At 44.5% G+C, this 126,382-nt stretch overlaps 3 long non-coding RNA genes across 5 annotated transcripts; 1 reads left to right on the forward strand and 2 right to left on the reverse strand.

Annotated features, from left to right (window-relative positions):
• Positions 1-29,382: 29,382 nt before the first annotated feature.
• Positions 29,383-84,524, reverse strand: LOC112657434 (uncharacterized). Of its 3 annotated transcripts, XR_004818323.2 has the most exons (6): positions 84,238-84,524; positions 69,941-70,091; positions 69,245-69,301; positions 63,791-63,935; positions 29,944-30,106; positions 29,383-29,499 (listed from the first exon to the last, which is right to left on the reverse strand). It is a non-coding gene; the product is annotated as an uncharacterized LOC112657434 (long non-coding RNA). The 3 variants fall into 3 exon arrangements; XR_004818322.2 differs by lacking the exon at positions 69,941-70,091 and having other exon boundaries at positions 84,238-84,476; XR_003135005.3 differs by lacking the exons at positions 69,245-69,301; positions 69,941-70,091; positions 84,238-84,524 and adding an exon at positions 64,647-64,910.
• A 1,252-nt stretch (positions 84,525-85,776) lies between these two features.
• Positions 85,777-108,163, reverse strand: LOC112657621 (uncharacterized). Its single transcript, XR_004818326.2, has 2 exons — positions 106,043-108,163; positions 85,777-87,902 (listed from the first exon to the last, which is right to left on the reverse strand). It is a non-coding gene; the product is annotated as an uncharacterized LOC112657621 (long non-coding RNA).
• LOC112657622 (uncharacterized) lies at positions 105,665-121,507 on the forward strand. Its single transcript, XR_003135177.3, has 3 exons — positions 105,665-106,332; positions 108,488-108,652; positions 120,704-121,507. It is a non-coding gene; the product is annotated as an uncharacterized LOC112657622 (long non-coding RNA).
• Positions 121,508-126,382: the final 4,875 nt, after the last annotated feature.

A 126,382-nucleotide genomic window follows, 5' to 3' on the forward strand; every position in this document is an offset into this window, starting at 1 on the left:
CTGTGGTCTGGCAGTGCAGTGCAGAGTGAGGATTGCCTGTACCTCCCCACCCAGGAGTATGTGAGGGACTTTTGTTGTTGGTGTTCCCACTATCTTAAATTGTGCTAAAATATATATGACATAGCATTTACCATTTTATTCATTTTAAGTGTACAACTGAATGAAATTTACAATGTTGGGCAAACATCACCACTCTCCATCTCCAGAACTTGTCTGTCATACCAAACTGAAACTCTGTACTCAATAAATAATAGCTCCTCATTCCCCTCTCCCCCAGCCCCTGGTAAACAGCCTTCTACTCTCTGTATCTATGGATTTGCCTATTCCAGGTACCTTATATAAAGTGGAATCATACAATATTTTCCTTTTGTGTCTGGCTTATTTCACTTAGCATGATGTCCTTGAGGTTCGTCCATGTTGTGGCCTGTTTAGCATTTCATTCTCTTTTGTGGCCAAATAATATTCCATTGTACATATATGCCATGTTTTGTTTTATCCACTCATCTTTTTTTTAAATTTTTATTTATTTATGATAGTCACACACAGAGAGAGAGAGAGGCAGAGACATAGGCAGAGGGAGAAGCAGGCTCCATGCACCGGGAGCCCGACGTGGGATTCGATCCCGGGTCTCCAGGATCGCGCCCTGGGCCAAAGGCAGGCGCCAAACCGCTGCGCCACCCAGGGATCCCCTTATCCACTCATCTTAATGAACACTAGGGCTGTCTCCACCTTTCTGGCAGTTGTGAATAATGTTTCTATGATCATGGGTATCCTTTAAGAGACTTTTATTTGTAGTTATCCCTGAAAAGTGGGACCAGAGCTCTGAGAGTACTGTTACTCTTCACTTTAGTCCCTTCTGTACTATTTGAATTTTTTAAAACAATGGGCAGATGATTTTTAAAAGTAATTACATCAGTTACACATAATACTGGGGAATTAAAAAAATCCTACCATATAGGATTGGATTAAATGTGTGTGAAGACACCAAGCTTGAAGCTGGTAGATGGAAGGTATATGATTCATGCTACTTGCATTGGAGTCAGAATCCCCTCTGGGCAAAGGGCATGGGAGTGCTGTAGACTGGTGGAAGGGTAGAATTCAAAAGCAGAAAATATGGAATTTGCTTTGGTGATCCATTTGGTGGCTTCTATCTCCATTTTGGTCCCTTTCCAACAAATCCAAGGAATGGGGCTGCTCCAAGACTCCTCGGCTTCCCATCTGCTCCCCGCCCCCCCCCACCCCCCCAATCTGGGCTTGTCTTGCTCAACTGCCAACACTAGGCATCTTCCCATTCTCAAACTCCCTCATTAGAAAGTCCCTGTCCTGACTCCTATGCCCTTAGGGCCTTGCTGATATGGTTGTTAGTCATAACAAGTTCCTGTATGTTCTCTCCTAGCCAGATAGTTGAAATTATAAATGTCAAAAAAGTTTTTAAGGGTGACAGTTCTGTAGCAAAAACCACTGGCACTTCTTTTCCTGTGCCCATGGTAGACACTGCTAATTGATCACAAATATCCTACTGCCAAGCCCAGAAAACGCCTCAGAACCTTTCTGAAAAAATTCTACTTTTAGTAATTTGGAGTTGACATGTACAATGAAACCCATTTGCCATCCCTGTGACCCAAAGAGTGACTTTCTTGGTCTAAGTTTCAGGTATTGGGACAAAGATGCAGAAGGGAGATTTGGGGGACAGGTCTTGTAGCACCTCTGAACTCATGCCACAGGACTAGGGGCTCCTGATGGGTCACAGCTGTATAGGTTGAGAACCTAGAATCCTCTCCTGATGGAAAGACAATGAAAAAAAAAAAAAAAAAAAAGACAGTGAAGGTCACCTTGGGAACACTGAGAGGGAGGGCTTCAAGCTGCCAGTGCTGGGCCCATCTCCTGACATCACAACTCAGCCCTGAGATGTGAAATGTATCATGGTATCTTCATGCCTTCTGTACATATTCTGGGGAGGAGCAGAGACGCATATAACCCAAGTTATAGCCATGAGTGCGTCTGGAGAACTGGGCCATGTTGTGTTTCCCCCTTCCTGTGAATTAGTAAGATCCCCCATCCTTGCAGGTCTCATTTGGGAGGGAAGCAGAGAAAATTTACCATAAGGAGGAGGAGAAGAAGGAGGAGGAGAAGGAGAAAAGAAAGAAAGAAGAAGAAGAAGAAGAAGAAGAAGAAGAAGAAGAAGAAGAAGAAGAAGAAGAAGGAGAAGAAGAAACAAGCTATAGGGAAATCAAATTGTCTGCTTTTGTCACAATGGAACACGTTTGCAGTGGGTCTGGCTACCCATTTCCTAGGTCAAGCTGTGTCCACTGAACACTGTAGATGCAACCATTAATACTCCACCATTAGCAACTTGAAAATTTGTTTTTTTGGGTTTTGTGTTTTAGCCTAGATATGCATCTTTATAAAGGCTAGCCATGGGAAATGAAGCTCTGTTTTGCAGATGCTTATCCACCACTAGGGACATCGGCAATAAATTAAAAGAGTAGCAATTATTGAGAGTTTACTACGTGGCAGGCACTCTGCTGAGGGCCTTCTAAACGTTGCCTTACTTAATCCCTACAACAACACTAAGCACTAGGAACTACTGTCATCATTTTATAGATGAAGAAATGGAGATTTGTAGAAGTTAAGACCTTTATCCAAGGTGACTTCTGGGGAAGAGATAGAATTAAATCTACGTATGACAGACTCCAGATCCCTTAACCACTAGGCCACCTGAAAAATGATAACTCCATGAGCATGATAGGCAGCTGCCTGGTGGCTTATGCTGGGAGATATTCTGCTCCACTATAACCAGGCATTGCCTTTGAGATTCCCTTCCCTTTCCCCTCAGTCCTCCCTCTCCCTCCCCTCCCTTCCCCTTCCCTCTTCCCCTTCCCCCCTCCCTCCTCCCCTCCCATCTCCTCCTCCCTTCTCCTCCCTCTCTCTCTCCCTTCCCCTCCCCTCCCCTCCCTCTCTCTGCCTGTCTCCAGCTTGGAACCCCTTGTCCATTCCTTTCCCCCCAACCTCTGCTGGCCCATGTGGATGGGAACCCTCACTCTGCCCGGCTGCCTGGGCAAACCCTGCAGAATGTGGGCCCCCTGGTGCTCGCCAACAGCTTTACGTTGTCTTCGTCCTCCGAGTGCTTCTGGTGGACCTTGAGGAGCAAGGATCCCTCTTCCTCCTGCTCCAGCAGCAGCCTGGCAACGTCTCCACATGTTTCCTGGATGCCCGCTGGGCTCCAAGCTTTCCGCCTGGGGGCTGCGGTGGCATAGGGGCCAAGGGGGCAGAGGGATGGGGGAGGCTCCCTGCCAGCAGCGGGGGAGCAGGCCTAGCCGAGTTGTGGTCACCCTCTGTGATTCCTGGGTCTAGGAAGTACTTGTGGCCGGTGGGTGCAGCGGGTGACTTCCTCCTCGGCGGGTGAGTGGATGAGTGGCAGCCTTGCAAGCCTGGGAGGCCAGAGGACCACAAGGGTTCAGGTTACTTTCTGTGTCTCCATGCTGTCTCCAACGCTGCTCCCGAGCTCAAAGTGTTGCCTGAGGCCTCCCAGACCAGCCCCCACAAGTCAGCTCAGCTTTCGGGCTTTGGGTGCCTTTCACTTTCCGAATCAGAAGCTGCTTCCCTTTGTCTGCAGCTTTCCTGTCCTCACAGATCTGTGGCAGGAGATGGCTTCTGGATTCCGGTGGGGAAACAGGCAGAGGTTAACCCCTCATTCCTATTCCACGGGCCCAAAGGGCTCCCCATTTGTCTGATGAGGATCTTTGAAAATTGCTTTGTCAAAATTGGGGTGCTGGACCTGGAATGAAGGGTGTGATGGCTGCTTCCCACAAGGATCCTACCGACCCCACAGAGCTTTGCTGCTCTCAGGGCTGGCAGAGGAGCCGGAAGTCTGGTTTCCTGAGGGAAGGGCTCCAAGACGTTGGCAGGGTGACATTGTCTGAGTCACATCTCAAGAGAATTTGGGAGGAGAAATGCTTTCCTAAAACTTTTCTTCGTGGAAAATCAGTCTTTGTATTCAACAGGGAGTGGGGGACAGGAAATGGTGGGGAGGGTGTACTTGACCTGGGGTAGCCTCACTGATGGGTGACATCTGAGCCTTACAAAGAAAAGCACTGGAGACAAGGGATGAGCTGGATGTCCTGGATTCTGGTGGTGACAGCTGTAAAACATAATTATATTATCCTGGAGATCTCTAGCCTTAGACGGTCTTCTGCCTCTACATTGACTTCTGTCCCTGGAAGAGGGAGGCCGTGGGTATACTCATGGTGGGGAGCCGGAGTGGACTTGGCCTGCTTTGAAGTCACTTCTGGAATCCCGGATTAGAATGGGAGAATGCTATTCTTAGGTGCCAGGATGTGAGCCTACAGAGAAAGATGAGAGGAGGTGGCTGTGGCCTCCCAGCCACAGGAGGTGATGAGCTTCTTCAAGACCTGGACACTGCCCAACCTCTCACCTAGATGAAAGATGTGATTAGGGGTCCCTGGTCAAGAGATGGGGAAAGGCCTCAGGGTTGGGTGCCTAGCTCACCTAGCTCACCCTGAGAGAAGGGAAGTCCTGGCTGGTGGGTGCTGCCTTTGGAAGGGCTGCTGCGGGACTGGGAGGGCTCAGAGAGGAGACAGCCGCCAACAGGGGTGGGAGAGCAGTGAGAACCGTCCCTGCCAAGCTCGGCCCATTGTCACTGCCGTAGCTTTTCCAGAGCATGGCCTGCTCCAGGAGGTCTTACATGAAATTATCCTGATGGTCTCCAGGTTTAGATGTCTTCTGCTCTACATTGACTTCTGCCCCCGGAAGGGGGAAGCTGTGTGCACGGTTGTAGTGGGGAGCTGGCGGGGTCTTGTTCCATTCCCTATGCACCTGCAAAGCCTTCTTTTACAAATGTCCTCTGGACACACAGCTGCTGCTTCAAGCTCCAGGTAGAGGCACTGGACTGAGGCCTAAGTTCCTGGGAAGTGGTTCCTGGGGATTCGGGCTGAGCTCAGCCTGGGTCCAAAGCCCATGTGTTTACTGCAAACACTAGTGACCTTCCATACACAATGAGGGACTCTGAAGGAATACAACTGGACTTGTCCTCTGGGTATGGCTGAACACTCTCTTAGGACACAGGGGTCATGGAGACCTTTCTCTTGCAGCAGCAAGAGGACCAATGGAGTGGGTGTCCTTGGCTCCTTGCACTTATGTGCATCTGGAGAGAAGCAGCAGTGAGAAGCTGCTGCACTTGTCCTCGGCAGCCAAGGAAGAGTGCATGCTCTGGTTTTCACCACTATCTAGCTTGAAACATCTGGAGAGGAAATATTTAGCCACAAGCTCTTCTAGTACATATAGCCACTCAGAAGTGACTTTTAGGAACTTGGCTTGGGATATATTCTCCTAACAATGCACTTTAAGTACCATGAGCATCTGCCACCCCCTGCCAAGGGTTCAGAGACCTGAGTTACCCCTTACTCTCTATTGGACTGGAATATCAGAGAAGTCAAGGTGAGATGGACTCAGGCAGGAGAGGCCAGTTGCTGTCATTACAGACGAGAGAAGACCCAGACAGTTTCTGACGGCCAAGAAACACCTGTTTTAGGTCAGAAGCAAGGAGTAATCTTCGTGATGTTGATGGAAAGATGACATTTTGTCAGATACTGAGAGAACCCAGTGGAGCTAATTTGCATTCATGTTCTACATGGATTCCTCTGGTGATTCATGGGCCAGCCACTGAAAAATGTGTGAGGTTTTTAAAAGTGTTTCCTACAGTAAATTCAGTTCCACGTTGAAAAGGGCCTGAGTACGAGCACTTTTTAAACAAAGATTTTGTTTCTTTATTTGAGAGAGAGAGAGAGAGAGAGCGCGCACGCATGAATGGGGGAGAGCAGTAGAGGGAGATGCAGAAGCAAACTCCTTGCCAATCAGGCATCCCAACACAGGGCTCTATCCCAGGACCCTGAAATCATGACCTGAGCTGAAGGCAGATGCTTAACTGACTAAGCCACCCAGGCGCCCCTGCGAGTAGGAGCATTTTAACAACACAGCTACAGGAGTCTGTGCCTTTTAAATTTCAAAAATCTATTTGTAAATGAGGATACTCAGGCAAGTGATCCATAAAAGCATATTATCTTTCCAAAATGGTTTGCAGAGTACAAAGTTTGAAGGTCTCTATCAGAAAGAACAGGTTCCATTTCTAAGGTCTGCTTACTTGGGACACAGAAGGCCCCTCAACCTTGTTTCTAGTGAGAGAGGAAGTCTGTGCCCTTTGCTGCAGCAAGGGTGGAGGGAAATGCTGTAGTAGCTCTGCAGGCTAGTGAGGGGAAGAGCACCACCCCCGGGGTCTTAAGTATCCACATCCTCGCTTCAACAAAAGCATATCTCTATACAGATGGGGAAAAAGATGGGAGTAAATACTGAATGTGCATAGTAGTTAACTCTGAGTGATTCTGATTCTTTTTTTTTTTTTTTTTTACTCAAATGTAATTTTCAAAATGTCCACAAATAATTCACATTCCTTTTATAAGGAGGAAAAACACATTGTAAATACCTCTCTCAGGCAGAAAAATAACCATTTCTGTAACATTCTGATTTATAAAGTCTTTTCCACACACACTCTAATTTCATCCCTTCAATAGCACTGATGACAATTTCTATTTAGGCTCCAGAACACAAGCCTCAGGAGGTTGAGAAACTTTCTCAAGGACGGACGACTCCAAGTGGCTGAGCCAGAGTGGCAGCCAGGCTTCTCCCTTTGCAGCATACTAGGTTCTTGGGATGGGAGTCGGAAGCTGCAGGAGAAACAGAGAGCAGGTTGGGGGAGGAAGCGAGGGGAACTGCCAATCTCATGACAGGTGGAGGTTTGGGGGCTGCTGCTTAGATATCTGGGGTTGTGAGATTTTGGGGTTTATTTAGTGGGCTCCAGGGTGATTTCTGGGCTGAGTAGGAAGCACACTCTTAGGAGGCTGGTCCTCTGGGGCTTCTGGCAGCTGGGTTTTGCTATTCCTGGCTCATGTCTCTAGTTGGAGATGATGGAAAACTACTCTCCTAGGCTATGCAGGGCCCCACACATCCCTCCTCCTCTCCTGGGCCCAACGGAGGCCTTCTTCCTTGGGCTTTAAATAAAGTGAGTGGCTTGGAGTCCAGGGTAGGCCAGCCTCCTCACATCAGAGGATCTGGGGCTCTGATGGGGTGCAAGCTTCTGGGCTGAGGCAGGCCTGTGAACCCAATCTATGGGGAGAGCATTTGGAGGTGAAGACGGGAAGGTGAAGTCAGAATGATGTTCTCTTTCAGGGCTGCTCATGATGTTTGGGGCAGTCCCTCTTTCTTTGCTTGCTTTAGAAAGGGACTGGAAAGAGGGAGGGTTGGAATGGAAGGAGAAATGGAGCCCTAGCTGGAGCCACCTGTGGATGCTGAGGGGATCTCAGCCAGTACCCCCCATTCTCTGTTTGGGGTTGGCCTTGCTGGGGTGAGGCTCAGTGATGTGGAAGGATTCTGGAGTCTAGCTGATTGGGAAGGAAGATGAGAGGGTGTATTTTTTCTAGAGATTAAAGGAGTGGTGTGTTGGAGCCAGCTCTTACCAGCTTGTGAGAGACCAGTTGTTAACTTTTCAAGAATCTTGTGAATCATCATGTTGGTAGCTTGAAACTGGTCATAGTGGGAGTATTTACACCATAGAAATTGGCAAACACTACAAACTAGGGCTTCCCTGTGCCAGAGAGTTACACACATACTCCTGAGCAGGAGTACCATTCACCTCATGGCTTGGGGTTTCCTATGCTCTTTTGAGGGAGAGGATGACAACAATATCTGGTTTTGGTATGTCTGTGATATCATGGTGGGAAGTGGGGTCACCCTTGCCTGTGGCTTTCTCTGCTTTCCTTTTCCTACATCTAAGTCACAGAGGGAAGGGTTGGCTGGAAAGAGATTTCCCATGCCCTCCATTCCTACACCTAGACCATGTAGCAACTAGTACAATGCCCAGGACAAAGATGCTCCAGAAAGAGTTGTTCAAGGGGGCAGAAGGGGTCAATGTCACCTATTAGGATTGCATAATTTTTCATGATTCTTATCAGCAGGGGGCGCTGCAGGACTAATGATGTGTCTTGAGTGGCGCTTTCCTCCTGACATTCTCTCTTTAAAATAAAAAACCCCATTAATTTGAATGAATTAAAAAGGGACTAACTGAATCAGTGATTTTTAGATAAAGCATCAATTTTGGGAAAAAAATGTAGTGCTCAAGTGATCATAGGGAACATTGCTGTACACTTTACAATTTACAAAAAACACTTGGCCTGTATCACCTTGTGTAATTCTGAAGAGGACCCTGCCAGGCAGGTGGAAGCCCTACAATGTAGTAAATACACATGTGCGCTCTGGAGTCAGAGCATCTGGGCTTCAAATCCTGGCTCCTTCCATTACTGACTCTCTGACTTTGGACAGGTCACAAAACCTTCCTATGCTTTGGGAAAAACACCAGTACCTTGACCTCAGGGGTTGGTGTGAAATGAGAGGATGCACGCAAAGCACTTAACAGGCTGCTTTGCAGGTAATAAGTACTCTGCAGATGTTAGCTCTTATTATTCTTGTCACAAACCCAGGCACCCGATCTGAGTATGAAGGAAACACTCAAGGTCATTAGTAAGGGCAAAGCTGGGACAGAACTCCTACCTCTTTCAGCCCGGGGTCTCTGCCTTTGGCCGCTACCCATCCCCTAGCTGTCACTGCTCACAAACCTCCCAGCTGTGCTAATAATTCTTTATTAGAATCCTCATTCCTGTTGGAGTGCTTAAAAACTACTTTTTAAAAGACCCCATCTGGGACACCTGGGTGTCTCAGTGGTTGAGGTCTGCCTTTGGCTCAGGGCATGATCCCAGGGTCCTGGGATTAAGTCCCAATCAGACTCCCTGTAGGGAACTTCTCCCTTTGTCTATGTCTCTGCCTCTCTCTCTGTGACTCTCATGAATAAATAAAATCTTAAAAAAAAAAAAAAGATTCCATCTTGGGGATGCCTGGGTAGCTTAGTCGGTTTGATGTCTGCCTTCAGCTCAGGTCATGATCCCAGGGTCCTAGGATCAAGCCCCATGGTGGGCTCCCTGCTCAGCAGGTAGTCTGCTTCTCCCTTTCTCTCTGCCCCTCTCCACTGCTCGTTCTTTCTCTCTCTCTAATAAATAAATAAAATACTTTTAAAACAAATAAAAGATTCCATCTTGAAATCCTATTTATGGGGCGGCCCCGGTGGCTCAGCGGTTTAGCGCTGCCTACAGCCCAGGGCGTGATCCTGGAGACCCAGGATCGAGTCCCACATCAGGCTCCCTGCATGGAGCCTGCTTCTCCCTCTGCCTTTGTCTCTGCCTCTCTCTCTCTCTCCTCTCTGTGTATTCTCATGAATGAATAAATAAAATCTTTAAAAAAATCCCTTTATAAAAAAAAAAAAAAAAAAAAAGAAATCCTATTTATGCTATTAATTTTCTTAGTAACTCACTTTTCTTTAAGAGCTCACAGCTAACTTCAGCCCACCCTCTCCAGGCCTCATGCCTTGAATCTGAGTGTTCAAAATCAGGTAGGTTGACTGTCCTGGGAAGTTCAAGTCTGGCTTTATGAACTCAAATAAGGTATAATAAGATAGGAATGGTGGGGATTCTGGTCCTGTCTGAAGCAGGAAGTGGACACATAAGCCAAGTATGATTAGATTCGCTATTTTTCAAGAAAAGCAAGGTTTCAGATTTTTGTGTAAAATATCCCAATTGACAGATATCATCAGCTAATTTTAAGTTTTATAAAAAACACCACAGGGGCTATAACAAATGTGTTAGTAGGCTACATCCATTCTGTTGCTACCAGCTAGCAGTCACTGCATACAACTTATTTAAAAAACCCTTGGCCTACATCATATTGGGAGTGGGGTGAGGTAGTTGCTGCACATGGTCAGTAGTCCCAGGAGCAACAAGAGTAATCTCACTTCGATTTGGAGATCCTTGTCTAAAGCCAGTGTATTTTTGCTCAATTGATCATTTTCTTCCTTCAGTTGAGTTAAGTAGCAGTCTTTGCTCTTTCTGTAAAGAATCAATTCCTTGTCTAAGTAGCATTGGATGCTTCTGGATGGAGAATTAGAATGCCTGGAATCTATCTGCAACCCTGTGGTGTGACTCTAGACAAGTCTCAGACCCTTCTTACTCTCTCGCCACCCCCTCCCACCACCATGCAGCTGGGTTTCCACTCTTGTAAGAGCAGCAAGGGCTGTTCTGCCCTCTATTTAGAACCTTGCTTAGAGAAGGAGACTCCATGTGTTAAATGCCAGGCCAGGAACCTCCTCATTGGTCTCCATTAGATCCTCCCTACTCCCAAATTTTGAGTTCATATTTTCATTGCTCATTTGTTCTTAAATACTCAAGAATCTTCGGAACCATACATACCTGTGGCATAGTCCATGCAGTCAAGGCAGGTATCAACAAGTGTGTCACTTCAGGTCCTTTGAGAAACAGATGTCAAGATGGAATTATGTATGCAAAAAAATGTACTGGTGAGAACATCTGTGAGGTAAGAAGGGTGAAGGAACAGGGGTAGGTGAAGAGACCCTTCAGGCAATAATACAGGCCTGCCACTTGCCATAGAAGACGGGACAGGAAAGAGGGTTGGGTAAGAACTGCAGAGGAGAGCACAGCTCTGAGCACAGCTATGGCCAGGCTGCTGGGAAACCCAAGAGTTGAGGAGTCATCACTGGGCAGACCTGGCTGGGCTTTTGTTCCCCTGCTGTCCTCGGGGACAGCAAGGGCCCAGTGGGAACCCTACAGGGATTCCAAAGGTGCCATGGCTGAGGCCATCAGCCCATCACACACTCGCAGCATATTCCCTCTTAAAGGGAGATCTAAGCTGTGCTCTCTCATGACTGACACAATCAACATGGTTTCCATAATTCCATAAATGTGTGCTACTACTTATTTCTACACAAGAAGAGGGAGCAGAGTGTGGGGGGGTGGTTCAAAGTTGGTCCTGGGTTGGTGACTCCATCACTGAGCTGGATGTGACCTTAGGGCAAGGACCTAAACTTCTTTATCTGTTCACTGAAAACAGTGAAAGGGTACCTGGGGAGGTTCAGTCAGTGGAGCATCTGCCTTCAGCTCTGGTCATTATCCTGGGATTCTGGAATTGAGCGCTGCATTAGGCTCCTTGCTCAATGGGGAGCCTGCTTCTCCCTCTTCCTCTGCTTGCTTCTGTGCTTGCCCAAACACACTCTCTATCAAATAAATAAGTAAAATCTTAGAGAAAATTGTGAAAGTATCTCTAGCTAGCTAGCTACACACAACACAACCTTTGCTTAACTTTGAATTTTAGCAGTCTTATCTTCTAAAATGACATTGTGAGGGTGAGTCTGATCATAGGGTCAAATGAGAATGCATTTAAGGATGATGGCCACTGGTGGCAGTCTCCCACCACCTAGAACAATAAGTTCTATTGTTAAGCCTATCATACGATGAGCAAACTGAGGCCAAGAAATGCCTCAGTGCTCTGGTGGAACAAGTGACTCAGGTATGACAATCAGAGTGTTGCATTGCATCCCCATGGTTCAAGGATGGGCAGAGGATCCAATCAGAACCAAGAAGATGTAAAGAGACTGACCAGGGTGGCTGCAAAGATGTTGGGCTCTTTCACTAATGGGCTTGTGGGGTTTGAGGCTGGTGTTGCTTAAGCTGTCTCAATCTCCACAAATATAATCTTCACTCGGCCTCTCTGAGCATGAGGCCGATGCAGAAATGGTTGGTTTGCTAATCTAACACCCATTCAAATTCTTTCTCTCCTAACTTTTCTGGAGGAGATTGCTAACTGTCCTGCCATACTCCTCCCCTTCTTCATGTTGGTAACAGAACGCCCCCCACCACCCTTCTGGCTGGGCACATGGCTATGCAGATGGTTCATTTCCCAAGTGGCCTTGCAGCTAATGTGATCGTGTGAGGAGATTTTGGCCAATGGGATGTGAGCAGAAGAGAAGCTGTGAGAGCAACTTCTCTATCACAGCCTTAACAGGAAGCTTCTCATGCCTCTCTTCTATTTTCTTCTCTCCTGGCTGGGGAAGGACGACATGGAGTGACAAAGCAGCCTGATGATGAAGAGGCAGACCCATCATGCAATCCTTAGCATGGCTTCTGTCTGACATACAAACAAAAACTGCCTCTCCTGTAGGGACCAGAAAAAAAATCCCCCAAAATATGCTTTCCTAGCCTCCCAGTGGCTGGGTGGCCATGTGCTCTGTGACGCTGAGGTGTCAAATCAATCGGAAGCAGAGGTCAGCTAGTGGTATTGGGGGACGATTTGCTCTAAGATAAAACAATCAGATACAGCTACTTCTTTCTGCCTTCAATGCCTGTGGAAGCAGTCTTCCCGTGACCCTAAAGACCAGTGGAACTGACATGAAGAAGGCTGTTGGTTTTTGATGACATTCATGAGCTGCTGCATAATGGTGTCACTGGTGCCTACTCTGGGCAACCGGTTATATGAGGGGGAAAAAAATTCCTATCTCTGGACTTCTTATGTGAGAAACATAGCCTTTGTTGAAGCCTCCATTAGCTGAGTTTTATGTTATTACAGCCCAAATGCCAAGACATCAGTAGTACTTGGTGGGACACAGAGCCCAGATGTTGATCATGTCATCTGGCTCCACGAAGAGCTGCACCTAGGACTGGCCCTTGGACTTTTCAGTTAGGAGAGAAAGCAAGTTCTTTTTGTGCATTAACAGTTAGGGTTGGGTTTCCTGCTGCTCTGAACGGGAAGATTCCTGACGTAACAATTCACAAAGAGCCGAGTGGACTGAATGAACTTTCACCTCCTCTCAGTCCCTTCACCAAATCTTAGGGCAAAAAGATGAGAAAAATTACAGGAAGGAAAGAAGAAAGAAAAGGAAAGAATAACAAATAGCAGGGAGATGTGAGCTAGAGTGACAGAAGGTTAGTATGCATTCCTTGTCCAGAAACCTGGGTCCTGGCTTCCCCCACTCAGGAGGCTTGGTTCTGATGTGTGGGACCTGCCCCTGCACCACGGGAGCACCCTGACTGCAGTGGCAAGTGTGACTCAGTTTCCCATTCCAAACAACCCAGCAGCATATTTCTGGAGCATTTTACATTCATTCTGGAGCTCCGTTTTCTCTTCCTGAGGTGTAGCATGGCCCATGCTAATTAATCTGTGTCCTCAACCAAGCTGGTTGTTCTTCCCAGTTACCCTTAAACCCATGGGCCATAACCCTCTTGTACTTACTGATCTCCAGGGTTTTCATCACTTCTGAGAATGGACCGTTTAGTCCAATCTTGGTGCAGGCCAGCATTAATAGGCAATTGCCACAGGGAGACAATACAGGAAGAAAAATGGCTAAAAATATACAGTGAATCACAGAAAATTACATCTCTTAAAACCTACAGTGTATTCCTATTGCCATAGCAACCCCCTGGCTAGTGAAGACAGAGCTGATTTATCGCAGGCTTTCCCCAGCACTCAATTCTGCCGGAAGCGCCTCCAGCCTTCGGTGCGAGTCCCAGAGAGGAGAGGGAGGGGGACATCGGGACATCGCAAGCCCAGTGTTTTCTCTCCTGTCTTTCCATCCCTTCCAGTGGTGTGGCTGTGGTGAGACCCGAGTCCCCTTAACACAGCCTGCATCGTCTCCCAGCCCCTTTTCTGAGACGCAGATGGTTCTAACCTCTGACAAAATGTCCTGCGTTTTGCCCACACTAATGCCTGTGATGGCTTCCTGGAGGGGTCAGTGTGCATGTGGGACGTGAGGAAGCTGCAGATGCCAGGCCAACCCTGGAGGAAGATGAGAAGAGAGGAGTTTTTCTTTCTTTCCTTTCTGGCTCCTCTCCACCTCCCTCTCTCCTCGCCTCACCTCCCTGACTCTCTTGTCTCTCCTCTTTCCTCAGTGGGTTTACTGTGAAGTAGATGGGCCTCACCTGGAGACCAGGACATGGGAGTAGGAGTTAAGCCTTGACCTCCAAAATGTCTGAAGTATAGAAAGACAATGAAATATATGTTCATAAACCTTATGTTACTCCATCGGAACTCTAAATCTCACTGGTGTGTAATGTGTGTTTTATCATAATATTAAAAATGACATTCTTGTATGTAATTTCAGCTTCCAACATGTGGAAAATATTCTGGGCCAGAGTTCTGGTGCCCCTCCCTCAAAAATAGCCCTGCCTGGACATGTCAAAAGGACAAAAGAGGCAGCTGGAAAGAGCCCCCACTGGCCAAATATGGGACAATCTGAATTTTGGGGAAAAACAAATAGTGCTTTAAAATCTATTGAATAAAATAATAAATATGAATTCATATGGATAAAAACAAATAAATAAATGGAGGAAGAGAAAAAGCTCTTTCATACAGTAAAATTTCAACTAATAAATATAGAAGAAATAATGGTATTCGAAAAATCATCATTTGGCAACCTTCATAGCAGCAATTGATTCAGGCAAGAACTAGCAATGGATGGGTAGTGGGTAAAAGTATGATGAGAAACAGTATTTTATACAATTTCAAAGTATCTCCTCATAAAATACATATTGATTTCAAAGAGAAAAATAGTAGCTTGGGAATAGAGAGCCTTGGCAGGCCCAACCCGAACCAAATGATCAAAGTTAACATCACAAGGGACAAATAGGACAAATCAATATCCTGTATCTCCTGATGTGATGCACTAAGAAGGACATAATATCACCTCTGTAGTATTCCTGCCAAAAATGTACAACCTGAATCTCATTGTGAGGAAACATCAGACAGTCTCCAAATGAGGGACAATCTATTCAATAAATAGCTTATATTCTTCAAAATGTCAATGTCAAGAATGACAAAGAATGAGGAGCTTTTCTAACAGAAGGAACCTAAAGAGACATGATAATGTCTAATCTGGGATTGGATTCTGGATCAAAAAAAGTTCTCTTTAGCTGTAAAGCACATCGTTAGGAAAACTGATGGAATTTGAAAAAGATGTGTACTTTAGATAATAGTATTTCATCAATATCATCTTCCTGATTTTGATAATGTATTGGGGTTATGAAAGGGAATGTCCTTTTTCTTTTTTTTTTTTTTTTGAAATGCATGCTCAAGTATTAGGGATAAAGAGGCATCATATCTGCAACTTATTTGCAGCTAGTTCAGGAAAAAAATACATGTGTATATATAGAGAAAATGATAAGCAAATCCAAGACAAGTGTACAGGCATTCTTTGTCCTTTTTGTATTTTTCTGATAAAAGTCCTTTGTGCTTTACTGTAGCCTGAAATGAATTCAAAGTAAAGTTTAAAAAATAGCTCCGTCTGCAGATTCGAAAGTCCTTTTGGGTGAGTTTTCTTCCCACTCTTTTCTTTCCCTCACTCTGATGCTACACCTTATATTTAGGTCCTCACAGTTCCCTTCGTAAAGCAGAGAATCCTATCTTAACGTGGGAGCATGAGGCGGGTGTGTGTGTGCGTGGTGTGTGCATGTGCGTGCGTGCTTGCGTGCATGTGTGTGTGTGTGTGTGTGTGAGAGAGAGAGAGAGAGAGAAAGAAAGAGAGAGAGAGATAGAGATAAAGATAGAAAGAGAGAGAGAGAGAGATGCATCTAGTCCCTTAGGGCATCACAGAAGGCCAAACATAAAGCTGGGATAAAGTATTTGTTACAATGCCCAAATCAGACCAGTGACTGAAGTCGAAGTTCCCTTTCAGGTTTCTGAGGGAAGGGAGGGTGTGTTCTCAGCAGGGTGTTCTGACCCAGCTCATTGAAAGCAGAGAGACAACAATGTGAGAAAGCCCAGGACTGAGTTCACATCTTTCTTAATCCCTTTGTCCTCCCTCCCTCCTTCTCTCTCTCCTTTCTCTGTCTCTGTCTCTGTCTCTGTCTCTGTCTCTCTCTCACACACACACACCCCTTTCTTCTTTTTTCCCAGAATTTTTCCAGCCACTCTGACACCTGGTGAAGGGGTCTTTTCTATCAGAGACAGAACACTTCTCCACAGAAGTGGGCACTTTCTTCCTCTGGAGCCACAGAATGAAGCTCAGGATGTGGATACCTGCTAACTTCAGGCTCAGGAGGTGGTGAGGTGGTGTGGGGGGAGGGATGTGAGGCCCAGCACCCTATCCTCCTCCATTTGATCTGGCCTGCCCAGAGCCTTGTATCCAGATACAAGGACCTGGTATACAAGTCCCAAGGTGTTCACCCCATCGGATACACAATGGTCATGTTATGAGAAAAGATGTCAAAGGAAGGTCTGCTGTATGCTACATTAAAATTCACTCCCCTACTTTCTCTGATAGCCGTTTACTTTAATTCACTCATCTCAATAGCATGAGCTGCAGCGAAGCAGAAAGTGGTTCTGCTATTTATAAATGATCCCAATTGAATAAAGTAATGTCTTGATTTCTTCCCAATGGTCTAGGGACGATAAAAAGAGAAGCCTAAGGGAAGGTGGGGGGGGAGGGGATTGGAGTTCTCTCCCACGGAAGAAGGCATCTGTCCCACCCTCAGCTTTTCAAATGCGGCCTGATGGTTGGAGGGAGGCATAGGAAAAAATGGAGTCATTTTCAGTTCTGAAAAGATATTTGTCTCAATTCACCAGCATCAGCCAGATATGTGCTGTATAAATCAAATAGGCACAAGGCTTCAGGCTGGACTGTGAAAAAGAAACTTTAAATATTAAAAAGCTGGTCAGCCCTTATCTGATCAGTGCAGAGTGAAAACAGACACTAAGTCTAAGCTCTTTTTAAAGAGGCCACAGTGTACTTTTCTGCAGAGAAGCTAGATCTCCATGGCTGGGCTCAAGGTTGTATCTAGATTACAATAGAGGACCCAACTCCTTGCCCATCACGTGGCCCATTTACCTACATACTACCCCACAAATGCCTTTATTTCAGAGGTACTATATCTCAAGTGGAATCTTTTTTTTATCAATTCAGTAGGAATCAGGCAAAGAATGATTTGATATTAAATTTAGGCCAGCCCAGAACTTGGGCAAAACTGTAAGAAACTACAGAACTAGCTCTCAGAGGAGTGGATGTGATCAAGAAACTCTCTGAGTCATCATAGTAATTGTGAGGGGGAGAGTCAGGTCTTTCCCTGAGTAACTGGCTGATTCATGCAGACCTCTAGAGCCCAATGGCATGAAAGAGATTTTAGTTTTCTCAAGGCCCCCATAGGAAAAGAAATGATTAACTTTTACATGGGAAATTCTCTATTTTCATGAGGCAACCTATACCGTCTTTACTATTGCTAGTCTGAGGTAGCATATCAACGTTTGCAGAGCCGATATTTGTGATTTCATCACAAAGGTTCTCATGAAGATCTCAAAACTCACATAATACAATATAATTCTTGGGAAAGGATTACTGTATTTAAGGATTGAGGAATCTACAAAAGGAGAAGCAGGTGCCTTGCAGGAGCCCAGGGGCAGATATGCTCCACAGCAGAGGGAGGAGCTGAGCCGAAGTGCCTTCCTTTGGCACTGTGGGTGGGGGCCATTGGGCAGGACCAGTGTCACTATTATCTCCTGGGTATGAGTTCTGCCAAAGATTCCATTTCCTACATGCAACCCTGGTAATGGTCTCTTGGTTTATTGCTCTGAACTGGGGGAAACTCTTCCAGCTGGAGATGTCCACACTTGGGTCTTAGTGATTTGCAACCCCAGAATGTTCTATTTCTTAATTGTGCAAGACCCTTGTAAGCCTTTTGTCTTCATCAGCTTTATTGTAGTAGGTTAAGATGGATGCAAATTCTTTGCCTCTCTTCCCATCAAGAGGCAGACTCTATTTCCTTTTTCTTTGAATCTAGGCTGACCCTGAGACTGGCTTTGACATACAGAATACACTGGAAGTAACATTGTGTATCTTCAAAGGCTGGGCCTTAAAGACATCTGTAGCTTCCAATTTTGTCCTACTTGGAAAGAGTTGCCATGTAAGAGGTCTGGCTACCCTGAGATTTCCATGCTATGGGGAAGCCCAAGTTAACCATGTGGAGACAGAAAGGCCATGTGGAGAAGTGCTGAGGTGCCAGACATATGTATGTTCTTCTTAGACCTACCACCCAGCCACCACGTAAAGGAAGCCAAGTGTGTGACCCCAGCAAATGGCATATAGAATAGAATTACCTCCCTGTACAACCCTGTTTGGTGACCCACAGAATCAGAAGCGAATACAGTAGTTGATTTCAGCCAGTAAGTTGTGGGGTGATTTATCATCTAGTTATTTAACTGAAACATATATAATGAAAGCTAGAGGAATTAATGATCTATCTACCACCACCACATAGAAACAATAGGACCCATATGGATAAAGCTTCTTTATGTCATTTAATTAGCAAAAACTCCACTGAGCTGGGAGAAGAGCCTTTCTCTTCAGGATTAAAAAAAAAAACTTCAGGATTCCAGCTGTGGTCTACATGATGTCAGACAGAAATAATATTTTTCTGAGGGCAGTTCTTCCTCTCATAGTCCTTTTTCTGTATTGTGCCCCATATTTCTTACCCTAACATCCTGGCCATTATGCTACCCTACTGTAACCCCATTATGCAGTTGTGTGTTTGTTTTATCTTTAAATGACTCCAGAGGACACCATAATAGTAACACTTGTAAACAATCTAGCTGTCCATCAATAGGGGATTGGGTAAATATAATTTATGGTACATCAATATAATTTTTTTAAATCCTTGAATTTATTAAAACTGATGCTATATAAATGTATCATAGGCATAGAGAGGTATTCAATATATGTTCTAAAACAGAATAATCCCACTTAAAAATCTTATATGCGGTCTCCATGCATATATACCTAGAAAAGGATATGAGGATTTGCAGCAAGTTTGAGTAGGATACGGGGACTGTTATCCTTTTATTTGAGTTTCCTGAAATAAGTATGTATATACCTTTTACATATAATAAAATAGCACAAGAAGTGCTATTTAGGAGGTAGAAGTGGTATGTAATGGCAGGAAGCCGGCCAGTCCCCCAAAGGAAGTGGAATGGGGCTGAAGTGATGTTGTGACTTGGTTTGAAATACCTGTGGTTTCTTGGGTCCCCCACTTGGTATTTGCACTCCTGTGCACAGAACCTGCTTCAGCCTGCCAGCGACAGGGCCCCTATTAATAGCAGCTGAGATTTGGGCTCATGCAGATTCTTAAATGGAACGGTCAGAATCGTGGGCTATTGAGTGGCCTTGTCAGAACTTTATCATCAAATGGTATTTATTAAGCATTTTCTTGCTTTAATGAGTCAGGAAATAGGGTTTTCTTTCCCTTTATCACTCACAGTGGTGTTTCTCAGCAAGAGTAGTTCTCTTTTCCAAAAATGGACCAGGACCTTCATTTGTCTGAAGCCATTTTACTAGGCAAAGTTCTCTAGGGAAAGGAAGTGTTGATTCAAACACAGCACCAAGCAAATGTGTGGTTGCTCTCTGGGACTTTGTGTCTGGCTCTCACTTCTCTTTCCTACATCCCGCCAGAAAGTGCAGTAGCACAATCTGTGTGCCGTGGACATCTGTCGTCTGGTATCTCCGTTCTTCTCTCTTCTATTGGAGACCCTGTCCTACCTTTCTTCTGGGGAACTGCTTCCTCCCATTCTATTTATGCAATTGGGGGACCACATCTCCTGGCTCCAGGTGGGGGGGGGCACGTGACTCAGGTCTGGCAAATTGGTATATTCCATTCTCCTGGCCATAGGTGAAAGGGCCACGGATAGGCACATGACCGAGGGCAGGCCACTGAGACTCAATTCTGACACTTGCTGGAATTACGGAGAAAGGAGTGAACTGTTTCTCTCTGGGTTGCCAAGCTGACAGGTTGCAAGCTCTAGGGCTTGTGGCCACCTTTGCCATCTCATTGGTAAGTCCACCTGAGGAAAGTGGAACTGAGAGAAAGAGAGAATCAGATTTTTAATGTCATCTTTTGGAAACCTGGATCCAACTACTCCAGAATTTACTCCTTAGTTACTTCTTTGCAAGAGCTAAGAAAATCCTCTTTTTGTTCTTGTTTTCCTTCACTTAAGACAGTTTGAGTTGGATTTATGTCATAGAAAAGGTGGGACAATGCAGCACTCAGTGAAACCTGTGAGATTAGAATACTAACTGTCTATTTTGCACACTACCTTATAACTTTCATAGCATGTTCACACATAATCACAGTTGAAGCTCACTGTGCCCCTATGAAGGAGATGGAGGCTTCATTATTATTTCCGCTTTACAGGAGAGGAAACTGAAGCTCAGAGAAGTTAGCTGACATAAGTGGAGGTCAGGGGCCGAGGAGCTAAGCCAGGGAACACAGCCAGGCTCTCTCTACCACATGGGAAAGCTCCTGAAGAGAAATCAGATTTGGTGGGCAGTCAAGAGGTGTGGTGGGAGTTTGGAGAACATATTCCTCAGGGACAGTGACTATTTCTGCTCCTTTGGCTTCTCTCACGATGGCCTAATACTAGCACTAAATACGTAATAACAATAAAACTAATATCTACTGTCTGCCACATGCCCAACATTTACTTGGATTACCCAGTTCCTTTCCTCTTCCTAACATGTATATGAAATACTATTACTATCCCCACCGTTTAACCAAGACAAAGCAACTAAAACTCAGAAAAGGCAGAGAGGGAACCAGAATCCAGACGTGACTCCAGAGACTTTTTGGCCTTCTTCTCAAACAGAAAGAGTCCTCAGTAAGGAAAATGTTGGTACTGTCAGTACCTCCTGGTTGGCCATTTGGCCTTCCAGTTGGAGCCAGGAAGATGCGGTTCTAGCTTTTTCCTTTCAATCATACTACTCCCCTCCTGACTCTGGGGCTGTGTTCTCTAGGACTCTGCAAGGACACAGTCCCTGCAGGTACTCTGTCTTCTCAAGCTGGCTCTGCCCAGCTGGCCTGGGCAACAGCAAAGCCCACAGACATTTCCAAATGATTCATGAAACTTCCTAGCTTCCAATTTTCCCGCTCCTGTTGGCTCTCAGAAGCACAGTATGGCACTGTTGGAGGAACAGGGGAAGAAGGAACGGGCTGGCAGGGGTGAGGCTCTGCACCCCACAAACCCTCAGAAGCCATCTCTCTGGGTCTCTTCCCACCCCACCCCTGCTGGCTCCATCTCCATCCTGCAGGGAAGGGAATGCAGCTCATTATCTATTTATTTTATGAAGTGCTGCCCTTGTTGTTCAAATCACCTCAGGGCCCGGAGCACACAGTTTTATTTTTTATTTATTTTTAAAGTTTTTACATTTATTTTATTTTTATTTTTTTTAAGATTTTATTTATTTATTCACAGAGACACACACACACACACACACACCGAGAGGCAGAGACACAGGCAGAGGGAGAAGCAGGCTCCAAGCAGAGAGCCTGACGTGGGACTCGTGGGACTCGATCCAGGGTCTCCAGGATCACGCCCTGGGCTGTAGGCGGCGCTAAACCGCTGCGCCACCGGGGCTGCCCCAGAGCACACAGTTTTAAAACAATTGAAAGATATAAAACAGAAGATTGGCAATGACTAGTACGTTTTAAAAATGAGCAATAAAATGCCAGTTTGCAGAGCCTCAGCCCAGCCTGGGCTCTGCGATCACTTGCAGGGGCTCTGGCAACGGGAGGCGCAGGGAGCGATCTTTCCACGACCTCCTTCCGAGCTGCAGCTCACAAAGCCCGGACGCTCCAGTCACCTTCCTTCAGCCTCTCCCGTCTGAGACTGTATGACTCAGCCCAGGCCAGCATGAACTCGCTTATTTCCTTCCTGTGGGTGCTGTGGGAGCTTGCAGGAGGTCTGAGGTGTCTGGTAAGGGACAGGGGGGCAGGCCCGCTCTACGGGCCGGCGTGGGGACCACCTTAGCTGCTGGCACATCACTGCCTGGGCCCAGCCAGTAGCTGGTGACCAAATAATAATATTGATAGTGACACTATTAATGGTGAGAGCTGAGCTGGGCTGAGTCTTCTGCTTTGTGAAGAGAGTTCTGTTGGTTTCCTCATTAAAGTTTCTCCAACTTTGTAAGGTGTTTAGAACCCGAGGGGAGAAAACAAGCCTGAAGCAACCATGTTACCCAGGTTAGAACAGAACCTGGGAGAAAGAAAACCCCACACTGCAGTCGTCTGAGCTTGAATGGAGGTAGAGGGGCGGCTGGGGCCCTAGGCACAAGAAACAGGACTGCTGCTCATTGTAGACTGGATTGCCTGAAGAACAAGCATTGAGCCCAGGCCTGGGGGATCTGAGTAAGGACTCCCAGTTTCTTTGCTACTGGCCCAGCCTTGGGCAAGTCACTTTACTTCTCTGGACTTTGGTTTCCACACAGTAAAGCAAAGGGATGGGCCAAATAATCCCCTTTTATCTCTACATTATAGGTCTCTGATGCTCAGGATTCAACTCCTCATTGGCAAATAGTTATTGACCACTTTTTATCTGCTAGGTACCCGCAACGATCTCTCAAGACAAGGAATATTTTGCAATTTTTTCAGTATCCTACAGGTTTCTCTTTGGGAGGCCACAGTCCAGTTGCTTCTCCCACCTAGGCCAGGGGGTGGTAGGGCTGGGGAAGTGGTGAGGGTGGGAGTGGGATAGAGAGGAGCATCTTTTGACTCAATGAATTACTCCTTTACTGATCACCTATCTTCCCTGCCCTCCGAGTCGGTGTGGCCCCCAGTAGCTTTTCCATTTGGTCTCGGTGCAACCACGTTGTGGGGTTCCCTGAGCACCACTCCACCTAAAAAGCAGCCCTGGTCTCTTTTTTGGGCAGTCATGAGGTTTCCTTTTCAGTCTCACGCTGACCTACTACTATCTTTCATGCTGCTGAGCATCCCCCTGGCCGCATTCATTTCTCTCTGTGCCCGGGTTTATTCAGCTGTGTTCTCTGCTCTGCAGGCTATCTGTCACAGGAGGCTGTCACGGCCCCATTGGAATTCACTTTATCTTTCCTCTGCCCTATTCGCTGAGCAAACATGTGCATTCGGTATTTCAGCGTGGGAAATTCTCTGGCCCCCTTTGCTCTGGCCTGAAATGGGAACCTCAGTAGCTTTGCAGAAAAAGTCCACAGGCTCCGGACTCAAAAATAACTCACAAGCTATTTGCTGAATATTTATGATACGCCTAGCTTTTGTTGTGCCCTCGAGAGGCTTCTGATGTTGGTAAAATGAGACAGACTCATGGGAAACAACCTGAAAGCAGCGAAGCACACTCATGTTGTCGGGAACACCAACGCACATCTCGCTTACACCTCATAATAAACCTACAGGGTTAGGTCTTATTGTCCACATTTTATACATCAGCAAACTGAGTCACAGAGAATTTAATTAGCTTACAGTCTCATGGATGATAAGGCAACCCAGCTCTTTTCATTTCCAAAGTCTGTATGTTTATAACTTTAGCTCTGTGCTGAACAGTGGGTCTGTGAGCACCGTGGAGGTGAGGTGTTTCCCAGAGCCATCCTCTTAGTACTTACCACAGTAAATGCTCAATTTAAAATAATGATATATATAATATATATTGCATGCTGCCCCCTGCAGTCATTCTGGACAGAAAGACCTATAAGAAAAGCTAGACACAATGGGCTGTTTTCTAGAGTCCAGTGGCTAAGCTCAACCTCAGCCACCCCAGTAAGCTGGGGATAGTGAAAATAGTGGAGGGATAGAAAAGGAGAGAAAGTAAAACAAAAACAAAAACAAAACCCCACAACAATAACAACAAACACACAACAGCGTTGTGCCTCATTTCAAGACCTTCCATGCAGCTCTGTCCTGCCCGGATCTTTGTGGGCACAAGGCCCCTCTCGGTGGTGGTGGTGGGAGGGGGCGCCTGCTTTTGTTTTGCTCATATGTGGTGGGCTTCAGGGGGGCAGGCTCTGGCTTTACCCTACTTTGGATCCCCCCGTTGTGGGTTGGTCCCTCACCGCAAGTGTTTGTTGAAATAAATTGAAATTAGGAAATGTACCATGCCACCCAGCCATATTCTTCTTTTTCCTGTTTCTTATGTGATGCTTCTTGGGAAGTTGCAATGATGTAGGAAGAAAGAACAGAAAGAACATTAGAGAAACCCCTTAGTAGTTATAAGGAGAAATGATTGTGGTGCCATTTTTTTTTTTTTTTTTTTAAGCCCTGGGTCTTATCTGTTCCAGATTGGATTCCCATTCTCAAAAGAAGAAGGGGAAAAAAAAAAGCCAAACGAAAGAAATGAAGCTACATTTCCCCATTGAGACATCCTGGAGTGTCTGCTTCAAAGAGGATTGAGGGGGAAATGTTCAATTTTATTGGTTTGTTCTGCTGGGTCCTTCTCTCTGGGACACTCTTTAGCGCACCAAGTGAAGTGGAAAATGAAGAACAGGTGAGCAATCAGCTGTGAAAAGCTTTAATGGACCCAGCACCCCTTTGGGAACTAGGCAAGGCTCTTGCTGGCGCTCAGGACCAATGCTATTCCAGTTCAATGGGTTTTGTTTTTGTGATGGGAATTTAACTCCCTCAGGTGGCCCCAGGATGGAGGAGGATTACTGTCTTCTGCAGCAGTGGGACAGGGCATCCTTAAAGAGAACTGAGGCCACTGTCCCAGAAGGAACTCCCTGGCTCATTAGGGGCCTTTGGAAATTTTGAACTTCCTGGATGGCCAGGACAGTGAGTCATGTGATCTCAAGAAGAGAGTGATGCTATGACCACCTGGGGCTTCCAAGTAATGGAGCTGGGACACTCCTGGAGTAGAGGTTACTTCAGGCTGCTGTGGATCCAGACCCAGGGGGCTTGGTGCCACCACAGCATCTCAGGGGGACCACCTGGTGGGCAGGCCTCTTTTAAGGTCTCTGGAGTGTTCCATAGAGAATGAGGTCTTGGATTTGGACTGGGAGGCTGGGAAAGGATGTCTCTCTCATGAGAATGAGGAGGAGGAGAGCTCTGTGTTTACAAAGCTGCAGACCCTGATCTAAGTCCCCTATTTGTTAAGTGTGAGAGCAATGCCTTCACTCCCTAACACTGACAAAAGTTTGGTCCTTGACAATTAGCTTCTTCCTCTCTCCTGCCCTCACAGGTTTTCCTGACTACTGAGCTTCTGAAGGTGTAGAATGGGGGGAATGGGATAGAGGGCGGTTGGGGAGGCAGGGGGAGAGAGAAAGCTTCTTCTTGCTGGGCCCCCTCCAAAGCTCTCCTGCGTTGTGGAGGATGCTGGCACCGGGCAGAGCATAGATGAAAATCTAAAAGTGAAGTGGGAGAAACTTACTTAGTGAGTTCAGTCAACCTACGTAGCAAATATGGGATGGGGAGAATGAAGAACAGAAAAAAGTCTATGAGTTGCATGTCAGGTAAGGTTGCAGATAAAATACAAGACACCACTTTCATTTGAATTTCAGATAAACCAGTAAGTTTTTAGAATAATGCATGTGTTTTTTAGTATAAATGGGTCCCAAAGAAAGCATGGGAAATATTAATACTAAAAAAGAGATTTGAAAAAAAATAAAAAAGAGATTTGATATATATCTGAAAATCAAATTAAACTGGGCAGCCTTTTCTGATGTTTGATTTATTTCGTTTTGCTAAATCTGGGGAGTCCAGAGCTGTAGGAAGGAGAGTTTTGTGAGATTTTTTAACAGAGGGGGGATTGGGCAAAGGAGAAAAAGATATTTTATGAAAGCTTGCTGTAGGTTATAGGCTAGGCCCTCTCTTACGATCTTTGAGTGATACTAGTATGATTAGAAAGCAGTATGGATTACATTTGCTTGTAGGACTGTCTTCTTCAAATGTAACTCCAAGCCAACTGGATGACAGGAGACCCTGGCTTATGTCAGGGGTACACATATATTCTCATTTAATCCTTACCTTTATGTAAGGTAGGCAACATTGTTCTTGTTTTACAGATGAAGGAAATAAGGCTCAGAGAAGTTGAATAGCTTGCCCAGAGTTAGAAGAGAGAAGTAGAGCTGGATTCCACGCCTAAGTTCATGTGACCTCCTGTGCTCTAAACCTGAAGCCTAAAGAGCCCACTTCAAACTGAATCTCTATTTCCCAGCTAAATGCCACTAGAATATACATGTGTGTTTTTTTTAAGATTTTATTTATTTATTCATGAGAGACACCGAGAGAGAGGCAGAGACATAGGCAGAGGGAGAAACAGGCTCCATGCAGGAAGCCCCATGCGGCACTCGATCCCAGAACCTAGGGATCATGCCCTGAGCCAAAGGCAGACACTCAGCTGCTGAGCCACCCAGGTGTCCCTATACATGCGTTTTAAAATACTTGAATATAAATGACAAATGCATGCAGGATAGACTCATGGATTTGTAGAATTGCTTTTTCAGCTGAAGAAACAGAGATGTGGAGAAGATAAAAGTCACACAGGTAGTTAGTAGCAGAGTCAAGACCAGAACTGGGACCCATAGAGGGGACACAGGGAAGGAGTACTCCAGGGGACAGCTGCAGAAAAGTGAAGCAGGTTAAGTCGACTGCCTTTTTATTGTCAACCTCCTCCTGCCTCATCACCCCACCTCTCCCCCTCCCACCCTCTCTAGGCATTGAGCCTTGTCCCATTTCCATGTATTCCTGCTCTGAGCCAGCTGTCATAATCCCTGCAAGGTGTTAGCTGATAACAGCCTGTGGGAGGATCATAAAATGTGGGCCCAGTGGAGGATATTAGAGGCTATAGAAGGCTGCAAGAAGTGTATGCCGGAACAGATACTACAAGAGATGCCAGAGGGCCCAGCCACCAGGTGGCTGGGCACGGTGGCATTTACCTTGGGGCATTCACTATAGTCCAGCGTCTGTTCACAGCCTGGCTATTCCAGACGCTCCATTTTCTCATGTCCTCAGTTTGAGTGGATGAGTGATGATCACTCAGAGGAACAAAGCTCAGAGAGAAATACAAACAAAAAAGCCAATATATTAATGTACAATGAGACATGTACCCGCTAAAGTGACTTTAGCCCAATCCCCGCCTTCTCTCTCTCATACGATGAGAAGCTGCTTGGAGAGTCAGAGTATCAACTGGCTGTTCAGGGCTCCTGAAATCAGTGCAGGGGGCACTAGGGGGCATTAGAGAAGAGCAGAGTTTAGTGGCATTAAGAGCTAAGGTCTGGGACCACCAATTTTACCAGAAAGAAATATCTGCCATGGGGACGCATGCCCCCATCGACCTAGGGATACTCTACTCTCTTCTGGGCAGTGCTAGAATATGGCAGGTATCAGGCCAGAAGAGAAATAGCATTCTCAAAAGGGTGTAGTGCTTGCAGAGCTTAAAGAAGGCACTCTTTTCAAATGTGTTTCAAAGCCAACAAGAGATGATGCAGCACCCCTAATATAGCTCCAATCTAGCAACCCTGGGAGTAGTTACCAGCTCCAGGGCAAAAGGAGGAAGTAACCAGAAGCTAGGGAAGGCTGCAGTAGAGAGAGCATTTCCACGGGACCCATAGCCTCTGGTGGGAATAAATACAGCCATTCCCAAAGCTGTCTAGCAGGGAGGGGACCTGGGAAAAAATCCTCAGGCTTCTCTCTCCTGTCCTCTGATCCTACTTGTGAATTCCATTGGCTGAACACAACTGGAAGCCAGAGGGCTTGATTCCACTGGTTGAGGCCAGCCTCTTAGGTCAAAGAGCTACATGGAGAAGGTGGACCAGATGGGCAAACAGAGCTCCCTGGTACATGGGCCTGCAAGCATTGTGCCTTCTCTTTCCCTCACTTTCTTCCAGGCCATGCTGCTTCTGCTTGAGACCATCCAGAAAAATCTGGACATTCAGGGAAGGGTCTTCTAGCTCTGAGAGCCATTTTCTTTCTTTCAGATGACCCTGGGTATCTCTGTTCTGATCAGGTAAGTGATGAATTCATTAATGCAATCTTAAAACCTTATTTCCCTTGTTTTCTCATGGCTTTAGGGCTGGGGCAGGGGCACCACAGAGGGGTCTCCATAAACCAACAGAATTTAGCCCCACTGGGTAGAAGAGTTATGGGCAGAAAGAACTCAGGAGCTGGCCAGGGCTCTCTCAGATACTCTTGGCATCACCTTTACCAGAAGTGTTTGCGTTTAAAAAAGGATTTTTAAACATACAAAATTTAAGACCTGAACTAATGTCTCTCAAAAGGCAAAATTTCAATTTAGTTGTAAGTATGGTAGGCCATATAATGGCCCCCAAAGATGTGTATGTCCCAATCCCCAGAACCTGTGAATATGTTGCCTTGTATGGAAAAAGGGACTTTGCAGGTGTGATTAAATTAAGGATTTTGACATGTGGGGATTATTTTAGATTATTCAGGTAAAGTCAGGTAACCACAAGGGTGATTATAAGGGAGACAGGAGGGTCAGACACTGAGAGAGGAAATGTGACAACAGAAGCAGAGGTTGGATTGATGTACTTTGAAGGTGGAAGAGAAGGGGCCTTGAACCAAGAAATTTGGGAAGCCTCTGGAAGCTAGAAAAGGTGATGATTCTTGCCTACAGCCTCCAGAAGGCACATGGCCTTTGATTTTAGCCTCTCAAGAACCATTTTGGATTTTTGACTTCCAGAACTGTAAGAGAATAAGTTTGTGTAGTTTTAAGCCACTTAATTTGTGGCAATTTGTAACAACAATCATAGAAAACCAACACAAAGGATATCTTTGGGGTAAAGGCTCCTTTCCAACACCCTTTAATCACAGGCTATCCTAAGACCTGCTTAGGATAGCTTTTTTTTTTTTAAAGACTTATTTATTTGAGGGGGATCCCTGGGTAGCTCAGCAGTTTGGCACCTGCCTTTGGCCCAGGGTGCGATCCTGGAGTCCCGGGATTGAGTTCCACGTTGGGCTCCTGGCATGGAGCCTGCTTCTCCCTCCTCCTGTGTGTCTGCCTCTCTCTCTCTCTGTGTGTGTCTATCATGAATAATAAATAAATAAATAAATAAATAAATAAATAAATAAATAAATATTTTTAAAAAGACTTATTTATTTGAGAGAGAGAGAGAGGAAATGCTCGAGAAAGGAGAGGGACAGCGAAAGTATCTTCAAGCAGACTCCCCACTCAGCAGGTGCCCAACGAGAGGCTTGATCCCACAACCCATGAGATGATGACCTGAGCTGAAACCAAGAGTCTGATGCTTAGCTAACTGAGCCACCCAGGCACCCCTAGGATAGCTTTTTTGACAACCAATCTTGGGTTTCTGTACGGACACCAGTGGGCTGGAATCCCGGACATAAAAGCTAACCTGGTTAACTGCCCATGGCATGTACAACTGATGCTAACATGGTTTCTGCCCTGATAAGCATGTTCCCAGACCTGTCACCAGACAAGGGTGCTTGGGCCCCTGAAACTCCAAAACCTTTGAGTCAAGAGCATTGCATTCCCAGAAAGAGAGAAAGGAGGGCAGAGGTTGTGAGGAGGCCTCTACAGATGGGGATGGTTGGCCAAAAGACTAAGGAGTGACACAAAAGACACCTTTCTTCTTGTCACTCTGTTGCAAAAATAGCCCAGGGAAATTGTTTTGAATCTGCTTTGAGCTGAAACTCTTGGGAGAAAAAAATCCATGGCATGAACTTCAAGTCATTTAGCAGATTTCCTTAATTTTATTCTCCACCTCTGTGGTGACCCCAACAGGCTCTCGGAAGAGGTCCTTCTCTGTAAAGCTGTTTTCTTTCTTCTTCAATTAAGTCACACACACTAAATGGAAATGAAGAGGACATAGCTTAAAATGTGTCTTTAGGGTGAAATGGAATATGAAAATGCTCAGATCCATTTTAGAGACAGCCTCTTCTGTCAGAAATCAATACAGTCCGTGCATTCTACAATGTGCCAGTTCATAAAGTAAAAACGGCTCGAACTCTCAATTTAACATTTTCAAAGCTGATATTAAATTCCAAGATTTTATATCTGCTGTTGCCCATTTAGGACCAAGTTATAAATCTGAAGTCTCTCCCCAGCTTACGAGTCTGACAGTACTCAATAAAAACTTTTATAATCAAGTTCGATAAAGAATCACAAATCTCCATCTTGTGATTTTTAGCTTACAACAGTCTGCGTAAATAACATCTTCCTGCCTTGATGTTTGTCAATATTTGTCATTTTAAAAAAGGGATAAAATAGAAATACTATGTTAACTCTTACCTCTTGGATGAAAATTATGGTTAGTAAAGGATTCAGTGAATAGGATGTCTTCATAGTAGCATTTATACAGAATGACTATGAAAAGCCAGATGATGGAAACATTAGTGACAACCATGGTCGGACACCTATGGCATTCACAGTGAAACAGAAGACAGGTCATTATCTGGAAGTAAAAAAAAAAAAAAGAAAAGAAAAAAGAAAAAAGAAAAAAAGCCTTTTGCTCATTAGGATTTATTTCAGTCTTGAAATGACCATTCACCCACCCTTCTAAACTATCCTTAGGCTAGAAATAAAGAGGCCAGTTTCACCTCTAAGCCTCTTTTGGGTGAGCTTCTTTCTTCAGAATCAGAAACTTAAAAAAAAATTTAATGAAAAAGGTATTTTATTTAAGCAAGTTGGACTCTGAGCTTTGTTGCATTTTCCTATTTGCAAAAAGAGGCTGGAAACAATACATACACGTATACATATGTTGCACACATATACACAAACACATGCATACCTATATATGTACTAAGATTATGAAGGTAAGGACATCAATGGTAAACATCAAATTCAGGACAGTGATCATCTCTGAGGAGGAGGGATGGGGATGTGATGAGGGAGATACACAGGAGGCTTCAAATGAGTTTGTAATGTTTTACCGTTTATTTTATTTTTTATTGTTTTATTATTTTTTAAAGGATTTATTTGTTTATTTGAGAGATTGAGAGAGAGAGAGAGAGAGAGAGAGAATGCAGGGTGGGACAGAGGGAGATGGAGAGAGAAACTTTAGTAGACTCCATGCTGATCCCAGAGCCCCACGCAGGACTCAATTTCACGACCCCAAGATTATGACCTGAGCTGAAATTAAGAGTCAGATGCTTAATGGACTGTGCCATCCAGAGGCCCCCTAGTGTTTTACTTTTTAAACTGGATAGTTTATAAGTGATTATTACATTATTGTCTGTGCCTTGGTGATTTGCACATCTGCTCGATTTTATCATTAAAACAAATTTTAAAGAAAGGTTTAAGGTTGTGTGATGGTTAATTTTATATGTCAACTTGACTGGCGAAAGGGAAGCCCAGAGGGCTGGTAAAAGAGGATTTCTAGATGTCTGGGAGGCTGTTTCTGGGGGAGATTACTATTTGAATCAGAGGACTGAGTGAAGAGATGAGTCCTCACCAATGTGGGAGGGCATAATCTAATCCATCAGATGCCTGAATGGAACTAAAGGTGAAGGAAGGAGGAATTCTCTCTTCCAGAGTTGGGATGTTCCCCTTCTCCTGCCCTGAGACATCAGAGATTCTGTTCTCAGGCCTTCAGACTCTGACTGAATTATACCTCTGCCTTTCCTGATTCTCTAGCTTGCAGACAACTGTTTGTGAGACTCTGCCTCCAATAGTCATGTGAGTCAATTCCTAAAATAAATCTCTTATCATCTATCTATCTATCTATCTATCTATCTATCTATCTATCTATCTATCTATCTATCTTCTCTCTCTCTCTACTTTCCTACCCATCTATCTCATCTCCTATTGATTCTATCTCTCTGGAGAACCCTGACTAATATACACTGGGTCATTGGAGCAATGGAGAAATGAAGGAACAGTTCAAATGCCATTCACATTCAACATGACTTTTTTACTCTGCCCAGTGTTGCTCTGCTAGCTCTACGTTAGATTGGGGACCCACATACATGTCAGTGACAGGGAGGGTGAAAGTCCTAATGGTGTGCTGGCTTATAACACCTTATGGAAAGCTGGTTGATTTTCAGGAATTTTTCATGCCATCAGTTAGACATCCATTATTAAAAATTAAATCACATAAGCTTGCAATTAAGTACATTATATTGAAAACAACATAAAATAAATATTTAAAACATCACATCTTTGTTACATTACAACTTTATGCTACTATCTATGCTCTTGAAGTTATTTCTATCTATTGTGTCTATATGGTAGAAATACTCTATAATTCACATCTCTATGACTGCATTCAATGATATCATGTTAATGGCTTGATGGCTGTAGTGGGAATATTTACACCATGGAAACTGGGAGATGCTACTAATCAGAACTCCCTGCTGCCCACCCCACCTCCATCTGAGAGCCGACATTAACATTTACACACATTAGTGGGTGGAACTCAGTTCAGTAGCTTCCTGCCTCTAACTTCATTCTGAACATTCTGAATTATCAATCACCAGGAAAAACATCCTGTGCTAGGTTTGGATGACTCCTGCAAAACCAACTGGGCAGCTTCTTGAGATATTAGGCACCTGGGCAGAATTTTCAGGAGAGAGATGGTCTGTTTCTTTCTGTACACCTCCAGACCCCAAAGTATCAAGTGTCAATGTCCCTCATACTTGACCTTGTCAAGGGTGTATTTGTCTATTGGGATAATTCCAATCCTGGATATCCCATTGTTGGGCCAGAAATCTGTTTGGCTATCCCTGTTCTAATTCTCTTTCCTTTCTCAGTCCTGACTTATTTTCAGCTGGTGACTCCCTGGAGGTCTGAGGCTTTGATTTATATAATACAAGGAACTGGCAAAGGGGTGGGACACTGGCCTGCAGAAACTCGGGTATGTAGGCTTGCACATGTGGCCTGATGGCCAAATTATCTGCTGGACTGAAGTGTACCCTTTGGACTGTGTCCTTGCTTCTAGCAGCTCGTAGGGCATCCAGAGCTTAAAAAGGAGCAAGCAGGAGCTGGTTGAAGATTTATTGCCCTGTGACTCCTTCCCTGACTGCAAGCAATGCCTGGGCCTGGAGCTTCAGCCCCCTGACCACCACCTAGTGTCAAAGAATATTACTGGTCCTAAAGAGAGGTGGAATTTGGCTACTGTTCAGGGAGGTCAGAGAGATGCTACTAAGAACAGTGAAAAGTAGAGGTTATCTCTTGAAGTGGATCTTGACTTTTTCCATGTTCCTAGTTCTTCAAGCTATTTCAAAAAATAAAATGCATGAAAGATGAAAAACAGTCTAAATATCCTTTAATAGGGACAGATTAAGTACTCATATTCTATCTTAAGAAGAAGAATTATGCATCAGTGAAAAATCACCTTTCCTTTGGATTATTGTACTACGTCCACATAAAACTCGTTAGAAATACAATATTTAAAGGAAACCGACTAGGGGTACCTGGCTGGCTTAGTCCCTAGAGCATGCAACTCTTGATCTCAGGGTTGAGTTCAAGCCTCATGTTGGGTGTAGAGATTACTTAAATATAAGATCTTAAAAAAAATAAAGGAAATGAACTAAATGGTTATATTGTAGAGATCACATAGCACATGAAAAATCTACTTTCTACTATCTAATCCTATATTGAGAAAGAAAATCTGAACTGTTTTAGGCAGAACTAACTGTTCACTTGTGGTTTAGGATAAAATTTCCAGTGACAGCAAATAGATGTGAAAAGTGCTGAAACGCAAACCTTACACAAAAGAGAAGGCAACAAATCCTAGAAAACTGAGAGATGGCTCTAGGGAGAAAAGACATTAATGTGAAAGAGACATGGGAAGAATTTGAATAAATTGTGTCATGCAAGATGAGAGTGGGAAAAAGTATTTCTCCCTCAGAATGTTATTTTATACAGCATATGCTTTTAAAGATGTACATACAACTGAACCAATAGATAGATTTAAATTAAAAATCATGTTTTAGAAGTCCAATGAAACAAGGAAAAGGTCATGGCAGTGATAAATCAGTATTAAAATTCTTGGTATATAAAAACTTACGATAAATACAAATACATATGAAAAAAACCCAATGTATATCAATCTGGAAGGAAAGGCACTAAAAAGTGGTGCTTGGCTCAGTCAGTTAAGTATCTGCCTTTGGCCAGGTCATGATCACAGGATCCTGGGATCAAGCCCCATGTTGGTCTCCCCGCTTAGCAGGGAGCCTGGTTCTCCCTCTCCCTTTTCCCTTTGCTTGTGCTCTCTCTCTCTGTGTCAAATAAATAAATAAAATCTTCAAAAAAAGAAAGGCACCAAAAAGAATTAGTGGTTGTACTTGTGTGTAAGATTACAAGGTGACCTTTAGTTTCTTCTTTATTTTTTTTATAGTTTCCAAACTCTACACAATAAAGAGTCATTACTTTTATAACAAAAAAAGCCTCTTATTTTTTTGAAGATTTTATTAATTTGAGAGAGAGAAAGCATGAGCAGGAGCAGGAGCAAAAGGAAAGGGAGAAGCAGACTCCCCTGTGAGCAGGGAGCCTAAAATGGAGCTCAATTCCAGGAACCCAAAATCATGACCTGAGCTGAAGGCAGATGCTTAACTGACTGAGCTACCCAGGTGCCCCTATTTTTTAATTTTTTAAAAAATATTTATTTATTTATTTATTTATTTATTTGAGAGAGCATGAGCAAGTGGAGGGAGGTACAAAGGGAGAGGGAGAGAGAGAATCTCAAGGAGTCTCTCTGCTGAGTTTGGAACCCAAGGCAGGGCTCAATCCCACATCCCTGAAATCATGACGTGACCTGAAATCAAGAGTTGGATGCTTAACCAAAAGAGCCATCCAGACACCCCCAAGAGGACCTTATTTAATGAGATAAGGTCATAAAATATGATAATTCATCTGCCTGTAGCCCCTGTCTCCAACTGTGTACTGATGGATCTTCCTATATATACTAGTGTAGAATAGAAATGAAAAAATAGCTAACTTTTATTGAGTGTGAATCATGTATCCAGCATTATACTGAGTACTTTGGATTATTTTATGTAATCACTACCCCAGTACTATGAAGTTGGCATGAATACTCTGATTTGGTAAGTGAGGGAACTAAGAATCAGAGAGGATTAGTTCTTTGCCTAAATCATGCAGCTAGTGAGCAGGCGGGGAGGACTGTGGGCTGGCATTTAAGCCCAGGCAGGCAGATCCACTCCAGAAGCCACACTCTCAGCCTTGGTTCTTTGCTGTGCTCCCTCCTGCCACTCCAATACCTGTCTGGTAAGATTTTGGAAACTATAAAAGGCCAGCCCTTGGGAAAATTGCTAGTCAAGTGTCCTTAGCATTTGTCCTCAGCCTCAAACTTCGAGGATCTGTAAATTTTAATTGAGTTAGGTCATTTCCTTACCTGGGACCATAATGTTTGCATAAATAAAGTTTTGGAATGAGTTTGTTGGTTAATATGTTTCCAACTACTTTAAGCAGAAAGACCTCTCAAGGAATGGGACAATCAGATGCACTGGCTTTAAATGGGGTCCATGAGGATGTCTCTGGGGCTACTTAGGTGGCAAGGAAGAGATCTAGATAGTGAGGACTGACCAGACCAGGGATGGATTACCAGGTCAGGGGCTCTAGAATCTGGGAAGCCAAAGGAAGCTGTGAGAGGGACCAAAGATTGGCTTTGTCCAACAGAAGAAAGGGGATTAGTACTTGCTGAGCACATAAAATCGCTGGGTATTCACGTTTTCTCTTCCATTCTACCTTCCCCAGACCCCTATTTATGTCATTATTTCCACTTGACAGTGGCAGAAGGGAGGCTCAGAGAGATGAACCTGTCCAAGTGATTGAACAGAAAAGCCAAGATTTGAATTCTGGTCTTCCTGCTTCCAAAGGGTGTATGTTCTTATAGTCAGTGTCAAGCAGGAGATGCTCAGATGGACTAGTTTGAGGAAAGTTTAGCAAAAGGGCAGATGATGGAGTTCAGAACATGCTACCTCAAAATATGTCATCTTGGCATGTTGAATATCTGAAAGTGGAAGGAGTTTGAGGAAACAGCAGAGCCAGGAAGGTTGCTCTGACCTCCCCTGGTCCCTTGCTCTTCTTCTCCTCTGGTGCTGGTCATAAAACCGCATATGTATGAAAGGTACCATCCCTGTACCAGGAAGAAGGTACCATCCCTGTACCAGGAAGAAGGAAGACATTCTTATCACTAGAGGCCAGGGGATTTGGGGCTGAGAAATCTGTAGAAACAAACCTTATGAAATTAACCCTTACCTTTCCAGTGATTTCTTCATCGTTTACTATCCCTAACCCAAACCCCTTTGTCTTGTCAAATCCTGACAAATTTCCTGCTTCTTTGTCTAAAAGGTATAAAACTCCCTGCTCTGTTCACTTCTCCAGGCTTTCACCTCTTATGAAGGCTTCCACATACATATAAAAATTTAATAAAATCTGTACACTTTTTCCTATTAATCTGTCTTTGTTGGTTTAATATTCCGACCCAGCCAGGGACTCTAAGAGGGTTGAAGGAAATGTCTTCCCCTACATAGGGTTCAGGGAAACCAACATGCATGGTGCAGTTTCTTAGGGTTGGCAAGAGTAGGGGGGACTACTGCCCCTAAGAGCGGAAGGCCTTCTGGTGCAAAAGGGTGAAGCAGTGACCAGAACCTGGAAATAGTAGGGCCACCTGATATAGCAGCTGTGATCTGTGGTAGAAGTACAGCTGAACTGTCACCCTGCAGGTCTCCTGATGGATGTTACCTGTTGATTTAACCCAACTGCAAAGCCATTGGGTTTATTGCGCAAGGGAGCCCAATGTTGCATACAGAGAAGCCAGGCACCTGGTGACTGGAAAAGGAGGTAGAATGGATCTCCATGGAGAGACCAACGGATAATATCTTGTACCCGTTCCAGATAGCAGTAGACTGCTGTGCTAACATTATTTCCTCAAAAGCCTCTCCACCATATGTATCAAAGGACACTGTCAAATAGTGGAAAGACACTCCACAAATTGGGAGAAGATATTTGCAAATCATATATCTCATAAGGGATTAATATTCAGACTATATAGAGAACTCCTGCAACTCAGCAATTACAAAAAATGCAATTCAAAAAATGAGCACAGGACTTGAATAGACATTTTTCCAAAGAAGACATAGAAATGGCTAATAAGCACATGAAAGAAATGCTCAATATTGGTAATTAGAGGAATGCAAAATAAAAGCACTTGTGATACCACTTGACACTCATTAAGATGTCTATTATTTGAAAAAATTGTCAGATAACAAATGTTGGTGAGGACATAGAGAAATTAGAACCCTCATGTATCGCTGGTGGGAATGCAAACTTATGGATGGGGAAAATAGTATGATAGTTCCTCAAAAAGTTAAACACAGAATTGCCATATGATCCAGCAATTCCACTCCTATATAGGCCCCAAAGAAATGAAAGCAGAGACTCAAACACATACTTGTATACTAATGTTCACATCAGCATTATCCACAATAGCCAAAAAGTAGAGACAACTCAAGTGTCCATCAACAGAAGAATGGATAAACAAAATGTGATATATCCACTCAAGGAAATATCATTTATCCATAAAAAAGGAATTCAATTCTTTAAAAATTATTTATTTAAAAATTTTAAAAAGATTTTATTTATTTGACAGATAGCACATGACAGAGAGCACAAGCCAGGAGCTGGGTGGGAAGAGGGAGAGGTAGGCTCCTCACTAAGTAGGGAGCCCGACATGGGGCTCAATACGAGGACCCTGGGATCATGACCTGAGCTGAAGGCAGACACTTAACCAACTGAGCCACCCAGGTGCCCCAAGGAATGAAATTCTGACACATGCTACAACACGGATTCTAAGTGAAATCATCATGCTAAATGAAATAAGCCAGATGCAAAAGGACAAATATTGTGTGATTCTGCTTACCTGAGACACCTAGAACAGACAAATTCATAGAGACAGTAAGTGGAGAAGAGGTTGCCAAGGGCTGCAGAAGGAGGCAATGGGGAGTTAGTGTTTAATGGGGACAGAATTCCAATTTGGGTGGATGAAAAAGTTCTGGAAATTGGTGATGGTTGCACAGCAGTGTGAATGTACTTAAATGTCACTGAATTGTACACTTAAAAATGATTAAAATGGCTAAAATTTTATGCTACGTATATTTTATGCACCCCTCCCCCAAGCCTTCCCGATGCCCAATCAGAAGGCAGTCTAAGAAGATGCAGAGTTCCAGAACCCTTAGGTTTTCACCAAGGGGTTGAATGACTCTCTGAACTTCCCGATCACCTTCCACTTTTTTTTTTTTAATCAACAAAGAAACAAAATTCCCTAGCTTGACTAAAAATTTTTCACTGGGGCCCTATAGGCCTGGTGGCTTTTCTGATAATGCAGTTTTATGGACGGATGGCTCTAGGGAAGGTATGAGTCTCTCTCAACTGGCTTTGGATTTGTTAAGGAGCTCCCTTCATCTCCTTGGCCACCCACTGGAAGCTGTCACAATCCATTCCCCGGCCATTCCTCCATGCAGACTCAAACCCAGCCTCAAGCCCTTGTCTCACCAGCATCTTCTCATCTGATAAACAAACTTAGAGCAGCAGTATCTTTGGGAACCCAAAGCCAGTTGATGCACCCCAGCTGCAAAGGTGCGGTTTGGAGAAGGCCAGGGAGCCCCCAGGCCTTATGGACTGTGTAGGCTTCCTGGACTTTAAATCAATGCAGCTCCACAGGGTCCCAGCCTCAGGATGGACCCATGCTTGGTATAATGTGCTGTCACCATCTTGAAACTCTTCATAATTTTTTATACTTAAAAAAAAAGTTTTTTTTAAAGATTTCATTCATTTATTTGACAGAGAGAGAGAGAGAGAGAGCACAAGCAGGGGGAGTGGCAGGCAGACGGAGGGGGAGAAGCAGACTCCCTGCTGAGCAGGGAGCCCAATGTGGGGCTCCATCCCAGGACCCTGAGATCATGACCTGAGCTTAAGGCAGACTCTTAATCGACTGAACCAACCAGGCACCCCCATAATTTTTTTTTTAAACAAGGGACCTCACATTCTTCTTCTGCATGGAGACCTGGTGTAATCAGTGCTGCCTGTAGGGCATCCAAGGGAGAAATTCAACTTGAAATCATTGGGCCAAAGGGTCAGGTGGGAAGGAAGAAGGACCTCTAAACTGTAGGCCCAGGGACAGCAAGTATCGTGGTGCCAGTACCTGGAAACATGATGCCTTCTTCCCCAAGGTCTTTTATAAGAAAGCTCTCCAGGCGAACCACAGCTGCTGAGGGGCGGGGGGTGGGGAGCGAGGGGGGTGCAGCTGGGGGTGGTGATGAGTGCACCTTCAGTATCTGCCTGTGCAGCTCTACTTTGTTTTCTTTTTTGCTTTGTCCTTGGATCTCATTTTCAGTCCCAGCCTGGACCTGTGCCTATTATTCACTGTTAGAATGTTCATACCTGATAATTCTACGTGTTTTTTATATTGCCTGTTTCACACTGCTTCTATTTTGTCTCTCTAATTCTACTTCAGGCTTGTTTTAGACTCTTGGTCTGTTTGTTCTTATTCTAATCCTTCTATTTCAAATAACACAGGGGCTTGTGTGGTCTGCTGTTTGGCTTCTGAAAGTGTGACCGTGCCCCAGTTAGGGAGCACATAGTCCCCAGAAACACTGGCTCTCCTGCCCTGTATTGTGTATAGAAGAGTGCCCAAGGCAGGGCCCTGGTCCCAGCCACCTCCCCAGGGGCTTCTCAGGCCTTGTTGTTATTGTTATCCTCTTGATGTTGGTTCCTGGAAGCTCTGTTTCCCTCTGTAGCTTTTCCAGCATGGATTTGGGAAAGGGAGCCAGTGGCCCTGTGGGTCCGCCAACTTGGCACATATTGGAAGGCTCTTTCTGGCTCACTCCTGTTTCTTGTGTAATGTCTCTGTGCTGTATTCTCTCTCCCTTGTAGATGGGTGAAACCTATTTTATTGTAAACGCCTAGGTTTGAGTATTTCTCCATTTCCATAGGCCCACTTCAGTTGATTTACAAATGGCCAATCAATTGCTACTGCCATTTAAACAAGATCCTGACAGTGAAGGCTGGTAAACCTGGGATGGGTGAGGAGAATGCTATCATTTTAGAATTCTGATTGGTGGGATCTTCTTGCAGTATCATTGGCCAAATGCCATGTCATTATGCAGGAAAATGTTCTCATTTTTTTTGGACAGGATCTTTAGGGGTGACATTTCATAATGTCTATAATTTATTTTAAAATACTTCAGCATTAAAAAAAAAACTGTCTAAAAATAAGAATTGTTAGTCCATAAGATTACATTCACAAGACCATAGGTTGTAGGGATTATTCTCGTAGAGAAGTAATGTTTCTATTTTATACCGCATATCACTGCCCTACATTATGTATAATCATGTTATTTGTTCTATGTAAATGCTATGGACATTTGTGCCCACTCTCCATTCATATACTGAAATCCTCTGCCCAGTGTGATGGTATTAGGAGGTGGGGCTGTGAGGAGGTACTTAGGTCTGGAGAGTGGAGACTTCATGAATGGGATTTGTGAAAGAGGCTCCAGAGAGATCCCTGGCCTCTTCTGCGAGGATGCTATGAGAAGGCACTGACTATGAACCAGGAAGCAGTCCCTTGCTAGAATGTCACCATGCACCCTGATCTTGGGACTTCTAGCCTCCAGAACTGTGAGAAATACATTTTAGGAATGTATTAGGAATTTTAGGAATAAGCCACCCAGTCTGTGGTGTTTTCCTGCAGCAGCCTGAATGGACTAAGTAACCTATTTGGCAATATCCAATTTCATGAATTCTACAGAAGTAATGCCCATTTGACAGATGAGAAGCCTGAGGCCCGTTGAGCTTGTGACTTGCCTGGGCTGCATATAAAACTAAAATAGGAGGGACACCTGGGTGGCTCTGTCAGTTAAGCAACTGATTGGTAATTTCAGTTTAGGTCATGATCTCAGGGTCATGGGATTGATCCCAGTGTCAGGCTCTGTGCTCAACATGGAGACTACTTGAGATTCTCTTTCTCCCTCTGCCATTCCCACTCCATCACCCTGTGCTCTCTGTCTTAAATAAATAAATCTTAAAAAAACAAAACAGAACAGAACAAACCACACATACAAACTGAGATAAGATCTTAGTTCTCGTGAGCCCAGATCCTTCCACCTCACCCTGGGCTACATCATCAGGAACCAATGAATCCCGGTTGACCTGCCTGGTTCAGCCATTTCGCCTTCAGAGCAGCAGTGCCTCCTTTTGGAAGCTCGTGCCCAGTTTTGTTAGTAAAACATACATTGCAAAGGCTGACACGAATGTTTCCAGTCAATGTGTCACACATAGTTGTCATTGATGGGGTGTCCATAACCTAGGATGGTGGTTGTCCCTTTGTTTATTCTTTCTAGTCTTTCTACTGCTTGTTGAGATATGCAGATAATAGAGATTTATTGAAGAAAAATTTGAAAATATGGGTAAGACAAAAAATAAAAAATGGAAATTACCTATAATCTCACTGTGATAAAGATTTTGGGGATATATTAGTCTCCTACTGCATAGTAGATTGCTCCAAAATTTGCAGCTCAAAACAAAAGACATTTATTATTTTGCAGTCTCTATGGGTCAGGAACTCAAGAGCAGCTTAGCTGGAGGGGGTTCTGGCTTAGGGTCTGTCTGTGGTAAGGCTGGAGTCACCTGAATGAAGGTTTGGGTGGGGCTGGAAAATCTGACTGTAAGACGGTTTACTCATGAGAGTGTCTACAGGGACTCTCCATGGGACTGCTTGAGAATGTCCATAGCACGGAGGCTCGCTTGTCCCAGCGCATGTGATCTGGGAGAAACTGAGGAGGAAGTGCAGTGCCTTTTATGATCTACTCTTGGAAGTCTTCCTGCCATATTCTATTCATTAGAAAAAAGATACTAAGTCAAGTCCACACTTACGGGGAGAGGACTTCTAACTCTTGAAAGGAGGAAAAAAATCAAAGAACTTGTGGGCATATATTAAAGCCACCACAAGGGGGGCGCTGGGTGGCTCAGCGGTTGGGTGGCTGCCTTCTGTTCAAGGTGTGATCTTGGAGTCTTGGGATCAGTCCTGGATTGGGCGGCTCCCTGCAGGGATCTGCTTTCCTCTCTGCCTATGTCTCTGCCTTTCTCTCTGTCTCTTGTGAATAAATAAATAAATAATCTCGTAAACAAATAAATAATTTATTATTTAAATTTATTTACTTATTTAAAAAAACTATTTATTTATTTATTTATTCACAAGAGACACAGAGAGAGAGGGAGGCAGAGACACAATCAGAGGGAGGAGCAGGCTCCATGCAGGGAGCCTGATGCGGGACTCGATCTCAGGGCTCCAGGATCACACCCTGGGCTGAAGGCAAGTGCTCAACTGCTGAGCCAGCCAGGCGTCCCTAAAAAAAAATCTTAAAAATAAAATAAAGCCACCACAGGGATCTCCTGTCAGTTTTTTTTTTTAAATCTAAAATGGGATCATATTGTATGGATGGCTTTATATCCTACCTTTTTTTGTTTATTAGTTCAAATCTCCTGGATTCAAATCCTGTTCCTCTGCTTAGTAACTATACAATCTTGGGCAAGTTACTTAACCTCTCTACCTCAGTATCTCTATCTATAAAATATGAGTAAAATTAAAGCATACCTGATAGGGTATGGGTTGGTGATAAATACACGAGTTAAAACATTTAAAGAGCTTAAAATCATGTCTGTCACAGGATAGGCAGTATGTTTTGGCTCTTATGTCAGCAAGGATATTTTAAAAATATCTTAATAGCCGCATAATGCATTATTATATGCACTTTAATTCCATTATCAGATCATTTCTAATTTTTTTTATTACTGTGACATGATAAAAAATATACTTGGTTTCTGCCTCCACTTCTAGACACACAACTCCTAAATCTCTTGAAATTTCCTGATGGGAGTGTCTTTTGTTCTAATGAGGCAATTTTTCATGGGCTCCTGGATAGCTTCGGAAGGGGAACTGATCACCAGAAAGACCAAACCATGATTATAAGCCTGTAACTTTCGGCTCTGCTTCTCATCCTCCAGGAAGGGGAAGGGCTGGGTATTAAGTTCATAATAGTTAATAATTGTGCCTACACGATGAAGCCTCAGTCCCTAAAATATAGGGTTCAGAGAGCTTCTGGATTGGTGAGCACATCCACACCCAACTCCATAGGACAGAAGCTTCTGTGCCTGGAACTCTTCTGGACCTCACCCTATGTACCTCTTCATCTGGCTGTTCATTTGTATCCTTTATAATATATTTATAATGAACTGAAAAATGTAAGTAGATGTTTCTTTGAGTTTTGTGAGCCATAAAGTCTCATTATAAAAGCAAATGATCAAGCTTGAGGAGCGGGCTGTGGGAACGCACATTTATAGCCAGTTGGTCAGAAGTACAAGTGACAACCTGGGATTTGCAGTTGATGTCTGAAGTGGGGGCAGTCTTGTGGGTCTGAGCCCTTAACTTGTGTGAGCTGCACCAACTCTCATAGCTGGTGTCAGAATTGAATTGAATTGTAGGACACTCGGTGCATGGAGAGTTGAAAGAATTGGTTCATGTGGCAACCCCTCCCCTCACATTTGGTGCCAGAAGTGTGGTGAGTAGAGAAATAGTTTTTCTATTAGTGATGAACATTCCCATAGCTAAATCTGTGAGCTGGGGATGGAGCTCTTTGGAACATATACACAATTTGCATGTATAAAAGGCTGTTAGAGAAGAAAGGGTCTATAGTCTTCATCAAATTCTAAGAGATTCCTGTTTTTTTAAAAAGATTTTATTTATTTATTCATGAGAGACAGAGAGAGGCAGAAACATAGGCAGAGGGAGAAGCAGGCTCCCTGCAAGGAGCCTGATGTGGGACTCGATCATGATCCTGGACCCGAGATCATGACCTGAGCTGAAGTCATATACTCAACCTCTGAGCCACCCAGGCGTCCCAAGATTCCTATTCCAAAAGATATTCGGAGCTACTTGTGTGAGATAGAGTCCTTGGCCACCCAGGTTCAGTCTGGAGGAAGGGACTGGAGAGGTGGTCACTAAGGTCAGGAGTGCTCATTAACACCAATAAAGCTCCCGGGGAAGTTCTGGAGGCACGTTCATCACATTAGCAGTGCATTCATATGTTGTATTTCATGGTAGCTTATTTCTAGGATGATTTTTAAAAAGATTTTATTTTATTTATTCATTAGAGACACACAGAGAGAGGCAGGGACATAAGAAGACGGAGAAGCAGGCTCCCTGCAGGGAGCCCAGTATGGGACTCCATCCCAGGGCCCAGGATCATGACTTGAGCCAAAGGCAGATACTCAACCACTGAGCCACCTAGGGCCCCTCTAAGATGGTTTCTGTAAGTGACTAATCTAACCACCTTATTATTCTTGTTCTGAGATCAAATAACTTTGTGGTCTCAAAAATCTGTGGTTGTTCAGTCTGTTGTGTCTAGGCTTATTCCATCTTGGGGGTAAGGTATGATGATTCCAGTGTATATGTGCTGTGTACTAAGCATTCTTAGTTTTTGTATTTATTGAATATTCAACAAATATGGTATTTGTTGACAAATGGATGAATAAATGGAAATGTTGTCAAAAGTGGAAGTACCTTCCCAGAAATGCAAAGAGGAGGTGACCTGTATTTGTTAGGCTTTGTAATGATGGAGCTTTTGTGAAAGCAAGAGACCCTGGAAAGAAGGGGCTCTGCATTCCAGTGGAGAAAGGAGATAACTGTAGATGCTTCAGGGAGGTGTTCCTAAGCTTGGGTTCTCAAAGGCTGGGCTGAGTATGAGGATAATGGACTGATGTCTCAGACCAGGCAGTGAGGGTGCAGGGAACAGGAAGCACCTGGTCTCGTGTGTGGGGCCAGCTCCTGCAGCGATTGTACTCACCCCCACCGCAGACCACCATGCATCCGTCCTGCAGCTGAGGGCTTGGTGTCCCCACACAAGGTAGCAGCCTGGTGGTGCTTCAGAAGCCCGCCTCCCACTTGTGGCTGCCTTGTGTCTGAGCCTCCACTGCAGCAGCTGCTCAGAAACTGCCCATCTTCCAGGCCAGTGGCCCTCAAAGCTTCATGTGTAACTGAATCCTGTGGGCAGCTCATTCATAATGTAGATCCCTAGACCCCACCTCTGAGAGTTTGACTTAGCTGGTCTGAGGTGGGGCCCAGGATTCTGCATTTCCAGTGCTGATGGCTCCGAGATCACCTATGTTGATTCAAGTCCACTGAGAAGCAGATGCCAAGATGGGATTGGTCCTAAAAGAGATTCAGTGGGGAAATGCCCATGCAGGCTAAAAGAGTGGGAGTCCAGGAGGAGGATGAATCGAACCAGACCACAGCTCTGGTCCTTGTGAAAGGAAGGAATGAACAGTGAGATGAATTAGGGCAACTGCTAAGTTTAGAGGCAACAGTTGTCACAAGGCCACCTGTACTTCAGACGCCCACTGCAAATTCAGAGGCTCCAACGCCACTCTCATGGTTCAGTGATTTGCTAGAAGGACTCGTTGAACTCACTGAAAGCTGTTATACTCATGATTAGCTTATTGTAGGGAAAGGATACAGATTGAAATCAGCTGAGGGAAGAAGCACATAGGATGGAGTCCAGGGAGGTATCAGACTAAGTGCTTGTCTTGTGCTCTCCCCACGGAGTCAGGATATGTTGCTCTCCAAGCATCCATGTGAGACAATATGCATGGAGTATTACAAACCAGGGAAAATCACCCAGGCCCTGCTATTCAGAGCTTTTACTGAGGCTCCACCATGTAGGTGTGGTTGACTGACTGCCCACATAGGGGATTTCTGTTTCCAGGTTGACTGAACTGGGTGACCAAAGTTGTACCCTAAACCATATTGTTCTTCCTAGAGTGACTAGTCCTTACCCTAAGTCACACTGCTACTATCTGGCCGACCCAATGCCTCCAGGCAAACAAAGATTCTCTCTCAGGAGTCACAGGGAAAGGCCAGATCTCTTTTGGGGCAAGGTTAATTTTTTTTTTACTACATGGGTGGGAAGATCTTAGTAGCGCGGCTCAGAAAAAAGTTCGGGCAGATACATGGGGAGTCCCCCAGCCAAAACTGTTTTGGCGGAGTCTGGTCTCTCAGGAATGGCCTACAGTAGCCCATACTCCGCTCCTCAATGCTCAGTATGGGCTGGATGTAGGTCTAGGGAGTGTGGCTTCAGTGTGGATGTCGGGGTGGATCCCAAGGGTCAGCAACTGGGGCCTCCAGACAAGCCTGCTCTCCATAGCAGGAAGGCCGAGTAGCATCATCATGGCCATCATCTTCATGCCACAGGACTGGGAAGGGGCAGTGGGGGCAGCGGCTGGGGGAAGCTGGCCCCAGGCCTTCCCACTGTGCTACACACCACAGGGGATGGATCCCAGCCCCTGGGCATGGTGCACTGTGCTTCTAATGGAAGAATGAGGAAGAATCTTTGCACACTTAAAAAACCATCTGGGCCTGGGCCAACCCCCACCAAACTGCTCTGCCTGACACGTCTGTGCCTCTGCCTCCTGCTCCGGCTCAGCCTCCTGGCTCCTGCGAAGAGGAAAGGGGTCAGGCAGGGCTGCTGACACAGCAGTGGCAGTGTGGTCCAGGCCCGACTGCGTGCACCTGTCCTGCTGCGGCCTTGTGGTGGCTCCAGGGCCACAGGACACAGGGGAGGAACAAAACAAGAACAGACGAGGTCAGGGTGTGGATGGCAGCTCAGCTCCCATGAGAGGTTACTCCCTGTGGCTTCTGCTCTCCTGGGATCCCAGCAGCTCGGCCCCAGTGCCCACAGGGGAGCCCCATCCCCTGGGGCTCAGAGTCTCGAGCTCCAGGATCGGCCAGGTGCTCAGAGGCACCTGCTGGGGGAGCCTGTGCTCAGGGAGGGTGGGGGGCGGCTGGGGAGGAGCCCCCAGAGCCACCACAGCCAGAACAGCTGTCACGGTCCCTTTGAGGTCTTGTATTGATTTCTCCTTCTTAAACTGCCCAAGCTGCCACTGGTTTGGGTAAGAAAGCAGGTGGGGAAACTGAGATTATGGAGAAAGTGTGTAGTGTAGATCAACCAAGTGGAACCAGGAAGGGGATGACTCAGAACAGAATGCCAGTGCTATGGGTGTGTTTTCTGCCCAGCGCAACTGGGCCTGCTCTTGGTTCTGCAGCCTAGGTCCTATTTCCACCTCTGCTTTCACATGGTCTTGGAGCTTTCCCTTCCTCGGTCAGATCCCAGCCCCTGGGCATGGTGCACTGTGCTTCTAATTGAAGAATGAAGAAGGATCTTTGCATACTTAAAAAAACATCTGGGCCTGGGCCAACCCCCACCAAACTTCAGCCCAAGGGGAGGAATGGGCAGCCTTGCTAGCCAGGCATGTGACTGAACTCCACCCCTGGAAACACTGTGATCTTGGGGACAGGCCATTGGACATAGAGGTTGGCGTCCTGGGTCCTATCACTGACTATACCATTGACAATTACTACTGCACCTCTCAGATTCTAAGACACCATCGATTGTAAGATGTACCATCAATTTAATAACTGCTTTTAGGGAGAGAGAAAAAGGAACATGGCCCCATCAAATGCACACAGCAGCTCAAACACCTGTTCTGATTTCAGGAACCATTAACATGTGAAAGATACAGTGCACTTTAAAAATGACTTTTTTTTTTTTTAAAGCAGAATTTATAAAAAAACTAAACAAGAGAAGGCTTTTCCTAATTCTGGGATTGAGATACAAAACCAATACCCACATTTTGCAATAATAGTTTTAATAGGCTTTATTACCACATGCTGTTGGTAACTTTTTGAGAGGAAGAGGATATGAGTTGACCTGATAGACATTCAATCAAAAGGATGGTATCGTAGTGAGATTTATAGTCAGCGAGCAGTGCAGGGTTTAAATTGGTTACTAGATATTTGCATCTTTTCACTACACAGCTGAAATAAGAGGACTGGAGGATATTTCAGTTTTAGAGCAATAATATTTGTGGAGCGCTTTTTAGATGCAGGCACTGCTCTAGGTACCTCGTGTTTACTGACTCAAAGAAACCCACAAAAATCCTATGCGAAGGTGCTAAGGCCAGAGATGGGAACATGAGGCACTGAGATTAAAACAGTGGCTCTAGGTCCCACAGGTCGGATGTGGACTTGAACCCTGATGGTGTGGCTCCTGAGCCCACCTCTTACCTGCACTAAACAATCTCTCCTAAAACGCAAGGGAGCAAATAAATATAGCAAATAAAACTGAAAATCTCTAGTCATTGCCTGTGGGCAGAAGGCCATGTTGGGTTGGGCCAAAAGCAGTGGTATGCCCCCTCAAGAAGCCTTTGTTTATAACACTTACCAATGTCATTGGTGTAAATACATCTGCCCTGGCTGATTTCAAGATACGGCTCACTGGTAAAATTCCTGAGTGTGTAACAATTGCCTCTCAGGAGTTGGCCTGAACTGGCTCCAAAATACCCCGGTTGAAAGTAATTGTTCGTGTTGAGATGGGGCAGTTTGGCCAAGAACGTGTCTTGTATGACATTTGTTCAGGTAAGCCAACCATGGGTGGGACTTGGCACAGGAGTTGGGGGCTTTTTAAAAAAAAATTTTATTTGTTTATTCATAAGAGACATACACACACACAGAGGCAGAGACACAGGCAGGGGGAGAAGCAGGCTTTAGGCAGGGAGCCCGACGCGGGACTCGATCCTGGGTCTCCAGGATCAGGCCCTGGGCTGAAGGCGGCCCTAAACCGCTGAGCCACCCGGGCTGCCCCGAGTTGGGGGCTGGAAATGTTTTCTCTCTTCTGTTTCCCCTGCTAACCAAGAGAGTCAGCCCCTTGGGGCCAGGCAGAGGATGGAAGTGGGCAAATTATTCAAGGTATGAAAGATAGGAGTGATGGGACCTGTGGCCAGCTGTAAGCACATGCCTTGCCAAAAGGCATTGACACGTCACGGGTTTTTTGTTTTGTTTTTTAACATTATAGGCCAAACAAAATAGGTCCACGACCTGGATGCAGGCCTCCACTTTGTGGATTCCATCATCAAGGCCTCCTTTGCAAGGTTTAGAAAGCCAGACTCAGAGATTAGCTTGCCAGGGTCTGCAATTTCCTTTGCACCTTGAGTGAGCAGTGGGACACCAGGGGTGTGCAGGCAGTGGGAGCACCCATCCTAGGTGCAGGCCATCAGGGGTGCATTGTCGAGCAAATTTTTAAACAACAATAAAACAACTGAAAATCAGTCTGTTTTTTATTATCAACATGTGCTGGCAAATCTGAACAATGTCAGTGATAAAAATACCCTCTTTGAAAAATTCTTTTGTTGGTCTGAGTTTTAAATAATCGTTGTGGTTGCTGTTGAGTTTCACTAATATGTATGTAAGCTCCAATTAACTCCATTTAAATCACTTATCTAATAACAAGCATTGCATTCTATGGGGAAGCTAATTTGAGAATTAACCCCTGACTCCAGTGGATCTGTCTACAAGTATATGTTTTCAGAATAAGTACCTAATGATTTGAAACCCTTAAGTTCCAAACCTGTGGAATCACATATTCTTATGTTTCAACAATAAATTCAAAATTAACAATAATAACAGCTGATTGTAAACATGAAGAAACAGACGGAGAGTTAGTAGGATTTTCTCATTCCGTGTGTCCATGCCAGAAGAACTCAAAAGGACAATGTTTAAGTGCTTTGTTTTCAAAGGCATTTAAAGATCTGGATGCGGGATGCCCGGGTGGCCCAGCGGTTTAGCACCTCCCTTCAGCCCAGGGCGTGACCCCGGAGACCCGGGATCGAGTCCCACATCAGGCTCCCTGCATGGAGCCTGCTTCTCCCTCTGCCTGCGTCTCTGCCTCTCTCTCTCTGTGTCTCTCATGAATAAATGAATAAAATATATTAAAAAAATAAAGATCTGGAAGCTTATTCTAAAGCTACATATCAAATAATACCAATATTCACTGCTATTCAACCATTTTCCCTGATTTTTAGAGGAAGAACTTCGGAAATTGACCAACTGTGATAGAAATGAATGGTGAATTTTCTGGTGAAGATATTTAAGCAGAAATTTTTTGACTGTGCAGACATTTGAAAGCATCTAAAATTGATCCCAAAGAAACAAACACATGGACCGTAGTGCAACTTCTGAAGTTCACCATGACATGGGGTTTTTAGGAATCTGTGACAAACCTATCATAATACAACTTCCTATTTGTATGTTTGTTGATTCACATAAAAGAAGTTTCTCTAGATGAGAATTAATTAACTATGAGTGAAAATAGATCAACGAACTGTCTGATGAACATGAATATGTGAAGATAAGTTTTGGCAAAGTCATTAAATTTATAGAGGTTAAGCCTGGAAAACAGAATCTAATATTATTCATTACTGCAACAGACCAGTATGTAGGTATGTTTGTTCCAGTTTTTTAAAGTATTGATGTAATTAAAACATACCAAACCATTACTTTTTCTCTTTTTTATATTTAACATTTATATATTTTTACTGGCACGATTATGCACATGAGAAGAGGGTTCCCCCCAACTCCAGTATTTTATTTAAATTTTTTTCTTTTCTTTTCCTTCCTTTTTTTTTTTTTTTTTAAGATTTTATTTATTTATTCATGAGAGACCCAGAGAGAGAGGCAGAGACATAGGAAGAGGGAGAAACAGGCTCCTCGCAGGGAGCCTGATGTAGGACTCAATCCCCAGCCTGGGATCATGCCCTGAGCCAAAGGCAGACATTCAACTGCTGAGCCACCCAAGTGCCCCTAAAACTTTTTCCAACATAGAAATGGTTTCAAGACAACCTGATCCTGATCAGTTAATGGCCTGATTGGAGAGTTCATCTTGGTAGCACAGAATGATGTTTGGAACATCATGGAAATTCTGGAATTTGCATGTTTGATCTCATAGCCAGGGAGCAGTGGATCTTGTTCCCACTTGGAGAATGAATATATTGTTAGGGCCTTTCTAGCCACCATTCTAGATAGACGACACAGTGGCTTTCACAGGCACAATGCTTTGACACTGGGCAGAGAGATGGAGGTGACTTTTCTCTCCTGCTGGCTCCTGGCCCCTAGCCAGACCATTTCACTATGGGCTCATCATGGTTGTCTGCAGAATGTAGAAGTGGAGACTGGCCAGTCTGATGAAGGGGCAGAGTTAAGACTATGAGGATCGGGACACCTGGGTAGCTCAGCCGTTGGGTGTCTGCCTTTGGCTCAGGGTGTAATCCCAGAATGCGTGGTTGGAGTCCTGCATTGGGATCCCTGCATGGAGCCTGCTTCCCCCTCTGCACATTTCTCTGCCTCTGTGTGTGTGTGTGTGTCTCGTGAACAAATAAATAAAACCTTAAAAAAAAAAAGACTATAAGGATCACCCTTTAACTACCCCTATTGCGGCCAGCCCTACACAGATGGTGGCTTTCTCTGAGGAATAATCATCTGAGAGGTCTCTGGCCCTTGATAGAGCCCTCTTCTCTCATCATCGAGGTCTGACTCTTCCTCCTATTACTACTAGCACTATTTTTACTCTGCTTCCTAGATATCCCTGTGAATGCATGGAAGTGCCACCTGGAAGGAATTTCATGTTCACCCTCAAAATGACAAGGAAGACCAGCTCCTGGGCAGCCAGCCTGGTCTCTCAGGATCCTGGAAGCCAGAGATGCAGAGCAGGGATGGGTTTACGAGGAGCCTTAGATGCAAAGAGCTCTGAGGCAGGAGAGAGAAAATAGTAGGTGGAGGGGAAAGTCTGGACTGCCTTCGCTGGAGGGGTGCCTGGGGCCCAGGGATGTGACAGGCTTTGGTACCAGTCCTCGCCACTTTGCCTGGCTCAGTTCAGAGGTCTAAAATTGTCATGTGTCAGGGACAGCAGGTGGTGGCACAGAGATGCTCCAAAGGCAACTAATTTCTTCTTGGAAGCTGTTAAGGTTATTGATTTAAGTCATGACAGGCTCAAGGGCACTAAGAGATTCTTTCAGAAGGAAATAAAACGGCTTCTCTGGATGAGTATTGCTTTTTATTTAGGCAGGGGTCTAAATCTATTGAGGTGAAAGCAACTGGGTCTCACCTCTGGAGCCATCTGGGGAGACCTATAAAGTTTATTGATTGGACTTACTTAACTTCCACTGGCTAATAATAAAACAACTACACCCATCAATCAGTTCCCAGGCCCCCCAAGAGAATGATTACAGGATGGATTGATTCCTTCTCAGGGATGGCAGTTTATGGGGAAAACACAGAAGGGATGGGGACAATAGATGCCACACAGTGACACTCTAAGGCAGCACACCGGGGAGGCCACTACCTTCCCAGGTGAACGTCCTGGGGGAGGGCCAGGAGTTCTCTGGGAAAGGGCTGCAGGGACCTCTCTGGACAGCAAAGAGTTAGCTTCATCAGGATGGTGGTGGGAAGCTGCCAGATTTATGTTTGCCAGGTGAGAAAGAGCGAGAAAGTGAGGATATTGACACAGGGCAAGGAAGGAGGCATGTAGGGTGAGGGGCAGACAGCCAAGATAACTGAGAGGCCAGCACCCCAGCCTTGAAGTCTGGAGCAGGGCCCTGTGGTAGGCCTGCTGCCGGCCTGCCTTTGAGCCAACAGGAAGGACCTGGAGGAGGAGTTACTCAATCTTATTCATCAAGTATTTCTCTTGCCTTGAAAAGTAAGACATGTCCTTACCCGGGGTTACTTGCATTCTTGTTGGAGAGACAAGATGTTCTCACTTAAATGAGATAATGATCTGAGACCTTGGATGATAAAATGCCAAGTTGGCGGCACACATTCCACTCGTTACAGGAATTTGGGAAAAGGGGCACCCTGTGAGGGCTGGATGGGTGAGGAGGATCTCAGAAGGAGTGTGAGACTTGAACTCGGCTTCCCTAGTTCAAGAAGAGCAGAGAGCAGTGGGCTGAATAAACCCATCTTCTACAAGTGGAGCATCTGTGGCTAACTGGGCAAGGACATCCTTCAGGAATACAGTGGTTAAATGTGAGAGCTCTGGAGTCAATGCTTGGGTTCCATCCTCCACCGAATACCATCCACATGGGCAAATAACATTTATAAATCTTAGTTTCCTCACCTAGAAAATGGGGATAATAATAGTATTTATAGGGTAAAGCAATTATAAGGTTAAATGAGGCTAATGTTTGTAAAGCGTTTAACACAGTCCTGGAGATCAGAAAATATTCAGTAAGTGAAAGTCACTGCCATTCTTCTTACTGTTACTGTTCAGACTACCATCAGGTTCTGGGGCTCCCCAGTCCTGCACGGTATTTCTGCAAGCCCACTTTAGCCTCTTTGAATTGTATGCTTGTTCCTTACCTAGAACCTGGGAGAAAAGGCCCAGGAACCCACTGAGGAGGTGAACGATGGCATGCCACAGCCAGCAGCCAGCTTTTTAGCACCTGCGGGGCAGAGATAACTGAACCCTGACTTTTACAGGGCCTCCCCCAAAAGCACCACTGGATTGCTGGCAGAGATGTAATGAGGAGAGAATTGCAACCAGAGTTTTTAATCTGAAGTGGCCTGGGGCGCCTGGGTAGTTTAGTCGGTTAAGTGTCTGCCTTCGGCTTAGGTCATGATCCTGGGGTCCTAGGATTGAGCCCTGCATTGGGCTCCCTGCTTTGCAGGGAGTCTGCTTCTCCCTCTCCCTCTGCCATTTCCCCCTGCTTGTGCTCTTTCTCCCTCTGTTTCAAGTAAATAAATAAAATCTTAAAAAAAAAAAAAAAAAAAAAAAGAACGAATCTGAAGTGGCCTAGAGAATAAATAAGTTGAAGAAACTCTGAGAGAAGATAATCCTTTGGGGATCCAACAAAAATGTATTTAGAAGCACTGGCTCCCCACAGCAACAATTACATAAAGGGGCTCCTAACACTGAAATGAAAAATAAACCAGTCTCCAGGGCAAAACCAGACTGCCTTGGGTGATGTTTACAAACACTTCCAGAGCTAGGAAAGGAACACGGGTTCCTCACTTACCCTCTAGCTAGTTCTCCCTTGATTTTCCCTGTGCAGCCAGAAGTTGCAAGACTAATAAACCTTTGGAATGGGGGGTAGGGAGGGATATGGAACTTCCAATCACAGTCCTTTCAGCAAGTTGGTAGGGATTAGCCAGGATTGCTCAGAAATCAAGAAATACATGGGTTACTATCATTTTTTTAAAGCTCCTGGTATATTGAAAAAAAAGGAGAAATGTCAAAACAGAATCACAAAAATTGTGATATTTTTGAAACTTTGCATTTAATAAATTGGTATAATTTAGCACCAAAGGCACTGAGTTATTCATAAGATAATTATAGGAGTTTTGAAAAATATTAATTCATAATGTACAGCAGGCAGTCTGATCTGAGAGTGGGGACACCTGGTTTAGCTGTATGAAGATCATCGTCTTTCAATGCTGTTGTCAGTATGGCTCTGAGACTGTATGTATAACCTTATTTGGAGATGAGCCAAAATATTAATTTTGAGGCCTTTGATCGGCCTGGGATGAACGGAATAAGTGGTTTTCCCAACATAACACACTGCCCCCCGCAGTGGTGGCCCGGGGTGTAGCAAAAGTAAGTAGTTTATGTATGTGCAGCATTTTGTGAAGATGCAGAAATCTTAGATAGTGTTTAATAAAGATTCCTTTGTTGAGTTAGAGAAATACCAAAGAAGGGACAGCATTTTGAGGGAACTTTTTGCCTTCAGGATCCAAATTTCATGAAAGCATTGCCAGTGAGATTCAGGTACATACACATGTCTCCACAAAAAATCTGAAAAGACTGAAATAAAATGCTGAAGGAAGAGAAATGGAAGATGCCTGGGTGGTTCAGCAGTTGGGTGTCTGCCTTTGGCTCGGGTTGTGATCCTGGGGTCCGGGGATCATGTCCCACATCAGGCTCCTTGCCTGGAGCCTGCTTCTCCCTCTGCCTGTGTCTCTGCCTCTCTCTCTGGCTGTCTGTCATGAATGAATGAATGAATGAATGAATGATAAATAAATGAATGAATGGAAATTGTCCTCTATGTGTATGAGACACCTCTTATGAATCACTTCTGAGGTTTAGGTCTCTCCTGTCCTTTATTCCAGCTGTGTCTAGCCAGTTTGCATGGGTGCAGTTGACCATGACCCACCTAAGGTACACTTTTTATACCCTTTGCTTTCTACCTTTGGGCCTCTGAGTGACGTTGTGGGTGGGACCACCATGGAAACGTACTTATCACTTACTCATGGGCAATGTAGACAACCATGCAAAGAATTTTTGCTCAGTGGTCTGGCAGCAATGAAGAGCTGCTGCCCCCTCCTTCCCCCTTGGTTGGTGCGGAGACACCTTTCAGACAGCAATGCCATAGTCTCCCAGGATTGTACAAGCATTAGCCTGCAGACACAGCCAAGTCCATTACATGGTTCTCTAGTTCATGGCTCATAATTTTCTTCCTTCTTCTCTATCACCTTCCCCCACCCCCCACATCCTCTCCTCTCTCCTTTGGTAACATTCCCAGGAAAGATTTTCCATTTAGGTCTCTCTCTTAGGTTCTGCTCTTTGCACACCTAGAACCCTTTTCATAAAAACTGGTGGTGTTCCTGATCTTCCTTTTACTGTTTCTCACAACTGATTTTTTTGAATCCAAAAATGAAATTTGACATGGAGATTTGTTACATGCCAACCACTGAAATGTTTTTTAATTCTGATTCTGTCATTTAACAATGTTAACTGTCCTGCCTAGCCTTGAGTTATCTATAAATCTTTTTCATAAAACTTATTGGCTGTTTAAAAAAAGCCATCAGTGACCAACCTCTCTAACCTCATCTCATGCTTTACTCTTCTTGATAACTATCCTCCAAGAGCCTCACCTCGCACAAGTGTACAAATGGGCCAGGCTCTTCCTCCTCAGGACCTTGCATTTGCTATTCTTTCTGTTTAGAATCCTCTTCCTTCAGGCTCTTCATGTGGACATGTGTCATGCTTCAGGACTCAGTTAAATTCACTTCTCAAAGAGAACTATGACCAGTGTCTTTTAGTCATTGCATTTATCCCAATCCATGGATACTAGGGATTCACTGCTTCTTTATTGTCCATTGTCCTAATTAGAATGCAGTCTCTAGAAAGGCAGGGGTGTTACCTGTTTTCTTCCTGCTTTGTCCCCAGCACCTAACCAGGTTCTGACACCTGGCAGAGACTCAGTAAATATCTGATTCATTCTCCACTTGTGCACCAAATCTACTACTCAAGGGGCATTCACCAATTCTTCCTCCTCTCTCCTGGGTCATTATTCCCCTTTACTGCATCATTCCCATCAGCAGAGCAACATGCTATAATTTTGCCTGTCTGAAGAAAGCAAAACAAAACAAACAGCCACCCAAAACACCACTCTTGGCCCTCACCCACTACCTATTTTATCTATTGTCTATCTCTTCCACTAAATGAGAAGCTATATAAATTTTTGTTTGTACTGTTTGCCGTGATATCCCTTGTGCCTCAAAAGTGCATGCACATAGTAGACACTCAATATAAAACTGTTGGAAAGGGGCACCTGGGTGGCTCAGTGGTTGAGCATCTGCCTTTGGCTCAGGTCATGATCCTGGGATCTTGGGATCAAATCACTCATGGGGCTCCCTGCAGGGATCTTGCTTCTCCCTCTGCTTGTGTCTCTGCCTCTCTCTCTGTGTGTCTCATGAAGACATAAATAAAATCTTTTTAAAAAATGTATTGGATGAATGAATTATTTTACAGATGGAATAAATAAAACAATAAACTTTTTTTTTAATTAACAAAGAAAAGAAATCCATCTGTATCCCGGGCAGTCTTTAAGAAAGTTAAAGGATCGACATTCAGCTAAGAAAGCAACTGTATGTCAGACGGCTCTGTGGAGAAAGATGGTGGCTATCTACCTGTGTAAGTGATGTGGGGAAGAATCCTCTTCCATTCTCTGGTGCTGCCTTCTAAAAGCTCAACAGGACAGGTTTTTTTTTTTTTTTTTTTTAAATTTGAGAGAGAGAGAGAGAGAGAGAGAGAGAGAGAGAGAGGCAGAGACACAGGAAGAGGGAGAAGCAGGCTCCATGCCGGGAGCCCAATGTGGGACTCCATCCGGGGACTCCAGGATCTGCGCCACCCAGGAATCCCTCAACAGGACAGTTTAATAGAGAAATGAAATTCAGCAGAAGACTCCTCTGCATTTATTTATTTTTTTAAAGATTTAATTCATTTATTCATGAGAGACACAGAGAGACAGACAGAGGCACAGAAACAGGCAGAGGGAGAAGCAGGCTCCATTCCATGCTCCAAAGGCAGAGGGAGAGCCTGATGTGGGACTCGATCCCGGGGCCCCAGGACCATACCCTGGTTGAAGGCAATGCTAAACCGCTGAGCCACCCGGGCTGCCCAACTACTCCGCATTTAGACAGTGGCCTTTCCTTAGGGATGGAAAAATTGAGGTCCAGAGGTACTACTCCCAAACTCTGTGTTCTCTCCTCTAACGGGATAGAGCATAATCCTTCACCCAACACATCTAGTTAACTAACTCACAGTAAAAGAGTAGTTCTTATGCTTGCTTGGAAATCGGGCAGCAGGAATTGCTTTTTGAAAATTGGCATGTGATAATAGCACCAGCCAGGAGATGGCGATGCGCCTCCCTTCCCTGGAGGGCTATGCTCTAGGCGGCCACTGAGCGGGCAGAGAACAACTGGGACCTGGCTGGGCCAGCCATCTAGTCAGCCAGGGGCTTCTAGAAGGAGAGCCCTCAAAACAGCCCTCTGCCTCGGAAGGCCTCATTCTTGTCGGCTGGGTCCCCATGAGTCAAATAGTTGTTGCTGAAAAAGATACATTTTTAAGGCTTCAGATGCCAGAGTAACTAGGAATCCAGGGCGGTTGGCAGGTCCACAGTCAGGATATTTATCTCAAATTCAGGGAGTTTGAAAATCTAGGACAGCTCCTTGGCAACCCCGTACTGACGGTCCCTTTGTTCGACTTTTCTTAGGCTCAGACAGCAGCTTCCAAGAGCCAACTAGATTTTCTCCAAGATGGAGCCCCACCCCGGCCAGCCTTCTACCACAGGAATTATTAGTCTGGGCTTTGGGGTTCACCAACCCCTGTCACTGGGTGTAAAATTGTACTGGGTTGAAGGGGGGTGGTGTGTGTGCTGATAGATATTTACAGTTTCTGGAGAGAAAGCCCATTGTTTTCATCTGTCTCTCAGAGAGCTGCATGATTCAAAAAAGGTTAAAAAAGACTCTGTGTGGCACCTGGGTGGCTCAGTGGTTGAGCGTCTGCCTTTGGGCATGATCTTGGGGTCCTGGGATCGAGTCCCACATCAGCCTCCCCGCAAGGAGCCTGCTTCTCCCTCTGCCTGTGTCTCTGCCTCTTTCTCTGTGTCTCTCATGAATGAATAAATAAAATCTTTTTTAAAAAAATTCACTCTAAAAGTCTTCCCAGCTTTCTCTCCTAGAAGCCTCACTGATTCTTCACCCCAATGAGTCCCCTGAGATACTCCACTTCTCCATTTTACACTGAGAGGCGTACACCAGTCAGGAACTGACCAGGAGAGGAAACATCCTCAGCTCTTTGAACAGAGGAGGCGGTATAAGAATCGTTGACAAAGAAACCACGTTGTTGACTAGGTGACTGAGGAAGCAAAACCAGGACACGAGGGTGTCGTGGAGGTAGCAACTGCAGGAAGCAGCCGCTCCCCGTGCGGGTAGGTGTGGGGAGAGGTGGGAATTATCACAAACTTAGAAACCGGAAACTCAGACTTTGAGGAGGAGGCCCTGCTCAGCTGAGCTGGCTTCTGCCATCTGGAGAGGGACCCAGGGGGACCTGGTGTCTCCTGGGAGAGGGGAGTGCAACGAGGCTGCTGGTGAGCGTTGGGAAAACATAGTTGCAAGTGCCACTATGAGGGGGGCGGCCACTGCCAGGGTGGCAAGGGGGCACTAGCGTGACATCAAAGGGACAGGAACCCCACAGGAAGCAGATCGGAAGGAACACGTTCTTTCTCCTCCAGCTTTGCTCTCTCCCTCTAATGCTTCCCATCGAAGAGCTAACATGGAGCCTGCAGGCAAAGCCACAATGTGGTTTGCAGAGGCCGGGCATCACAAGGCTGAGCCCGAAGGGCGGGTTTGGATCTGAGAGATAATAAGTTCAAAAGGTCTCCCAAAGCATTTTGTCTACTGTAATAGTCACAGACACTATGCAATCTGTTCATCCCAAGGATTTCAAACTCTTAATAGATTCATCCTTGGGCAGTATTGGGGGGCACATATAGTGGATTTATAGACCAAGTTTGGGATTTCCCATGGCAGGCAGTAGCAGCCATCTGCTTGCATGGTCTTGCAGCCAGGGGAGCATTGGTGGCTTTGACCATTTGTAATCTCTGGTCAGGATAGGTTTCTAAATTGGGTGGGGAACAACAGATACTCCTTGATCATAGCCCCATGGTAGCTGCAGGCACTGGTCTATTTATATATTTGGTGTCACCTCTCCAGTGATGTTTTCTGGGGTTCTGAACCAGAGTTCAACTCATACACAACAACCCACTCTTTCCTTGGGCACTAGGAAATCTCCCAATATTGAAAACATGACTCATGAAGGATAATCAAAGCAAATTTGTTTTGTTCTCCCACAGTCCTTTCTCATCCATTTAGGGGAATGAGCTCTTCATCTGCCCCAGATAAAATTTAGGGCATGCTCCATGATTTTCTAGTCACAGTAATACCAACACCCATCTGGGCACTTCAAAACATATAGGATGCATTTAATAGTTGGAATATTCTTGCTTTAAAATTGAAGCTACCTGCCCTGTCCCACATCAGGCTTATTTAAAGGTGGAAAGAAAGGGCCTATGGAAGGGGTATATGGTCAGGTGCTAACACTTTTCCTTCACCTTACCCTGCTTACTAACCATGAGTCCTAACTCTTTCAGAGCTAGCATTCTGGAATTGAGAAGAGGCGAAAGGATCAGGGGAGTTCTTCCTTGACTGGTCTTGGCATGCTGATTTATCATCTGCTCTGCTCTCTTTGGACTTGGCAGGTGTTTGAAAGCTGACTCTCACAAGCTCTTTTGGATGATCTTCACTCCCAATTACTGAGGATCTCTCTCCTAAAGTTTGCTTCATAGGACAAATATTCTCTATTCTGGTCACCCACTTATTCCTTCATCAGCCTCTGCAAATGTGGTGACACCTTAGGCTTCTCTCTGAGATGTTTGTCCCTCCCTGCAATCCTCTTGGACAGATCTAAGACAATCTTTCACTGCTGCTGGTAAGGGGGGAACCCTTTTCTCTACCCTTTTATATTCAGTGACTAGAGCCTGCAAATTAAAGTGACAAAAGACAGATGAACAGGAGAGAAGGTCTCTGTCTTATGGGCAGGGAGAGGGGACTCAAACGAAAAGGAGTGAGAATCCCCAAAAGCAGTTAAGCCTGGGAGCTTATATACCATTTTAACAAAGAGTGATAATTTTTAAAAATATGTATTTTACTTATTTATTAATGAGAGACACACAGAGAGAGGCAGAGACATAGGCAGAGGAAGAAGCAGGCTCCCTGCAGGGAGCCCGATGTGGGACTGGATCCCAGAATCTCAAGATCACGCCCTGAGCCAAGGGCAGATGCTCAACCACTGAGCCACCCAGGTGTCCTGAGTGATAAATTGTGAAGTGACAAGACAAGTTAAAAAAGGGAGTTGGGCTTCCACGGGTGGTAAATTGTGGAAGATAAATATACAGGGAAAACTAATAGAATATAAGCCTTATTTTAGTAAGGCTTCTTATGCAAATTCAAGTCAATGCTCCTAACAGTTAAGAAAGAGAGAGGAGGGGGCACAGTGTGAAGGGAAACATATGCCTTGCTTTTACAAAGAGAGGGCAGAAAGGTCCTCTTGTGTGCTCTGTTTCCTAATTGTTTTTGGCTCAAAATAATCCATATGTCAAAGTGGCATATTTTAAGGTGGCGTATTCTGATCTCTTTTGCTGCCCACAACGTTGTGACAAACGTGAGAGCACAGGCTGTCACTGACCTTCCCCTTTACTCCTCAGTCAAAGCTGTAGTCAGCCCATTGCTTGTCCATCAGATTTTCTATGTGGGAATTGGACACCTGTGCACTGTGTCCCCTAAATCTCTCAATGGACATGATGGGTTCCCTTTCTCTAAGCTTGTGAAAAGGGTCCTATACTCCCTTCTCTCTTTTAAGGGTGAGACTGGGACTCATGGTATACCAAAAATGTTGTTCAAAAATCCAATTTTCTCACCTCCAAATTCTTAGCCATTTTATTACCATGAATGAGGGTGCGGAAATCACGAAACTGGTTTTCTTTAACCACCTGCCTTCTTTCTGAAGCCTGCATGGAGGTCCAACACCTCATTTTAGAATGTGATCTCTGCCGTCTTTGTCAGAAATTTCTATTTTAACATCTTGTTACATGTGTACGTTTTGAGAGAAATGAACAAAGTAACCGAGTTGTTTTATTATTCCTAAAGCATCCATACTCTTAAAGTTTCCAAACCTGAGTAAAATGGCTGGAATAGGTCTTTTTCGGTCCATTAGGAACTGTTTAGATAGAGCGGAGATGCTGCAAAACTTCCCTCAGGCCTTCGGAATCATCTCTCAACAGAAATCACTAAACTGTTTCTAATCCCTTGTAAAAGTATCGAGAACTCTGGGACTACTTTGGAGAACTATCCTCCACTTCGCTGGCTTACCATGAGGATTAAATGAGATCATGTGTGTGAAAAGTATTTTTTAATTTTGTAAACTAGAAGGCACAATGCACAGACATGTAGGGGACTGTCACGATTATGGATACTTCAGGGGACCTTGACTATCTAGAAGTTCTTGAGACAGTTCTAAGCAGGCACTTACAGTTCAAGGAGGAAATTTTGCTCATTAAAAATAGATCCATAGCAAACAATGGGCTATTTGGCAAGAGTTTCTGAGAAACAAAAAAATACACCTAGAGTATATATTAGCAACACTGGGAGATTACTGTGAAGCTGGCAGGCAGGGCCCCAACTACGTGCCCTTGGCTTACCCCAGGGTCACCTGCAACCCGTTCCCCACACACCAACAACTTCTGGCTTCTTGCAGCCTGCAGGTGTGCTCTGCCCCGGAGCATACTGGCCCCAGAGGTTAGCGGGGATGAATGCTCCAGGGGCAACCCTTCCTCCATGGGGGAATGGGCTGTGAGGGTCCCCAGGGACCATCCTGAGACCTGTTCCAGTTTCTCAAAGGGACCCGGTGGGATCCAGCCCCCTTCTTGTCAGTGGAAACCTGTTCATTCATAGTCTTGCCTCCCTTCCCTGCCTCATGTTTCCCATTCTCTCACAGAGCTTTCTGGGATCACCACCTCAACTACTCGCAACCTGAATCTTTGCCCCGAAGGAGTCTGCATTCAGGGGAAGCCACTCGAGCTAAAGGCAGAGGAGCCCCGAGGGCCTATCTCTGGCAGGAAATATATATCGCACTAACTGAAATAGTAGCTTCTGTGTAAACCTGGCAACGAGGTAGAAATTGCTAAATGACCATAATAAGTGGCAGTTGTTGATTGCTTCGTTCGTGATCCCAAGCTCTTGTCACACGCCTCAGTCACAGCCGTTGTAGAAGCGGCTGCTCTTACTCCGTCTTATTTTGCAAGTGAGGAAACAGGCACAGCGAGCTCTGCAAGGCCATGGAACTTGTACATGGCAGAGCTGGGATTCTGACTCTGGCAGTTTGGTTCTAGAACCCATACTCACATCTATCACTGTGCTTTTCAAACTACTGAACACCGCGAATAAGCAAAGAGCCAGGGTGCCTGGCACCATTGGCCCCTGCGTGAGAGGGAGCCCTAACGCCCGGGTGGCTGAGAGACAGAGGCCATAGTAAGTCGAAAGTAGATTGGAGAATTGGAGGCCTGAATTCAAAACCACAATTCTACTCCACTTACCAGTTGAGTGACCTTGAACAAATCACGTCTCTGACCTTCACTTTAAATCTTATACATAACATGGATGGTGGTGGGTGGTGAAAAATTATGTCTGACTCATGGGTTTGTGGTGAGGTTCAAAAGAGAGGGTGCAGAGCCCTGGGCAGATTCTGAGCCTGATGGGCAATTTTGGGTGCTATGACACTGTGGCCACAAGCTCTGAAATCTGCCCCCTACAGATCACTATCCCCTTTATCCCACCTCCGAGGACTCAGGACTCTTAATGGCTGCCTCCCTGAAGAAGTTAATATGATGTAGGTAACAGAGGATGGACCTTGGGAATCTGACATGGATTTGAATCTCAGAATCCTTGCGGTTTCCTTTTCTTCTTCCTTTTTTTCTTTTTTTAAGATTTCATTTACTTATTCATGAGAGACACCGAGAGAGGCAGACACAGAGGCAGAGGAGGAAGCAGACTCCCTGTGGGGAGCCTGATGTGGGACTCGATCCCAGGATTCCAGGATCATGCCCTGAGCCAAAGGCAGATGCTCAACCACTGAGCCACCCAGGCACCTCGATCCTTGCTGTTTCTACTTGTTTTCTTTTTTGAAATAACTGTGGGCAAATTATTTAATCTCTTCCAGGCCTCTGTTTTGTCACCTGTAAAATGGGGATAATAAAACCAGACTATGGAAACAGTTAACTGGGCAATGGACCTAAGGAGCTTAGCACAGCCAGCACCGGCCAGTGCTAGGAACATGGTAGTTACTGTTACTACTCTTGCTTTTACTAGAGAAAAACACAAGCCCCATCCAAAGACAGGAAGAAAAAAAAGGGTGATTTGACATGATATATAGAAGAAGAGAATTATTAGCTGTTTCCATCTACTTAAGACAAAGTGAGAAAGCCTCAATCTGTCATTGCATTCCTGCTTACTCTCAAATTCTATACATCATGCTGCAGAAAACCGTAAAGAATTCTGAAGAGGAATCCATTTTGGAAACCATTATTAAAAGCAACAACGATGCAACACAAGAGTATAATCTATAGTGGTGAACCCACATGAATTCCTAAAACATAAACCAAGCTTTGAGTTCTGAGTCTTTCTCCCTCCTCACAAACAAGCAAGCCTAGCGTCTGGAGGAGGGGAGCGGGCAGTGCAATGTGCTGAATCTGGGAAAAGACAGTGGGGGCTGGATGGCCGCCCTGGGCAGCCAGGCGTGGACTTTGGAAGGAGCAGGGCTGGGGCACAAGTGTGGGCGAAAGGGGTGAGAAGATGGAAGACACCCGCGGGAAATGGTGCAAAAGCAAGCTGGCCCTGGCCTCCTACCTTGGGACAGGAGCCTCTTCACCTACCCCAGGGGCTCAGGGAGAGGCCCTGGGCTTTGCCGGGCTGCGGTGCCTGTTGGAGCTTCTGTACTTGTTCATTTGTCAGGTTTGAAAGAACAGAGAGAGCACTAACGCCTTCCCAGCCTCTGGAAGTGAAAGAAGAAAGAGTTCTTTACTTTGGGGGCCAGATCCTGAATGCCAGAGGTCAGTGTTTGCAACTGATCCATGTGGGCGCGGGCTTCTAATTATTTCCTGGATAACCTGTTATCTATTAGCCATCAGGCTGCTTGCCAGAACATGCAACGTCTCCAGAGTTCCTGGTCTGGATTCTGAGGACGGGATTGTTTTGTTTTCGTTTCTGTTTTGTTTTGTAGGGAGGTAGGAATCGGGCACAGGCAGCTGTAAGTCCCATTCCCGTCCCCCTGGCCTTAGCCTGGCGGGAAGACAGAACGCGGAGGGGAGTTAGGGACAAACAGGGCCAGGCAGGGCTAGGTAGGGGGCCACAGAATCAGCTCACAGAAATCCCCAAGATGCTGAGGTGTCAGGAAGCCAGAGATAAGGGAGCAAGCCAGCCCACCCTGCCCTAGGTGTGGGAGGGAGGGTGTCTTTTATGACAGTCATCTGTGACCAACAAAGAATAACCAGACCCCAAAGACCAAGTAAGCCATTAAAGATGTTATCACCAGTCTTAACTCAAACCAAGACAGCACCAGAATCTCCAGGCCACAAGCTTCCCAGCCAGCTTTCGACAAAAGACCAGCCCCACAAGCCCTCAGCGGCAGCCCTGTCGGGACCCCTCTCACTCCTGAGAGCTTTCTCTATACCTTTACTTAATAAATTTCTCTCCCTTTACTCACTCTCCTGTGTCCGCCAGAGTCATTCTTGGAGTCAAGACATTCCTCACAAGACATTCTTGTGAGACAAGAACCAAGCTCTCCCGCATCCGAGGAACCCAGGACCTCCCTCCCCGTGGAACCTGGCAGGGCCTCCTCTTTCCTCTGGTTCCTTGGCTCACATTACTTTGGGAGACTCAGCTTTATTGTGAGCTTCTGGAAAAGCTTCTGAGAGAAATGTCTTTCTGGGCCGATATCGCTTGCTTAGAGAACAAGAAAGTCTTCAAATAATCTTCTGTTAGGGGAAGGGATGGAAGGGACACGTCAGAATTGAACAGGCCTGCTCTGTGGCGCGGGGCAGAGCTCGGCCGGCCCCCCCGGAGCTCAGGAGCCTGGGCCGTCACTCACGCGGCCTCTATATTTGTACTAAGGCACAATGAAGCGTCATCAAATAAGAGGGGCACATTCTTTTTCTTGTCATAAAGGTAGCACACGTTCATTACTTAACCTGTTAGAAACTCTAGAAAAGCGCTAAGCAAGCAACACTCGAAATTTCATTCCTCTGAGATAATCACTCAGGGTTGAGAGAATAAAAGGAAGTAGTTTGAATTTTTAAGCCTTAGACACTCAGAACGGACCTATGGGGTCGAGACTCAGACCTCCTCTGTGGAAAAGGTGCTACCTGGGGGTTGGTTTCTGTGGTTTCGGAGGAAGGGGCCCTTCGGGCTGGAAACCAGGGCTCCGAGAGGGGGTACCCGCCGGCTAGAGCAGGGGTTGCCCAAGTGGTTTAATGAGGCTGTTGGAGGAACTGCGAGCTGCTAGGAGAAGGCACTGTGGCCTCTGGGTGGCAGGTCGCTGGAGTGAGACTCTGGGAATCGCTGCCCCGAAGGAAGCAGGAAGGACACCCTTTGTCCCTCCTGCAGCCCTGTAGCCCCCTGTCCGCAGGTGGGGGGCACAGCCCCACCCAGAGGTCACGGGCACAGCGGAAATGTGGTCTGCAGGGCAGAGTAAGAGAGGGTGGGTTCGCAACTGACAGGCTGTATCAGGTGTGTTTGTTTTTTGTTTTTTGTTTTTTTTTTAGGTGTGTTTGGGTTTATCTGCTCTTTTTTGTGTTCCGTCCTCCTGTCCTTTATGTAATTCATTTTTTAAAACATATAGAACATTGATGTACTTCCCAAGAATCAAAACTGTACACCAAGATATACACGGAGAAGCGTCCATATGCCCCTCTTCCTCTACTCCTTGTAGGGATTCCACTTCAGTGTTTTCCCATTTAAAAAAAAATTTTATTTATTTACTCACTAGACGCAGAGAGAGAGGCAGAGACAAAGGCAGAGGGAGAAGCAGGCTCCCCTCGGGATGTGAGACTTGGTCCCAGGACCCTGGGATCACGACCTGAGCGAAAGGCAGACACTCAACCACTGAGCCACCCAGGTGCCCTCCCATTTCTTTAATGTATGTGTGGTTTTTCGTTTTATCCTTTTCAAAATTTAGCAGATACTTAAGTTTTCTTATGCCCCTTTATCTTTGATACAAAAGTACATTATTTATAATTGTTTGCACTTTGCATTTTTCATTTATTATCTTCTGGAAATCAGGTCATAGAGATTTTCCACAAGGTTTTGTTTTTAATAGCGCTTCAACCAAATGTCATTGTTTATTTAACCAATCTTCCATGTTTAGGTATTTAAGGTATTAATATATATATTTTTTGAAATAGATAATGTTCCAGGAACAACCTAGTACCTGAATATTTTTAAATTGTTGGGTGTGGGGGCACCTGGTGGCTTAGTGGTTGAGCGTTCGCCTTTGGCTCAGGTGGTGGTCACAGAGTCCTGGGATCAAATCCCACATCAGGCTCTCCCTGCAGGGAGCCTGCTTCTCCCTCTGCCTATGTCTCTGCCTCTCTCTGTCTCTCATGAATAAATAAATAAAATCTTTAAAAAAAATTTGTTGGATGTGTACCTTCAGGGTAAATTCCTAGAAGTAGGAAGACTGTGACAAAGGGTAAACGGATCTGCGTTTGTAAGATATTGCCAAATTCCTCTCCATTTTTCATTCTCACAAGCAATCGATGAGTGCCTGTTTCTCCAGTCTCACCAGCAGAGTATATTGTCAGTATTTCGAATTTTTGCCCATCTGATGAGTGAGAAATGCTATCTTAGTATGGTTTTAATGTGCATTCTCTTATGACTCAAACTCACAACCCTGAGATCAAGAGCGTTATGCTCTGCTCTGCTGACTGAGCCAGTCAGGTGCTCCTCTTCTCTAAAGTTTTATTGTGACAGATTTTATATACCATAAAATTCACTTGTTTAAAGTTGATACAGTTCAGTGGTTTTCAGTACAATCCACAGAGTTGTACAACCATTACCACCATCTAATTTTACAGTATTTTTAACATCCCAGAAAGAAACCCTATACTCGTTAGAGGCCATTTCTCGTTCTTGCTGTAGCCCTCATGTCTGTTCTGGCCTCAGACCACCACTGATCTCCTTTCTGTCTGTATGAATTTATCTGTTCTGGATATTTCATATAAATGGAATCATATAATATGTAGTCTTTTTTGACTGGCTTCTTTCACTTAGCGTAATGTTTTCCAGGTTCATCCATGTTGTAGCATGAATCAGAACTTCATTCCTTTTTGTATACAAATAACAATCCATTGTATGTGATCTCACAATTTGTTTACCCAGTCATCTCTTGGTGGACATTTAGATCGTTTGCACCTTTGTGGTACTGTGAATAATGCTTAGATGGATATCTTTGGGCGAGTGTTTGTGTAGACAGATGTTTTGATTTCTTGAGCTGATGCCAAGAGTGGAGTTCCGGGATCATATATTTAGCCTCTTGAAGAATTGCCACACTGTTTTCCAAGGTGGTTGTGCCATTTTTTTGAAATTTTTCAAATGCTTTCTTATCTTTTAGGGTGAAATCATATGTTTTTTCTTGTTAGACCCATTCAAATGGTGACTTATGTTAATGGTTAATAGTGAATGACCCTTGCATTCCTAGTATAATCCCAAGTAAGTTGTTTCTTGACGCCATCTGAGTTTCAGTTTTGCTATCTGTAAATTGCAGGTAATACCAGTATCTACTCTCATAGGGTTGTGAAGATTTAAGGAGATAATGACTGTGAAGTGCCTTTTGCAGTGCTCAGCATAGAATAAATGCTCAATAAATATTAGCTATGTATTTCTATCTATACAGAGCTTCCCTCAAAACCCAGGACATTTCCCAGATGCAAAGTCTGAGCCAACTAAATTTCTGTGGAGAGAGATTTCCTGTGGGGAGCAGTGCACCCAGTAGTTAAGGGCTGTGATTGTGTGAAATTCAAAGAGGACTTGAACTGCCTTCATTTCGACCTCAGTCTGTACTGTTTAACTGACCAAGTTCTTTCTGGCTCATCTCTTAACTCAGGCAAAAGACCCTGTGGACAAAGCATCCCTTGTTGGGAAACTAAACTACCCCTCAAGCAGCAAGGACTGCGCTGAACCAGCAAGACTCTGGGTGACTGACCCTAAGACAATGACCAATCTGACCTTCACTGCCCACCTATGTGTACCCACTGACCTTTGTCCCACATATTTCTCATATAAACCTGGAAGTATTTTCAGCACTTTGGAAACAGTCTTTGAGACAGGACACTTGTCCTGTCTTCCCAGTGTTGGCCTCACTGAAGTAAATCCCTTTCTTGTTTCACCACCACTCGTCTGCCTTTGGATGTGTCTGCAGAAAAATGGCTATACCTGGTCTGTTTGGGGGTCACTGGAGCGAAGTGCCCTTGTACCCCGGCCCCTCTGCAATATAACAAGAAATACGTTTGGTCTTGGTGCCCAGTTCCTCAGACAGAGCTCCTAGAGAGCTTTGCAATTCCTTCAGGCATTGGGGTGGCAGGGGAGTCTTTTGTTACTTATAATAAGCCCCAGCCAACCACAACTGCATTATGCTAATGAGGTGACTCCTGCAGGGTGGAGGCTGCTTGCCTGAGAAGCTGACCTTGTGATCAGAGGGTCTGAATTTTCAGCCCCACTTGTGATCTCCAGTTGCATAGGGGCTGGAAATGGAGTTATCCACCAAAGGCCGATGATTTAATCAAGCATGCGTATTTAATGGAACCACAAAAACTTTAAATGAAGGGGTTCAGAGAGATTCCAGGTTGGTGGTATATCCGCATGCCAGGAGGGTGTCATACTCAGGATGGATCTGAACCTCACTCTACAAACCTCTTATCTGGTTATTCGTTTGTATCCTTCAAAATAAACCATTAACAGTACTTAAAGTGTTTCCCTGAGTTTTGTGAGCTGTTACAGTAAATTATTGAAATCAAGGAAAGGGTTATGGGAACTTCAGATTTGTTGCCAAGTTAGACAGAAGTGTAGGTCACCTGGAGACCCATTACTTGCGGTTGGCATCTGAAGTGTGGGTATGTCTTATGGGACAGAAACCTTAACCTGGTTAGTGTCAGAATTGAATTAAATTATAAGTTACCCATGTGGTGTCCCCAGAGAACTGGAGAATTGCTTGTTGTGGGAAACCCACACATTTGGTGTCAGAAGTGTGAAGGGTTCAGGCACTGGAATTCAGCAGGCGTGAGTTGGAATCCTGGGTTTATCACTTACCAGCCCTGTGTCTTTGGTTATGTTTTGCTTAACCTCTCAGAGCTTCACTTTTGTCATCTGGAAAATAGAGGCATTAAATGTTTACTTCATTTGCCTGCTGTATGAATTAACCAAGATCATTTATGCAAAGCACTTACCCCACAGTAATAACATACAGTGAGATAGACCTTGAGGCAGGTGGAGTGGGGATAGTCTGACAAAAGAAGAATGTCATGGAGTGGCAGTATCCTAACGCAGAAAGAACTGATTCAACCAGAGTAAACCAACTCTTTCCCACTCTTCTCTCCTCTCAAAAATTGAATTAATGTTTCCTAACAACATTAAGCAGTGTGGTATGATGGTATGATGGAAGGAGCATTAGCCAGGGACACTTGGATTCCAGTTTTCTTCCAGGAATGGCTGCCTAACCTGGGATAAATCACTGTCCAACTACATCAATGGCTTCCAAGGCTTTGATCACATCCTAAAACAAAACTTGTATTTTATACCATGGTCAAATACTCATGGATCTATACACATAACCAGAAAAAAGTTAATAATACTTATTTTTACTGTTGGAGTATTCTATTAGTTTTCTATTTTTGTGCTACAAATTACCACAAACCAAGTCGTTTAAACAACAAATATTTATTATCTCTGTTTCCATGGGTCAGGGTGCAGGCACAGTTTAGCTAGATGCTCTGCTCGAGGTCTTACCAGGCGGCGGTAAGGTGTCAGCTGGTACTGCCATCCATATGAAGCTCAGGTTCTCTTCCAAGCTCCCACGGGTGTTGGCAGAAGTCATTTCCTTGCAGCAATAGAATTCACGGCAGTTTGCCTCTTCTGTGAGGCCCACAGGAGGTCCTCTCTTGTAAAGAGTTAACCTGATTAGGTCAGTCCTATCCAGGATAATCTCTCTTTTGATTATCTCAAAGCCAGCTGATTATGGGCCCTAATTATTTCTGCAAAATCCCTTCCTTTGCTGGATAACTACCATAATCTTGGGTGTGATATCCCATCATCTTCGCAGGTCCTATCCACACTCAAGGGGATTATGTGAGGTCACTGGGGGTCCTCCGAGATTCTGCTTACCACAAATGTGTTATACTCTGACATTTCTACTCTTTTCTTTCCTTTAAAAAATTAGATTTTGCCACCAATTAATGGTTTGGGACCGCTAGCTTGAAAACACTTGCACTGGATGAATTTCAAGGACCAAAAAATCAATGCTCTCAGGCATAGACCAGATCTGTGGGCATCTGAGGGCTCTGGCCTTGGGGGCAGGAGGCAATTGTATTAATACCTTGTGCAGGGAGCTTGACAGTATCAGTGCTGACTGAGTTTCTTTGGCTCTGGTCTCACAGAGAACTCCTGTCCTTCCAAGTTGGGAGGTGAGCCTCTTAGCATGCCGGGAAGTTTATCTGGACAACTCCCAAGGGAAGGGAATAATCAGGCCAAACCCAGAAGCAGCCAGCTGTCTTGGATTCACCTGGCTCATCAGCGCAAAGGAATGCCTGAGAGGCAGGGCGGTGTGGGGAAAAAGGAAACAGGCCTAGGCCGAACTCAGCCACCAGCTGTGTGATCTGCTCAAGACCATTTTTCTTTCTGGGCCTCAGTTTCCACCTCTGATACGGGGATGTCTCAGGACCCTTACCATTCAGAACCTTTATGAGTCTGCAAGGAAGCAGAATTGCCACTTCTGTTGGAAGCTGAGGCAGGAAGGTGACTTCATTCTACTGGTCAATGACTAGTGTGCTCCAGAAAAGCTTAGCTGTGAGAAGCCAGGATGTGAACTCCCTCGGAGCAGGACTTCTCTACCTTTGGGTTTCTGCCCAGGCATAGAGCCTGGCACCTAAATCTTTGTTTAGTTGAACAAAGAGACTCTGGAATGAGTTTTTTTTTTTTTTTTTTTTTTTTTTTTTTTTTTTTTGTCGGGGAAGGAGGATGTTTATTTTGTTTTAGTTGTGGCCTCCAGATCCCACTGCAAAAGGCACCAACCTAGGCTCATGGAAAGGACCAACCATGAGTGTTTCAGTCAGTGGGGCTGTGGACTCTACCTTGTTAAGAGTGTTAAAAGAATTTAGAATTCTTTCTATTCAGAGGGAGTTGGGACCATGGGATGGTGCCAAAGCCAGGAGACATGAGACAAGAATGTTGGTTTCTTGGGTCTGAGGCTTCGGGCATCTGCAGGGCATTATAGCACCTCATTTCCTATTAGAACCACCCTCATCTCTTGTCTGGGTGGGAAGGTAAGGTAGGAACCAGAAAGGGAGGGAGAGAACTTATGGGCTGGACTGGCAAATGGGGAAAGAGAGGTAGGGATGTGAGGAGGGAAAGGAGGGATTGAGAGAAGGGAGTGGGGGACGAAAAGCAAAGGAAAAGATTGTTTGTAGCAATAGATTTTATTCTGGGAATTTTCAAAGGCAACCCCCAACTAAAATAAAGCCCTACAAAACCCAAATACCACTCCCCCTTTTTCCCAACAAGAACTGGTGAGTAAGTGCAGTGGGCACTGTACAGGGCACCCAATAATCCATTTTGGGATCAGTTTAAGAGATTAACCATCCATGTAGAGGATCCTTCTGGGCTTCAGAATTAGGCAGCCCTTAAAAAAAAAAAAAAGGCAGCCCTAAGACAAACAAATTTGCCAGTGTCAGCATTTAGCAGTAATAAATATGTCGTTTACTGGTTAACTCATGTGTGACCCATGAGTCCTCAGCTGGGGTATTACAGGCCCTCTCAGATGCCCCCCTTGGTAGAAAACCCTGCCTGCTGCTCAGGGCTACCAGAAGGAAGAGGCTTCCTCAGTGAGCCCTCGTGTCACACAAAAGAAGGGCAGTTTAGGATGGCTGTGGGATAATGTGGCCCCTTTCTCTCTAAGGACATCCTGCCCCTTTCAGAGGAGACCACTGTGAGGTGGGTGGAAGGAATGTGTCCTGGCCTCTGTGGGAGCTGCTGAGTCAGCTGTGAGGCCACGCAGATTGGACAGGGTGGAAGGCAGCCTCGCATGACTCATCAAGGGGCTGTTTCACTGCCACAAGGCCAGGCCAGAGAAGCACACACACACACACACACACACACACACACACACACACACAAACACACACAGGGGCTCAGAGCTGAGCTCAGAAAGCCCTCAGCATTGCACACCCAGAGCATGGGGCACAGAAGCCTGAGGAGAGGGTGTGTATTCCAGCCTCTCAGTGAAGAGGGCATGGTGAGTGTGTAGGGGAAGGGCCCTGAGAACTCTCCTGACCCCAGTGTTGATTTCCATCTGGGGGCTACCCAGGGGACCACCACTTTTCAGTCTTTTTGTGGATCTTTTTGCCTTTGCCGCCCAACCGTATATCCGTGTTTGCATAAGTTTCTCACTTTTAATATTAGCATAAGGAAAGCTAATTAGAATGCTGAATCTCCTGCAAAATAAATGCTGTGATGCATTTACAAAGGAATGAATTATCTATTGTTTGGAGTTGTTCTGCCTTTCTTTCCATCATAAAGCTTATGGTGAGCCAAGTGTGAACTAAATCTGTTGTTCCATAGTGGAATTGCATGTGGGGTAAGGGCCAGAGGAGTGCAACAAACAATAGGCACAAATAAAATTCGAGAAGACAGAAATCATTTTTAGGCAGGTGTGTCCAGAAAAGATTTTTTTGAGTTGAGAATTGAACTAGGCTTTGAGCCTGAGGTGATATTCTCTGACACACTTTGTCAGGGCTCCTATGATTTCATCATATAAATTCACCATGATTTATTCTATCAAGTCCCTATTGTGGAACATTTGAATTAGTTCCAATTTTTGGTAAATAACACTATAATGAACATCCGTATACACACATTTTTACAGACTTAATTTTTTTTAAAGGATGTTTTGCTTCAAAGGGAGTTGTTGAGTCAAGGGCATGCACTGAGTTTTTAAATCATCCTTTCCTTTTCTGATTACCAAACTAAAACACACTCACAATAAAACATTCATACACAACAAAAGGGTATAGTTTTGAAAAATGAAAGTCTCCTATAATCCCATGTCCTGGAAATATTTTCTGATTAGAGCTGGTATTTATTTTTCTAACTTTTTTCAATGAAACACCAACATGTTATAACAGACACACCTCCAAAGACTGACTTTTCCATCATACAATGGACTCTGGAGCCCCTTGCCATGGCTGGATCCCAGGTGGAGTGTGTGGCCTCACGTCTCACTACTCTCCTTTCCTTACTTCATCCCAGCCCATCCTTCTGATTGGAATGTCCTTTCCCCAAATATTCACAAGAGTCTCATCCTCACGTTATTCAGATTTCTGCTCAACTGTCACCATTTCAGAAAAGCCTTCCTGACTACCTACCTAAAATAGCACACTATTTCTTTTCTTTTCTTTTTTTTTTTTTTTAGAGTAGGCTCCATACCCAACGTGGGGCTTGAGCTCACCATCTGGAGATCAAGAGTTGCATGCTCTACTGACTGAGCCAGCCAGGTACTCCAGTACTATTTCTTCATAATGCTTATCATTACCTGACATTTCACATATATATAATTGGCTCATTGTCTGTCTAAAAAGTTCTGTGAAAATAAGGACATTGTCTTGTTCTCTGCACATCCCTAGCACCTGGAAGAGAAACTGGCTTGTAGTAGATGCTCAGTATATGCATGTTGAATAATTGAATAAGACGAAACTAAACTATATTTATCATTCTGAAACCTGCTTTTTTACTTAATAGTATATCAAGGACATCTTTTCATGTCAGTGTATAAATCTTTTTAGTCTTTCTAAGGCTCTACAGTAGTATTGGAATTTATTTACCCACTTCTCTTTTGATGGGCATTTGGGTTGTTTACAGTTTCTCAATATTATAGACAGTGTTGCATTACACATCCTTGAATACCTATCCTTGCATGCTTTTAATGTTTTATATCCTTTATTTGAGGTGATGAAAAAGACCTACAGGCATGAATGTCTAGCATAATGTTGGAAATGCAGACATAGTGCTCAGAGATATCCAGCTTGTGGGTAGATTGGAGACTTCTTCAAACAGACCTGATCATTGAAGCCATAGGAATCAATGATAAGGAAGGAAATTGAGCAAAGCTCAGAGTCATGAATCTTAAACAATATCTGTATTTAGAAGGCAGAAAAAGAAGGGCAGGAAATTATTCATTCATTTGACAAATATGTATTGATTGGTACTTTCTAAAAGTTGAGAATACAACTACACAGCATGAGTGACATAGGCCTTGATGCTGTCTTCTTGTTGCTTGGAGTCTAATGGGGGGAAGGGCACAGAGAATAACAAAAGAAATCAGAAAATCATACTAGGGTGGATTGGACAGGGTGGCACTGACATATAGACTAGAGATTTTAAGGAAAGTGTTCCAGAAGTAATGTTTAAGCTGAGACTGCAGTAGGTAGCAGTTAGCTCAGTAAATTTTGAGTTTGGGATTAGGGAAGTGTTTCAGGCTAGGGGAAAAGCACTTCTGAAAGCTTGGAGGTATGAGTGAGCATGGCACACCCAGGGAAAGAAAGTTTGTGTGGCTGGAGGGTTAAGACTGAGGAGAGTAGTGGGAAGAGAAGGGATGAAGAGGTAGGCAGGATCTCTCTGGGCCATCTTAAAGGGGTTGGCTTCTATTTTAAAGGCAACAAGGAATTTCAAGCAGGGTCGTCTTGTGATCAGAGTTATTTCAGCAAATGACTATGGCCACAGTGTAGACAATGGATTGAAGATGGGGGGTGGTGGTGGTGAGGAAGTGATCAATAATGGAGGGACCTGTTGGGACTCAAGGAGGTGAAGATTTTAGTCTAAACTACAGCAATAGTATGGGACATGAAGAGCAGTGGATGGATTCCAGAGGCACCTCAGAGGATTAGAAGGTAAATTGATAGGACTTGGTTACAGATTAGATTAAGAGGAGAAGGAAAGTGAAAAATCAAAGATGGTGAACACAGATGATGAACACTTTGTGGCTCACATAACTGAGATAGAAAGAGAAGAACTGGTCTGAAGGTGGGCTGAGGATGGCAATTTTAGTTTTGGAAATACTGAGTGTGAGGTGTATGTGGAATAGCCAAGCAGACCAAGTAGACAAAAGAGAGAGAGAGATCTGGGCTGGAGGACAGTTTATGTGTCATTGGTATCCAGATGGGATTGACACCATTGGCAACTGTGAAGTCCATGAGAACAGGCACTTGTTGTATCTTCAGGGCTTAGATCAGGGCCTTACTTACGGTGGGTGCTCAATAAATACTTATGGAGTCAAGGAGTAGGAGAGATCATTCATAGAAAGTGAGAAAAGAAGGAAGCCCAGGACAGAATCCAAAGGAGAGGCTTTTCCTCTTTTTTTTTTTTCATGAGGGGAGGTGTTTAATGAGCGCTGGGGACACGGTACAGCCCAGTACGAGAGTACCACGCTTAGCTCGGAAAGAAAACACCAGAACACACAACACCAATCTTGCCTGAAGAAGGGGCTGCTTTTCAGTTGGCTGGAGGAGGGGGTGGAGTGTTCCCAGGGCCTTCGGAGGGAGTGGGGGCCTCAGCATTGGGGGCATGGGAGTTGGGGGGTGCACCCCAGGATTTGAGGGGTGAACTCCGGGAGGCTGGGGGTGGACACCAGGAGCTGGAGGGTGGACCCCAGGAGCTGAAGGGTGGAAACAAACATTTTGCAAGGAGGAAACAGTTATTGGGAGGGGATGCTGGAGGAGGAGGAAGTAGTGACCAATATCAGTGCTATCAGGAATAGGTCAAAGGGCCACAAAGATCCAAGAGATTTTGGCAACAAAGTCATTGATAACCTTGGTGAGGTTTTTTACTGATGCATTGGAAACAAAGGCCAAATTTCAGAGGACTGAGGAGTGACCAAAAGGACGTAAGGGAAAACAATGGGTACATAACTCTTTTAGAAGGTGTCATTGTGTACTAGGTATAAAAGAAAGTGAAAAAAAAAAAAGTGAAAATAAGGCTATTTTTCGAAAAAAAAAAAAAAAAAAGGAGATGGAGACCATGTGTTCACAATGTTGAGAAAGAAGAGAAGAGAAGGAGATGTTTAAGATTCCAGAACACGCAAAGCTGATTGTTAGAGAGAGGTCCCCAGCAAGGTGGGAAAAGACAGGACTTCCTTCAAGTTGGAGGAACTACTGTAGGTCAAGGAAGAGATAAATGTTCCATTTTGACCAGAGGAATTATGGTTTTTTTAGATTTGCAGGTGGGAAGTTGGTAGTATTTGTCTGATGGCTTCTAGTCTCTTGAGGCCACCAAACAGTGGCAAGCATGCCTATAAAGGAGGGAAAAACAGTTGTATAAAAAGAGAGGTCCACCAAGGAGATAGAAAGTAAACTGAGCACAACACCACAGAGAGGAGAACCTGAGGACTGATGAGGTACTGGGTCTGGTAAATTGGGGTTTATTCATAATTGAGAAGTTCTGGAAACTGATAGAAGGCAGGCCCTCTACTACAAGAATTACAGAAATGAGCAAACATGTGAGAAGGGAAGCCAGCACTTATATGTGACTGAAGAGAGTCCTGGAAGGGGAAGGCAGAGGTGGAGTGGGTGCTAAAGGTCATTTGAATTTAATTCAAGAGGAAAAGAGGAGCCAGATTGAGAGGAAATTAAAAAAATTGGCAGAGGAGTTAACCCTCAAAATGTGGAGGGATCCTTCTCTTTTGTGACAAGAAAGAAGCTAGAGAGGATTGGTACATCAGCAGAGAAACATATTGAAGTGGAAGCATGTTGTTGTGATTTATAATAAGAAATATATATTTGGAGTTCATCCTGGTTCCTGGCATGGAGCTTCTAAAACCCTTGTAATTTCCTAAGTGTTAAGAAAACTAGGAGCACCGTCTGTTCTGATGAGGCAACTCTGGGTGGTCTCCTGGGTGAGGGCTCATCACCAGGAAGACCAAGCCATGATTAGAAGCTTGGATTTTCAGCCCTACCCCTTGTCGTCCAGAGAGGGGAAGGGTTAGAAATGGAGTTAATTATTGATCATTCCTGTGTGAGGAAGCCTCCATAAAATCCCAGTAGTATGGAGTTTAGAGAGCTTCTAGGCTGGCCAACACATTAATACCTGGGGGGTGACACACCCAACTCCACTGAGACAGAAGCTCTTGCACTCAGCATCTTCCCAGACTGGTGCTCAGTACCTCTTCCTCTGGCTATTCATCTGTCTCCTTTATCATAACCTTTAATAAACTGGTAAATGTATATAAGTGTTGCCCTGAGTTCTGTGAGCTGCTCTAGCAAATTAATCAAACCTGAGGAAGTGGTCACTAAGAAGTACAGGTCTTCACTGGTGTCTTGCTCACAGGGAAGAAAGACATAGCAGGGAAGAATTAGGTTCTTCCTTAACATCAGAAGGAAACTGTAGGTTTTTCCTTTTGTACCTATTTAGCTCAGTGAAATCCCAAAGTAGATGTGTGTGTGTGTGTGTGTGTAAATTGGTTCTAAAACATAAGAAAGCAACACATCTAGAACAACTAAAACAATAATGAAAAAGAGGAACAAAATGGGAGGGGGGATCTCAAGCTATATGAGTTCAAAACTTACTCTATAACTATAGTGATTGAGACCAGGGTATTGGAGTAAGGATAGTTATAGAGATCAAACTGAAAAAAAGCCCAGAAAAAGACCTACATTTATATGGCTAAGTAAATTTTTTTTTTTAATTTATGATAGTCACAGAGAGAGAGAGAGAGAGAGAGAGAGAGAGAGGCAGAGACACAGGCAGAGGGAGAAGCAGGCTCCATGCACCGGGAGCCCGACGTGGGATTTGATCCCGGGTCTCCAGGATCGCGCCCTGGGCCAAAGGCAGGTGCCAAACCGCTGCACCACCCAGGGATCCCATGGCTAAGTAATTTTTGACAGCATGGTCAGCTTGCTTCACTTCTATGGGATGTATTAGCTTTTCAACAAGTGACAATGGAACAACTGAATTTCCATACTAAAAACAAGAATTTTGCCCTGCATTTCACACCATACATGGACACTAATTTGAGAGAGATCATAGACTTAAATGTAAAAGATAAACCATAAAGCTTCTAGAAGAATAAACAGGAGAATATCTTCAAAACCTTTGAGTAGTCAAAGGTTTTTTTGGGCAACTTGCAGAAAACAATAACTATTAAAGAAAAATACCACTCTGATAGATCACATCAAAATTAAAATTTCTGCACCCTTGAGAAAAATTAATTGGCAAACCACAGACTGGGAGAAAGTGTTTGCAAAACAAAGAATAGTTACTGATAAAATATAAAGCATTTCTACAAATCAATAAGAAAAAAAGTAACTCAGTTTAAAGAGAATGTGCAGATACTTCATAAAAGAAGATATAGAAATGGCTAGTGAGCACAGCAAAGAGGGCTCAACATCACTAGCCAGCAGGGAAATGCAAATTAAAACAAATATATACCAACTAGAATAGCTAAAAATAAAAGACTGACAACACCAAATGTTGATGAGGTTGTGGAGCAACCGGAACACTCATACACTATTTTGGAAGATAGTTTGCCAGTTTCTCGTAGTTAGAGAAGCTCATGCACATACGCTGAACCAGCAATTCAACTTCTAGGCATTTACCCAAGAGAAGTCAAAATATATACACAAAAATACTCATGTAAGAATGTTCCTGGCTCTGCTGCTTAACTAGCCGAGTGACCTTAAGCATGCTACTTTACCACTCCCCATCTCTTTCATGTAATGTAAAATGGGGTTAATATCAATGTGCTGAATAATCTAAAGGAAAAATCCTGATGCCATATTCACAATCTTCTCCTGAGAAAAGTAGCACAACTGGTCTTTTCCCAGTGTCGTTGCCCTGGCTTGTGCAGCATGCTTTACTGGTAGCCCAGCTCGACTCCCCTGGGTGCAGAAGACAGGATGAGGTCTGGGTCACAAGGTGGAAGCAACCATACAATGGAGGTCCTGGCTGGGCCAGAGCCAACTTTGGATTTGTCTGGCAAAAAGAGTTCTTCTAAGGAGCTGTTCCTCTAAAGAGCTGTTTCTGCCAAAGGATCCCCTGGGAAAGAAAGCTGGAGCAGAATTCAAATTTGAGATTCAGAATTAGCTAAGTAAATCCAAGAGCCTCCCACTCTCTAGGAGATGGTAGGGTCTCTGAGAAAGCATTTAACATAAATGAAGGAGGACCCAAGCCCAACCAAGGGAGGGGAAATGTCTGTGTGAGAGATGGAATGTATCAGCGTTCTTTGTGATGAACCCTCCAACTTCCCTGTGAGCCAGCCATGGCAACCCCATCCCCTTGCCAGAGATTGGTTTAAGAACAGACGTGTACCTAACTCTAGCCAATGAGACATGAATGGAATTCTACAGGGGACTTTTGGAAAGTTTCTGTGCTTCTAAGCAGCAGATACAGGAGGAGTGTCCTTTTCTTCCTCTAGATGTTACTGCATCTTGTTACTGTAAAGGGAACCAGCTGGAGGACAAAGCCAACATCTTGAGGACAAAAAAGCAGAGAGATGAGGACAACCTGTGTTCTCAGTACCTTAAGCCACTCATTGTACTACACCTGGAACCCACAATTTCTGGAATTCCCATTAGGGATGTATTTCCTTTTACATTTGAATCTGGGTTTTCTGTTACTTGTGGCTAAAGCATCCTAACTGACTAAGCATTGGACTGGAATTCTTGCATTAGCTGAGGAGTGCTTAGAGCTAATAAGATTTGGGTATTAAGGAACTGTAACTGGTATCATCACAGGCTGGTGGCACCAGGACGATGGGGGTCATTTAGCCTTCTCTTTTCCTCAGGTGTGACTCTTACTTTACAAACCAGCTGAGCTAGAAATATGTTCCTATGCTTTTTCCATTTAGTCAAAATAAATATGACTCTGAGCCTCCCATCCTGTTCAGTGGACAAATAATTAGTCTGTCATTCTGGGAGCTCAACCCCTTGAAAAAATTGTGCCTCACTGGGCTAAAGTGAGAGGCATTCTGCCCACTCATCAGCCGGTAGCCCACACTGAATTTTCCTTTGGTGCCTCGGGTCTCAGCCAATTTGGTGATTTTAGTGTTTCTGAGTCCAACTTTGGGGTCCAGGGATCTTTGTTGAGGCTGGAAACCCAATGCCCAAGGCCTGCCTAAGGCGTCACGTCCTCTGAGATCTGACTCTTACCCAAGACTCCGATAGGTTCTGTTCTCATAATCAGAGTTGTCTTCTCACTTTCTGGTCTCTGAGCACAGTCCTTTCTCTCTCCTTGTCCTTCAAAGCTCTCCCTCCTCCATCACCCTTCTCCCTCAGGGTGTCTGTCTGATTTCCTCAATGAGCCAGGGCTTTTACCAAAGACAGGAAGATCTATTAGCTTCAAGCAGCTTCTGCTTTCAGTCCTGCAAGAAATCCTAGGGCAAGAAAATCCTAAGGCAAAAAGCCTGACTAGCCGTGCCTGCCTGGAAAGAGAAGGCAATGGAAAAACACAGCAAATTTATTAATATGACAATTATCTTGTCACAGATACCTCAGAGATGACAGTGGGGAGCTCAGCCCAGCAGAGGGCTGGCTCCATGCTGAGTGGCAGCCAGCCAACCAATGAGAATGGGACAAAGAGAAAGAAGATGGATCCTGAGTGCCCCGAGGGAAACTTCCCTGGTAGCTTGCAAAACCTGCCTCACAGTCTGGAATTGAAAGCCCAGGGACCAGGTGCCTCTTCCCAGATGCCCCTTTCCTACCTCATTCCTGGGTGTTCTTGAAAATACATTCTCATTCCCGTAGCATCTCTGTCTCTGCCTTGTGGTCACACATGGGGTTATGAAAAATGCTAACCTATAAGGGAGTGGGGAGGATCCAATGAAACAATGTCCATGAAAGGTCTTTGAAGTGTTCAACATGTAGGGAGGTGCTGGCATCTCACCCAGGGCCGGAGCCACTCCTGGCCTTTCCCAGCTTCCCTGGTGAAGGTCACCTTTCTTCTGGCCTTTATCTGTCCGATTCAGCTGGTACCTGCTACCACCCTCCAGGTGGCTGTGGGGCTTCAGGGTTTCTGGACTTGCCCCCAGGTAAACAAGGGCAGTGGGAGTACAATCTGGATTTAGATAGTGTCTTCCCATCTAGAGCTGAAAGGACCTTTGAGACTGTTAAAGCCAACTCAGTAATTTTGCAGATAAGAGCCCTGGGGTTAGAAGGCTCAAGTCGAGTGAAGATATAAGGGGAAAGCACCCGGGTGTGGGCTCTTTGTTCCCAGCCCTTCCTTATCACCCTAATCTCCCAGGTCTGGTTTTGCCTCTTGATCCTGATTATACCCGCCCTGGTGCTTTTGAATGATTGATGTGCACTATCTTATTGCTGCCTTACCTCCTGCAGAAGGCTCTCTCCAGGTTTGGGGGCTACTAGATGGATGATTAACCCAAGGACAGGAAAGGTGTGTAGAGCCCACAGAACTCAGATCTTGGGCTACACCCTTACTCTTTCTCACCATCATCCTCTGAGCACTTCTGGAAGGAAATGGGACTGTGAGTTACTCAGAAGACAGCCCTTAGTATTTCCCAGTTTATAGGTATCTTCTGGGCATTCTCATTTGTGACTTTCTGATGAGAAGCATTTCAGTCTGAAGAAGACCTTCAGGCAAACCACGAACAAACAGGTCTGGGGTTTTTGACTCCTGTTGTCTTGATTGATCTAACAAATAGCTCAGGGCATTCTGATGTGGTTCACCTATAAAGCACACCCTAAGAAACGTTGGTGTATGGGTTGCTGAGCTTGGGCAAACCGCTTACCCACCATAAAATGGGGATAAGACTATCTATCTACTTAATAGTGTGGCTGAGAGGATTGTAGAAGATGATGGAATGTGAAGTGTTTAGCACAATACCAGCGCATGGGAGGCACTCAACACACGCTCTCCGTTATTGCTATTAGGATTGTTTTCAGTGGGCCACTGCTCAGCCAGGCTCCTTGCTACTGCTGCCTGCTTCAAATCTCTGCCTGGTCCCAGAGATCTCCCGTTAGTCCTGCTCTTCAACCCTTATCACTTACTCCCCAGCATAGACTAAAATGCCAGGACAGTCACCACTCCCCACCACCCTCCCCCGCCCCACTCCTCAGCCACACACACACACACACACACACACACACACAAACACACAACGTGTGCTTCAGCTCTGCACATTGCCTCCTGCAAAATCTGGTTGTCAAGGTGTTGAGGGTGTTAATAGAAATTGTCTTTAGGTGGGCGAGATTGTAGGTGGGGTTTTTTTCATTTCCTTTCTTTGCTTGTCTATATTTTCTGATTTGTTTGTCATGGGCATATACTGCATTTGTGCTAAGAAAATATTATTTTTAATTTCTTATAAAATCAACTCACTATCTCTAGGAAAGTCTCCCTGAAGGGTCCCACTGCATCCTGAGCACTCCTTTGAACTTCATGTCCGCTCAGCACTTCTCGCTTGCCTAGATTCGTATTCTCTTGTGAGTTGGTCTGTGGATCCTTTTAAAGGGGTTTGCACCTGTGAGCTATGTGAGCTAGCAGTAGTCACCTTGAGAGGAGAGGCTGGATCATCTTTTCTGTTTGTCTTGTTCTTTTTTGTTTTTTGACATAAAAAGTTTTGAAACAGCTCATCTGTCTCTTTTTTTTTTTTTTTTTAAGTAGGTGCACAGCCCAACCTGGGGCCTGAACTCATGACCCTGAGATCAAGATCTGAGCTAAGATCAAATGTCAGATACTTAACCAGCTGAGCCACCCAGGTGCCCCTTAGCTTGTCTTGTTTCTTAGCTGACTCTAGCTCTCCACCCTCCTTTCTGCACCAGTGAGTTCATGACCTAGAGAAGTCAACGGTGCTTGGTTAGATCCAGGCTTGATCTAGCCAGCTGGACTTCCCATTGTTCCCATTTTACCGGCCCCGGAACTAGGGCTAGCAGTAGAGTGCAGTTTCTGGGGAACCCTGATGCACATACAGGGCAGCTTTGAGCAGGGACTGGCTGTGTCATGGGGCTTAGGGCGCATCTCAGCCTGGGCATGAATTTAACCTGGATCTTGCAAAATCTCCACACAGCTACTTGTGTAACACAGACAGAGTCTAGGGTAACAGCCATGGGCAGGAGAGAGTGAGGGGCACACAGTATATGGAAGTGCTGGGAGCGTCATACTAAGGGGAACAGTCTGGAAAGTCTTCAGAAAAGACATAAGTCTTGGATAGACCTGAAGGAATAGGCGAAGACACGGAGGAGTGGGGCGCAGTACTGAGGAGAGAAGGCATAGGGGCTGGAGGTTAGGAGCTGGCTGGTGGGTTAAGTGGTAAAGAGGTTAAGCTCTAGAGTCAAAAGACCTGATTTGAGTCATTAACAAACTATGTGATCTTGGGAAAATTTCTTGCCTTCAACGAGTCTGGATTTTCTTATCTATGTAATACACAGCTAAAGGCAGTTCCTTCCTATTAGAATTTTTATGAGGAATTAATGAAATAATGCTTATAAAATGTATTTTAAACACAAATGCTAGCTAAGGTTACTGCTATTATTTATTATAATTATTTTTTTTTTTATTTATTATAATTATTATAAATACATACTTGGCATTTGTTTTCCAGAAGAATCTCATTGCATCTATTCAGACCCTTCTTTCCCATGCATTTGTTCACCTGCATTCATTCATTTAGTACATATATTATTATTATATGTAATAATCATATATAAGTGCATATATTATATGTAATAATGATATAATAACTAACATTTAAATAGCATAGTCTATGTGGCAAATATTGTTCCAAGTACTTTATACATGCAAAAGTCATTTGATCTTCCAAATAATGCTTTGAAGTAGGTAGTATTATCATCCACATTTTATCTAGGATGAAATGGAAATACAGAGAAATTAAGCAGTTTGCCCAAAGTCACACAATTTGTAAGTGACAAAACTAGAATTTTGATTCTATCCGAATCCAGGCTTGTAACTCCTTAAGACCCATGCTGTTTTCAAACACTCTGGGAAGAACTGGAGGACAAAAGTATGAATTGAATATTAATCTTCAGGGAGATAGTAACCGGGAGGAGTGAGAAGATACTCAAGATTGTACCCACCCAAAGGTGATTGCGGCTGCCTGGAAGTCTAGGTAGAATCCATGCAGGGCTCTGGAAATGCCTGGATTTTCAGCTGTGACCAGTCTGTGTATCAGATGACGTCCCTGTTGTAGGCTCTCCAAGACCTCATTGTAACTAAGTGCATTGCTGATACCTCCTGGCCACAGTTGGTGCCACTTGTCCCATGGAAGGCTGGATGACATAATGTGGGTGGATGGAATATAAACCTACCCCACTAATGGTTTAAAAAATAACTCAAAGTACAAAGCCTACTGCATGTGGGTTGGGCCACTGCCCCGTTGGGTCATTGCATCATTCACTGGCTGGCCATCTATTTTTTAGTTCTGTGCTCTGTGTGGGATATTACACTGAAAACATGTTTTTCTGCCCCCCTCCTGAGCACACTTCCAAAATCCCTAGGTTTATTCCACTTGGCCCTTCCCAGCTTCAAACGGCTTATGCTTTAGTATAAAGATTTAGAATGTTGGCACTCTAAAAATCCTAGATAGTGGTATCCTGGAGCTGGCTCATACTAAGTGGTAATAACTGTTGAATTTTCCGAATTTTGCAAATCAATGCCCACTCGCCCGTTATCAAGAATTGCATCATATAAACTTATAATTAAATAAAACATATTAAAAGTGAAGGTGACAAATACTCAAAACTCATTGCTTCGTAATTACTTTACCATATGGTATGCTACTGCACCCCAACTCCACGTTCAGTGATGTGACATTGGTGACTTGAGTATAGCCACAGTAGTAGTATTTACACAACGGAAATCAGCAAAACACTACAGATCAGCACCCTCTACTCCCAGACTATTGTTAAACATTTCCCTGTGCACTGGCTAGAGATAATCACATCTGGTGATTTTCACCATGTTTCAGCCAAGGAGCTCCCCTGAGAGTCCTTGCTTGCTGCCTGAAGGAGGAAGAGGTGGAGGTGTTGGGCAAAGTGAGAACAGGTGGGGCTCCCCCCAGCCCCGAACTAGGCCAGTGACACGTTTGTTTGTTTGTTTTTAATATAACTTATACACAAGATTTTGTCCAAGTAGTCTTTCCACACTTACAAATAATGGAAAGTGACTAATCTCATCTAATCTTATTTTACACTTCAGGAAACAGTTTAGATCCAGAAGAGGGCAATGACTTACTCAAGGTCTTGCAGAGCCTAGTCCACTGAGTTCTGGGAGGGAGCCAACAGCCTAGTCCTCACAGCAGGAGACAGGCTCCCACAGACACTCACGGGAGCTGCCCTCGCGGCTCCTCCTAGATGGGTGGTCCCCCCAGAGTGGTGTCTGCTCTGCCGCTTTGCCCTAGAGGTGGAGTGGACACCTCGCCAAGCTTTGCAGGTGGTTTTCTCTTATCAAGAGAAACACTTCCTGATACCGCTGCAGAACTGGCTGCTTCTCTGGATCCATATTCGCTGATTTGTGGCCAAGTTGAAAATCTTACCCTACCAAACAGGTTTTTAAATTTGCTCAACTTTCGATTGGGGAAATCTGCTTAAAGCCTTTAACAAACACACAAAACAAAATAGCTGCTTTATTTTTTATTAAGCAAAGGCAGAAATGGATGTCAAAGCCCGTTGGAGAGCGTGTAGGTGTGGTGGCAGCAGGGGTGCGGATGATAGAGGGAAGAGGGGGAGGCAGGCAAAGTGGGAGAGAAGATAAAAAAAATCTTTAAAAGAATAATTTTTAAGGGTAAGAAAATTTAGCTACAGGTGTCCAGGAGTGTCCAATTTCTTGAGACTTCTAAAGTTTTGCCAATTGCTTCCTTCTAGTATAACTCAATCACTTGTGTTATCTGTCAGTTGCACTTTCTATCAATCCTTGTTACCCAGCGCCCGGTGAGTATATGGATGTGTTGCCCAAACACATCTTTGTGTGACACCATGACGAAGACTTCTGCAGTAAATGTTATATAAGTTTGCTAGGGCTGCCATAACAAAATACCCCACACTAGGTGGCTTCAGCAACAGAAATTCATTTTCTCACAGTTCTGGAGGTTAAGATGTGAACAGGTTTGGTTTTTCCTGAAGCCTCTCTCCCTAACTTGCATGTGAGTACCTTCTTGCTGTGTCCTCACATGGCCCTCCTCTGTGAGTGAACGTGTCTGATGTCTGTGTGTCCAAATTTCCTCTTCTAAGGACACCATATTAGATTAGAGCTCATCCTAATGGCCTCATTTTACCTTAATCACCTCTTTTAAAACTTATCTCCAAATACTATTACTTTCTGAGGTAATTCATACATTGAGGTTAGGACTTCGACTTATGAATTCGGGGGATACAATTCAGCATATCACAAGTATTTAGGAACCATTTATCCTATTCTATATGAAAAGGACCCCAATCACATACCTGGATATTAATGGTGCCCCCTCATTGACATCGAGGGGCTTTATCATGTATGTACACAAATTCACTGCTATGCATTGGACTGAGAGCTCATCAAGTGAAGTGCTTTAAAAAAAATCTTATGTTGGCTTAAAGAATTTTGAAATCTCTCTCTCCTCCAAATTGCCTTTTTGTTTGTTATGACAAGAATTTATTTTCATAGGTGGGAAATCCTCAAAGGATTTTCACTATTAGCAGAGACTGCTGATGACATGGAAACAGGTTCGATGTCTGAACCTGGCTGAAAGAAGTAAGGAGGGGTCATTGATCAAGGTGAATAGGACAGATGAAGGTCAAACTGTCCCCTCTAAAACGTGTATTGAGTGTGCTTCCTCTTGTGTTGTGTCACCCGTTCCTTAATTCTTTTAGTCCTTGTCAGGTATCTAGAATGGGCTGGCCAACTGCAGAGACAGTCATATTATCGAGTCCTTTCCTTTATGGGTTTATAGCTCAGCTATGTTAACTATTTAAAAAATGATTCAAAGAAACCCAGTCCTTGCCTTACAAACAGAGACGATCTGACAGGGATTAGGAATCCATCTCCGTGGCCAGATTGTGTCTGTTAGATCTGCCTAGACAAAAATGGGTGCCCACTTCCTGCTTCTCTGTACCCAGGCAGCTGGTGGTGAGGTGAGGCACTGGTCCAGTGCTTCTGACCATGTTTGCCAGGAAATAGACGAAGCAGACCACAGTCTCTCTCACATCTCAAGAGGGTGCTTCTGGTGTGCATTCTTCCAGGTGGGAGGAGCTCTGTTGGTGCAACATTCCTGCCCTCCCTCCAGCCCTTCACATACTCCTTCCCAGGGGAGGTGAAATAGCTGAGCTGATTGGTACGTTTGGAAACCTTACCAAGTTTGACAGTGCATGGACCAGTCCCCGCTTCTCTTTTTTTTGGGAACAAACTGCCCCCAGGGAATGTTTTATACTCTGCATTTCTAGGGACAAAGTTTTCCCTGCTGGGGAGGAATGTGGTTTCCCAGAGCTGCCTGTGACTGGCTGGGTAAATTGGCCTGATGTTGTTTACCTGCCTATGGTGACACTTGCTAATACAGATGTATCTGAAATAAGGGTAATGGTTTGAGCTTGATATGCCAGCTTTTTCTTGTTTCTCCGTTGATTCAGGAATCTGGTGAAGTAACTAGGGCTGGTGACATGGATTCAAACTCTCCTTGTGCTTCTGTCCGTCACAATGCCAGTTGTCGGTAGGACTATCGGTTGCCCTTGAAGCATTTCACATCTATTTCTCATGTGATCCTCACAACAACCTGTTGACAAAGACAAGGCTGGATTTATTGGCTGAGGAGCTAGGGCTGCAACTATTGGTGCTTCCAACCTATTCAGTGATACACTCAGAAAACTGAAAAAAAAAAAAAAAGCATCTATCTATCTATCTATCTATCTATCTATCTATCTATCTATCTATCATCTATGTCTGGGTTTGTACCCATATCCATACCTTACCATGGAAAAGGGATGAGGCTGCTGGCCCCAGAGGTGATAAACTCAGAGTTTCTGGCTGCCCTAGGTCTCGCCTGCCTATTCCAAGCATTGAGAAGAGTGATATCTCAGCAGCTGGAAACCCATTTCTTGCCCACCAGTTGGGAAGTTTGAGCTTAGAGAAGTATGTTAACTAGTTCAAGGTCAAAAAGTGACTCAGATTCTCTGAGTCCAAATCTAAAGAGCCTCAAACATAGACTGAAATGGGGGTGGCATTTGTTACCATCATTCAGGCTCACTAGAGCTTACTGGCACAGAGAAATTTCAAAGGGAAGGCCATTCATTCCCGTCTGTGTCCACTGGACCAATCCCTGTCCAGGGATGCAGTCTGCCTCCTATCAGGTCTCTTCCTTTCTGAACCAGGGCAGATTTTTCTAGCTACCTTCTGGAGAAGGGAGTTCAGGGGAGTCTGCACTAAGGTCTCCAGATCTGGGCTAGTGCTCCACCATGGGGAGCCAGTATCTATTAGATAGTTAAGGAGCTTCCCTGCTTCTAAATACAGGTAAAGTGCTCCTCTCTAATGTGATCAAAATGGTAGATGGTCCATTAATTTTGAATATTACTTAAAGGGTAACCGTGAGAAATATACCCTAGACTTCTTATTTTAACTTAAAGCATATACAAGTATGTTCAGACATACTTTTTTTAAAAAGTTGGGTCAAGGCATTTTCTGGGTGCAGGCTTCTATTAACTGGAGTTTTGTTTTATCTTTCCTGTATTAACTATACTCACAATCCATTTGTCCTATATATGCTTATCATGTTCCTTCTATGCGCCTGGCATATTCTAGGTGCTGGGGATACAGCAGTGAACAACACAAATTCTCCACACTCGTGGAGTCTATATTCTGTTGGAATCTCCTGTCAGTTTCAGTTCAGGTTTCTTCGAAGTAGAAGGAGAATTTAAAGACCCAAGGCTATCCAAGTACAGATCATGCTAAGATGTTCAAGATTTTTTCCCCCTAGTCTTTCCCATGCTAGCTCAATAGGATTTTCGGTCATTAGGACAAAAGGACAAGTCATTATCAAGCCTTTCCAAAACATAAAATGTCAGTTTACATTGGTTTTCACAACAATTAAATTACATGACCCCTTGTGAGCACTCAGCTCCATTTGTGGGAACAGAAGTACCCAAGAGCCCCTGAGAGTACCTCTACCAGTTGAGCATCTGGGCTGTGGGCACAGTGCGTTTTATACAGGAAACAGAGAACATCCGCTAACCTGGTGATTTGGTTAGGAGGAGGGCGGTTTAAGAGCTTCTCCCACGCTGCTTCACCTGTCCTCCAGACCAAATGCACACTACATTTTGAGGGTGGCTTCTGTCGCTCTTTTAGTAAAGGGCTCAAGTACTTATTCCAAAGCTTTACAAGGGTGGGGGGAACCAGCAGTAGTACCTTTGTTGGGCTAGGTTTTATAAAACTGTGTATTTCTCTCATTACTATGGCTTGGCCTTTATTTTCCGGCCTAGATTTCATGTCAAGGAGCCCTCCTATTTATTCGCTGAAAATGCCTCTTCCAGAACCATTCACGATAAAAAAAAAAAAAAAAAAAAAAAAAAAAAAAGGTACAGTGTTCAAATAGGCCATCTCTGATGTCCAACTTTCTCCCCAATGGTAGAGGTGAAGTATTCAGTTCCTCCTCTGTAAGAAAACACCTGGTCTGTGGGAGAGCTGGTTGCTCTCTCATCTATAAAATGCTAGGAAGAGAGTATGTGCCTGTATATCCTGGCAGCAGCCCACCAGAAAGAGCAAAACATATTAGAAATGAACAGGCAATGATAATGATAAGAAGTCAATGATAAAGATTGTTCAGTGTCCCACAGTGCTTCTAAAATGACAGTGACATGATAGAGATTATTTAATCTGATTCATTTAATGTTATACATGCAGAAACAGACACTTGAGGAAAATGACTTGGGAGAAGACAGAGCTAGTCCAAGGCAAAGATGGAGTAAAAAGTCTCTGACACCAAGTCATTTGTTCCTTCTACTATCCCTGCTGTTCTCAAAGGAGGATCCATAGACTCCCGAGGATCCCTGCAACACTTCTGAGGGGCTCATGGAGTTATGAAGGTCTGCAGTTGATGGTTTTTGCCTTTTGCACCATGTTGACATTTGCACTGAAGGTACAAAAGCAATAGTGGGTAAGACTCCTAGTTTCTGAGCATGAATCAAGGCAGGCACCAAGGCATACTAGACATCACTGCCACACACTTGCCGTAAAAAACAAATGCCAGTTTCACTTAAGAATGTCCTTGATGAAGCAGTAAATATGATTAGTCTTATTAAATACTGACACTCTTCAAAATAATCTGCGTAACGAAATGGAGAGTATGCATAAATACTTTTTCTGCATTCCCAGGTATGATGGTTATCCCTAAGAGATGTAATGGGGTGGGGCACCTGGGTGGCTCAGTGGTTGAGTGTCTGCCTTTAGCTCAGGGTGTGATTCTGGGGTCCTGGAATCGAGTCCCACATCGGGCTCCCTGCATGGAGTCTGCTTCTCCCTCTGTCTGTCTCTGCCTCTCTCTCTGTCTCTCATGAATGAATAAATAAAATCTTAAAAAAATAAAAAAAAATGTACTGGGGTGATAAACCTGTGAGTTGAACTAGCCATTTTTTTCATGAAACATATTCCTTTTCTCTTTCTTTTGCTTGAAAGACTGAATGACAAAGAATGCTTTCTCGGCATGGGTGTTTGGCAGACATTTTCTCTAAATGAACAAAGGGAATCTGTCACTTCAAGGAAAACAACTGATAGTATTTGTTACCAATGATAAAATTTGAACTTGCAAGGGAAAATGCAAATTTTGGAAACTTGTATCTACCACTGTGGAACTTGACATCTTCCTAATATTTAAGGACGTTTCTAATGAGATAGATGGTGATATTAATGAATGTGATTTTTAATAAAATATTGTATAATGCCTGGGATCATGCCCTGAACCGAAGACAGACACTCAACCACTGAGCCACCCAGGTGCCTTTGTTTTATTTATTTCTAATCTAATTTTTATTATTTTTCTTCTGGTTTTTCTGGGCTTAAATTACTTGTGATGAAATGTGTGAACATTTGGAATTTCTTTATAATTCAATAAACAAGCATTTTCTTTTTTTTTTTTTTTTTTTAATTTTTATTTATTTATGATAGTCACAGAGAGAGAGAGAGAGAGGCAGAGACATAGGCAGAGGGAGAAGCAGGCTCCATGCACCGGGAGCCCGACGTGGGATTCGATCCCGGGTCTCCAGGATCGCGCCCTGGGCCAAAGGCAGGCGCCAAACCGCTGCGCCACCCAGGGATCCCCAAACAAGCATTTTCTAATGACCATTGCATGGTATTACAAATTCATACATGGGTAAAAGATCCAATCAAAGTGCATGATAAACCAACAGATTTTAATGTAACAGAATATGAAAAGTTCATTGATACACTTTCAGATTTCACTTTGCAACTAACCTTTAAGAAACTTGCTACATTTTGGTGCAGTATCAAAAAGAATACCCACAGTTATTCAAAAAGACTATTAAATATTCTGTTTTTCCAGTTATATATCCGTATAAAGCCAGATTTTCTTCACACACTTCAACCAAAATAACATATTGCAAACCATTGACTGTAAAAGCAGATTTGGGAATCCAGTTACCTTCTATTAAGCCAGACATCTAAAAAATTTGCAAAAATATCAGTGTTACTCTTCCCACTAATTTTTTGGAAGTTTTTTTTTTTTTTAATGAAAATATGTTATTTATGCTAATATGTAGTGGATTTATTTTTGTTATTTTTAATTAATGAAACTTTTAAATAAGCATTTTCTACTGATAGACATCATCTACTTAAATTTTAAGAGTGTAAAATGGCCCTGAGACTAAAACATTTGAGGACTGCTACCTTACACCAGCTTGCCTTCCAGAAAGTGGACTGGAGGAGGTACTTCTTTCCCCTTTACCCAAATAAGCCAGTGCTGTTATGGTTTTATTTTTAAATCCAACCAGCCCTCTTCCTTGAAAATTGTTAAGTAGTAAAGAAAACTGCAGAACAACTACAGATTCTTGAAATCAAAGGACCAAGAACAAAGAGAGAAGGCAGAAGAAGCACAAAAAAAAAAAAAAAAAAAAAAAAAGGTTTCTCCAGAGCTGTGCAAGGCTGACCAAGACACCTTCTGGGCAGCCTGGTGGGAACTGCCTGCTTCTTTTTGCATCATTGGCCTGATCTCAAGCCCACCCACCCACTCCTACTCCCTAAGTCTCAGCACTGCACAGGAATGATATTTTCAGGGACCTCCAAACATAAATGGATGGATTAAAGCTTTGGGCTGATCCACACCCCACACCCCTCACTCTCAGTGCTCCCTCTGGGATGACGGTGCAGTGAAGGATTACTGTCAGGCTGGGCCTCCACCAGCAACTTGTTCACAAGCTTAGGCCCGAGATGAAAAGGGAAGGCCCCAGTTTCTGGACTGAAAAGAAAATGTAAATCTCTCACAGGCCACATGCCAGAAGCTGCCAGGAGACCATTTCCCTGTTAGTAAACAGGGCCTCCTGGGCCATCTTTCTCTTCTTTAATAACCTGTGGGGCACCTATTGATTGCCCATGCTGGTCCTTCATAAATTATAATAGGTTGCTCCGGAGCTGCGTGGATGGGAAAATTGGCTCACTAATACCTCATGCTCGTGGAGCGCAGTGTATTGCGCCACATAAACATGAAGAATATGTAACATCAGGTGCAGAGAATGCACAGGAAACACTTGGAGCGGCCGCAGAGGCTTCTGGGCATGCTGCAGACTTTAATTAGCCAGTTTCTTCCACTTGTACGGGAGAGCGGCAGAAAGGCTGATTACACGCCTCCTCCTGCAGAATGCTCTGCTTTCAGCTGGGGGGGGGGGGGGTAGCTCAAGCTCTGGTGGGTGAGAGATGGGTCCGCTCTCATTCCTGCCCCCTCACCAGGATGGGAGCCAGCAGATAGGAGGGAATGCTTATGCTTGGTGCTATGGTGAGAAGAACACTTATGGTTAGGAATCAAGACACACTCTGACTCCGTGCTCCGTGCCCCCTGAAACTGAATTTGAATCAGTTAAAGGACATGGTGGCAGGTACAGGTCTGCAACTATCTCTCCCACCTCCAAAATCTGGCATCCACCCTTCCCCCTAGCGAGCACCTTGCCCTTTAAGTGAGAAGGGAGGCCACAGAACTCACAGCTTGATTGGAAATGTAGTTCTCACCCCTCTGCCTTCCTGTGCCCCTCCTGACTTGGCTTCTGAATTTAAAATTCATTTCACGGGGCACCTCTCTAAAGTGGAGAGTAAACAGAAAACCACGCCAGCGTGGCTTCCCATTCTGCTAAAAAAGCTTGGCATCCACATGCCTACACTTGGCAGAACCTTCAGGGTTTCTCTGACTTGAAACAGGCCCTGGGCAATTAGGTCCACTGATGCTTCCCCAAGTGAGCAACACCGTCTCTGCGGTTCCACATGGCCCCTTTTGCCACCGCATTAAAATGGACTAGGAGGACAGTGTGCATACACCCATGTTTTCCTGCCCCTTCCCCTGGTCCTAGAAATGATATCTGCTACTCTGGGATGAAGTGTGCAGGGGGTTGAATGGTGGCCGTGCAGAAAATGCATCCACGACATCCCAGAACCTGTGCATGTGACCTTAACTTGGAAAAAGGGTTCGTACAGATGCAATTAAATGAAGGATCTTGAGATGAGCTGCTCATCCTGGATTACCCCGGTGGGCCCGAACCCAGTGCAAAATGTCCCTATACAAGACAAGAGGACAAAACACGGATACAGAGAAGTCCACGTGGAGATGAAAGCAGAGTGATGCAGCCACAAGCCAAGGAATTCCTGGGCCACCGGAAGCTGAAAGACACAAGGTGCGACGATTCTCTAGAGCCTTTGGAGGGAGTGTGGCCTAGCTAACACTGATTTCAGACTTCTGGACTCCAGGACTGTGAGAGAACACATTTCTCTTTTTTAAAGCCACTTAGCTTGTGGCACTCTGTTCCAGCAGCTCTGGGAAACTACTACAGGTGTGCTTCCAAGGATGGACCCCAGCTCAGGTATTCCTTCCACAGGAGATGCTTTTTTCCCTCCCTAGGAGAATATGCCTGAACAGCAGCCTCAGTGTCCAGGTCAGCAACCAGCTCTCGGGGAAATACAAACACCTAGATGGGGCTGTGGCTGAAGATCCACACTGGAGAAAGCATCTGGGGGATGCTTTCAGCATCTCTTGCTGGCAAGGCATTGGAGAAATAGCCTAATTTTGGAAATAGACAGACCTTGTCTTAAAACTCAACTCCACTATTGGCTTTGTGACACTAGACAAACTACTTGCCCTCTCTGTGCTTCAACTTTCTTATCTATAAGATGAGGATAATAACTCCTACCTTACAGGCAGGAGCAGATCCAGGATCTGAGACATGCATATTTTTTGAGACCTATTTATTTATTTATTTTAAAAAAATTTTAAGGCCATTTTGTTTATTCATGAGAGACAGAGAGTTAGACCCCCTACAGAGCAGAGAGCCCAATGTACGACCCTGGGATCATGACCCGAGCTGAAGGCAGACGTTCAACCAAATGAGCCATCCAGGCTCCCCTTCTGGAGACCCTTTTAAAGAAGAATACAAAGCTTCAAACCCAAAATTAGGAGTGGGGCCTTGAAAAGGTCTTGTGCTAGTGAGGGGCCCCGAGGCTTACGTCAAGCCGCCTCTGCTTCCAGGGTGTCCTGAGGATTGTAGATAAAAGCGTGAAGCTCTAGACAGCGCTGGCTCCTACTGTGAGCTTTGCAAGAAGTAAAGTTGGATGAAGAATCCAACGCTTAAGTGCCTACTGAAAGGCACATAGATATTTTTGCGACACACAGAAAATTGTATGGTAGGGTACATTCCATGGCAGGTTGCTAGCTGTTGCCTTGACATCCATTTTCCCTTTCTTTTCCATAACAGAAAACTGACATTTTGGGGGATGGCCGTGTGCTCCACTAAAGCCTAGCTTCCTAAGCAGATTTTGCAGAGAGGTGTGGCCAAAAGACTAGGTTCTGGCCAAAGAAGTATAAGCAAATAGAGGTAAGAGACTTCCATAACCATCTTTCAGGAAGTGAATTGTGCCTCCCTCATCCTCATTCTATATTCCTTTAGGATTGGAATCCTAATCCTCATTTTCTAAGAATATGACCTTATTTGGAAATAGGGTCCTTGCAAATGTAATTAGTTAAAATGAGGTCATTAGGATGGGTCATAATATGAGATGAGTGGTGTCCTTATAAAAAGGGAAAATTTGAATACAGATACAGGAGGCAGAGAATGCTGTGATGCTTTTATAAAGGAGGAACATCAAAGATTGCCAGCAAATTACCAGTAGAAAGGGGAGAGGTATAGAATAGATTTTCCTTACAGTTCTCAGAAAGAACCAACCCTGCTAACAACTTAATTTCAGACTTTTGGCTTGCGGAACTATGAGAAAATAAATAAACTTCCTTTGAGTAAGCCACTAAGTTCATGGTAGTTTGTTACAGCAGCTCTAGCAAACCCCTACAGAGAGATATGCCCTTCTTCACCAAGTTTCCATCTTGCTGCCTGGAAGGCAGAGAAGAGGTCTGGTCCTCCATTAGCCATATTGGCTCATGAGGAGGAAGTAGAGGAAAGAGCTAAATGGAGCCAGAGACCCTAAAACTTCATGCAACTGCCAGACTTGCCTTGGACCACCTACTTTGTTTTCCCAGAAAATAAGTAAACTTGAAGCTTTTGTTGTTATTGTTTTGTTTGTTTTCCGAAACATAATTTTAACCGATCTTTAACATATCTTAGCTGATACATAGTTATTCTCTGGGGGAGGATGAAGATTGGAATATCTGGTAAAGGAATTTTTAGCTTTATCTGTAATGTTTCAATTTTGATAGCAGAATACTCATGTATTCTTTTGTAATTAAAAAATTTTATTTTATAATAAATAAGTCACAAAGAAAAAAAAAGAGGGATGACCACCTATAGATTAAGAGAGACCTGAGAAATATATTAACCAGTTGCAAGGTATATACCTGTTTTGGATATTGATTTAAACAAAAAAATTTTTTTAAATTAATGAGATAACCGAGTAAATTTTAATATTAATTGGATAGTTAATATTACAGAATTAATTATTTTGTGTGCTAATAATATTGTAGTTATATATTTAAAGTGCTTTTACCTTTTAGGCTCTAACACATTGTTTTTCACCCTCAGTGTTATTGTTATTTTGGGCCAAATAATTTTTTTTGAGTATAGTTGACATCTAATGTTACGTTAGTTTCAGGGGTACAACATAGTGATTTGATGAGTGTATACATTATGCTATGCTCACCGCAAGTACAGGTACCATCTGTCACCATTCAATGCTATGATAGTTTCACTGATTATCTATTATCCCCATGACTTATTCCCCCATGACTTATTCATCCCATAACCCATATCCCCCTCCTCCTCACCCATTTTGCCCTTCCCGCACTCCCCTCCCCTCTGGCCACCCTCAGTTTGTTCTTGGTATTTCTAGATCTGATTCTGCTTTTTGTTTATTCATGTTATTGTTGTTTAGATTCCACTTATGAGTGAAATCATATATTTGTCTTTCTCAGTCTGACTTATTTCACTTAGCATCACACTCACTAGGTCCATCCATGTTGTCTCAAATAATTCTTTGTCATGGGAAGCTCTTTCTTATGTTGTAGGATGTTCAGCAGCATTCCTGGATTGTACTCACTAGATGCCAGTAGTACACCCCTCCCCCAAGTTATGTCAATCAGTAGCATCGCCAGACATAGTCAAATGTCTCCTGGGGGGCAAAACTGGTCTGGGTGAAGAACTACTGCTCTAAAATTTAGAGAAATTAACTGGAATAGTTATGGGTGAAATGATTTGATGTTTGGGTTTTGCTTAAAATAATCTGCATGATGGGAGTGGGTAAAATGTTCCATAATGAGAAGTTTAAAATACATTTTAAAAAGTGTGGGTCTGGGATCCCTGGGTGGCGCAGCGATTGAGTGCCTGCCTTTGGCCCAGCGTGCGATCCTGGAGACCCGGGATCGAATCCCACATCGGGCTCCCGGTGCATGGAGCCTGCTTCTCCCTCTGCCTATGTCTCTGCCGCCTACCCCCCCCGACTATCATAAATAAATAAAAATTAATAAAAATAAAAAATGTGGGTCTATTTGTACTTTTCTTTTCGTCAATATGGTGGACTCATTGTGAAATCTCTTCTCACTACAAAATCTGAATATACCGGATAAAAAAAGTAACATTTACTACTGTGATCCAAGATCTTGTATCATGTCTCCTAGTGACTCTCAACATCCAAGGCTCTGGGCCTTTCCTACTGTGGGCAGGACAGGCCCCCTCTCCCTCATCACTAACTCAGATCTGCCCTGGGGATTCCCTAGTCAGGGGCCCCACTTGGGCCTGAGTTACCTGGTAACCTAACTTCTGAGGCTGCCTCCCACCATTTCTCTCTGGGCCTCCTCCCTCAATCTCCAAGCTCCAGGTCAGACAGGGTATGTGTAAAGCCAGGTTCATTAGGACTTTGCCTTGCCCAGCCAGCCTGTTGGCTTCCTGTTGACTGTTTGCAGAAACCTTATGCCCTCTGCCAGCACCAGGCTAGTCCACTCTGTTTAAACACACACCACACCTGTACGCATCTCCTTCACCAGCTGCTTCACTTGACCATCTGCTGCCTCACTTGGCCACCTGCTCAGGAGACTCCAGGCCCCCCTGGGCCTCATGTTTCCCTCGGTGCCTCTGCTGAGACTGACTTTCAGGGCCTCCTGCTCCTCCCAAGGACTCCGCAGTTTGGTCAGGCCTCCCTGGTGACTGAGCTATGTTATCACCTGAGTCCACCAGGGGTCAGTCGGAGTGGAGGTCAGAGGAGAGGCCTCTGAACTGCAGCAACTGCGGTTGGAAGTTTTGGGTTGAGGGGCCACACAGGGCTGGATGGGGGAGGGGTAGGGGATGGGGTGGGCTGCAAGTGGGCTCCCATCAAGAGGTGAGAGGCAGCCTGCTGGGTTCACAACGCACCTGGCCACAGACCTTAGGGCAGGGTAGGACATGTTGGAAGCAGGCAGGCCCAGGGAGCCCCACCTGCAGGTGCTGTCCAGACCAGCACGCAGCCAGGGCAGGGAGAGGGCCCAGCTATTTTTACTCGGACACCGTTTGACCACAGGAGCTGTTTTCAAGGGTGGGCGGTAGCTATTTGCTAGAAGGATCTTTCAGGTAAGAGGGCGGCAGGAGGCCTGAGCAACCACCACTTCCTCTACCTTTCTGAGTGTGCCTTATCGACCCTTGATCCTGGTTCTTCTCCGTTTTCTGCCCCTTGAAAAGTAGGCAAGGTCAAGTCTGGCCACCTACTTGCCTGAGAGGCAGGCATGGCCGCTGGTGCATTTCCAGGGCACAGAGAGCTGTGGGTGGACTTCCAGGAGGAGCCCTTTCCCTGCCCCTCACAGAAACGGCAGGATGTGTGAGTCGGAGAGCATGGGGCTCAAATCCCACATCCTCCACATCCTAGCTGTGGATGCAGCAGTCAAGGTGCTCAACATCTTCATCCTTCACCTTTCCCCTGTGAGACGTGAGCGTGCGAAATGAGAATAGTCTTGCCTACTTCATAAAGTTATTGTGTGAGAACTAAATGAGATTATGTATATGTTTATAAATATAACACATATTATGTACCCGTATAATGCAGAACAGGACAGGAATGAGTAATATGACCTCTCTCAATTGTTTTCAAACTCCTCATATTAATGACTCCTTTTATGTCAGGGAGGTGGGGGATAGTCCTCAGTCTACACAAGTGGCTCTTCCTTTCCTGCTAGCATCCCAGTAGATACCTACCTATGATGTTTGAGTGGTCTGCTGTAGTCCTGCCTATGTCTGTGACTGTGGCTGTCCATAACAGTAGCTTCAGCTTATTGAAAGCTTGCTCATGGACAAAGACCTTTTTCACTTTCAGGCCCTGTTGTCAAGCAAGTGAAGTAGACCTAGAGCTGGAAGAGAGCAGGCTGGCAGGAGGTGGGCAGTGGGGAGCTATTTAAGATGATGGAGCAAGAGCATCATTGAAATAATCAAATATGAGCACAACAAGACTAACAGTTTTTGAGGGTGGAGACTTACTGACTTCTCAGAGATATTTGGGGTCAAGGATCACCAACATGGGTCAGCAACAAGGCTTTGGTTGTAGACACATGTTGTTTTCACCTTCCCACCATCCCTCCCCCATGCTCAGCACCAAATGGCCTTTGGAAGCCACACACCATTTACTCTCTTTCCATGTAGTCCAGGAGGAAATCACCTCATACTTCCCCACCTCAGGTCCAGGGCAGGTATGTGACCCAGGCTTGGCTAACCAGTCATAGTGATTGGTTGGGGAGTAAGTCTTTTGCTCAGGGAGGGTCAGTGAGAGTCAGCACTGAGACTTTTGCTAAAAGAGATACCCATTTTCTCAGTGGAGTTGCAAAGCTGAGAAGGTGTAAGCTGAAAGCAGTGGTGGCCATCTTTGTCACTGCCTGGGCAGGGTCTCTCTGCCTGAGAACAAAGACTACAGAGAGAAGAAGCAGATCTGAGAGGTGGAAACACGCAGATTTCTTATTGCCCTCGCTGGGCATGTGGAGCTAGCCATTTCTGAAGATTAGAGCTTTAAAATAGGAGCTAACATTACCTTTTTATTTTTATTTTTTAAAGATTTTATTTATTTGACAGAGAGCTAGAGAGAGAGAGAGAGAACAAGAAGGGGGAGCATCAGGTAGAGGGAGAGGGAGAAGCAGGCTGCCCGCTGAGCAAGGACCCCGAGATGCGGGCTCAACCCCAGGACCCTGTGATCATGACCTGAGTGGAAGGCAGACGCTGAACCGACCAAGCCGTCCAGGTGCCCCTAGCATTACCTTTTGAAAGGCAGCTTGCATTCGGTTTCTGTTCATGGCAACCAAAGGGGTTCTGACTAATTCATCTTTCTATTTATTTTTTAGTTGGATGGAAAATTTGCAATTTTTACATTGTGGCATAAAAACAGAACTCTGACATGTTTGACAACATATTTTTGACAGTTCTATCTATTTCTGACAAAGACGTGCCGGGAAGTTGTGGGAACACATCCCCTGTGTCTGTCCCCCTCCTTTTATTCAGAGCTACATAAATGTATGCTAATGATCTTATGATGACGACAGTCAGAACTGTGCTTCGAGAAGATGATAGCAGGGGGGAGTAGGATTAGAGTAGGGAGAGACAAGAGGCAGGAAGACTACTCAGGAGGCCCATCTAATGATTCAAATGAGAAGTAATGAGGATCTTCACAAGGGGCTAGCCACAGAAATAGAGAGAAAAGACCCTGCAGAGGTCAGATTGGCATGGTCTGGCAACAAATTAGAGGGTAAAGGAATAAAAAATGAAGTGTTTCCATCTACAAGGCCCTATAGGACCTGACCCCCACTTTCTGCATCGTTCCTGATTTCTCTCTTACTACTCTTTCCCTTGACCGTCTGCCCAACGACGCTGGCTTTTGAATTTACTGTGCCCTCTGCTTGGCACACTCTTCCTCCAGATAGTCCCTGGTTCATTTCTCATTTCCTTTAAGCCTCCACTCAGATGATATTGCATCAGAAAGGCTTCCCCGGGGTGCCTGGGTGGCTCAATTAGTTAACTGGTTAAGCATCTTCTCTTGGTCGTGGCTCAGGTTACAATCTCATGGGTCCTGAGATGGAGCCCCTGCACCCCCTCTTGTCTGGCTCCGGGCTGAGTGGGGAGTCTACTTGAGCTGCTTGAGGATTCTCTCCCTCTGCCCCTCAATACCCCCCTACATGCACATGCGCTCTCTCTCTTTCACATAAATAAATACGTCTGAAAAGAAAAGAAAAGAAAAGAAAAGAAAAGAAAAGAAAAGAAAAGAAAAGAAAAGGACTTCCCTGAAATCCCCCCGAATGGTCTGCAATGGTGGCTCCCCTCAGCAGCGTGCCTTATACCTGCTAATCTTTCTCCATGGTACCTAAGCCCTCATTGCTTATTGCCTACGTAGCTATTTATTTTCTGTTTCCCAGGACTTAGATGTAGGCTCCATGAAAGCAGCAAGTTTTGGCACTGCAGAGTTCCCAGAACCCAGGACGGAATCTGGCACAAAATAGGTACTCCGTGAATGTAAACAGATAAATCCCGAACAGCTGGGACAATGGCCTGGTGTTGACCAAAATGGCAACGGTGAGAGCTGAGTGGTGCAGGGTTGGTGGAGTGGAGAGTGAGGGAGCCAGTCGGTCCAGACCCTCTGGAACTTCAACTTGGGCTTGCAGATAGCATCATCAGACTGGTGATTGAAGGACTGGGCTGCAGCTCAGAAGCCAGAGGTGGGGACCTAGAGAGGAATTCTGCTCCAAGGGCTGGCGCCCACCGGGGAGTCAGGAAAATCCCTGAGGAGGCCCTGGAGAGAGAGATGAGACCTGGGGGACCCACAAGTCTTGGTTTGCCCAGGAGTTCCCTGGTTTAAAAACTAAAAGTCTAGCCTGAGGACCCCCTCAGTCTCAGGCAAACTGCAGTAGTTGGTCACCCTAAGAAGGCCCTTCCACTGAGGTAGAAGGAGGGGAAGGACCACTTGGGAAAGATAGAGGAAGAGCAGCCCGGAGCTTCCTCAGGAACTCGAGGAAGGGGAGGGCTCTGGTAAGGGCAGGTCTCTGTCCTCCTCCTCCTCCCCCCAGACCAGTTTGGTTCTGTCCTCCTGAGGCCGAGAAGGCTGAATTACCTCTGAACTTCCCCCCACCCCACCGCTTGGCAGAATTTACAGCTTCCTGGTAAGCTGGGGAATTTGGTTTTGTTCCAGGCCTGGGACCCCAGCTCCAACCAACCGTAGCCTAGTATGGACTCTTAAATTCTGGTGTCCAGGGGCTTCAGTGATGCCCCAGGTAAGTAGTTCTAAGCCAGTGATCATTTTCTGCCTGTGCTAGGGGGAGTTTAAGAGGGTAAACAACTCTGCATTTGCCTAGCCACGGTGGCTGAGGGAACAGGAAGCTGCCTCTCCTCTCGTAAACAACACTGGCCAAGATTAGTAGCACTTGTAAGGGGCCATTCTTAGCAGTGGGCACTGAATTGTGCCCTGAATTAATTTCAAGTGAGAAAAATGGTTGCTGGGTACATAACAACACACAAGAACCCTAAGGGGCATCTTCAAACCTCCTTCTGGATTTGGTAGGAGAGTGAGTCCTGAACCAAGTATTTGGAGCCTTAGTTATTTACGATAACCAGGAGCAAACGAGGCAATAAATCAGAAAATACCTTAAGTTGTGTAATTTTTTTTTTAAGTTGTGTAATTTAATTAAACAATTAAACTTGGGTAATTATTTTAAATGATTACATAAATACATGGTCTTATCGTTGGGCCTGGCTTGAAATACAGAACTCTCAGTATAAAACATGGTCCCTGTCTTTTGAGAACTTTATGGCTAACCTAAGAGGAAAGATATACACCAAACATATGATAAGAACTTAACTATATTTACTAAGCAGCATATAAGGAAGTAGAAATAAATGTTGTGTCACCTCCCTGACTCCCTCATCCCCTCCCAGTTCTCTAACCTACAACACACGTATCAACCTTCCTTCCCAACGAGCTTGGTAGAAAAGTGCTCTATTTTCATCCAGGCCAGACAGAGCACAGTAGTGTTTCCAGCCATCTTTTTTTAGCTGCAGACCTGCTCTGGGAAGAAAGGGTCATGAATGCAGCAAGCCTGAGCTTAAACACCTTGCCCAGAAAGTTAATTGAGTAACTATGACTAGGCCATCTACTTAGGGCTTGTGCTGCATTAGGTTCTGTGGAGGTCTAAAAGACGGTCCCTCCCCCTTCACTGGAGTGAAAAACCTAAGGTCCCCAAAACAAGGCCCCATGTGTTTAAGTGTCAATGTTAGTTGTAAGGGCAACAAAATTCTAGAAAAGGGAAACGTTAATATTTTAGGCAGACTGTGTATTTTGTGGATGGTGGGCCATGAGCTGGATAGACTGTCAAGACAGAAGGAAACCTGGTGAGTCAGAGTGTAATTGAATGAGAGTGGCACTCACTCTGGGAAAGTGTCAAGACTTCCTGCCGAGATCCAGCTTCCAAAGGGTGGAAAAATGTTTTATTGTTCCTTAAAAATATGGATAGCTTTAAGTAGTATTAAAAAAAAAACACAAAATATGGTTCTTAAGAAGTTAAAAGACTTAAATGGAGAAACCTCCACACCTTAGTAGAGAACCTGGCACTTAGGCATTTAAAACCCGCAGTCGGGATCCCTGGGTGGCGCAGCGGTTTGGCGCCGGCCTTTGGCCCAGGGTGCGATCCTGGAGACCCGGGATCGAATCCCACATCGGGCTCCCGGTGCATGGAGCCTGCTTCTCCCTCTGCCTGTGTCTCTGCCTCTCTCTCTCTCTCTCTCTGTGAGATTATCATAAAATAAATAAATAAATAAATAAATAAATAAATAAATAAATAAATAAAATAAAACCCCCAGTCCTTCTCCAATAGGAAGGTCCACTGTGTTACGAAGAAGGTAGTATCTGAGCTAGTGGTACTGTCTTTTACTTGAAGCCAGTGATGTCAATAGTGAGTTAACGGCACTGAGGGCACCACTGCTGCCACTCCCAGAAGCTTTAGGTTTTCACCAAAGACACCATCGTTGTCCATTAAAGTTGACTCGTGCTTCTGTGCTAGGCCACCTCACTGGGCTCTTGCTTCCTAGGATGAGAATCCACCTGCTGGAGTTGCTTCTATGACCCTGGTCCCGGCTGGCTCTGCAAATTGAGGTGTGTTCCTTATCTACCTTCACTTCTGCTTCTCCCCGAAGTGCTACTTGTGTGCCCCCAATATCTTAAGGAAATTTTGCATGACTGTGCCTGATTCTGCTCTTCGCCATTCCAGCCCTCTCTTCTTAGGACGTGGTCACACCCACAGGATGCTGGATGGGAACAAGCTGGGAGGCATACACCAGCTGTTGCTCAAAACCACTCCTTTCCTCAGAGGTCAAACGCATTATGATTAGTGGCAGCTTGGGTTTGCCAGTGTCTCCCTTGGAAAGAGAACTTCCTCATTGGCCTCTTGGTCCGTCATACACATTGCTTCCTGATAGGCTTCCCCACTGGTTCTCTAGATAAGGCTGGACATATCTGGGCCCCAGCAGAGAGAAAAATGAGACAATAAAAGTTAAAAGCATAACTTTCATGGGGCCTTCAGAACTTATCAACAGAAAATTATTGCTGAGATGTCAATATAAGAACCTCTTGGATGAACATTAGGAAAAAAAAAAAAAACAGTGGAGAGGACACTGACTGAGAACATTGGTTAAACACAGAGGCTGAAAGCCCTAGCCTTTGAGAATAGATGGGTGAAATTGTACCAAAACCAGTAGCAGAGGAGTGATCCACAGAGCTGGCCTCTGTGTGTGAATGCTGAGCACTCAGAGGACCTGCAGGAGGCTCCCTTTGGGGCTATTGGATACAACAGGGGCCATCCCAGGGCTAGGGCCCCTGCTAGGAACTTTCCAGTACACTATCTCTAATCTTCAGACAACCCTGTATTACTGGAAAAAAACACCTGCCCACACCGACTCCCTCCCTTACTCAGCACTCGGGGGCCCATGAGAAGAGCCTGGTCTCAGAGCCAATGTAATCTGGGGGCCCAATGAAGCGCAACGGGCAGTTCTGTGGTTTGATAGAGCTCTTGCATGTGTTCAGGGAGAGTGGCTTTTGCAAGAAGGGGGACTGGAGAGAGTTGAATTGGGTGCAGAAGATAATAAGAAGAATCTGTTTTTCCTCTCAAGGGTGGGGGCAGAGAAGAAAGAGGGCAGAAGAGAAAAAAGAGGAGGTTTGTGAGCATGTTGGGAGACCAAAGCCAGAAGCATGGAAGAAGCCTGGGGACCAAGAGACTCAGAGAAATGATATTCATGTTTGGGTACACTTGACTGCATGTAAATCCTTCCATGCTCTGTTCAAAGGCCTTGGGTGAATGAGTTTTTGTTAAAATTAAGAAAACGGCTGAGCTCCACTGCTAGATTGACATGGCACAGGTCTGAGGCAGGGTTTGCTGCACATTGGTAAACATTTCCAATGTCCTTAGAGTCTCTGCAGAAACAACCTTTCCAAACTGATGCACAACATGGGTGTTCCATAATTTTCTTTACTCTGCAAAATTGGGCATTCTAGTTGTTTCCAGCCTCGTTTTGTTTGTGCATACATTATTTACTGAGCCACAATTTAGTCACCCCAAAATAATATCAGACAATCCAGACTAACTAGGATTCTCAAATTCTTGAGAGACTGACCATGCAAATGAACAATGGCCAGATCATATGTAAAAATTGAACCCTGACCCCCAACCCCTGCAGCAACCAGCCCAGGAAGGTAAAACACAACCTCTGTAGTAATCAGCCCGTAATCACCCACTTCCCTAAATTTTGCCTAAGCTTCCAACTCAGGACCAACCAGAGAAAGCCAAATGTACTCTCTGAACCAATCACACCATGTGCCCTGCTCCTGGTTATGCCACCTCCGGCTGCCCGCCACACCAACGACTTCCAGCCGGAGTGTACCTGAAACCTTCTCTAGTTTTCACTGTGGAGCTTTCCTGCTCTCCTACTTGTCTTTGAGTCTCTGCCAAGAGCAGGCGATGGTGGCTGAGCTCCTTGCCATAGCAGGCTCTGCATAAATAGCCGCTGCTGCTCTTTGCTTGTGCCCACACTGGGTGGTCTTTGCTTGTGTCCACATACTCCTCGCAAGGCTTCTGTCGGGTTAACCCGGTAGACACTGAACCTTGAGGAGTGTCACAGGCAAAGCCCCTGTGGCAGCAGGGCTTTTTCCACCAGGAGCCATCGGAAAATACCTGGCTATTTCTGGAAGGATGTCTAAGAGAAAACCCCCGCCTCCACAGCCCACACATACCTATCAGCCAGGAGGGCCCTGGGGCCCGGTGCCTTCCTCGAGGGTGCACAGCAGCCACAGCAACAGCAGGAAGCCACAGGAAAAGAACTGGGCTGCGGAGTCCCAATGGCTCAGTCTGTCCCAGCTCCACATGGACAGTCTGTGGTGCCCGCCAGTTACCACTGCGAGCACTGAAGTCACTTTTCAGTGTGGTCACACAAACTCCACCGGGCCAGCCAGGGGTTAGAACGCTCAGGCGCAGTTGTCAAAGCAAAGAATTACGTGCCAGTGACTAGAAGTCAGGACTGCAGGTAAGCAAGGGCCCAGGAGGACAGCCTGCAGGTTAACCCTTTGTGGGGAGCCTGGCCGGTCACCTCACCAGCGAAACCGGCTGCACAGTGGGCAGGATGGCATGAGGGGGAGGGCCCAGGCGTGGGGTTCAGTCACACTGAAACTGGGTGATTTTCTCTCCTGCCACTCCGGGGGCTGGGGCCATGCCGTGGGCTCCCACCGTGTGGAAGGCAGGGGAACCACTGGGAGACTGATTTCCTGATGAGCCACTCGGTGTTGTCAAGCAGGGCCTTCCCTTTCTGCTCCAGGGCTTTCGTCTTCTCTCCTGGGGGCTCCTTCTGGGGGAGGGGAAGGAACAGTGGGGGGTCCTTCTTCAGTGCCACAGCAGTTGCTGACATTCTGGACTCCTGGCGAAAATTCTGAACAGATCCTTTTTATTTATTTTTTATTTATTTTTAGATTTTATTTATTTATTTGATAGAGAGAGCCCACAAGCAGGAGAGAGATAGAGGGAGAAGCAGACTCCCCACTGTGCAGGGAGCCAATCCCTGGGACTTGATCCCAGGACCTGGAGATCATGACCTGAGCTGAAGGCAGATGTTTAACCCACTGAGACATCCAGGTGCCCCTGAGAAGCTCCTCTTTAGCCCTACATTTTGAGAAATGATGCGGCTGCAATTTGAATAGTCTTTTAAAGTCTGTTAAGCACCAGTTACAAAACCCACTTGGTTTAATCTCTGCAAACCTTCCAAGATGGTATTATCGTTATCCCTCTTCTGAGGCTCAGAATATTTAACTGACTTGTCCAAGATCACACAGCTAGGAAGGTAGGCAGCCAGAGCCCTCCTGACTCCAAGCTCCAAGATGCATACTTTGGTGGTGGGGTGGTGGTGGGACGTCCAGCTCTTAACAGAGCCTGAACTGTTTGCCCTAAACTTCCTGATACTGTAGAGGATGGGGAGTTTGAGGCAACAGTGGGATGGGGTTTGCAAAGCTCAAAGGGAGGCCCAGGCTGGAAATAGTCTCTGGGTTCTCTTCAAGCCCCAGATAGGGAGTGCCTAAGTGAAACCACTCTTCTGGTATTTGAATGGAACAAAAAGCAGGAAATACTAGGAGTTGACCGGTGGCTGGGATGGCCGGTAACATACACTTTAACTATAATGAACTAGTCATTTCCTGGAACATTTAAGAAAAAAGTGACTGAGAATGCTCCGGCTCCCGGTCACCAGCCCAGCCAGCTGCAGAGAAGGAAACAAATGAGTTTCTATAGATGGAATCCTTTGTTTCAGTACAGGTTAATTGTGGTTATTTGTAAGCAGGGGTGGGAGAGTTAACACCTTGATGCTTCCCTCATGGTAATACTTCTGGAGGAAAAACTTCTGGGGTGGGGCGGGGGCGGGGGGACCCTGGAGGGGATTGCTTAGAAGAAAGATCCTAAGTCTGGAGAAATTGGGAGGTGTCAAATCAGATGTTGTAAAGGGTAAGGAGTCTGTGAATCTGGGAAAGAAAGGATATTTTCCTGGAAAGGGTTTCCCCTCTTTATTCTCTTTTCATGCCACGTTTAGGTAACAAGACAAAGTGATAATAAATTCCACCCCCAGATGAAGTAGGAATGCCCAGGGTAGTAGTAAGCCTGTGCACAGTCTGTCCTGGCTGAGTGCAGAGGCACCCAGGGAGGGCCAGGCCTGCTTTCCCACCCCTCCTGATGCCAGTACCACCAATGTGGCTAGTGAGCACCCCCCAGGAGCTGGGAAGGTGGAGATCCTACCTAGTTCCTCCTTCACAGCCTCTGCACAACTTTCTCCCACAGGCTCCTCACGCCTAGGGCAGCCTATCCTACAAAGAGGTGCTGGCAGGGACAGCACGTGCGTTTAGATTGATTCTGTACTTGCTTTCCTTCTAAGTTACCCAGAACACGGTGCCTTAGAGGACCAGATTCCTTCCTTGCCTGGGAATAGGGAGAGAGAAGGAGCTGGAAGTGGAGGAAGCCAGCTTTCTGCCTTTCTCATTCTCCAGTCCTATCTTCTTCTAGTACCCTGGCCAGATTGCACCCCATGAGTGGAACCTTCCTGCTGATCTTCTGTGAAACTAGCATCAGGGCACTGGGTGGTATGGGGGTGATGGCCACCAATGATACAGGTAGGGGAAGGAGATCTCTCTGTGCCATCCTCACAGGGCTGGACTATGTGCTTCAAAGACTGCTTGGGATGCTTGAGGTGGGACTGAGTTTTGACTTGAAGACTTTTGAAATCTTTGTGAAGAGAATAGAAGACATATGGCGAACCAACAATAAACCCAGATTTTCAAGAATCCCTAAGTGAGACTTGGGTTCTGCAAGAGGTAAGACTTGGATATAGCTTTAGGACAGATGGTTACTTAGTTCTGGGAAAACCAATGAAATGGCCCATTTATTATGTAAATGTAGAGATACAGTAGTTGTAAGGGAAAAGTGCTCTGAGTGGTGAAGTGAATGAGTGTTTTTATGTTGGAGTCTGATAGAGGTCTCTGTTATGCTTCTTTAGGAAAAAACTGGATTTAGTGAGAAAGGACAACTTTCTCATCCAAGCCAATACCTCACTGAAGCTTGTCTGTGTTTTTGTACAGCTCATAGTAGATGAAGAACTTGCTCCTGCAAGGCCTTTGTGGGTACCATGGGGACAAGCAACACAGAATTAGGGACATTCTATGTGGGGCTTAGTGCCACAGCCTGCTCTGATATCTCCAAGGAGAGACCCTGTTGGTCAGGACACTGGCATTCTCATGATGGGCACCATTAGCAATGAGGCCCTTTGGAGGGGTTCTCTAGAATCAAACATTTAGTAGGCGGGGCATGGGAGTTTGTATCTTAACTCTATGGCCCCCTCAGAGGTCAGTGAATAGAATTCAAAGACTTTATGTTTTTGAATGAAAAGAAACTTAAGGGACACCTGGGTGGCTCCGTGGTTGAGCATCTGCCTTCAGCTCAGGGTGCAATCCTGGAGTCCCAGGATAGAGTCCCTCATCTCGGGCTCCCCATGGGGAGCCTGCTTCTCCCTCTACTTCTCCCTCTGCCTCTCTCTGTATGTCTCTCATGAATAAATAAATAAAATCTTTAAAAAAAATAATAAATAAATTTTAAAAAGAAACTTTATTTTTACTACTTCCTTTTTACTAACTTCTTACTTTTTCTTATTTTTAAGTTTTTACTAACTTCTGAGTTTAGCATTTTCTTCACTAATGATGTAGGCAATCAACTGTAGTACTACTTGAAGAACTTGTGTCTTTGTCACCAATAGAAATCATAGCTATTTCATATCACTACACTGTTGTTATCTTGAAATATTTTTTACACTCATCACTGCTTCCAAATTACAGTAACTATTAGACCTGCCATTAAAATGCGGTAGAATTTTTTTTTTTTTAAGATTTTATTTATTCATGAGAGACACACACAGAAAGAGAGGCAGAGACTCAGGTAGAGGGAGAAGCAGGCTCCATGCAGGGAGCCTGATGTAGGGATTTGATCCCGGGACTCCAGGATCAGGCCCTGGGCTGAAGGCAGGCACTAAACCGGTGAGCCACTCAAGGATCCCGGAACATGGCAGGATTAAACCAACCTTCTAGTTGGGATCAGGTAACTGAACATTTGTAAGTGGTTTAAACTGATTCTTGGCCTGGACCATCCTGAAGGGCATAAGATACGGAACTGTTTGGGCAAAGGTGCAAGTGCTTACCCAGTATTCCCAGCCAATGCACCCACCTTGAACACAACTTATTTTGCCAGTGAAAACTAATATCAAACATTTACTATACAAATTAACAAGCCCTCTGATGTTAACATAGATAAAGATAGTTGAAGTTGTTGTGGTACCCTTCTCTTGCTAGAGTCTTTTTTGCTTAGAGTTCTGTTTAGAGTCTTCCACAGGTATTCATCTCTGAAGAGTGAATCTCCTTCAGAGGACTCCAAATGTTAATTAACTATCCCTACGGTGTAGATGACATATATATCTTATTAACTATGCTGAGATTTTAAAGTAAATGATAGAAGTATAACACAAATCAAGGCTGACCTAGAAGTTTGGTAGAAATTATAGGTCATCTGACACCCAATGAATATTCGTGTTTCTCTTAGCTAAACATCAAACTTTCCCATGAATTTACAGTTGAAACCACTTGGGAGACAGCACCAGGTATATGGGTTCCCATACTTCCATACAGAACCCCCTGGTCATGGGTGGGTTGCCTCCAGATCAGGCTTAGCCAACTCTATAATGCCAGGTCACTAGAAAAAGAGTTTCTTAGAAGCAGAGAGATAGGGGCACCTTGGTGGCTCAGTGGTTGAACGTCTATCTTTGGCTCAGGGCGTGATCCCTGGGTCCTGGGATCAAGTCCCACATTGGGCTCCCTACAGGGAGCCTGCTTCTCCCTCTGCCTATGTCTCTGCCTCTTTCTCTGTGTCTCTCATGAATAAATAAATAAATTCTTAAAAAAAAAAAAAAAAGGCAGGAGATCATTGCTGCATCCCCCTTGCCCCTTCTTTGGAAAGAAGCAAAGTATTTCACAGAAAGTCAGCAAATAAATGCAGAATGGCTGCCTTACCCTGCTCTTCTTAGCTCTGTATTGCAAGTGTCCCATTCCCACAGGTGCTAGATCTAGCTAAATATAGCCAAAGTATTGAATCCAAGAGCGGGAGATGCTAATCTTCATCACCCTTGGTATCATTTTCAAATGTGAAGAGGCTCGGTGCCTTTTAGCAAACAGAGCTACAGGGTTCCATTTTCTCCCTTTTCAAATGGAACTACTCTTTGGCCAGAAAGAAAAGTTACTTAAAACCTTAGCATTATTAATGCAGAAAGGGACTGCAAAGAGCATTTGGTCGTCCAAGTTTCCCATTTAACAGATGAGGAAACAAAAGCCAAGAGAATCACCTTAATAGCTACATAGCTGGCATGCTGAGCAGTCTGAGAGGATCTTCCTTCAACACAAACATCTAGTCCTTATTGAGATGAGACAGTGAGAGATGATGAAATTCAATCTTCAGAGTAAGCATGTAGTCCATAGGCCAGCATTAACAACTCTGAAAATGCACTGGGGAAAATATCTCACTTGTAGTAGAAGCCAAACATGATAAAATTCTCTAGGTAGATGTATTCTTCACATCATCCACGAAAATGAATTCTGGATGGATTAAGGATCTAGACATAAAGAAATGAACAAAACCAACAGTAACAACAACAAAAACGCAAAATAAATAAATAAATAAATAAATAAATAAATAAATAAATAAGCTAGAAGAAAAGATTGGAGAATATTTTCATGATGAAGCTTGGAACAAATAACCTTTCTAAGCAAGACACAGAACCCTAAATTATAAGTGGAAATATCTACAGATATGACTGACTGAATAAAATTAAAAACCACTGTAAACACTTGGTCAGATCCTGAGGTCTCCAGTTAGGCCTGTCAGGTGGCTCCAGCTCCAGGTCTAGCTGGGGCTCCCCCACAGCTCAGGACTCCCCACCACACAACAGAACTGGAGAAAAGTGCAGGGAAACGAGTATCAGCCGAACAACATCAAATGCAAGCACAAGCCCTGCTGGATCTGGCACTTGAGCACACTTTCCAGCATCCAGATCGTCCTTCACCACCTGCACGACAGTCGCAAGTCACTGAGCCATTGAGGAGTGTGAAGCTGCCATTGGGACTGTCATTAAAGCATTTGTCTATCCTGAAACCTCTCCTGCCACAGTTTTTGTGGGAAGCAGGGATGATTCAGATGTAAGGCTCCTCACATTGTGGGGTTGGTCCAGGGGGAGAAATCTGGGACTGTGCTGACAGTGGGAGTAGGAAATCAGACCTTACCCGGTCCCTTTCTATGATTTTGAATTAAAAAGAATTTTGAATGTGCGGTAGCAGTCCACAGAATAGTACAGTGAACCCTGTGTGCCCAGTACACAGCTCTGACCATCAATTACCCACAACCCACTTGCCCCCTCCTGTCTTTGTTTTTTTGAAGCACATCTCAGGCATTGGGTTATTTCTTCTGTATTTCAGGATGCATGTCTCCAAGAAAAGGGCCCTTTAAAACATAATCACAGCGGCACCTGGGTGGCTCAGTCAGTTAAGCATCTGCCTTCTGCTGGGGTCATGATTTCAGGGTCAGGGATTGAGCCCCTCATTGGGCTCTCTGCTCAGCGGTGAGCCCGCTTCTCCCTCTGTTTGCCTGCCGTTCCCCCTGCTTGTGCTCTGTCTCTGTCAAATAAGTAAATAAAATCTTAAAAAAAAAAAAGAAAAACATAATCACAAAGCTTTTCACACCTAAAAAATGGTTAACAATTCCTTAATATCATTGTCTAATAAGTATTGAAATTTAAAAACATTTTAAACAAAGGCAAATGAAAAACAGCAGATTAAGAGAAAATGTTTGTAACATACGTAGCAAACAAAGGGTTGATATCCACAATAGATAAAAAATTTCAATAAATAAATACACAAAAATACAAGTAAGTCAATAGAAAAGCAGAAAAAAGATAGAAACTGAACTGGTCGATTACATTAGGAATACAAAACATCACTGAGCACATGAGCAGATGGTTTTTAATTGTGGTTTTCAGACCACACTCAGTTTCAGAACCATTCAGACAAGAGTATTAAATCATAGGCCAGGGATGGTCTCAGGAAAATGGGCTTTCTAGAAAGCTGGAAAGGTGTAGGCAGAGCTTTGGTTCAGGTAGACCTGGCCTTGTTAAGTTTATTTCAAAAACCAAGAAAGCCCATGATTGATAGACCTTCCTTTAGACAGAAATATGGCTTGTGTGTATAAAGATGACAAGAACCCTGAGTAGAGTAAGGTGAAGGCATAATAAGACTTGAATTTTTCCACATCTGACTTGACTGCCTTGGTAGGCATAGTGTGCCCCACTTCACTCCCTAGGGGCTGGGGAAAGCTGTGCTGAGATATCTGTCTTTGCTCTGTGTGGCCACACCACCCTCATAATATTTTGCATCATTGGCTAATGAAATCCAGACCTTACTTTATCTTACATTAGGTGTGTGTGTGTTGTGTGTATTTTCTCCTATCAACTGATAACTACCTGAAATGCTGCGATGTTGATCCTAATTAACCTAAAAAACACAAATTAAAATATGATACATCTATTTTTATCTAACTAATCAGAAAAAAATTCAAATGCTTATAGCTCTAGTTTGGCAAGAGGTGGGGATAAGATGCATACCAACAAACTGTTGGTAAGGATATTATTAATAAAGCTATTTTGGAGTCCAGTTTAGCAGTATCTTAAATACTGAATGTGTGGTTCCCTTGAATGTAGCAATTACAATTCAGGACTATGGGCACATGCTTAATCCACATGGATAAAAATTCTATTGCAGTGTTATTTGTATTGAAAATTTAAAAAATAAGTTTGTTAATAAGAAAATGATTAAATAAACGAAGCATATTCATGCATCTTTATGTTCTTTTGGAAGCAGATCTTGTGACTAGGATTGGAGCACAAGATGTTTGGGAAGTGTAAGTAGAGAATTGGGGAAGTGATGAAGGGAACCTACAGAGCCAGTAAAGGCTTTGTTATTAAGCTAGCTGTCCTGGGGGAGTAGCTAGAGTTAAATCTTTCAGGGAAACCAAACAAACAGTGTAAAGCACATGCCTCAGAAATACCTGAGCCGAGGGGCCAAGGAACTGGGGTATTTATACTCCTACAACTTTTAGGCATTGTTAAAGCCTGTTTCTCACAGAGACATTAATTCCCAAGTACTTGCAATCAACTGTCCAAGGGCAAATTGGTTTCAGTGGCTGGAAGGAGCTATATATCCAAGAAGAATGGAAAACCCTGGACTTGAGAAGTCATGCTGTTCTACGTGGAAATGATGGGGGTTTCTGAGGGGATATGAGTAAAGCATCAACAGTGTCTGTTACATATGCTGACAAATACAAAGAGGCCATTCAAAAGAATAAGACAAACCGGAGAGCAAATAAATATATATTGTATGCTCCTACCTTTGTAATAAAAATACGTACCACATGGTCCACATGGTTACCGCTGAAGAGAACATAGTAAAGTATGGATTTTAATTTTAATTTTATATGTTTTTGCTTTTTGTTTGTCTGTTTTACAACAAGCCTATAGAGTACTTTTTAAATTAAAGGAAAAAATAAAATTAAATGAGAAAAAAATTCAGGAAATTCATTCATGAGAAAAAGAGAATAAAGCTGAAGAAACTGAAAAATAGGGGGCTCCTGGGTGGCCCAGGGGTTGAGTGTCTGCCTTTGGCTCAGGGCATGATCCTGGGGTCCTGGAATCGAGTCCCACATCAGGCTCCCTGTAGGGAGCCCGCTTCTCCCTCTACCTATGTCTCTGCCTCTCTCTCTGTGTCTCTTATGAGTAAATAAATAAAATCTCTTAAAAAACAAAAAGGAACTTAATAATATATAGGTAGGACCGAACAATACATCTTAATTCAGTCACTCAACACATTTTTTTGTCAGATGCCTTCTGTGTAGCAGGCTCCATATTAGATACTGGCTAAAGTGGCCAATAAATACTTTGCCAAGTGATGTGCTAAACTCATTGATTTAAGTATCACCTCTCATAAATTCTTTTTTTTTTTAAATAAATTCTTGACGTTGGAGGAAAATTGGTTATTTTATTCTTGAAACATCCATGCCATTTCCAAAGCTTGTGAAGCTAAATATTTATGCTTTTTTTTTTTAATATTTATGCTTTTGAGGGGTTTCTATAGGTGCTTCTTTTAAAAGGGGAAAACACAGAGCTTCAGGACACTTTACAAATTTAAAAGCACTAATACATAATAAATTGTTATTTTTTCATATGCTTCCGAAACAGAAGTGAAGTGTTTACCGACAAATGCCCAGGGTGGTGGCTCTTTCACCCACCTGAGAATTTTAACTGTGCTTCCCAGGTACATTACTCTTGGACTATATAGTTATGCCATTGGAGTTAGAAAAACATTTTTCTGCAAAAAAAAAAAAAAAAAAAAAGGCTATCTCTTTTCCCTCAAACCTGAGATACCAACTCTATGGAAAAGAAGAATGTACGTGGAGAACTAGGCAATCTCTTCCACCCTTGGGAGCAATGCTAGGTACCTCTTTCTTCACAGTGGCCTCCTTCATTTCATCCAGAACTTGGTTCTTGTTCAGAACCAACAAGATCAGAAAACTCTCCAATGTTTTAAGAACCACAGATCAAAGCCTTTGACACTTCTTCCAGGTCATCCTCAAATTACTTCAAAGTGTTTGTTCTTACCTGGCAGGAGGGTAGGAGCAAGCTTGAAAGCCATACCTGGAGATTTGCAGCCTTCCCTTTCCTGACAAAGCATCCCCCTCTGGGCAGCCTGGGTGGCTCAGCGGTTTAGCGCCTCCTTAGTAGACAAAACTCTTGCCTTCAGCCCAGGGCGTGATCTTGGAGACCCGGGATCGGGATCGAGTCCCACATCCTGTTCTCCCTCTGCCTGTGTCTCTGCCTCCCTCTGTGTCTCTCATGAATAAATAAAAAGCTTTCCCCTCTGAAGAGGTGATGAATTCAGCTATTTCAGGAGCAAGGACATAGATGTTACCCTGGCTCAGCTCTGAGTATCTGGCTAGAGTTCCCAACCAAAGGAAAATAAAACTTGAAAAGAAAAATCTCTCAGTATAGTTCATAAACTTGATTGGCTTCTTTTACAGATCTGCCGTCCACTTGTGTTAGGACAGCAAGGATATGGGATTTGAAGGGACTGAGGATTTGGTTCTGCTCACAGCTCAGCCTCCAGCTCAGCCTCCTATTAGCTGGGTGACCTTGGGCAAGTTAATTCAGCAAGGCTTTATCCTTGAAAATTGCAAAGATGAAAGACATAGTTTCTTCCCTCAGGGAGCACAGAGAACGTTGAGTAGAAAATGATACATAAGCAAATAACTATCACAGTATGATAAATGATAAATGCCAGGGTAGAGGTCCGGGTCCCATGAGGAGAGCCTGGGGGAGGAGTACCTTGCTGAGCCAGGAGGGGGTGGTCTCCCAATCTTTTGGAGTTTCTGTCTTTCTGCTAGGAAATAAGGAGGTTTTATGTGTTTGTGAAGGGAACTATTATATCAGGATGCACTTTGCCTCCCAAGAGAATGACCTGCATCTGTCTCCATATACGAGAGGAAAAGAATGCCCCACTTGTCCCCACCAGGGACCCTCGGGAGAAAAGCTCTTGCCTCTCCCTGCTTCTGCCTCAGTTTCCCTGCACACTCTGTGTCCTTTCCTGGCAATTCATATGATCCAGATGTGACCCTCTGCAGATGTGCTAAACTGAGGGAGAGAAGATAAGCTGGATTGGTGGAAGGTGGAGCTGCTGAAAGAAAAAGAGTCAAAAGTCAGCTAAGGCAAGCCAAAGAAAGAGTGAGGAGGAGAGGAGAGATTAGAAGGGAGGAAACCAGAAAAGCTGGAGGCAAACTAAACCAGTTTTCACAGGAATTCCAGGAGCCTGACCTGTACTCAGACAAGACCAGAAGAAATGCTCTGATGGCTCTAGATGTTCAGGACTGTTTGACTTGTCAGGAGGATGAAGAAAAGCCACCAGAACGGTCTCCTTTTAGCAGCCAGATTCATTTAGCAAGAGTTTTGTCTACTAAGGAGGTAAAATCAAGATGATATTAGGAACTGACCACAGACTTTTTGGATAATTAGGGAAATTATAGCACCACTTGCAAAGGCATCTATGCTTTCCTTCAAAGGTGGATCTAAGACTGCGTTAATGTCCCCATCACTCATTCCCTAGAGCTGGGCACCGAGGGGAGTACAAAGTGGTAGGAGACTCAGCTCCTGCCTGGAGTTTTCTTCTAGCAAATGTTTATTGAGCACCCACTATACGCCAGGCACTGGACCCCATCTTAGAACTCAAAAATAAATAGAGCACAACTTCTTACCTCAAGGAGCTTACAGTCTAGTTAATTTGATAATAAAATGTCTTTCCATATTCCAAACAGTGACTGGAACAGACACTATATTTTTTTCTTTCCTCTGATTCTGTCAGTTTTCTGCCCTTCTTGAGAAAGTAAATCCCCTGAATTTATTCTAGAAGCTTGCCAGTTCAGCTCTGAGCTCACAGTGTTTATGACTGAGAGAGGAAAAAAATGGTCTGTTTCCATATCTCTCTGCTACAGGTTCAACAATGCACCTGGCTAGATCTAGAACATCCACTTTATTCTCTAAATGAGGTGTTACACACACTGAGTCATTTTTCTGGCTTTTTAAAAAGCTCAGTTTAACCTTCCAATTTCCCACCTTTCTTTTCCACCTGCTTTGTTTAATAATTAGGCTATTTAATAAATGCTTTTCATGAGGAGGAGGGGGAGGGAGATAGTGATTGTTAGGGTTTACAAGTCCCTGGGGGAATACAGAAGCTGGCTCTGACAGAGTGATCACGTTCTGGGTTGTTCCCTGGACATCTTGCTGAGTGAGAAGGCCAGAGGCCTTTCCTGCTTCAGAGGCCAGGCTTGACCGACCTTGGGTCACATTCTGTCTCCAACAGCCTTGCCAAGGAACCAAGTTTGGCTCCTGTCTCTTAGCTTCCACATTGTTCCTGCTCCTAATTTACCTTTCATCTTACTTGGAGCTTTTACAAACAGCAGATAAGCACTGCTTTTCAGGTACATACTGGGTTCGGAAAATAGAGATCAGATTAGACCAGGAGTAGATAAAGAAAACAGCTCCAGGCCAGCCTGTAAGAGTGCAGATGAGTCAGGAGGCCCCACTGGAAAAAAGCACATCCAGTAGGAGGGCACTCCAGGCCTGAGCTTCAGGAAAAGAAGTGAGGAGTGCCTACCCTTAGACAAGAGAGAGATGGAGACAGAGATAGGGACAGAACTAGAAATAGGGAAAGAAAGAGAGGTGAGGGGAATGTCGGTCTATGTGCTTCATACAGGAGGGCTACACAACTTGGGGACCAGAGCACTGGTTTTGGAATCATAGAAATGTGGGTTCAGATTCCAACTCCACCTTGCACTAGTTGTATGATCTTAGGTAAGTCACTTAGCCTTCTCTAGCTTCCATTTCCCCATCTATAAAGTGGAGCTAATAATACCTATCTTGCACAGTCATTGTGAGAACTAGTAATAAAATGTCAAGTTACCTGCATACAATAGGTACTTAGTAAGTGGTAGCTATAGTTGTTTATTGAATACTTTTTTTTTTTAATTTTTTTAGAAAGAGTGCACACACACTGAAGATGAGGGCAGGGGGTGGCAGAGGGAAAGAGAGAGTTTTAAGCAGTCTCCACACTCAGCTTGGAACCCACCTCAGGGCTTGATCTCATGACCCCAAGATCATGACCTGAACTGAAATCAAGAGTCAGTTGTTTAACTACTGAGCCACCCAGGGGCCCCTAGTGAGTACCTTTAATGTATTAGCTACTTAGCTCGGTTTGGGGGAATATGAGTAGGAAGTATGCTGTGATGAGTAAGATTGACCAATGAATGGCCTCAGGGGCTTTCTCTGAGGCTGCCTGGCAATGGGCTAGCTCCCTCTTGCTCCAACAGGGGGGGCTGGCTGTACCAAACCTCAATTTCCTATGGGACTAGGAGATGTCAGGCCTCTAGCTGGACATTTCAAGCATTTCCCTAAGTAGTGGGACCCTAAACTCATACTGCTCAGTATCTGAACCCCAAAATACTTCCCTCCTTGCCTGCCAGCCAGCAAAGCTCCTCTCAAGCTGACCTATAAAAAGGAAGAGCAACAAGGAATTTCTCCTCAGGAGCACTGCCCTACGACATATCCAACTGCACCGCAGCCTGACCCTGCCTCTCTGCCAGAACCAGGGAGAATAGGGACCTGCATACCTGCCCCTCCTCTGAGTTTTACCTATACCAGTAATGCTGCTAGTACTGAGTCCTTCACCAGAGCAGAAAGGTAGCCTTTTTTTTTTAGAAAACACAAACTCATGCTGTGTGATAAGTACTATGACAGAGTTATTTCATGTGGTCTGATTGGGGTGCAGAAGAGAGGTATCTAATTGCCTTTTGGAGAATGTGGTACTTGAGCTAACTTTGAAGGAATAGTTAGCTTAGGAAATGTTGGGTGTTCATGGAGAGGAACATTCCGTTCAAAGAGAACAGTATATGCAAAGCACGGAAGCAAGAGAGAAACTCTAAGTTCTGTTTGCTCAGAGTTGCATGAGAGGTGATCTGATAGGAGATGATGCTGGGAAGGTAGACAAGTCCTTGAGGGTTGTGCTGAGAATTTGGAATTTATCTTGGAGGTAATGGAGAGTCACCAAAACACTAGAGGTAGATGTTATTTTGGAAAGATCATTTTGCAGCCTACATGTAGCATGGTTTTGGAGAAACAAGACTAGACACCCCAGGTAAGAGGTGCTATTGCACAAATGCAGGTGGAACAATGGGAATACATGATGGAACACTCAAGGAAGAGGATTCGAGACATAGCATGTCAAAACTTTTTTTAAAAAGATTTTATTTATTTATTCATGAGAGACACAGAGAGAGAGAGTCAGAGACACAGGCAGAGGGAGAAGCAGGCTCCATGCAGGGAGCCCAACATGGGACTCGATCCCCCGTCTCCAGGATCACACCCTGGGCTGAAGGCGGCACTAAACTGTTGAGCTACTGGGCTGCCCGCATGTCAAAACTATAACAGAGTTTAATGATCTTTAATTTTTTCTTTTACTGCTGAGGAAATTGGTGGCCAAAGGGACTATACAACGTTTGCAAATTGAATCTCCTTGCACCCCAAAATCTCCTTTTTCTAAGGAATTTCCCAGATGGTTAGGAAGACAGTCATGTTTTTCAGGGTCCACTTCACTAGGTATGTTATTCTTGGTCTGTGGAAGTGTACAGGTTGGGATGGGAGTGGGGAGGACTAATGAAGATTTTATTAGAACAGCAAAGGGAGCCAATTGTGGGAGTCTTTTTCCTACATCTAGTGGACTCTCAAAGTATCCTTCATTTTAGAGAAATGTGGGGTTTATTTGCAGAATCTCAACCTCTAGCATATTCATTTGTTTGTAGAAGAATTGACGAACAGCGCTATTTCCTATTAAAGAAAACACACTCAATTTATTCATACTTGCAGATGCCACAGGAGTGACCCTATAACGTACACAAAGTGACAGAAATTCAATCTGATGCAGTGAATGTGGGATACTGGCAAAGTCTGATTGGTCACCCTGTGTGCATCCTAGCTCTGACAACCAGCAATTCAGCATCATTTCTATAGAGCGAAACTTGAGGTGTGTCCATGAAATAATCCTCTGATACAGGTATTATTGGTCGCATTTACCAGAGAAATGGAGCTCAGAGAGCTTAAGATCATGCCTGTGGACACATGTAAGTAAGCAGTAATGCAGATGTTCAAACGCAAAAATGCCTGACTCGAATGCTCTATTCTTCAGCTACACTGCATCACCTCCTTGGAAGCTGACACAGGAGTTGCCATCAATTTCTGTTTTCGAGCTAAGATGTGTAAGCCCGGGGCTATCTGCGAAGCTGGCCAGAGAAAACATACGTAAAGTCTGATACTTTTGATCCTCTGACTCACTTGTGGACTGGACCACCTGTGGATGAGTTTGAGTTACTTTCAGGGACAGAAGATATCTTTCTTTGACAACACAGCTCTCATCACAGCTCTCAAGCTCTAACCCTTGGCAAGCATCTGGTTTGTATAAGGCCAGTGACACAAAACTACTGGAGTGTGGTCCTTGCCTTCCTGTCAGAGTCCTTCTCTCTTCTAAGGCCTGTCTTTCAAATACAGCACAATGTAGGCCTTTACAACATAACAATCACCTTTCTTCCCTTGAGTGAGGGTGAGGAAAAGAAATGCCAACTCTAATTTGCTATCTCTCTTCTTTCTTTTTTCACCCCAGATTATTTATCAATCTATTATTCTATTGACTTACATACTTATCTATGATTGAGGTATAAGTGACATACAAAATTATATTAGTTTCAGGTATATAACATAATGATTTGATATTTGTGTACATTGCAACATGATAACTACAATAAGCTTTTTTCTGAAATATACTTTATTGTAATGCTTAATTATAAAATGTAATATGAATATTATAAATATGTAACAAATAACAAAAATAATGCTCATTATAAAATTATACACAAACATTTGAATGTATGTACATATACATATATCTATATATTTATGTGAGTATAGTATACAAATAAAGCCATCTCTATACATATATAGCTATATTCATAGTTTTTTTGCATTAATGGGTTCATACTGTATAAACTGTCTTGTAATTTTTTTCAGTTATCAGATAAACTGATATTCTTCATAAAATAGTACTGATGGGTTTCCCTGACAGCAAGTTCTGGAGAACTTCAGTACATCCACTGTTTCCTGATGGCTCATGACAGTTGCTCTCTTTGTGTTTTTTTTTTTTTAATTTTTTAAAATATTATTTATTTATTCATGAGAGACAGACAGAGAGAGAGAAAGAGAGGGAGAGAGAGAGAGAGGCAGAGACGCAGGCAGAGGGAGAAGGAAGCTCCATGGAGGGAGCCCGATGTGGGACTTGATCCCGGGTCTCTAGGATCACGCCCCGGGCTGAAAGCGGCGCTAAACCGCTGAGCCACCCAGGCTACCCTAGTTGCTCTCTTTGATGAGGCTTGTGTATAACTGGATCAAATAAGATCATGTGTCTGAGAGAGTATTTTACAAACTGTAGGGTGCTATACTAATGTTAGTAATCAAAATACCATACATGATATGAGAACTACATTTATACAGAAGTGGATCAGATGCTTCTTATAATGTTCTTGTACAATAAGCTAAGGAGAAATGTTTGTACTTTGGATCCAGGAAGAACAAACACTGTGGTGGATAACACAGTTGGTCCTGCCTGCCGTCAAGTGCCCACCATGAAAGGAGCCTGCAAAACCTCTGGCTGCCTCTAGCTACCTCTAGCTCTCTCTGTCCCCCAAACCATCCAGGGGGTTATTCTGAAGAGATCTTCTAAGCATACCTGTTAAACCACAAGATCATAGTCACAATGGGTGCAGGGAATCCTCCCAATTTCCTCTGGGAGCCCAGAATCTGAGAGCAGCCTTCACTGATATGCAAGTAGAGTGGATTTGGTGGAGAACATGAGAGCAAATGTAGCATCTTCTTAATTTCTTAAAACATCTCTCAAAATACTTCAAGTCTCCTTTAGGTTCAATTTAACATTTTACTTCTCTCAGCTTCCAGCTGACAGCATGAAAAAAACCAAATTGGTGTTGGCTGGTTGTGTTTTTTTAACCTAATGACAAGCCTGGCTTAGAATTATTCAACCATTCTTCAGGCTCCCAATACTGTGTGTCTATAGATAAACAGGCATATATATTATCTACTTTTGTTTACTTCTCCCCAAATGGAAGTCCATTAATTTCCCAATATAGTTTACAGAATGACTTGCCTGTTCCCAGCACAGAGAATATATTAATCCTTAGTCCTGAAATGTTTAAGTTAGAAAATAATGGAAACAGAAAAAATAGAGGGACCAAGACAACTCATTTATTTCAGATATTCACCCTAAACTACTTCAGAAATGCCAGCAATGAATTAAACCAGAATTCAAGAGGAATGACCTAAATCACACTTCACCAGAGTTCCTTAGCAGAAATAGCACTTTAGGTCTAGAATGGAAGAGCTTGATGATATCTTGAGTCAAGTAGCATGAACTTAGCTTCAACTGGTCTGGGGATAAAGAATCTATATTGTTGGTCTCTGCACAGAAACCTCACAGTCAAGTATAAGGTACTGATACCCTGTGATATGTTAGTGTGGAGGAGAGCTGCCTTGAAAAATGGGCAACATCTCTTCATTTCTTTTTTTAGTAGGCTCTATGCCCAGTGTGGTGGGGCTTGAACACAAAAGTTGCATACTCTACCTAGGGAGCCAACCAGGTGCCCCAAGATCTTTCCTTGCTCACTAAATCATAAACTAAATCTGCTCCTCTACTTCTGTGGTCTCTTCCTGCTTTAATTTTCCCTAGGCACAAATGAAGTGGCCCTACAGGGATCAATCAACTCCCTTTTCCATAAGGTAAACTGAAGGCTGCGGATCCCAGTGTCCAATGGTTGGTAAAGTCGAGGGTTGTGATTGAGGCAAAAATCAGGGACTTGGGATTCCTTTGGGCTGCTGGTTGTCACTCTCAGCTAACTCACTTCTGAGCCCTTTTCAGGTTTTGAGGACGGTCCAGTTATTTTCCCAAACCTCTTTGGGGCCACAGGAAACAAGGCTGTCACTTCATTCATTTCTCCTACTGTACAACCATCTCTTCTCTGTTGACTCTATCTCACTGTGGCATAAGCACAGCTGCAGAGCTACCCTCCCTAGATAGGAAGTAGATGCAAACTCCACCACTCTCAGTTTCCTCAAAGTTGATCTGGTGTGCCCTACCCCAACCACAGTCCTGTCTCTTCTGAGGGGATCCACCTTGGGAAAATGATGGGACTAGGGCCTCTCTAGGAAACCATCTATCCCTACAGTCCGTGTAACACTACTATAATCCTCAAGAGAAGGTTACCTTGGATGGAGAATGGGAAAGGAGTTCTTTTGGACCAGTTATTTGTCTACTGGTTAGGGCCAAATCATTGCTGCTTGCTCAGAAGTACTTTTCTCCCAAGACTACGTCTTGTGTTCTCATACGGATCTCAAAACCTGAGCAACCAACTTTTTTGTTTGGCATTCCAGCTGTATCCACCCCACTTTTCCCTGGGGCAGGGCATGTCTTGGACTGTAGGGTGTGAGAGGGAAGTGAAGTGTGTGATGTTGATGGTAGCAGGGAAGACTCAATGTCTCAAAACATTCTTCTGCTCTACTGGCATGGGCCTGTCACCATGCTAAGTGCTTTAGACCCATGTTATCCTCAGAATAATTCCCCAAATTACTACCATTCTCCTTTCCAGGTGAAGAAATGGGAGCTCAGTGAGAGGATAGGTAACTTACTCAAAGATCCCAGTTATAAGTGGTGGAAACAGAATGAAATTTAGGATTATTTAAATTCCAAAGCCTTCATTTGACACCCCAACAGGGGTCTCATCACCTTGGTGAACAATTGACTCTCCAGGGAGTTTGCTAAAAATAATTTTGATAAAGATCCACTTCAAGTGATCCCAATCCCTACTGGTCTGTGATGGGGCCTGGTCATCTGTATTTTGAATAGTTTCTGTAAGTAATGCAGATGCCTCTCCTCCCCTCCCCCCTGCAGAGTTTTAGAGCCAGCTCTGCCACCTGTTAATTGGGCGATCTGGGACAGATGATTGCTCCTTTGTTGCCTTAGTTCCTCATTTATGAAATGGGGGATGCTGATAGTACCTAGGGCATCCAGTTACTGTGGGAATTAAGTGGGTTTGAAAAGAAAGCATTAGGAAGAGTACATCGCACAAAATAAGTGCTTGATAAGCATTAAAGATGATTACTTTTGCTGCCTCTTAGCAGCAACTTACTTATGAAACATTTTTTAGGAGTCCTATTTCCTGGACACATTACATAAAAGGGTAATTGCCTGCATTTACATAAATTTTTGATAGTCTGTGTCTCAGAGAGCAATATTTTTTTTAGCCCTTTCCCTCTAATCTAGACTTAAGCCTAATTTGGATCCCATGGTCTCCTGTGGCCCTAACTGCCTGAGGCCACATTATGAAGGTAAATTGAAATGAAGCTGGGGCTGTAATACTAATGGCAGGCAAGAGAGAAGATCAATGATTCTCGACCTTGATCATGCCTTAGAAATATCTGGAGAGCTTTAAACAATATCCAGGTCACACCCCGTACTGTTAATGTCAGAATCTTAGGAGATAGGGCCCAGTATATTTTAATGGCCAGGTAATTCCCATGTGTGGCCATTGGGCCTCTCCCAGCTCTACTGAATAGAAACTCTGGGGGTGGGAGCCAGGAATCTGTGTTCTAACGTGCCTTCTACAAACCTCAGGACCTCTGGTGTTAACCATTCTGTGTCCTCCCCATGTCTAGGCTTCTGTTTCTGCTTCTCTGCCCCGTGGGGTGTGATGTGAAGGCAAGAGAGAAGGTGTGTTAACACGTAGTTCCTTAAGTTGGTGCAAGCAGATCAGTAGTTAAATCAAATTGATATCTATTCCAGCCAGACCTGTGCAAGACCGGGGGAGTGAGGAATCTTTGGCCTCCTTTGGTTTCTCCTGGGGGGTGCGGGGCAATGATCCAGAGTGAGAGGCCCCACTCTCTCAGAACGGACACCTGTCAATATTTGCCTAAAATATCCCTTCTCTCCAGTTCTAACTCTGTCCTAGGAGCCTCATTGGAGGCCAGTAAAACGTAAACAAGTTCCAAACCAACCCACCTGCTTTTCATTTCCTGCAGGATGCTAAATCAAGGCTTTTAAGGTTGCCTAAAATACGTCCCTCTGCTCCTGCCCCTCCCCGTGGGGCATTTGCTCTGCGTCCTCAGACCACCTTACCTCCTGCCTCCTCCTCCACCTGGGTCCCTTCTGCACAGACTTGGCTTCAAACAATGCTCAGTTATTCCTGGCGTTTGCTTTTTTGGCTGAGTGCACATCCAATGATATCTTTTTCTTCTTCTGTTTAAAGCACGATCTTCTGTCTCCTCATGTGTCCCTTTCTCCTCGGGGGGAAAAGTAATGCTACGGATATTTGAAAGTGGTCTGGTTTCCTTGAGTCTGGTGTTTGGTCTGGTAATTGGCCTTGCTGCTGGAATTGGTGTGAGAGCGCTGGGTACAGAAGTGAGAGGGAGGGCTAACAGGACCTCCTCTCCCGGGCTCGGTGCCCCTCTTGGGATCTTCACAGTGTACTGGGAGGCTGGAGCGCTGCAGCTGGGGGTGGGACCTGGACGAAGTCTGAGTTTCCTTCCTAAATTTGAGCAGCGACTCTAGGTGACCTTAAACCACTCTTTAGTTTTGCTCTGCTTCTATTTAGCATCTGCTAAGTAGAGATCTTTGCCACCAATTAACAGGACTGAGGCTCAATCCATTGCAAAGTACTGTGAGATTGTAAACAAACGTGGGAAGACCAGTTCCAGGGGAAATCCAGGTAAGAAATATGCCCTTGTTTTCTTCTTTCAAAGAGTTGCCATCTTC

This window comes from Canis lupus, chromosome 8 (genome assembly GCF_003254725.2).
Source record: "Canis lupus dingo isolate Sandy chromosome 8, ASM325472v2, whole genome shotgun sequence".
NCBI lineage: Eukaryota > Metazoa > Chordata > Mammalia > Carnivora > Canidae > Canis > Canis lupus.